The sequence below is a fragment of the Ornithodoros turicata genome, chromosome 4, assembly GCF_037126465.1.
Source record: "Ornithodoros turicata isolate Travis chromosome 4, ASM3712646v1, whole genome shotgun sequence".
Classification (NCBI taxonomy): Eukaryota; Metazoa; Arthropoda; class Arachnida; order Ixodida; family Argasidae; genus Ornithodoros; species Ornithodoros turicata.
The window spans coordinates 18,404,343-18,510,488 of NC_088204.1; the positions used below are offsets into that span (position 1 = coordinate 18,404,343).

The 106,146-nt window shown below is 45.3% G+C and overlaps 7 protein-coding genes and 2 long non-coding RNA genes across 17 annotated transcripts; 4 read left to right on the forward strand and 5 right to left on the reverse strand.

Annotated features, from left to right (window-relative positions):
• The first annotated feature begins 8,502 nt into the window (after positions 1-8,502).
• On the forward strand, positions 8,503-9,922 carry LOC135391228 (glutathione peroxidase-like). The gene is made up of 7 exons (XM_064621395.1): positions 8,503-8,640; positions 8,894-8,930; positions 9,003-9,094; positions 9,159-9,306; positions 9,364-9,509; positions 9,571-9,655; positions 9,709-9,922. The coding sequence occupies exons 1-7, from the start codon at positions 8,534-8,536 to the stop codon at positions 9,739-9,741; spliced, it is 648 nt and encodes a 215-aa protein (XP_064477465.1). The 5' UTR covers positions 8,503-8,533; the 3' UTR covers positions 9,742-9,922.
• LOC135391226 (glycogen debranching enzyme-like) lies at positions 9,657-35,877 on the reverse strand. 3 transcript variants are annotated; one of them, XM_064621391.1, is made up of 30 exons: positions 35,606-35,877; positions 35,450-35,506; positions 34,007-34,171; positions 33,398-33,620; positions 31,820-31,906; positions 29,933-30,266; positions 28,935-29,153; positions 28,744-28,852; positions 28,199-28,541; positions 27,649-27,979; positions 27,471-27,594; positions 22,774-22,937; positions 22,606-22,707; positions 22,384-22,536; positions 22,170-22,320; positions 20,852-21,083; positions 20,518-20,774; positions 16,604-16,737; positions 16,413-16,546; positions 16,167-16,345; positions 15,971-16,073; positions 15,179-15,404; positions 15,007-15,118; positions 14,256-14,391; positions 14,089-14,201; positions 13,787-14,004; positions 12,747-12,844; positions 12,155-12,242; positions 11,794-12,073; positions 9,657-10,436 (listed from the first exon to the last, which is right to left on the reverse strand). In XM_064621391.1, the coding sequence occupies exons 1-29, from the start codon at positions 35,682-35,684 to the stop codon at positions 11,807-11,809; spliced, it is 4,938 nt and encodes a 1,645-aa protein (XP_064477461.1). In that variant the 5' UTR covers positions 35,685-35,877; the 3' UTR covers positions 9,657-10,436; positions 11,794-11,806. The 3 variants fall into 3 exon arrangements, with proteins under 3 accessions (XP_064477461.1, XP_064477462.1, XP_064477463.1); XM_064621392.1 differs by lacking the exon at positions 31,820-31,906; XM_064621393.1 differs by lacking the exons at positions 35,450-35,506; positions 35,606-35,877 and adding an exon at positions 35,140-35,367.
• A 607-nt stretch (positions 35,878-36,484) lies between these two features.
• Positions 36,485-49,105, reverse strand: LOC135391227 (DEP domain-containing protein 1A-like). The gene is made up of 13 exons (XM_064621394.1): positions 48,901-49,105; positions 48,533-48,690; positions 48,141-48,245; positions 47,735-48,016; positions 47,524-47,654; positions 47,158-47,205; positions 46,114-46,260; positions 45,812-46,023; positions 43,595-44,270; positions 42,163-42,332; positions 41,292-41,468; positions 37,521-37,694; positions 36,485-37,435 (listed from the first exon to the last, which is right to left on the reverse strand). Exons 1-13 carry the CDS (start codon positions 48,940-48,942, stop codon positions 37,313-37,315), a joined length of 2,445 nt encoding a protein of 814 aa, XP_064477464.1. The 5' UTR covers positions 48,943-49,105; the 3' UTR covers positions 36,485-37,312.
• An 893-nt stretch (positions 49,106-49,998) lies between these two features.
• LOC135391229 (hydroxymethylglutaryl-CoA synthase 1-like) lies at positions 49,999-78,703 on the reverse strand. 7 transcript variants are annotated; one of them, XM_064621400.1, is made up of 9 exons: positions 78,491-78,703; positions 59,653-60,100; positions 57,794-57,919; positions 57,547-57,711; positions 57,093-57,249; positions 56,851-57,021; positions 53,407-53,639; positions 52,614-52,756; positions 49,999-51,112 (listed from the first exon to the last, which is right to left on the reverse strand). In XM_064621400.1, exons 2-9 carry the CDS (start codon positions 60,095-60,097, stop codon positions 51,041-51,043), a joined length of 1,512 nt encoding a protein of 503 aa, XP_064477470.1. In that variant the 5' UTR covers positions 60,098-60,100; positions 78,491-78,703; the 3' UTR covers positions 49,999-51,040. The 7 variants fall into 7 exon arrangements, with proteins under 7 accessions (XP_064477470.1, XP_064477468.1, XP_064477466.1 ...); XM_064621398.1 differs by lacking the exon at positions 78,491-78,703 and adding an exon at positions 64,402-64,471; XM_064621396.1 differs by lacking the exon at positions 78,491-78,703 and adding an exon at positions 61,981-62,103.
• Positions 78,704-78,860: 157 nt separating this feature from the next.
• LOC135391234 (uncharacterized) lies at positions 78,861-80,282 on the forward strand. Its single transcript, XR_010421894.1, has 2 exons — positions 78,861-79,441; positions 79,527-80,282. It is a non-coding gene; the product is annotated as an uncharacterized LOC135391234 (long non-coding RNA).
• A 1,306-nt stretch (positions 80,283-81,588) lies between these two features.
• LOC135391231 (microfibrillar-associated protein 1-like) lies at positions 81,589-88,543 on the reverse strand. The gene is made up of 11 exons (XM_064621403.1): positions 88,273-88,543; positions 88,065-88,116; positions 87,802-87,978; positions 85,979-86,108; positions 84,895-84,954; positions 84,656-84,783; positions 84,482-84,590; positions 82,933-83,093; positions 82,705-82,864; positions 82,547-82,636; positions 81,589-81,856 (listed from the first exon to the last, which is right to left on the reverse strand). The coding sequence occupies exons 1-11, from the start codon at positions 88,352-88,354 to the stop codon at positions 81,671-81,673; spliced, it is 1,335 nt and encodes a 444-aa protein (XP_064477473.1). The 5' UTR covers positions 88,355-88,543; the 3' UTR covers positions 81,589-81,670.
• Positions 88,544-88,683: 140 nt separating this feature from the next.
• Positions 88,684-90,223, forward strand: LOC135391232 (exosome complex component RRP45-like). Its single transcript, XM_064621404.1, has one exon. The coding sequence runs from the start codon at positions 88,809-88,811 to the stop codon at positions 90,138-90,140; it is 1,332 nt and encodes a 443-aa protein (XP_064477474.1). The 5' UTR covers positions 88,684-88,808; the 3' UTR covers positions 90,141-90,223.
• Positions 90,224-90,321: 98 nt separating this feature from the next.
• Positions 90,322-92,680, reverse strand: LOC135391233 (store-operated calcium entry-associated regulatory factor-like). Its single transcript, XM_064621405.1, has 8 exons — positions 92,504-92,680; positions 92,267-92,448; positions 92,069-92,179; positions 91,946-92,001; positions 91,594-91,859; positions 91,074-91,200; positions 90,567-90,685; positions 90,322-90,485 (listed from the first exon to the last, which is right to left on the reverse strand). Exons 1-8 carry the CDS (start codon positions 92,565-92,567, stop codon positions 90,460-90,462), a joined length of 951 nt encoding a protein of 316 aa, XP_064477475.1. The 5' UTR covers positions 92,568-92,680; the 3' UTR covers positions 90,322-90,459.
• LOC135391235 (uncharacterized) lies at positions 92,661-97,259 on the forward strand. The gene is made up of 3 exons (XR_010421895.1): positions 92,661-92,838; positions 94,775-94,913; positions 95,017-97,259. It is a non-coding gene; the product is annotated as an uncharacterized LOC135391235 (long non-coding RNA).
• Positions 97,260-106,146: the final 8,887 nt, after the last annotated feature.

Sequence of the window (106,146 nt, forward strand, 5' to 3'; positions counted from 1 at the left end):
CACTTGGGTTAGCAGACGACGAAACGCGAAGGTGAGCGCGCTAGCATTAGAAGCCCCATTTCGAAGAGAAGCCGGCATCGTAGCGGGTTGACCGATGTGTCCGTGTACAGCGCGGCACGTGACGGAGAATAGCGAATCAGGCTGCGCTCCGCGCATGACGTTGGGCCACTGCCGAGATACCAGCGAGCATGTACTTGAAAGCGAAATCATGCGCCGTCCCTTTATTATGTGCACGCAACAGTTTGTTGTTCGTTCGGTAGCGGTTTTAGGAGAGGTTGGCAAAGACAGGGTTGGACTGCTACTTCTGCAACAGTGGTGGATCCAGTGGGCTGTTGGGCGATCACCCCCTCCACAAACACACACACATACTACGGACTACCACTCCCCCCCCCCCCCCCCAAAGTGAGGATTCGCCCCTGGTTCGTAGCAACAGCAACGCTTGTTAGACTGAGACATCACAGGGCATGTGGCAAGTGACGTGGAATTTGAAGGAGCGTGGACGACACCTCGAATACGTAGTATATTGTTTTACCGCGTGACATGAACATACTACTGTGAGGAACTGTCACGCAGAATATTTACCGTATTTTTCGGTGTATAACGCGCGCGTTGTTCAGTGAAAATGTGTCCAAAACAGGCCCTTCGCGTTATACATCGAAAACTTTCCTCGACTGCAGCCATCTGTCACCTGCCGGTGACCTGTCGCCGGGACCGTGGGCCCAGAGGCGGCCAGGTGGGTTCAGGAAGCCTGGGATGCAGTCGGCGATTCAGTGGTACTCAGATCATTTGAGAAGGCTCGCATTGTTGGGAGTGGAAGCGAAGAAGACAGCGGTGAGGAAACTGAAGTCTACTACGACAGTGATTCCGTTGCATCGGAATTTGACGGGTTCGATTGAGAGTATACGTATAGTAACAATCAAAATATGTAGTGGAGTGAGTTTGGTTACTGTGTTTGGTTTGGGAGCTTGTAAAAGGGATGTCCCGACAATTTTCTGATCATCAATTAGTAGTTGCTGGTTCTTCCGACAGCTGGGTGCGCGTTATCCACCGATGTGCGTTATACACCGTACTTTTTTCTAAAAACAGTCATTTTTGGGGGTGCGCGTTATACACCGAAAAATACGGTGCTTTGGAACGCGCATATTTCCTGAGAAAATTAATTTACATGAGTGCGCGCAACGGCGGGAACACTTTCGGCCAGTGATTTCCCCAGAAATTCACTGCTGGGGGGGGGGGGGGGGGGGGCGCCGAGCTTTCAAGGGGGGGGGTATACTTAGACACGGAAAGAATCGTGGCACAATGGTGACACCTCTGCACAGCTTTCCCGTTTTATTTGTACATGGTATTACGTTAAAACACAGTACATTAGAATACAGATTCATTATGAACGGCATTTCAACATGAAGATGCATAATCACACGACCGACAAAGACTAGCACCTTGTCTCACGAAGCTCAATGAATAGCTAGCAACCAACGGTGAAAACCTTAGACGAAAAAGCAGAATACCTCGCTTGATTGAGTTGGGCGCAAATGGTTCTTCGTGATCCACATTGAGTTTGTGCGCCCGCACGGATTTTTGATCGTATATGCGCGAAATATATGCATTGAACAGTCACTTTCAAATGATTTTGGTCAAATGCATGGTACGATCATCTGCATGACTGTGGTCTACAGCCCAAGTTTGACAGTACAGGATGTAATTCGCTGCGCCGGACTCTCTACCAGAACGTGTTGGTGGCCGAGCTGGGTGGGGTCACCTGAGAAATTTCAGGGGGGGGGGGGGTTGCAAAAATGCAGGGTGGGGAAATCCCTGCTCCTCCCGGCCTGTTGTGGCATCAGATCATTCGAGTACTTTTCTTAAAATACATGAAAAGCAAGCGAGCTGGTGGCACATATCCATGAGGAAACCCCCGAGACTTAGGGAATAAACAGGGACGCACACATACACAAGTCTCTCAAGCACCCTTTTTTTTTTTTTTTTTTTTTTCACTGACGAGAATCGTTTGCGACGGCACGCGGAAGGTACGTCATGACGTTACCTATCGCCCTGGCGGTGCCAATCACGTGACTCGAGACGTAGCCCCAGCTGAAGTGGCCAACGCCACCAAACGCACTTAATGCCTCCTCTCTCCCCTTCGCTACGTGACATTTCAAGACCTCGCAAATGAACGCAGCTAACTTCGCAAATCTGTACTTGTATAGACTAAACGTGAACCATGCTTTCCAGAAAACCAGTCTTGAGAAAAATATGGAACCGTTTGGCGCTTTATTTTGTGTTGCCATTTAGTACGCGGGGGCGTTCATTATTCGCAGACGACAGTGGTTGCCCATGGGGCTGACGGTGGCTCGTCTCCATGGCTACGACCGCTGAAAGCACGTTCGCGATTGGCTGCGGCCGTTGAAAACAAGATCATCATTGGCTAACTCTTGGTTGTTACGTCACTGCGACGAGTAAGCAGGCTTGCTCTATCTAGGTGGTGTTGAAGTAGCTGAGGAGAAAAAAAAAAGGAGAGAGAGAGAGCCGGGAGTGCGCTCTTCTACTAAAGGCTTCACCCCTTTTCCGCAGCGTTGAACTCTCCATGCACTCTGACGGTGCAGCTGTTGCAGGTCGGAGCGGTCCGAGCGCGAAAGTGCTGCTCCTGCTCCGGTGACGTACGAAGGAATGGGGAGGCCTGAAAACCAATGAGCGACCTTTGAAACTTCCCCTGGGCGCGTATCGCGCTCGTGGCTCTGCGCGAAAGACAGTTTGATGGACGCACCGGAGCACGAGGGAGAGAGGAGAGGAGAGTACATCGACCCGAGCCATCACGCGAGCCGATCATGCCGGCCTGTTAGCGGCAGTGGCGGATCTAACGGGGAGGAGCGATCGCCCCCCCCCCCCCCCGAAACCTCGGTTTATACAATGGATTTCCCTCTCTCCGCTTCCCCACTACACGCTTAGACAAAGAAACAGCTGCCCGGCCTCTCAAAAGATAAAAAAGAACAAGGGTCTGGACCCGCCACTGCTTAGCGGCTGCTTTCTCCGAGTGTTTTTGTAAATTTGATTGCGCGGCGACAACGCAATATTTTGCATGGTGACCCAGATGAGACAGGGTTTTCAGGTGGGGCTGAAACCGAAACTAATATCGGTTCGGTTACGGTTACGGGATTCGCCGTTTTACTATTTGCGGTAACAGTTAACCGTTTCTGTTTTTTATTTTTTGTTTTGTCTAGGATTTATCTGCAGGCTGTGCGCGGATGTCGCAAAATGAGCTACAAAGTGCAAGCGAGTAAAAATGAACATAATTATCTGTTGCAGGAAATTTTATTCGAAAAGCCCAGCGGGGCTGCACTGCAAGTATATACTAGCGAAAACGTCTGAACTGTTTCCCCCTTTACTTTGAGGAGAAGTTTAGCCGCTGGAGCCGCATCATATCTACGCAAGAAAACATACTTTTGTAACATACATAAATAACGTAATAGACGTCAGAACAGGCCGCCAAAGGGAAGCACGGACCCCCCAAACCACTGAGAATCCATTCCAGGACCCCCGTTAAGTACGATTCATGTTGCCATATAAATAAAGGACTTGAAGAAACAAAAGGAAAACCAAACCTTCTCATTTCCTGCTGTTAGTTTACAGCAGGAAATGAGAAGGTAGTACATTTCCACCTTCTTTAGTATCATGTATCGTCGTATATCAATATCGCCACCTCAGAGATGATGTGACCAGCACTCGCCAAGACGGTCTTCGGGCTGTCTTCGATCGTCGCGGACCCCCTACGAACACTCTCGGATACCCCCGGAGGTCCGCGGACAACACTTTGGGAACCACCAGTCTAGACTGTATTCAGACAGATTTCTTCTTTGTGGAAACAAACAACGTGCAACGCTTTGTACCATACATGACCACGACAATATTGTTGATAACTCACAAGGCACGTATACGGAATACATGTCATACGATACGTATATCATCCGATTATGGGTCCAACCCGCATGGATGGCATGTTGTCTACACAACTTCGGAATGAAAAACCGCGTGACGAAGAGATCTACTACAAGCACGTACAACGCCACTAATCAGGGTTGTAAAGCGATACAAATATCGCATCTAAAGTTGTCGCTTGAAACGATTCATACGAACAGGTAATCAAAATCGCATTTTTCGGTTCGTTCAGGTTACGGTTTCGGTTAACTGTCGATGGTGAATTGTGGTTACGGTCCGGTTACGGTTCTTAAAAAAAAAAAAAGGGTTCCAAGCGGTTTTCGTTCCGGAAGCCGTAATGGGTAATACGCGTGGGACAGCGGTACACAGGCAACGGCGTAAATAATATTTCATGACGTGTTGGTAGACTGGAAGTGCTGACTGTTTCAATGGAACTTTTAACGGAATGTTTATCCTGTTCTCAGTCTGACGTACTGCGTACATACAACCGCTTTTCATACTTTTTTTTTTTTCTGTAGTTAGAACTCCCAAAAAAGAATGGCATAATTTGCCCTACTTACAAACAGTTCTGCCCTCCTCACGTGACATATGACGTACGCCATGAGCCGGAGCCTGTGTGACTCGAACTACAGCCGAAAAGAGTCTCCGGTTCATACTTAAAGGTACTGTAAAGCAGTAGACTAGCATGGTATGCCCGTGGTGTGACTGGAGACTTTGTTGCTTCTAAATACCATATGCGGAACCATACGACCGACAACGCCCTATAAATATTTTTGATTTGCCATGAAAAATGCGGCGTAGTGGAGCGGTGCGACGCCTGGTGTCAAACAACCCCCTGTACAGCGGGCAACACTGAAAATTGGTATTACACACTATTACATCGGAATTTCGTTATTTTAGTAACCATATTATTAGTTTTCCTGTTTACCTATGCATTCTGAAACCCCTGTTAACAGCGTTTTTTGCGATGTAACCCAGCGCTGGCCGATGTTCGATGGAGGCTCTCCCTACTTCTCTACTGCGCCTGCGCGCTCCTTCTCTTCGCGGCCTCTTTCGAACGAACAAACTCTCTCTGTGAACCTCTGTGAACAAACAAGTCCCGACGCTGTCTGGCTTCTTGAACGTCTGACACATTTTTTTTTTTTTTTTTAAGGGCTCAGCATTTCATTTCAGTTGGCTTATCCGTTTATCCTCAGATGTGGATCGTTGTGTGAATTGCAGGGACGGATTTTATGGTGGATTGTGGTGGATTGTTATGTCGGGCCCAGTGTTATACGCATGGAATGTGGTTGCCGCCGTATGTGGCAGGAGTACGGGATCATTTCGAATACCTAGTACAGTGTTGCCCGTAATCTTTAATTGTAATTTTCTAATTAATTGCACCGTCGATTGGAATGCACCTTGCGTAGTTTTTGTCGTGGTGGCTTGGACTATCGAATAGCCACACTAAATGACATTTGATCGGTGCTGCTTTACAGTACCTTTAACTACCGAGTAACCAGTTCCGGTTGTCCAAATGTCCACTTCTAGTCTAAACCTGACTTCTGGTTGTCCACATTCCGTCTATACTTGACTTCCGGCATGCATTTCCGGTCTAACTCGACTTCCGGTCTAACCTGACTTCCGGTTGTCCACCTCCAGTCAATGCTTGATTTCCGGTTTGACACTTTCAATTACTATATGTATGTCCATTTAATTAACCTTTAATTAGGCTCAATTACTTTCAATTATCCTGTAATTACGCTTTAATTACGTTAGGTAACCGCAGGTTACATGAGGTAATCTTGAATTCTCTTAATTACCTTTAATTACGTTTACTTGCCTCAATTACTCTCAATTCCGCTTTAATTGACGTTAATTACCTTCAATTACACTTAATTATCTCTGGTATAACCTGCGGTTACCTTCGGTATTCTTTAATTACATTTAATCGTTCTCTTAATTACATATATCTTACACTCATTACCTTTAAACTCAACTTTCTTGTTTTAATTATCTCTAATTACCTTAAATCACTCTTACTTCTTACTCTTAACTACCTTCCACTACTTCAATTTCAAATCATTTGCCTCCCTTTACGTTTACCCTCTTATATCCCCTTTGCATGCCGCTGTCTTGGTGAGGCTTCACCATCTCACACACGGACACACACACACATAAACCTTTTTCCATTTTCGACACTCCTATACGGGTGTCACAGTCAGGGATTTTCCCAACATCCCCCACGGACCCTATACACCCTTAAAAATCTTGACCCCCCCCCCCCCCAAAAAAAAAGGACTCGCCAGAAATGGCAAAAGAGCAGATATGGGTGTCACTCCCTCCCCCCACGGGACATCTCCCCTGTGAGAAAGAGAGAGAGAGAAAGTAGGGGGGCGCTTCACGTTTACCCTGCCCCGGATGCAAACTCACCTCGGCAGACGGTTCCACACAAAGGTAACCAGTAATGACAGTTTATCCCATGGTTTATCCACAGACATATTGTTGAGCTCGTTTGTAACTCGACAATCTGTCTGGATAAGCTCTCATTACTGGTTACTGGTCGTCAGCAGATGCTTCTAGCGTGGGGTTTATGTACTCGAGAATTTGCACAGGTTTATCATCTCCGGGGGTGTGGGTGTTGAAATTCCGCGACGGAGTGTGACCAGGGAATAACACAACCTAGGAATATATATTCCTAGGTTGTGTTATATTGGGGCGGGGGTCCTGTAGGGAGACTGACACCCGTATCTGCGGTTTTTGAGGCTGTTTTGCCATTTCCGGCAAGTTTTTTTGGGGGGTGTCAAGATATTGGGGGTGTAGGGGTACGTGGTGGTGGTGGTGGTGGAGGGGAATCCCTGAGTGTGACACCCGTATATTTTCTTTGGGCATTTTTTGACTGTTTTGGCAGGTTTCTCTTTTTTTGGGGGAGAGGGAGAGTATTGGCAACATCTTTGGGTGGGTGCAGTAGGGGATGCCGGGAAAACTCCTATATTTACTAACATCACCCCTCTAGAGGGTTCTAGCTTCGCTACGCTACCACCAGCGCTATCCCTTACGTACGCAAAGCATAGGCGCATTTTGCTGAATCCTCACTCGCCTTCACCCTCACGGGCACATGTCCTCACTCGGCCTCACCCTCACTGCCCTCAAAAGCACATGCCCTCACTCGCCCTCACCCCCACGGCACTCACAAACGCAAGCCCTCACCCATGAGGGTCTTACCCTCATAACGTCTCCCGTGAGTGCACTCATGAGGTTGTGCCCCTCATGAGACCTCCTGTGAGTGCACTCATGAGGTCTGAGGGGCGCCAGGTCTGTGTGAGTGAAGTCACTGGTGAGGCCTGAGGGGTGTGAGGTCAGTATGAGGACATTCAGAAATGAGGTCAAATGACGCATACCAGACGTGCACAAATTATGAAGGCATTGATGACATGGTTCCAGCGACACAACTACCGGCTGTGTGCACTTTAAAGGGCTGGTGTGCACGTATCTAGCAATGTCGTCTACGTCGCGCTGGGAACACAGCAAAGCGTCCTGAGCTGACTGATTACTTGGCGGTATGGTTCCAGCGACCCAACTACAGGCAGGGTGCACTTTAAAGGTCTGGTGTGCACGTTTTTGCCAATTTAGTCTATGTCGCTCTGGGAACACAGCAAAGCGTCCTGAGCTGACTGATTACTTGGCGATATGGTTCCAGCGACACAACTACCGGCTGTGTGCACGTATCTAGCAATGTCGTCTACGTCGCGCTGGGAACACAGCAAAGCGTCCTGAGTTGACTGATTACTTGGTGATATGGTTCCAGCGACCCAACCGGCAGGGTGCACTTTAAAGGGCTAGTGTTCCCGTTTTTAGCAATGTCGTCTACGCCGCGCTCGGAACACAGCCAAGCGTCCTGAGCTGACGGATTAGTTGGCGATATGGTTCCAGCGACCCAACTACAGGCAGGGTGCACTTTAAAGGTCTGGTCGAAGGCATGTCATCAATGCCTTCATAATTTGCCCACGTCTCATAAGCGTCATTTGACCTCATTTCTGAATGCACTCATACTGACCTCACACCCCTCAGGCGCCTCACCAGTGACTTAATTAACTCACACAGACGTGACGCCCCTCAGACCTCATGAGTGCACTCACAGGAGGTCTCACAAGCAAAACCTCATGAGTTCACTCACAGGAGACTTCGTGAGGGTAAGACCTCATGAGTGCACTCACAGGAGACCTCATGAGGGTAAGAACCTCATGAGTGCACTCACGGATGGCCTGATCGCGGGCTTGCCCTCACTCATCCTCACCTCAAAGGCGTGAGGTGAGGGTGAGGGGCACTCATGAGGGCCCTCATGAGTGAGTTCGCCCAGCTATGACCAGTGGCGTAGACACGGGGGGGGGGGGGGGGGCTCGAGCTCCCCCCTACCTGCCACGGACCGACCCACCGAGCCCCCCCTACCTCGAAGGTCTGGCTACGCCACTGGCTATGACACAAAGTACAATATACCACTATTTTGAACTGCGCGCGTAAACGAAAAAAAAGAGAGAAAAAGTCAAGTCGTGTTTGTTTCGATTTTCTGTCGCCGCCGGTGTCGCCACTTTTCGCTGTATCTTGTGGCTCCCCCAGACGAGAAATGCTGCAAACTATTACCAAGGTCCCCGTGTTTTGTTCGAGAGATGTTTCCCAGCAAACACAACTGAGATACGGAGGGATAAAGGCAATCTTTCTACATTTACGCAGGTACGTGAATGTGCTCGGCTGCTTCCTCTTGCGTTGACGCCCCGATTTGCAAATATCCTTCATGCTAGAGGGGTGCACGCTGGTCGTGCTCTTTTTTCCTGTTTTGTCTCGGCCACAACTTGTGCGCGACGCACGTTATCCTTACGCGACAGGTGGCTCAATGTTGACATATTGATTGTCTGTGTCATTTAAAGAGCACCACCCGCAACAGGAAGGTGTATCGATTTTTTTCGACCCATTTCCTCACATTTAGGCATCTACCACGCTCGATATCAACGGACACAGCCATGGTAAATACAGCGGAAGGACTGTTATAGACACTCGATTAATGCTCCGCTCAATTACGCTGCTTCCTACATTAGGCGACGTCCGACAACTGGAAAGACGCAGCCTCAATCTACGACTTCAGTGCGCTGGACATTGATGGTAATGAGGTTACTTTAGACAAGTACAGGTACGTAATCTCATCTTGATCAAAGTTGCGCTCATCTTTCCGAGCCTTACAATTACACCTTCAGGGGCCACGTTGCTATCATTGTCAACGTTGCCTCCAAGTGAGGCAAAACTGCTGTCAACTACACCCAGTTGCAGCAGTTGTATGAGAAGTATGCGGAGTCGAAAGGCCTGCGTATTCTCGGATTCCCATGCAATCAATTTGGTGGTCAGGTATGCATACACAGTTAGCAACTGCAATCAAAATCAGCACAAATATAACCACTGCAGGAGCCAGGTACCGAGGAGGAGATAAAAGAATTTGTTACAAAGTACAATGTACAGTTTGACATGTTCAGCAAGATTAACGTCAACGGAAACAATGCACATCCACTTTGGAAGTACCTGAAGGAGAAGCAGCCTGGTACTCTTATCAAGTAGGCTTCTCCTATGTGCAGCCATCCTATTGTGTGACATACAATCGATAATTATCTGCAGTGCTATCAAGTGGAACTTCACAAAGTTTTTGATCGACAAAAATGGCCAGCCCGTTGGACGTTATGGACCAACTACTGACCCATTGGTAAGATTTGAAAGATTTTATTTAATGTAAACTGAACAATGTTTTGTTTGCAGTCAATGGAACCAGACCTCCAGAAGTACTTCTAAGCAATCCATCCGACAACAAATTGCCATCCTCGTCAGAGCCAATGACGATTAAGCCGTAAAGTCACCTTGTGATTGGTTTAGTCTGATAACTCTCTGAAAGGATTTGCATTTTCGTCTGAGGTGGATTACAAGAATGTTCATTCTGATCGCCTGTTACCAAATAAAATGTGGCTTAAGCAGAGACACTCTCACAATCCATAATTTATTACATCGCTATATTCTAAATGTGTGGATCACCACAGGTAAATCACGACTAGATGTTCACTAAAAGCACCAACTATTATTGGCAATTTATAAACAAAAATAGGTAGTGTATCTCATCTGGGAAGGTTCATAAAATCTGGTAAAATCCCCCTACACTATATAAATCAACTAATTACCATTCAGAGGAGGTTCTTCAACTAAGGCCACATAGTAACTCTCCCATGGAAAGATTCTATGCTGTATCTTACCACTGCACTATACCGATATGCAACCATATGGCATTGCCAAGGAAGCTACTGGATCAGAATGTACTTCACTGCAGTGTATTGCACAGTATTGGAGTATAAATTTTTGATCCTAGTAGAGTATTTGCTTTTGAAGCCGTCTTTCTCGGCGGTAGTACAGTGAAGCCAACGTCACATAGAGGTAGGATGTTCTGTACCAAGTACTTTCCATACATTTTCCTCCACTTCCAGTGTTGTGATGACCACCTGAGGTAAAGCATTTTTTTAGTAGCTGCTGGAAAAAGGTACCACAGTGTGACACCATTTTTAACACTGACATTAGTAGACACTGCTACGCACAAATGGAACATCCCCAGTTGAGACATTCAAACATGCAAACCACTGCATCAATCAGGAACAAGGCAGCAGCAACTCTAATGGTGTGCTGTCAACGCTGTGCAATGACAGTGACACAACCTTTGATATGCAGGTCTTGTATGACACTATCACTTGTCGGTAAACCTCGGATGTCCTGCCTTCCAGGTCTTCTCAGGACACACTGTTTGCTGCTGATAGCCAGGAAAGATAAGACAGCATGTGCACAAGAGGCAACACAAGCAAAGCAAAGCAAAGCAAAGCAAACCTGCTGCAGACTGCTAACTAATTTGGGTGTTTACTGATACGAAAGAAACTAGTGGCCTCCAAACTGGTCAGATTTCTCCCGTACCGGTCCATTGTTTATGACGTGTCAAGGTCAGCGAAAGCGAAATGTGCAGGGTTATTCTTCGTTCCTCCGCTCAGCAAGCGCACAGGATGCAATGCATGCACAAAGAGCACTGGGATTTTCTGAACTCTTCTATTGCCGAGTGTGTTCCCCCATTGAAATACACAACTTTGCAGTCACTCTAGTATCAGTTCGGATTACCTGGAAGTTCGAATTAATGGGACTACGAGGATGTCAAAATTTTTTAAAATAAATCCGTTCTGGATACTGTTTGATCGGTCCTCGTACAATTATAAAGCATTGCATGCATCTGCTTAGTTTTAGGGTTTCTCCCGATTCTTCCCAGACTTTGCACCCCCAATTGAAGGTTGCCTCTTTAGGGTGAAACCGATTGTTACGCAGAAAATTGCCCTCGCTGAGCCGTCTGTAGGAATGCACACTAACTTGTTTGGGAGCAAATGCAGTTACATTGCCGTTTGCGCCAAGCCAGTACAGTTAGTGCGAGTAACTGAACCCGTAATTTCGCGGAACCCCGCGAATTTAGCATACTGCAACTTTTTCCACCCGAATTCACATGAATTTAGAGCACATGTTTGTTTACCAGATCTTTACCCTCCGAATTTAGAAAAAATATTTCCCGAAAACTTCAGGCTCTATCTATAATGTCATTCTGTCATTTATAATGTCATTAGTTATTTTAAACGCAGATGTACCCCTTGCGATGCCATGCAACAGCCAATTACTTCACACTTTACAGCAATTCTGCGCTGTGTCCACACAGCAAAGCGTACCATGGTGGAATGACAATGCACACACTGTCCATGCTCATACTAACAGTCCAGCCACGCCAACGAAGTAGCGTAGCCACCTCTTCAGGCTTCTCTTACAGCAGGTGCTCACCTTTGCACTAAGCCTATTCTCCTTGCTGTAGATCATAGAGGACCTCGAGCAGAGTTGCATGGCTCCATGCCTGAACTGGACAAGAGTCTGGACAGAGATCTCCGTCACGATTGGTCAGTTCTGGCAGCCCTCTCCACGGAGTGCTTTGCACCAGCTGGTAGTTGTTAGACAGGATTTCCTTTGTCTCAGCCAGTGTGCTCTTGAGGGCCTGCACGTTTCCCATCTTGCGGGCAAACTTTAGCCTCGCTCGTAAGTAGTATCCCACAGGCCAGAGCCATTCCTGCAATGATGCGTTCTGCATCATGATGGTACGTGGGTGGATTCAAGTAAAAGAGGTGCACAGAATGAAGTGTTGACTCACGGGACCTTGGTGGTAGTTCATACCATGTGCAACCTTGTAGTCACTCGAATCATTGTTGTTGAAATAGTATCCGTTGTAGTTCATATCACTGAAATAGTTCAGAAGTGGCCATCAGTGGCCCATTGGTACACAGACACAAGCACGAGTGTGAACACAAAACATTTCGATATTGGAGCAAGTGTTCTTGCATTTTTAAATTTCAGCCAGCTTAGGTTAATTAATACAATAGAGGACTATCCCAGAGTTTGCTGACCAAGAGCGAGGGAGGCTCCGCCTCCTGGATGCCGGCCAATAGGAGGGCGCGGAGGGCAAGCACTTCCCAAGCCTCTGCCTAACCCTTGGAAAGAGTTGTCTTTCATACTAGGTGAGAAATGTCTGCAATCCCAAGTGGCTTATGAAAGGATTTATACTCGAAACCACTTTGAACATAAGTGGTTTCAAGTGGAAATCCTTTCATAAACCACTTTGGATTGCAGACATTTTTCATCAGGGATTGTCCTCTTGTTTAGTCTTTGTCGTTCCTCCATTAGATAGATTACACGGAGCATCGTATTGAGTTGTAAGCATGATGTTAGGTGTCACAGCATCTTACCTTGGATCCAGAGTCTTCATTCCAAAGGGGCCCAGCAGAACATTGCGGACATTTGTCAACGCCGCCCACGCATGATCAGCGTCAAACAGTTCGGGTGCCTGGAATAGTATTTTGAGGGACACTCAGGGAACCGTCTAAACTGTCATTCTACAGGGGTTGATCAAAAAGTTCCCGGACTGACATTATTGCTGACAGACACAGCGGAGCACAGGGACGCGGTGGCCCCATCTTGGAGATGTGGCCCTGACCAATCAGCATACCGCGTGGTGTCTCCCAATCCACTCTGGGACCAGAGTTATTAGCGATTTTCTTGTCACAGGCAGGACCCACTCTGATTTCGTCAAGATCATCAAACATGAGCACAGAACAAACGTAAAGTCTTGTGTCAAACTTGACAAATCTGCAACGGAGACGTGCGAGATGATTTGGCAGGCCTATGGCGATGAATCGGCGAGCCGGGCAACATGTTTTGAGTGGCACGCACGCTTACGAACGGTCGGGAAGACCATCCGCAAGCAGCACGGCGGAAACTCTTGCATTTTCTTCGACATTCGCACTATTGTGAACCAAGAATTCATCCCTGCTGTCCACACTGAACTCGGAAGAACTGTACTGCAAAATTTTGAGTATCCTGAGCGAGGCAAAAACGCCCAAACTGCAGCGTGAACAAAATTGGGTGCTCCACCACAACAATACTCCCTCACACTTGTCACTGAAAACACGGGAGTTCCTTGCACGTAATGGCATGATCGTCGCTCCCCACCCCCTGTATACACTGGACTTGGCTCCCCCGAGACTTCTTGTTTCCTAAGCTGAAGTCGCGGCTCAAGGACCACCGATTTGACGACGTCCAGATGATCCAGCAGCTGGAAGGACAAGAAATCCAGTCCGACAACAGCAGCGGCGCTGGGAAGGGGACTACTTTGGGAAGAAATTCGAATGACCTTGTATTTTTAGAGGGCTAGTCTGGGAACTTTTTGATCTTGACTTTTGTTATGTTAATGCTATGTCCTACTCTCAGTTATGTGCATAGCCCTTACCACAACCATAGCAATGCAAAAATTGGGTCTCATTTGGTAATCTGTCCAGGGTTGACTAGCCAGGTAGGTGTCCTTGTACATTCCCCTACGATTCACAAGTTCTGGATGAGGGTCCTCTTTTGCAATAGCCTGGCCCGCTTCTGGTATCCAGAAACAAGTTTCGAAGTTCTGCTTGATTAATGCACCCCACTGTTCAAAGGTCATCACTGTTTTAATACCTGGATAACGAACAAACAATGACATTTAGCATGTAGGAGGAAACCTTCCCCACATATTAACTATGATTATAAAATATGTAGTACCATAGTCGCTCTTTTCAACAGCATTGTAGGGATAATGACCATCCTTGTACAGCTTGTCCAGCCATCGCAAGGTTGATTTGCACAAGCCCACAATTTCTACTGCTGATCCATCCCTGAGATAATGTTCCTACATGAGCGGACTGCACAGTACAGAGAGAGGGACCCACCGAGGTGTTGCTGGTTTTCCCTTGTTGCCAGCTTTCTCCGAGCTTCCCATCTTGTCCATCCACGTACCGCAGTTATGGCAATTTCCGCCGTACACGAACCCAGTCATGGGATTTGTTGCAAATGTGATGTTGAAACCTATAGTGTTAAAACGAAGGCACCGCTTTACCAGACGTTTATGTTTAAACTGATCTACCGCCTGAATAAAACCCAACAGTAACGCCAGCCGCAGCTGGAGCAGAGTCGCACTGGTGAGAGCTTGGGAACGACTATGGGAGAAGTAGCATGGGCATGTGGCTCATGACAGACTCCTCTCTTGCAAGAGTGGTATAGCTCAGAACTTTACTATAACTAGACACAGTGGGCTTGCTTGAGAAAATGCTTTGTCTCACTTCTTAGCTACATGGGGTTATAAAGCCAGCATGTCGTCTGTTTCAGCCAGTCGCAGCAGACGACCTCAAACACAGCTTTCTGTGGCTACGGGTGGCTGCCCATGTGGTTGACGGCAGCTTGTCATGTCAACGTCGTACTCTGCAGTGCAGTCATATGGTATTCCATAGGAGACAACAGGAAATTGTATACATGTTGTCTGCACAATGTGCGTTGAGACACCTGCCATATTCTGGCACCGTGTAAATGCTGAATGTAACACTTAATGAAACTTGTGCCTTGTGAGCAATACTGCCTTTTTTCTTCCAGAAGGACATCCCATGGGGATGTTGCTCATATAAATATGTATGCGGATGCACTAACCTTCATCTAACATGTGCTGGTCCAGTTGGGGTCCCGCATTACGTTCGCGGAAAGATACACCCTCAAAGTGTCGCTGCAGTGCTTCCTGGATCACCTCTTCCAGAGGCATTTCCTGAGTAAAGTAAACGAGGGCTTACAAGATGGTCACCCTTCCTCAGTGTGGAAGACTTACACAGATCCCAGGTTCCAGGGCAGGTGAATCATCCATGGGATAGAGACGAGACACCTTGTCCTTAAGAATGAGGTGCCCATTGGGTACATCCTTCGTATATTCCTGGATGCACTGTAACCACCACCAGACGGCATCACGACAGTTGTAGCGGGCAAATGTCCCCTTGTCCAGCAAATTTGGAATCAAGCCATGACGAAGGCATCCGGCAAATGCAAGGATTATGTACCTGGACACAGATGTAGGCAGAGGTGGAGAGATGATGTTCATGAATGTTGTATGATGTTGTGTGATGTCCCCCCTTCCAAGTGCCAACACTAAGGGTGTTGGAAGGTGGGGTCATAGAAGGTGACATGCTAGGTAAACCAGCAATACTGTATTCAGCTCAAGTTGTGCATATTATGCAAAGATACACTCTCATGCAATGTTTTGCTTTCTGCTCTGAAGTACCACAATGCACGTGCAGAGAGCAGGGATTTGCACAGGCTTTTTGTCTCATGGGGTTGTTGAGTTCCAACTGGCTACTACTGGCATGCATATTCATATGAAACATTTCTGGGGTGTTGGGAAAATTCCTGGCATTAGAGAGGTCAAAGGCCTGCACACAGAATCCCACAAACGTGCATATTGCAGGCTACTTGTGACAGCCTTGTACCACGCCTATAGCCTAAAAATACACCATTTCTGATACTGCTGGCAATAGATGTCAAAGTTACATGAAAAGCTTTCCTCTTGCATAGGCTTCCTGTGATGAAACCTGTCAAGACATGCAATCTGCAGTAGCGTTTCCAATACCTGGCTTCCTGGTGCCGTCCGGTTAGCAAGAACAATCCCCGAAGTGCAATGAATGTGTCTCGGCCCCAATTCCTCATGTAGCCTGTTGCAAAGTGTGGAAGACCTGAAAGCAAATAGTATTGCTGGTTACTGCACACACAGCTGCAGTCTTTTTTTTATAGCTAAATAATGCTGTTAAGCAGAGAGAACATCCTACCTGCAGCCAACGTCGTGCATGCCTCTTCCCTCTTTCCAGCTTCGTTAATTCGGTGGGGAGGCTGGGGCGGCGTCAAGTTGGGTGACAAAGGGGGAAGGTTGGTACCGGGCACCCAGCCACCCATCATGACGGAGCCTAGAGCTAGTTCACGAACCAGCACGGGGCCATGCTTCACAAAGCTGGAAGGAACTGCTGTTACCACCCAAGGGTTACGTTACAAGCCGTTTGGCACCATTTGTAACTTACTCGGACATTTTCTGCCAGATCTCCTCGAGCAAGATGGAGAAAGTCCCCGTCACAATGGCGTCAAAATAGCACGGGATCAAGTAGCGCGGCAGCTTCTTCACGGCCGTGAATAGCATGTTGAACCACTCGGACAACTACAAGGGCATTGCGGCATTAAAGGAAAAACTTATTTCGGGCTGTCGTCTTCTTACCGCGAGCGTACTGTGCTCGTAGACAAGCCGATGGGTGATATAGTCCATCATCCAGTCACCAACCCTCAGGTTGTCGCACATGGTGTGGCCCAAGTCATTCTTGTAGCGTATCTCGGACAAGACAGACATAAATCCTGCAACGTATATCGCATATTGTAATTATTAGGGCTGACCAAATAGTAATTTTAAGGGGGATTATGGCTCCTGAAAACTTTGCTTTTGAAGATGACTTAATGAGTCTTTGCTGTTGTACACCTTTTAAGACTTACCAAAGGCATTTCCAGTCACTACTTTTGCATGCTTGCTGTCACTACTTTTGCACATGCATTTATATCACTGTGCACAAATATGTTATGTCCTGCCCCTCAGACTAGATTTCTTTTCCTTCTTAAGTTGAGCACAACTATGGAGACTACGCAGAGTGGTCTCTGGTTGCTGTGAGTATTGGGTAGGGGATAGCAGGACACATCAGCGCCTCTGTGCTTGATGGTAACGTTGAGGTCTTGAAGCCGCGGGAGCCACCAACCTATCCGTCCGCTGGACCTTTCAGTGTCATTAGCCAGCAGAGGGCATGATGACCAGTTATGATTGAGTCGGGCACGAGATTTGCAATATCTTCATTGCAGAACAAAATTGAAATTTATTGGAAATTTGGACAAACTTCTTTCCACTATTCAATTTTGTAGATTAGTAATTATCAGAACATTTTGGAAATTTTCGGGCAGATAAGCCGCACTCGCAGATAAGCACGGGCAGTAAGACTCAAGTAATTTGTGGGACAAAGGGGACCATAAGTAAGGCCATAAACCCTGTGGTCCATACGGCATGGTGTACAACAAAGAAGGTCAGGTTCGAGTGTTCTACCAAGATCAGACTGCCCCTGTTGTGTGTTTTTCATGGATCGACTGGTCAGTGGCCTACCAGAAGACATGAATCACTGTCACCACTTTCGTTAAGGCTGCTTGGGAGAAGGCACCAGGATGGTCAGTCTGCTTGAATGTTGATGCGCCCCTGTTACACATTGTTTGTGCATTGGAAGGGCAGCGCTGTTCCAGAGACACTGTGGGCCCTTTCGTTAAAACCAGCGTATGGGGAAAATACCAGGGAGATATAGTCATCAGGTAAGTCGCACCGGTGGATAAGCCGCAGAGTGCCCATGAGAAAAAAAAATATCGCGCATAAACCGTGGCTAATATGCGCGAAATTACGGTACATAAAAATTGTGCTAGTCTTCAAATTGCTCACCTAGTTATGTGCATCCCGTGAACACAGCAAATAAATTCTGAGGGATAAAAATTGCTTAATAATGTGCTACAGCAGTTTGCAGCTGTGCAGGGGAGAGGGCAAAGTTTGGAGAAAGCACACGACGAAGTGTCGTTCCACTCACCGGGCAGCAATAAAGGCATATTTATAGACCATGTGTGCCTCGTAACCTTTGAACAGTTTGCTGTTACCCCTTAGTGCCACATACCCTTCCCGTTAAAAAGCAAATAGTCATATGTGGTGACTGCCAATGACGAAGCCGGTCAGCTGGTGCCAAATAAATAATTTGTTCGTTATCAGGCTTTCTGGACGGACAGGTTTCCCTCTACCTTCATCGCAATAGTACCATTACCTGTTGACATGTGTCGACAGATTTACCGCATGCCCGAAGAAAGATTAAACTCCCATGAGAGATGAAACTGTAGAGACCGTCGTGCGTACATTCCCATCCACCTAGATTCCGCGCTGCGGCTTCCCAGAAGAAGTCGTCAGAGGCAAGCGCCCACAACTTGAGAACCAGTTTTCCTGAGCCTCCCCGAGGCAGAGCACATACGCACCTCCACGTACCATCCGGCATGCAACGTCGTCCCGGTGGAGCATTTCCACGGGCACCCCAAGCAGGCTGTCATGGATCACGGTGACCGTGCAAACTGGACTGAGGACCTGACATCCATTCCCTTGGGCATTCAGGCGGCAGTTAAGGCCAACCTTGGCCATTCCTCAAACACAGCTGGTTTACGGGACCCCACTTCACCTATCCGCAGGCGTCCCTTGCACGGATCAGTCTGCTTTCGTTGCCCGCCTCAGACAAGATTTTGACACGCTTCAAAGAAAGGTGAATGTTTGGGCCTGTTGGTACATAGTATTGGAGAAAGGTAACCAGCAGTAAAAAAAAACAGGTCATTCTTCTTATTCTTCTACTTCTTTTGTCCTGTTTTATTGTCCTTTTGTCCTTTGTAAGACACGGAATAGTGAGGCTCGAGTGTGCAACGATGGTTCTTTGTTGCACACGTTCCAGCATCTCCTTCACCCGTGGTAGCGAAGCACGTCACCTGGACCGACTTCACACCCCATGTTCCCTCTCAACCGGAGCGTTGCTAACCTTCCCATCCCGTCGGTACTCTGAGCGGGGGAATAGCTGCTGACAACGAAGCCCGTCAGCCGGATCCGCCCACGTGGCTTTCCTCAGCGCGCAAACATGCTGAATAAATCATTCGTTCATTATCAGGCTTGCTGGTCGGACCCATCTCTCTTTACCTCTAGCTGGGACAGCTTCCCACATATGTACCCGAATCAAATATGAAGGAAATACAGTTACATAACCAAAGCGAATACCAAGCGAATAGTTGCATAGCTGAATGAAACACTCAATCGAAGCATTTTACAGATATATAGCATGCACATAGGTTATGTGGGTACAGATCCCTGCATAAAGTAGCACTCACTCTCTCTGTTTCATGTCCTCTCTTGTGACATTTTTTGCTTTAAAACCTATTCAAATATACTTGCGGGTTGCAAGCATATTGCTTCGATTCAAAAGTCAAATACAGAATTCCATATTTGCATCGGTATTTGAATCGAATTGGCAATATTATTCATTTCAGCATTTGAATCAGATAAGCTCTAGTTTGGTGGTGTGGTTTGGTGGCCACCACTTTTGAGGCTTTGTATGTGTTTGTCCTTTCTATGTTGTTCCAGCCTCAGAACACTCTCTCACAGTTCTCTCTTGATGCTCTAGTTTTTTCATCACATATTCTGGTCACCAGCTTGCTTGCTTCCTAGCCGTTTTTTCAGTGTGCAATATATTCACTTCGGTATTTGAATCGAATATGCAATATTTGCACAGTCCTCATAGTAACAATTATAAGCTTACAAAGGCAGCCTCAAGAGCATACCTTGTAGAATCGACAAAGCACCAGTGCTAGGTATAAAACAGGGGCAAAGGACAATACAAGGAATGACACTTCGTAAGGAATGTCATCATAACGACACATGTTGAACAACACCCATTGTGTGTCATTCCTTGTGTCGTCCTCCATTCCTCTTTTGTACCCAGCACTGAGATTTTATTGATTTTCAAGGGAGACTCAGGGACAATCCGAAACTATTATAATGGCTGTGTAAATAAGTTCGATACATTCTTCCGAAATGAGAAATACAGTTGGTTTGGCAATTGGGGACTCGTTAGTTGCCAAAAGAGCTGGGAAGCTCAAAACGAAACCGAAACTTCTGAAGGTTCCCTCCACTACCTCCTGCACCATGTGACATCACCGGTAGTCGCGTGTGGGCCACCGACTGTTTTTCGGGCACGCGCTTCGTAACTTCTTTGTGTCGTGTGGATGACCAGTCGTCTGCTTCCCTGATTTCGTTGTAAAACATTCACCAGTGGTAAAAGCAAAACCTACAGCAAGCCGTACACGAGGAATACAAGTGAGGTGAAGCACAGTGTTGCTAGACTGCTTTTCTGTGGAGGAGTGCCTAATCACTCAAAGGAAAATATTCATTTTCTAATCATCTAGGCCACTTGAGGGTGAGAAATTGTGTTCACCGAGATACCATAGGGTACGGACTGATGTCGCACTCTTACTTCAACACATTTTTTGTGTGGAGTCTCCCTTTAAAATGAACCAACCAACCAACTTTGTTCGTACCTTGCAGGCCACAGTAGACGAGACTCCCGACAATGGGTAGTCTGTATGTACCACCACCCCTTCCTTCGGCTTGTTCTTCACACTCGACCCTGAACATGACCCTGTTGAGATCCAGCAGGCTAAGTCGACTCGCGATTGTGTGAACACCATCTTCAGCGTTTGGGTTCACACCCTCGGGACAATTTTCATAGCCGAAGACAGCCAGGTGCTTCCTAATCAACAGAGCTGCAGTCTTTGCAGACGTATGCATGGAGATCCTGCAAAAAGGTGGCTCCAGTTAGCTTGTGCTGATTGACTCGCTGTGGTAACCAAAGTCCAGAAAAGAAAGCCTCACCTGAACGCAATCACAGATCCTGGGGTGAAGGTGGTGAAGTCTAACTCTTGCAAATTGGCTTCACTCGCTTCACTCAGTTCGACCATCTTGGACTCGTAGAGAGACAAGTGCTCGCGAATCTCCAGCTTGTAGCTGTGCACTCCAGTGATGTAGTGCTCATCCCTCACCTCTGGCTTGTCATAGGTAGGGTCCTTCACGACGCGTGCTTCGAAGATGACCTCTTCTATGACACCTGATGATGAATTGGAGCGGTAAAACTCACTGCCTTTTCCCCCCCATATAAACAATAAGCAAAAACACAATAAGTGTTTAGAGAGGTTGTGACACATTGCCCAAAGTTGTGCCGGATAATTATATGAAAGTGATCATTTGCGTGGATGACGACCTGCGTCGGGGGGGTAACAGATGCAGAGAAAACTGGCACCACAAATATTGAAATTCAACGGGCTCTGGCAATACTGCGAGTGTCTCCGCTAATGCGGCAAGGCGGGAGAGATTCAGGAATCAATGGGATATAACGGGACGCTCTCGCTCCCGAGGCGCGTAAACGAGGCTCAAGCACTTCTGTACGACAGGTGTAAATACAATCCCTTTTTCCTCAATCTGGCACGCAATGCAATGTGCGCATTATGTATTGAACCACATAACCCTAAAGCCTTGTGTCTTAGGGTGAAACTCCTCTAAAAAAAGAAAGAAAGAAAGGAACTTTAACGAGGTTGCTATAGTGCAGATTCAGCAATGAATGTAGGCATAGCAGAATGCTAAGCACTATGCATTCGCTAAGGCTGCTTGCTTGGCATCTTTTTTCTTTTCCACCTGATTGCACCCAACGAAAATGAAAACACAAGTCTACATACCAGGTGTTTGTTTTTTTTTAGCTGCACCAAATTTTCAATTGCACTGCGAGAGTCTGGGACAGTAATTTTGTCGCTGGCTTTCCCGACTTGGCAGCCATTAAGAATAAGGTTGCTTATGCAATGAGGTCACTAAGTAAAAGAAGTATTTTAATTTGCTTCAGATGGTTTCAGGGAAATGCGAGAATAACAGAATTGGGGGCATTGTTCAAAGACTTTCTTTAAAATCATGAAACACGGGTGAACACTGAGATCTCCATTGCCGAATTGTGCTATGTAAACGAACCGAAACCGAAGTCCTGAAAATGCCTCTGTTCAACAACCTTATTCTTAATGGATGCCAAGTCTGATTAGCTCATGAGTGTGCTTTTACAATTATTTTTGAAGCTTCGGTAAAGCTAAAAAGAAAACTGTGTATACCTAAGCGCTGCGACCTCTCGAACATATTAGTAATGTGGCGTTACCTGGAATGCAAAGTGGCGGTATGCAGCCTGTTTCGTTGGGCTTCTTAGGGTATGAGAACGCAGTTCTAGCAACCAAAACCACTGACTGGTGCGTCACTGGATGATGTCGGGTGATTGAGACTGTGTCAGGGTCCACCTGGTCCACGTACACCTGATGCAATACCATTTAAGTTAAAAACATGGCTAATATCAACACTCGCAGTGGAGAGGTTACCTGTGAGAATCCCTGTGCTCCGAGTTCAAAGTGCAGCTCGTTTAGAGCCCGCTTTGCAGCAATGATACCGGAGCTCTTGTTCACCTCGCAGGGTTTCGTAGCGGTTCCCGTGGTCCACATGGGGTACTGTCTGAACTCTTCCACCACATGAATCTAGGAACACACAGAGTAAATTCAGTGTGTACACATTCCAAATGTAGGAGGAGGCTACATTCAGCTCACATGATGGGATACTAGCTCGTCATAGCCTCGGCTGCTGCCTGTGGAACAGCCCGCCATGGCCACAATGGCGGAGCTGGGAAGGAAATCGTAGACGGACCGTTTCTGTAAAGACGACGTGTCATGCACTCGGTTGTCAAGTACAAAGCGGGTGGAAAAAGAAGAGTGAACCTCGTATGGGGAAGGATTGTCGTGGGTCATGTCCAAAAAGAGAGCGTGGGCAATACTGGGGGCCAGAGGGCGCACTGGTGGGGGCATGAAACTTCCTACGGGCGCACCCCCAAACCGATGAACCAGTCGACCCAGGTCATGGCAGTCGTAAGCACTCAAGCTCTCTGAGAATAAAAGAAAAAAGAAAAGAAAGGCATCAAATGTTAGTGTGGTATGCTTAGGGAGTGACTTTTCCGGGTTAAATGCCTTTCTCAGATTCGGGGGGGTAAAAATCGGGCGCTATTCTTAAATCTGTAATTCGGGGAGAAATCGGGCGATAATTGTGCCTTCGGGTGTTATCGGGTGTTTTTGTTTCTCCTCTTGTCTATTAAGTCCTTTCCTAATCTCTCTTTTATTGTTTTTTTTTTGCGGGATCGTGACCTTCCAGCGGTAATCCCCGAAGGCATAGACAGTGTTGACACACATGGGTGTATTGCTGGGAACGTAAGTGACCCATTCTTACATGTGTTACACGTGGCGACCTTTGTTCGTCTTCAGTGGAAACGTCACTTGAGGATTTCATAGTGACTGGAATTTGGGGAGAAATCGGGTTTAACCCGAATTGGTCGGAGCTCAGTTCTGGGGGAATAACCGCGCGGAACCGGGTTTAACCCGAAAAAGTCACTCCCTAGGTATGCTTTACCTCTTTCTAGGCCAGGTGATAAATTTGGAACCCGTTTTTTTTTTTACCCGTTTTTTACCCCTGATTTCTATCATCGCCACTCAGGGTAAAGCCGGAAAAACCCCAAACGTTAACTTGGCAAAGTGGTAATTCAGCTAGTAATATGGGCACTGGAAAATAAGAGTCAAACCAAAAATGTTATTGGTTCGGGTTTGATCATAAGGGGTTAAGTTGCTGCTCAGCTCCGGAAGGTACCTAAATGGTTCGGTTCACGAACCAGTTCAATAATATGAACTTTCCTCCATCGGAATGTCACTGTAGGTGAAATTAGCCACAGTGAGTGTATTTCGCTACGACACATTTGTTATTCTATTTAATTGGATTGGCCTGGCATAGGGTGAATTCGAATGGGCGCTTCAGTCAGATAATTCATTTTCGCACCATTGGAATCCAATTTCAAAGCACAACGAAATGTCAGTGCAGATGACTACCGCTGGCCCCACATTTTGTGGGCAAAACGGACACTAAGAAAAAAAGTAGTAAACTGGGGAGTAATTGCGGCTTCTAGTTCCTCAGATTGCAATTACTCCCCATTTCAGTCACCTGGCCCTGAAGTGTACTCCCCAAGACTTCATAGTTACTAGACTTCGCAAATGCTCCTCTGAATGCAACAGTCTACGTAAATATGTGGGCTTTGTGAATTTGATGGTGTTTCACCTAACGTGAAAAAAAAAATTTTATTTAAAAAAATTCTTATCTGAACATTACGGGGTCAACGCTACTTATCTTGAGGAGATTTTGCCAAGACTTTTATCAAATTTAATTCGTGAGAAATTGGAATTCTCCAATTGATCTCCGAAATTTACCAAGTCAACTTCACGTTCTTTTGTTTTTTTTCCGGAAACGGAAAGAGCACGTCGGATTTACCCCGTCGCATTGCAAAAAATTCCCACTTACTACATCTGTAAAAAAAGAAGTAAGGGACCTTAAGTAAGTCCCTTACGTCTTTTCTGGAAAATAATTAAATAAATACGCAAAAGCTGTCGTTTCGAGGGGCACAAATTGTCGGCCTTCTCGCTCTCATTTCAGATAACTCTGCACTGCAGCTACGCTACCATTTATCAATAGAAATTTGGAAAAGGAAAGTGAAAGGGCAGGTACATTAGCCTCCTCACACCGGTCCTCCGCGGAATGACTGTTTCCACATGTTTTTTCTGGCTATTACTAGGGACGTGCCAACCGAACCCACGAATCCTCCAATCCTAGGCAGGTATTCGAGATTGTGAATCCTGTTAGTAATTTTAAATATCTTGGTGTTAATATTTCAAATAACTTGACATGGAATTTGCATGTGGACAGCATCGTCCAGAAGGCTTCCGCTAAGCTCTGGTATTTAAAACGTAATCTTCAACATGCCACGTGGCAGACAAAGTTAACGGCACATAAAGCCTATGTCAGACCGGTATTAGAATATGCAAGTGTTGTGTGGGATCCGTTAACTGTAAAAAATATTTCTAAAATTGAAGCAGTCCAAAAGAGAGCACTTCACTTTATTTTTAATAGATACAAGAGACTGAGTCAAGATCTTTACTACAAAGCGGATTTGGAGAATTTGGTCAATAGACGTAAAATTGCAAGACTCAAGACTTTATTTCTTATCCTCAAAAATAAGCTTAATATTAATAGGGATCAGTACATTATGTTTCAGGAAAAGAGATCTATTCGTAGTGTCCACGCTCTGCATTTAAAGCCATACCAATGTAGAATAGACGCGTTATTATCTTTTTTTCCCAGGACGGCAGAGGAATTGGAATAGCCTACCGGAGGAGGTTGTCACGGCGAAGACTGTAGTTCAGAGTCTGTCATTGCTGTCAGGGCAGTTGGCATAGATGTATAATTCTGTCATTTGTTCGCTTTTGTTGTCTTTTCCCATTCCTACTTAGTATTTAGTAGTATTTCAAATAAATAAATAAACCCCAATACCAATGACCAAAAAAGGCGAATTGAAACTTTCGAATCTACCAACCAAGTTTGTTTGTTTGCTTTTCAAATTGGCGCCTCCGGAGTCTGCCGAAAGCCTCATTGGCCGACAGGTGTTTTCTTGTTTGTTCGTTTATATTGCTCTGGAATTGTTCAGACACGAACCGTTACATTACAAGTGTAAAAGTAACCTGGTTTTGCTTTTGATTGTTGGTTAGTTTTATGGAAATAATTATGACTCAAGAATTTATGTATTTCTTGTAGTCGATGAACAACGTGTTAAATAAATTAAGTTTAAGAAGAATTATATAGGTATATTTTCACCCGAAACTGAAGCATTATTTAAATTTGTTGTTCATTAAACAAAGGCATCATGTTCTGCTTCAAAATACTTTCCACTAGATGTGTTTTTTTCAACTCTCTTTAAAGAAAGGATTCGAAAGATTTGAGATTTTGTAGAACCTTCCTTGGATTCGGATTCGGATTCGGATTAGAAAAATTTTGGATTCGTCCCATCTCTAGCTATTACCATTGTAGTAGTGAATGTATTTTGCAATACACTGGGGCAAATCTGTCATGTGCTTTCTGCTTCCGTAAGGGGAGTTCTGTAAGGGAAATTCAATTTCTCCCAAAATTAAATTTGGTAAGTGCTTGGAAGTCCTTGCAAAATCTCTCCTCCCCACCGAGATAAATAGCATTGACCCCACAGTGTTCAGACAGGTAGAAGTTTTAATACAATTTTCTTTTATGTGAGGTGAAGCACCCAGTATAATTACGCCAGTCTTTTGCACGCAGAGTAAGAAATAGTGGTTCTTCCTTGGAAAATTGTGTATTACACATGTCACAAGACTACAGGGGCAGATCTTGGATTTTCCCGGGGGGAGATCTGTGGACAAGTGCCACGTGCATGAGCTGAACTAGAACTGATGGGGGGAGGGGGGTCCGGGTCCCTAGACCCCCCCCCCCCCTAGATCCGCACCTGCAAGACTATCTTAGTCGATATATCGTGGTTCACATGGTTTAATTCAAAGAATTTTCATTCGTTCACATGGATCATGTACTTTGGGGACACGGTTAGCTAAAATCGCCCGTCGTAGTTCCGCGGCCCATATTACCTCAGTTGCGCTTGAAGGTGTTGTGTCAATATTGTATTTGGAGGTGGATCATGTGCTGCACGTGTTTATTACTCGAAAGAAAGAGTCTTGCAATGCCTGGACATTTCAGATGGGATAAACCACGGAGTGCTGATTTTAGACAGCTGTGTCTTCTACAGTACATAACAACTGAAGACAAAGCGTGAAATGCAGTCACCACTCTTTCTTTATAAAAATTCCATGTCAGCACCGCGGAGCAACTGTGGCTACGAGCAGCGTATAGACATGGACAGATGGAGCGAGGACGGCAGGAAGAAGTGGGGGACAGGGGGGGTTAGCGCGAGTCCTGGGCCAACGCTCATCTGAAATGTCTTTGGAAAACCAGCAAAAACCTGAGACAGCACAGCCAGAGCCAGGGTTCAAACTCGCGTCGCCTCCAAGTCTCGGCATGGAATGAGATCATCCTGGCCACTAGCCTACGCTAGCTGGTAGTCCCCACTCTGTGACATTCATTTAGCCTCATGCATGTAGTCCAGAAATGGAATAATGGCTGCGGCAATCCATTTAGTCATTTGTGCATCGTCCTTTGCGATGCTACAACTCCGGTAGTGTGGCATATGAAAGTCGTTGGCATACTGCAGTAACACTCTGCGTAGCACAATTTAAATTGCTCCCACAGTCGGTAATTTGGGTAGGTGTGAAATGTTATTTGAACAAGTTACAAAATTTTTTTTAACGGTTCAGTTCTGGTTCGGTTAATAATGGTTTTTGGTTCAGGTTGGGTTCGGTTCGTCCCTCTGCTGGAGAACACCGGGCACTGCACATACAGGACAGCTACTCTGCCTCTTATGCACATCTGAAATGCCTAATATCGCCCATTTTGCAGCTCCCGAAATACAACCTGAAAAGAGGCTAATAGTTTCCACCTGACAATGTGCAACTGCAAGAGTGGTGCCACATACCTCTAATTAAAGAAGTGATGCCAAGTCTGTTGACAAAGAGATTATCTGTCGTCTCGCTCGATGTGAACAGCTCCGCCACAACATGCAAGTCTGGCCGGATCAGGCGAGCAGCATCGATGAAATACTGAAAGCCGTAGTGCCTTAGTTTTCCATAATCCTACATAGCAATGCTGCCAACCTCTGCAACGTGAAGTGGTGTGCTGTGGCAGTTGTCCAAACGGATGCCGTGGAAGAGCTGAGCAGTTTCGCACACATAGTCCTTCATGTATTGCCACAGGAACGGACAGTCTTTTGACGAGTTTCCATAGCGTAGTTTTACATTGTCGCCCCACGGGATAAGCTCTCTTCGAAGGTACACGTTCGAGCCCGGCTCCGCGAAGTTCCGCAGTGGGTCGTCACCCATTACCCAACCATTGTGGGCCATTGCAAAGGCAGCATTTGGAGTGAACATAAATTTCTCCATTTCTTGAACTTCCAGGCTTGGTACCTTACATTGAATCACAAAGTACCTAGACAGGATAAATGTGTTTCAGTAGCCAAGTAGCTTCAGCACAGGAAAAAGGAAAAAAATTCTTGCTCATTAGTGACAAAAACACCAAACACGTCTAGTTCCCCAACAACTTTACAGCAAGTCTCCTACTATCTATGAGAAGGTTGCTATTTTGTACACTGACAGCGCAAGTTCTTAAATTTCTGTTGCTAACAATGAAGATAGCCAGTCTACCTACCTTGAAACTAGAGGATTCTCTGGGGATACATCTTGCTTCTTGGGTCCATCTTCCTGCACTCTCAAGTATCGCACACCTTTCACTACGTTCTCCACAGCAGCATGTAGATGATTCAGCAAAACCTGCTTCGCTGCGTCATTCAGCTGGAAGAGACAGCTCCGCAGCTCCGCGCAACAACGCTCAATTTGTTGAGGCGCATCAGCTGCACCAGCTTCCCAGTTGCGATTGAAACGTTTCAGTGCCACGTCCATCTCGATGGTCGACATATTTCTTCGAAGCTCTGGGTCTGGGATGATTTTGAGTGAGGCCTTCGGTAATGGCCCAATTTCCGGACGTCCACCAGCTGTTGAGAGATTTTGCAATTTATTTTAGATGGAAGCACTCGGAAAAGAAATAGAGAAAAATCGAGAGCTATGGCCTGGTCCCTGTAAATATGTGTGTTCCAGTGCTTGCCGACAGACAGCATTTTTACTGTAACGCCTCTCGCCGAAATGGCACCAATCCACGTAAGAACTTCTCTGCATGAGTTGGCAAACGGCACTTACTTTTCACCAGCCTCCGAAATTTTTCAACAATCGCATCGATGTCCACTACGTAAAATTCGTGCAGTTCTAAAGGTGGCAGGACTGTGTTGTACAGTGCCCGACGTAGTGCCTGTTATTGCAAGAGTACAATGTTGCTTGCATGCTCAAATGTTAAACAAAATATTGCAATGCTACGGTAATTCTCAACTCACTTCGAGGTGAGCCTCTTCGGTGATGGAAGGTGGAATACCGCGTGCTGTCCATTTTCCTTCAGAGATTTCGATTGACATGTACTGTATGGCGCGGTCGAGCAAGAATGCTGGCTTCAGATGTGGGGAGTTTATCAGGTTGAAGGAGCATTCTGGATGGTCCAAGATCCATGGTGTCTCACAGGCCACGTGATTCAAAACTACGTCAGTAATTGATAAGATCTGCAAAGTAAGATACCTTCCTTGTGAGGAAATTGACTAGATTTATAAGCATTGCTCAGTGCGTCATGGCAAAGTTTGCATTTTGAAACCTTGCATCACCCCAGAGCATCAAAGTTCACATTACTTGTGAGAAAATAATCACCATAAACAAGCAACAAAGAAAGGAAAGCCTGCAAAGCACATCCAATCAGCACAGTTTGCTTTCATGCCACTGCACAAACAAAACAGCAGCCCATCGGGAGTCCATCGGGAATCCATCAGCAGCAGCCTTTTTGTCACTGTGCACAATATTTTTGATACGGGGTGCATTCTCATGGTGCGGCTCTGAGAAAGCAGGGTCGGGCTAGCAAAGTCCCCACATGTGACGTCAGCAGCCATAAGCTCTCATTGGCCACCAAAAAATAGTCTGCTATGGCCACGTTACAAGTCACCTAATTGGTCCTCCCTCTTGACTTGTTCACTTACATATCCTTTGAAGCAGGGGAGGGTTTCTAGCGGGTATGCAGGTCAGAGGCCTCACTTACGTGCTACAGTTGTGCTAGTCAGTTGTGAATGTCCCTTCGCAAAAGCCCTTGTTACTTGTCGCACAACACGCTGCAGCCAAAAACTAGAAATTATGGAGGGGCATTTCACTGCTGCATTAAAACTATACTTTGTGGGATCAGAGTTCTTGCAGGAATTATTCAGGTGGCCACATCATATCAACCCCCCCCCCTTTTTTTTTTACTCATTTTCACTTTTATATGCATAGCCTTACTCTACAGTTCAAGACAACGTACCTTCCATTCTTTGCGCAGCTTTTCAACAAGCTTCCCTATGTCGTCCATTGTATGAGATATGCCATCACTGTCAAACATCGGATTCAACTTTCGATGATCGCGAAGGCAATAAGACGACTTTGAACCACCCAAGGCCTGTATGGGAGTGAAGTGGATCGTGTTGTATCCGCTCTCCTTGCTAACACGCAGCTTGTCCATCCAAGTTGACAAGGGACCCATACACTTTGTCAGAACAGTTTGGCACTGAATGCAATCCAGTGGAAGAACCTCATCGTCTGGACCGTATGTCAAGAGGGGGTTGACCAGAAAGTAGCCAGAGCCAGCATTCCCTGACCTGCAAATTTCAGGTGTCAACAGCAACTCCTACAATGCAAGTACTTGCAAAAGAGAATCGTGCAAAACCAAAAAGCAAAAGCAGGCAAAAGTCTAAAAGCATCTGGCAAAGAGGCTCAGCTGTAGAACTTAAAAAAGAAACTGTACCATAATTTTCAGCGTGTAACAGTGTATAACACGCACCCGTTGACCAAAACACTTTCTCGCGTTTCCCACCACAGTCTGCTGTGGAAATAACTTATTTTCATTTATTCGAGTATTACGTACCAATAGGTATCCTATAGGTAATAGATACATTTTCACTGCGTACACCCCCTGCAGCTGTGCAACACCATGCTTGGCACTTTAAAAAAGCAGGCAAGCGTGTAAAAGCTCCATGTTTGCCAGAAGTGCTGTGCTGGAGAGCTATTCCTGTCAAAAATAATCGAGCTCGATTACATTACGTCGCGAACTGTTGGGCAGAGCTACCAGAACACGCTCCGCCAGTAGGCTCCCCTTATTTATCCCTAGCCGGTATCGTCGTCCACCGGGGTCTCTAGCGCGTGAAGGTCACGCTTTCCTACGACATGGGTGCGCTATGTGCTATACTGAACCTATGCTACAGAAGCAACACTAGACAGTTTTTTTTTTTAATATTATGTCTTGAAATCCAGCACCCTATACTGCTTCTTCATTTTTACGTTAGAAGCAAAAGAACTGGTGGCCCAGTGTTGACTCCCTCCTAGGTGTTCTTTCACCTAGAAACCGGCATGATGTCTATACACTTAGGACAATAAATCTGTGGTTAGTACCACACAGCAGAACTAATTATGGATTCCAACGTCTCTCCAGTCAGCCCCCGAAATCGTTAATTATTTCACACAGAGTAATTGGTATAAGTAACATCATGTTGTCTAAGTTGAGATTTTTCTTTTTTTTTTTTTTTTTTTAGTGAACAGTAGTAGCTGGTTTGGTAGGTACTTGTATTAGGTTTATGTTAATTCCATTTATTAAGGTTTATATGCATGCAGTTTGTGTGTTACAACTACTTCTGGGTCCGGGTATTAGCACTCGTATGTTGCTTGTTGCATTTGTATGCTGTATGGTAATTGTATGTCTCAGTGCTTTTCCTTAATACTACTTCATTGTAACTGCAAGTTACATGCATGCAGTCATGTTCTCCCGTATTGTTATTACCCGTCGCTATTTCCATTTATTCTGTTTATTTAGCTTGTAAGAGGACGGAGGCTTAGTCAAGCTCCTTGGAACTTTTTCGCCTGATGCCTCCTCCACTTTTACAGGGGGAAATAAATGTACTACTTACTTACTTACTGGGAATTGTTCCCATATTTAAGATGCCCATTTCCCTTTCAACTTCAACGGAAATGCTTTTTTTTATTATAGCAATGCAAGAAACACAGAAATGTGCAGCATGCTCAAAGCAAGGTCATCACAGCCATGCAGATAAGAATAATAACCCTACTTCCTCGAATGCTCCACAGAGAATAAGGTTTAGGTACGTGGGTGGGTAAGGGGCACAAGGAGAGGGAGCATTCACGGAAGCAGAGCACATACCCAGTATCCGCTCGCAGGCTTTCGAGAGTGGGCAGAGAGCTATCGAGTGTCCCATTATTGGGAGTTGTCGGGTGTAGTGGGTATTCTCTGTTGGGAGGGTTAATGATAAATCAGCTCCAGGTTCCTTTCAAACACTTGGATAAAAATCAGCTCAAAAACAGTTCCAAATCATTTGGTTGCAATTCCCCACAAGGTGTGAGAATGCCAGAAACTACCAATGCTGCTCAAAGGGGTTGCAACACTTTTGTCCCAAGTTAGTATCCCCAATAAACGTAAGAGACGTAACGTAAGACAGCTGAACGTATACGTTCCATGTTTCGCATCAAAGGACGTAGCAGACACATAGAAAATCGACCCCAAGAATTCCGAAGCTCATCCGGCTCTTCTTACAAATGCCAATGGGGATTGGCCATACTAGAGCATTGAACCGAAAATTTCATCGGTTTGGTTCAGGTTCTGACTTAAAAGTTGTGTTCCGCTTCAGTTCAAGGGCGACATATGTATCGGTTCAAGCCGGTTCGCAAAGGGTTAACTGGTTCATTGTGTAAAATATGCATTATCAATAAAGTTAAAACTCGGTTGGGTTGGTATGTCGTACGAAAAACACAGCTGGAAAAACCCAGTGCAACACTGCCTTGTAGTCCTCATCTCTTTGTATCGTCCCTTGCTTTCGCCATCACCTGCTGCACTGAGGTTTTTAATTGTTTTTATTATGCAACATGAAACTGTAGGTAGAACCTGGCATAGCAACATGTGCAATATCCACAATGATGTTTTTTTTATGTTTTTTTTCGCTGTTTCTTCTTTATACGTGTAGTCCTGGGGGTGGACATAATGAAAGGCACGTAATCTAGACCTGGCTCTACACAAACACAGTCTCATGGTATATTCCCAATTAAAAAACGGTCATTCCATGCTCACTTGTGTTGCTGGGACTTCTACTTGTGCTACGGTGCATTAAAGACAGCGCAATCATAAACAAGCCCTAAAAATCAGCACTGAACGAAATCGATGGAAGGTCACAAAAATATTGAAGGTCAAAGGACACAACCAGTAACCAAAATTTCTTCAATTGGTTCAGTTCCAGGATGGCAGCAGTAATATCGGTTTGGTTCAATTCTGGCTCAGCCAATAAATAACGGTTATCTTCGGCTTCCGATATGACACTCTAGCCATTAGCTTGATGCGCACTTTTGTTCAAGGGTTTGTGTCTCGCCAGTTATGACGCGCAGAAAAATATTAATTTTTTTCCTCACTACCCCGGCACGCAGCTGCATGCATGGCGTAATGAACCACCGTCGACTGAAGTGTCACGACTCCTTTGACCTAAAGACACTGAATTGGGGAAAGTAGCGCCATGCTTTCTCTTTCATGCCTTGACCTTGGAACAACAATGGCGGCCATAACATACCAACACGTGCAGTGACCGCCATTGTTGTTCCAAGGCCAAGGCATGAAAGGGAAAGCATGGCGCTACTTTCCCCAATCCAGTGTCTTTACCTTGACCATGATGCATGAAGTTTGAAAAATCACCACTGTTCTGATTACGAATGAAAGCGTGTGGAACATAACACTCACTCTCCTTCACAGAGAAAGTAGAAATGGAAGGTTCCTGACTGGTGGAACACAACATCAATGTAGTTAGCAGACTCATCCAGAGGGTTGCAGATGCTCTTCGACCACTGCAACTTGTAGTACTTTGTTCGTTCAAAAGGCGTTGCAGCCTTCGGGGGACTATTTATATAGACGGTAGCATTCTTGCCAAACAGTGATGGCCCCAAGGTGAAGCGTACTCTGCCAACTGAGAGTGAAAAGCGTGACAAGTGATAAGAGTCATGTGTGAGTATTTCGTGTTCTATCGCTAGGCAACTGCACCCATGTGCAGGTCAGGGATTTTGGGCAGGGTTTTCATCAGTGGGCGTTAGAACTCTCCAGGGAAGATGTGATACCTGCTTGTTTTTTGGGGGGTATTTTGGCAGGTATTTTTGGGGGTGCTAGCAAAATCACTGGTGCGAGCGACAGACACGCCCACAGAAATCGCAAGAATCTCTCCTGTTGATTTCTACGGCCGTCCATGTCTACAGACAACGTGAATCTCTACTGGATCGTAACATAGTTGCCAACCCCGTTTATCAAAACTACAAATCGCAATACAGCACAATTTAAAGTGGATGTAGAAGAATTTACGTTTGGGTATTCTGTAGATGGTTGTCTCCTGAACACCATAGTTGAGTTGAAAGACATCGACAGGAAGCAAGGGGCCACTTTCAAGTTCGCAGCCCTTTGCAACATGCATGGCATGGTCGGCTGAAGCATTTGCCTCCATTGCGGCCAGGGTTGACGGGTTGAGATCTGCAAGACAAAGATGAACGTCCAAGCTGCACTAGCCAATAAACCTCTACCCGAGCCGGCCTTATGGAGAAGGCCATATGAATGTGCAGAGCTTTAGCATTATTGTGGCACTGCAAAATTCGTGGGCTCGTGTACAGTCTCGTCTATATCGAACCTCAGAAATCGGAAGTGCGCTCTACAGGGACATATCACAACTTCGTAATTAGATCACCCAACACAAAGCTACACTATTTTCTGCAGTTCAATGTCTCACTGCAAGCGCAGCAGGCCAATAATTGCACTGCAAACCTGTAAGCCTAGTTGGAAGTGTCTAGAGGTCTGTCGGACGGACACGATTGTGTATACATCGGGGTCCGTCGGCTCAACATCATTTCGTGTTAGATCAAGTTAGTTTAGGTTAGTTTATTCTAGTCAGGTTAGTGCAAGTTAGCTTCGTGCAGCTCTAGGTTAGGTTAGGTTAGGAAACAGTTTAGTTCCTCATACCACAGACGATCCGACGGACCCCACTGCGTAAAGAATGGGGTCCGTCGGTCCGACGGACCCGATTGTTTATACATCGGAGTCCGTCGGGACACTCCGCTTTCAACATTATGTCGTGTTAGATCAAGTTAGTTTAGGATAGGTTAGTTTATTCTAGTCAGGTTAGTGCAAGTTAGCTTCGTGCAGCTCTAGGTTAGGTTGGTTAGGTTAGGAAACAGAGTCTAGTTCCACTCAGACCATCCGACGGACCCCGCCGCATAAAGAATCGGGTCCGTCTTCTAGACACAGCCAATTTGGCATGCTGCACACAGCAGCAGCGCAGGTGGTTCGGATAAGGCGCTTTGACTGATCAACCGTCACCAAACGAAGTCCGCACAAGCTGATCGGCACACTGCATTGTATGCAATTTCCTACTGACATCCTAGGAACACACAGAGACGAAGTTTAATATCACTAGCTGCCAATCAAGTCATCGCAGTTGCGCTTACCGACTGCTTCAAAATGTTGTCTTTGCTACGTTCAGCTAGATCATGACTGCACAACGCAAGACACCAAATCGGTTGCAATGCCAGAAATGACAAGAATAACCAAAGCACCACTTCGTGCCTGCACTTCACGTGTCGTCAAAACATCCAGCATCCCGGTTTGTTTTCCCAGAGGAAAGGTGAAAGGCAAAGGACGCGAATACCGAAGGTCACCCTCAAACAGCGCTTCTAGCGGTCATGCGCGGGACTTTCAAACTACTACCAGCTACTACTCTCTGCTGTTGTCAAATAAGGGATGATGTAAATAACTTACTTGAATTTGAGAAGAGCCTGACATACTTCTTTTCACCGATGTGTTGCTGCAGTTGTCCTGTGTGTTGAAAAACAGGGTGCTTTTACGCAGCCAGCGCTTGCCTGTTTGCGTAATGCTAACCGTTCTAGTTATCGATTTGACCATGCCATCACTTACGTCGTCGCTCCCTCGCAGAAGCAAATGTGACGAAGAAGGCACTGCAGTATGATGCGGAGTTTATGGTCTCTTCGTTCATGATCGCTTTTCTTTAGACGCGCTTCGCTAGAGCGTGTCAAAACTAAAAACGAATCACGGCGGAGGAATTGGTTTGTGCGGTCGCTCGGGAGATTTCTTCACCTGACGCAGGCGTGAAACTTGCGGTCACAGTGGCATTCTCCGTAGTTCGCGCGCTAGCAGAGACGTATCAGCTCTCGTTCGGCACGAGCTACAAAATCGTGTTTCGCCACACCAAGATGGAAATTATTTGAGGAAGAAAAGGAAAAAAAAAAAAACATATGTCACAGGAGATGAGGAATTCCGTCTGCTCTTGCCTCGATCGGGCTTCATTTGCTTCGCGGTACTTGATTGCTGGTTTTGCCCTGAATCGGCAACTAGCCAGAAAAATATTCTACAGGAAATTTAACATTGTACAGCAGCTTTACATGGAGGAGGAATATATTTCACCCTCTGCTTTTCCCTCTCTAAAATATACGATTTCCTGGGGGTTGATACCCCCTCGCCCTGGCTATGTCACTGTACTGGATGTTGCCCTCCTGCACATTGCAATGCACACTGCTTTTCTTTTCTTGTTTGCACTTCCCCTCCCCCCCCCCCCCCCAAAAAAAAAACGGGGGGGGGGGGGGGCAGAGGCTGAACCACCACTGATGCCCCTCACACTTCCTGAACAGATAACCAAAATCTTGCCCATGTTACTGAACCTCTCCCCACAATAATATGCCACTCCATGCAAGCGACACAAGTAAAAATCCAGTCTCCAGGTACAGTACTCCAAATATGCCAATGTTCAATAAAGCAGGATCACCCACAAGACAAAAATATGAAACTAAAAACAAATTTTATTATGAATCTTTTATTTCATTTGGTAACCATATTGCATAGATACTAGCATCAGGTATGAGTATTGTAATAATTGACTGTGTAAAGGCCTATGGTGTAGACCCTTATTATTTTGAACTTGATTGGAAATGAATGCACTGTTACGAGGCACGTCCAGAAAGAAATTTCTGTTCGCATAACTGCCCTTCATATTTGCTGTGCGCAGTCTCGGACAGTTTGTGTGAAGAGATGCTGAAAAAGTTTTTGCTATCGTTTTCTCAAAGATCGAAATGATGACGACAATCTAAAGGAAGTCCTGATATGGCAGACTAAACAAACCATACATTTGTTTCACAGCAGGTGGCATCATTCTACAGAAAATGCAAAAACTGATGCCCTGCTATGACAAGGTACTCAATAGTGGGTGGAAACTGCATAGAGATGTTGTTTAAGATATGTGGGATTCTCTGAAAATAAAACGTTTTGATAACAGGTTCAAAACGATATAGTATACTTTCTGGATCCCCCTCGTATTTTACAATAGTGTGACACACACATACAGAAGGATTCTGTGACGTACATTTTCCAATGTAGCCAGATGAGGTACACGTAGGCACCTGATCCCACATATTCACAGCACATACACATGGATCCTCAATGTTCTATGTTGATAATACTGTAAAATTGACACCATTTGAGCGAGGAAAAATACATTTAGTAGAACCTGCATGTGAGGACCCGTAACAAAGGTGAAAAAACTGTACACGTACATCTCTGGCGCAATAAAGCTATCCATATAAAAAGTATTGATACTATGCTGGAGATTCCCTATAACCTAAGGCTTCTGAAAAGACCAATGACAGTTGAACGAGCCCTTGTGCTCCTCTTGAAGCCGGTTGCCTGATGGTCACATGTCTTAGCATTGTAAATGTCCGGATAATTATCTTGGAACTGAAAGGAAAAGGAGTAAAAGCAACTAGGTCCGAGACGATGAAAGGTCACAAAACAATAACGTCGGGGGGGGAACTCAAAATACCTGCTTCATGCGTCTGGAACGTTCCTTATCCGAAAGCCTTGGATCTTGGAGAATGTCGTCAAAGAGATCCATAAGGGCTTTTTCGGACACATACTTTTTCTGGGCCTCGAATTCCACCGTGGAAACGCGGTTACAGTAAGCGATGGCGGGAGGGTCATCTGGATCGCACACTTGCTGTAACAGACGTAGAAACGGATCAAGCAGTGGAGGCAGAAGAGGTTATTCTGCTCTCGTATCATGTATTCTACAAAGTGAAAACTTGTACACAGAAGTTCTGGTGTGCTGCATGGGCGTTCCCAGGAAGTTTTGCAGGGGGCAGGCAAAGGGAGGAGCTTACAAAGGTCTGGGGGCAAAGCATGCAACCAATAGATGGACACCAATCAAAACCTCTGATATGTGGGGGTTCAGTAGGGGTCTTCGTTTTCGGGTTAAACCCCCCCCACTTGAACAAATTTTCAAGAATTCAGGTAAAACCCAATATCTAACCAAAATCCTTGCGGTCCTTCAACGTGTCATTCTCGGTAAATCGTCGCAAAAGTGAATCACAATATCCGCAAACAGAGCTATTTTTGACAACCTATATTTGTCCTCTGTTTATGATCCCCTCCTGCAGGAGTCAAAGACGAGCTTTTGTGGAGCCCGGGCAAGTGTTTAGATACTATCACTTTTCATTCAGGTTCATTCGCGGTCATTCACTATCCCGATTCCGAGCAGAAATATAAAGATTATTGTTTCTCGTCCCAGTGTCACGGCAGTAGCTCGTTTCATATGCCTTTCGTTTCACCCGAAAATTCCCCGGTGACATATCAAACGGAGATCATAGCGCCCGATTTCTCCCCGAATTCTCACGTGTAAATAGCACCCGATTTTTCCTTCCCGAATTTGAAAGATCATAAAACCCGAAAAAGAAGAACCCTAGTGATCCGGTTGGACAAGGTTCAGATTGTTATCACGACATCCGAGTATAAATCATGGCGACCTGCAAGTAAAAAGCGTGCAATTTCCACGAATGATCTTGGAGCTCCAGGGGAGCCGTAAAGGAGACCCTCCTCGGAACGCCCATGGTTGGCGGACATGAGGAAGAAACCCATGCCTCAAACTACACACAGTTTGCGAGGTAGGTATACCTATGCAGCGGTATAAAAACCTGATATACTGTACAACAATATAGGTAGGGAGTGACTTTTTCGGGTTAAACCCGATTCCGCCCGGTTATTCCCCCCGAACTGACCTCCGACCAATTCGGGTTAAACCCGATTTCTCCCCGAATTCCAGTCACTATGAAATCCTCAAGTGACGTTTCCACTGAAGACGAACAAAGGTCGCCACGTGTAACACATGTAAGAATGGGTCACATACGTTCCCAGCAATACACCCATGTGTGTCAACACTGTCTATGCCTTCGACGATTACCGCTGGAAGGTCACGATCTCGCAAAAACAACAACAAAAGAACAAAAAAGAGAGATTAGGAAATGACTTAATAGACAAGAGGAGAAACAAAGACACCTGATAACACCCGAAGGCACAATTATCGCCCGATTTCTCCCGAATTACAGATTTTAAAATAGCGCCCGATTTTTACCCCCCGAATCTGAGAAAGGCATGTAACCCGAAAAAGTCACTCCTTAAATATAGGGTTATCCACAATGTACGAAAATGAGAGGCAACCTTGACTGCTTATATAAGAAGCAATTGACGAAAGCTTGCCAATTAAATATGTCACACAATATTCAGTTAGCTGCAAACTGCTTTACAGCTATCGCGTACGGTTGGGAGGCTCGAGCCCGGCGAATGCAGCAGCCCTGAGACTAATTCCTCAAAAGGCAGAGCGCTCACTCTCCAATCTTGCATTTTTGTTTCCACCGGTAGCGCGTTCCCTAATTCACCAGAACCCTGCTTCCCTCTCTGTCAACACGAGCGGTGTATTTTATTATCGGCATTATAAATCCTTAGAATCCACACACTTAAAGGAGTACAGAGGGCCATCCAAAAAAATGTCAGATTAAGACATCTGATGAAAGTGTGTGTGTCATTATACCGAATAGCGCGAAAGGTTTTGATGTGTGCAATTCGTTTCCCAGAAAAAAACTCGCATAAACATAGCTCCGCGCGTTCACCCTTAACTCGCCACTCCAGCTATAACGAGGATGAGGAGGTATGATGGCACGTCACCGATGACGGCATAAGGAGACTCGTTCTGGTTTGCCGGTCAGTGGGGGTCAGCGCCTTGTCCCTTTGCCGCCGTAAACCTGTTTTGCCAGTTTTCCCGGAGAATTGGGGATAGAAGGAGCGGCCGAAGCATTACCGAGCAAGGAGAAAGGCTTTATCAGAACCCCGAACAGCCGAGTAGCAGACGACAGCGGAGCAGCAGACAACATTTCTCTAGGCCAATCAGCGAGCGTTCTCCTTATAGCGTCAGCGCGAGGTTCCAGGCAGATCACAGGCTGCTACTGCTCTTCATCACCGTTGTGCACGGTCGCTTTTTGCGGCGTATTTTAAATTCAACTTCTGCGATATTTATGACTCTGTGGTGTAAATTACTTCGCATGGTGCATCTTACTGGCCTACTTAACAGTTTTATTGGAAGAAAACTGGGTGTTAAAAATGACTTCTGTGCTACTTTAAAAGCTCCCAGAATAGAGAAACGTTCACGCAACGTAAATCCTACAACACGAGGGCGTTCCCTTATTGGTGTCGTTTGAATAAGTGAGTAGGAGGAGTTGTGGGAGAGCACGCTGACACGTTTTTTCCTCCTTGCACCTTCCTTTGGATGACACGCAAGAAAATACGTCGATTTCGAGCAAAAAGGGCTCGCAGGAGAGCAGTGTGGAGTGAAACGCTCCGACAAGGCACGCCTATTGCAATTACGCTATGGATCGTCCCTTTAAAGCATCACTTCACCACCAAAGTTGCAGGAAAGATGCACATGCTTTGAACGGATATTATGTGAATGAAAGGGATTCAACATGAGATAAATAAACAGATGCACTCAAGCAGACACACTAGAGAAAAGCATTTATTATCAAAAGCATACAATCAGCAGTTTGGATGCGACATTTCAAACGTATCGTTAAAAAAAAAAAAAAAAACTTAAAAAAAACTTTTAAAAAAAACTTTAAAAAAAAAACAGGCTTGCTGGCAAGAAGAGTTGTGTAAAGAAACACACACAGGAACAAGGCACAGCATATAGCCATGCAGAATACATGCTCTCTCTTTGAAAGGGCTGTGCCAGTCATGGCGATAGTGCAATAAATAGACATAATTTGAGATGTCATTGATTGGATCCCTGTATGTAGCAGCACATTAGGACACAAAAATGAAACATAAGATGGACTTTGAAAGGAACTATAACATATTTGATTTGTTGCGCTTTGATTTTTGTTTCTGGCTGTTTTTGCCTAATTTGTAGTGACAAACATTGTTGAGAGAAAGAGAGAAAAAAAAGTCTATTGCTAATGAAAACTAGATTCACACAATTAAATACGTACTAGATACTTTGCAACGTAGAAGGCAAGTCATGCCTGCACATGTACAGAAAGATTTTTGATTGGCAACAAACTTCATGACCGTTCCATGTCAAAACAGGAGATCGTGAGAATTAAAAGCAACGTAAAATATGTGAGTGTTGCAAACAAAATTCCGTTCCAGGTGCATGACTTTACAAGCTGTTCGCATTTTTAAAATGAAATTCAAACAGGAAACAACATGCTAGCAGTTGCGAGCAACAGGCAACAGTTATGACGTGTACCATTTCATGCTATACTCTTACCCGGCCCCGCCGGAGAATAGCGAGTCTGGCTTCAACTTCCAGGTGAAGCTCACGCGGAGGCACAAAGACAGCGTCGCAGTGATTCACCAGGAATGTAAGCAGACGGCGCGCATCTGTCTGCACTACACTGAAGGATCGACAGGTGCTGAAGAACGTATCCATGAAGCAATCCACAAGCTGTAAAGGAAAACAAGTAGATTCTTGTTAGTTCAAACTCCAGGGAACTACAAATTTTTGTGATTTTTTTCTCGTTAAACTCCCCAATCATCGTCGGTACATTAAAGTAGCAGTAGTTGTGCTGACATTTGTGATTTTTTTGTGATGAAACTCCCCAATCATCATCAGTACATTAAAGTAGCAGTTGTTGCGTTTGAATTAATAGAAATTCGTGTAAATATATTTTGCAACACAAAATTATGGTTCGTTAGGTTTGTATAGCTGAGCTGCACATGCAACACACATTTTTTACCACATTGAAGAGGCATTTCAAAGAAAGATATACACGGTTAACTGTTTTGTCAATACACAGGTCATCACAATTTTCAATGCCAGCCAAAGCAACCAGTTCCTCATGAGACTCTTCTTTAGAAAACAGATACACCCTGAGCTAAGCAATGCGTTCAAAGGCTGGTGCCTCAAGGGGTGCCGTAACTGACACGTAGAAGCCATTTTCTGCCGGCAGGAACATTTTAGGAGAGAACGAAAAGCATGAATAAGACGAAAGTGCCGTTTGAATAAGTGGCCTTCGAGAACATAGCGAGTGCCAAACAAAAATGTGAAATCTGTTCAAATTAACGAAGAGTACGAAATATCCAAGTTTAAATTGGCACACAAAAGGACTCCAGTGTAAAGGCGAAAGGCTTTCGCATACCACATCAAAGTTGCTTCGTGTCGAACTGAGGACAAGCTGACTGTTCCGCGACGTTTTGTAGATGAAACGCAGAAGGAGGTGGAGGTAGCGGCGGCTACGAGGCGGAAGCAGGAGAGATGAGACCTGAAGGGCGCTTGCAGCTATCTGGAGGATGTCGGAATCATTTTGATCTGAATGGGGAAGAAGTTGTATGTTTAAAAGGACGGTAATTAAAGTAGCACAGAAGTCAACTGTTAAGGACTATCCTTGACTTTGCTGAGAGGCCGCAGCGCTCCGCCTTCCGCGCGCCTCCTATTGGCGCGCATTTTGGAGGCGGAGCCTCCCTCGCTCTTGGTCAGCAAAGTCGAGGATAGTCCCGTTGAATAGGCCAGTAAGATGCACCATGCGAAGTGATTCACACCACAGAGTCATAATTACTGCAGAAATTGAATTTAAAGTATGCCACAAAAAGCAACCGTGCACAACAGCGCTGATGAGCAGTACCGCCCTGTGATCTGCTTGGGACCCTGCGCTGACGCTATAAGGAGAACGCTCGCTCATTGGTCTAGAGAAATCTTGTCTGCTACTCCTCTGTCGTCTGCTGCTCGGCTGTTCGGGGTTCTGAAAAAGCCTTTCTCCTGGTTCGGTAATGATTCGGCCGCTCCTTCTATCCCCAATTCTCCGCGAGAACTGGCAAAACTGGTTTACGGCGGCAAAGGGACAAGGCGCTGACCTCCCACTGACCGGCGAACCAGAACGAGTTCTCCTTATAACGTCATCGGTGACGTGACATCATACCTTCCTCGTAATACCCGGAGGGGCGAGTTAAGCGTGAAGGTGCGGACCCATGTTTATGCAAGTTTTTTTTGTGGGAAAGAAACTGCACACATCAAAACCTTTAGCGCCATTCGGTAAAATGACACACACACTTTCATCAGACGTCTCAATCTGAAAATTTTTTGGAAGGCCCTCTGCACTCCTTTAAATTAGTTGATTAACTAGGTACCGAAGTTGAACACAGCAGGCGATGAGGACGACACATTGTCGATGCATCGTCTACGTTCCACAAACTCAAGAAAATGTTACCTCTTTCTACAGTACGCCAGTTCGCTTTCACCACTTCAATTCATCTGAACAATGTTTCTCGCTCTACTACGATTCCACAAATAATAGAAGGTTTCCAGTATGTTCAAATAATGCACTAAGATAATCTGTATTTCAACCGCGATCTTTAGCATCATGTTACCATTTTCATGTATGTTTCACAGATGCTTCATGTATACTGCATCAGAAATGTATTAATAATTATTTTAAAATTATCGTTTTTATGTTTGTGGTTTAACATTGCAGTTCCCTCACTTATGTATTGACAAACATTGCATTACATACAATATAGTGTATACCATAGCAAATCACGCTATCTGGCAGAGTTTGATAACAATGGAGTTCTTACCATATGCATTCAGATGCGTTTCGTGCGCGTAAAACGGCACACCACTTCTCTCCAGCTTAACACCAGGAACTCGCATAATTTTAGATTTCCCGTCTGCAGCTCTTCCAGAGAGGAAACTCTCCGCACTTTGCCTGTAGCTGACACATTCCACAGCTTTGCAGCTCCCAGTACTCGAAGAGAGCGAACTCGCCAGAGACGACGAACAGGCGAGGGAATCCACAGATGAAGATAGCCGCTTTGGCTCACTGTCCACGCTCCAAGTTGAACCGAAAGCGGGATTGACGTATCCGCCTGCACATTCGATGCGAAGGTTCTCGTCGTTCCTGACCTTCCGCATCTCTTCTCTTCGCTTGATCTTCCTCAAGGTTAGAAAACCTTTCGTCTCAAGGGAGGCCGTGCTCTTTATGACTGCTTCTCTCGGAGCTGAGGCGCTCGCACAAGCGTAGTGTGACAGGTCCTCGAAGGAAGTGGCACGGCAGAGCGGCTTCTGGTATTCAGCTCTGTGAAATCCCAGTTCAGCATCTGCATATCGCATTCGGTTGACACCTGCCACACAGGGCCTTCCGAGAGCGGAGCTGCAGGTACTGATGGTGCTGGCGGAGTCGGTGCTAGATCCTGCTTCGAAGTCTGTGGAACTGTAGCTAGTGAGAGAGGCGCGATCACCTGCTAGCCTTCCCTGCGGAGAACAAAAGCCGGCAGAAATATTTATGTGGGGACTGTGCAGCGGATTTTAAGAACGGGTCTCCAATTAAGCAGTTAGGCTCTTACTGGAGTACTGGATGAATACAAAGAGAGCAGTTATGACAGTGAAAGTGGAGATAGGGTGCAGACAAACTGGTACAGCTTGGGACCGGTGGCGTAGCGTGAGGGGGCCGTAGGGGCAGTCGCCCCAGGTGCAAGATTTTTTGGGGCGCGTATTATCAATAGAGTAAAAAAGTTTGAAATAAAAACAGTGAAACTGTTCATCACTTTAAAAATCTCATTGTTTTTAAGATAGTGTACTGCTGAAACGATCTTCTGGGCGCCTCAAAGACGGAGGCGGTTGAAGCTGTTCGGTATACCACGCCAGTGTAAAATTGCATAGTAGCAAGGCAGTAGATTAGGTAGCAGAAGCCAGTAGGCAGTAGATTGCGTGCGTTGAGACAGCTGTTCGTATGCTCATATTGAAGCAACCATGACCCAGCGTTCCGCAAACTTTTGTCCCAAGCTGTACTTAATCATGTCAGGCTTGCTGTAAGAGATGTAGCCATGAAGCAGATTCCATTATCTGTATGAAAGATACTTTACGTATGACCAGACAACTGAAACGACATGAAACCATTCTTGGCAAATCTAGAGAATCGTTTTACCGACAAGATAAAGTAGACATAAGTTACAATAAAAATAAAATTTAAAAATTAAGACAAAAATTAAATGCATAATCAAAGTTAAGGAGAATATATAAGGCCCTAACACAGCAAATGTAACAACAGCTCGATTAAATGTCATAATCCAATAGCCAAGTATTGCAAACCATTAGACATGTGTAAATATTCGAATTTTTCAAATACCAAGGCAAATAATTCTCTATTCTATTTGATTTCCAAATCGAATACAGAATTCTACACTCGAATTTTTAAGTGAATCGAATCTATGTCTCTTCCAAATCGGACATGTATGTTCGAACAGTTCCAAAGCTGCACACAAATATACATGGAGAGCCTTGCGCTGTAGGGTTAAACCCAGTAAAATCCTTTGTACCTCCCCCACCTCTCAATTTGCATCATCATCACTTCGGGTAAAACCAAAAGTGCAAATTCAGCCACGAATACAGGCACTGGAGGATGCTAAGCACTGCACATTCAGCACAGCCGCTCAGCATCTCGTGTTCATCTAAAATGTGAGACAGGCTCCTGTATTTTTTTAATTTTAATTTTCCTCCTGGAAAATCTGCTTTTCCACCTCGTATATGCTAATATATCCCGACTTCACCCTGTTTCACAGCTCCTGAAATAAAGCTAGATTTTTACCCCATATTTAAAAAAAAAAAAACACAAGGGTCTACCTATAATACATGCTGTGCACACACTTATACATATCTGTACATGTGCTACAAGTGTATCCAGTTCGATTATACAACTATTCACCTCATATAGCTTGTTACGTATCTATTCGCTTCGGTTTTAGAATAATTATTCGCACATGCCAATAAACCATCAAGGAAGTGAAAGCACATACAAAATTTGTTGCATTCGGTCTGCCAGCAGATGTAGATCCACAAACATTAGACATCGTTAGGCCTTTGGGGTGTTGCACCGTTTGTGTCTCTTCGTTCAAATGCATTAGGCTCCCTTGAACACTCATGCTGCACAGCAAGTTTTCAATAGAGGCACCAGGTGAGTGAAGCTGGCTGTTGTCCTCATTGTCACTCTCGTCATCTGGCAGTATGCCTGCAGAAAAAAAAAAACAAAAAAAAAAAACATCATACATAGTTAAACATGGCCGCAAAACACAAGCAAAAATTTTTGAAGATGACGTACCAAATGCAGAGCAGAAGAGCTTGTTGACAGGATGAGGTACCAAATGCATCCCGAAGGTCTCGAAGAATTCGCCAACGACTTTGAGGACGTCCGCCTCAAATCCTGGGTAGTTTGGCAGGCTGCTACCACCTCCTGTGGTTTTAGGCCCTTCGAGAAAGAAAGAACAACTGCACAGGCTGAACAAAGAAAAACACAACATTTAAGCCTCACCAAAGTGCAAGCAATGATCTGAAAGACGTCATTCACTGACTTTTAGTCTAATGCCATCTTTATATCATTGCTCAGTAGTTGATGAGGCTTAAAATGTTGCTTTTGCTATTATTATTTGGTCAAGGGCAGATCCTGACCCTTGGTTTGGGGGGGGCTCTTTGTTGGAGCACCCCCCCCTCCCCCTTGATACAGCACTGTGTTTGTTCAGTCCACACATGAAATATGTGGGAAAAGGTACCAACTTTTGGGGGTGTGTTTCTATATGTGTATTTGTGTTCAAGCATAAAGTCATCAATTCACAAGCACAATAAATTTCAGAAGTGCAATTCATTATTGCGTATCATTTGCATATCATGCGTGCATATGTTGTTGGTTTTTCTGTGCATGTTTTTCCTAGCTCCTAATAATAAGGTTCACAGCTCTGCACGGTCTAAAGACAATGGCTTCCATATCTCATTTGTCTGTATGTTTTGTGTATTCACTTTCGTGTGCTGATCATGAGCGCCGTCGTCTGTTTTTTTTTTTCGCCAGTTTTTTTTTTCCTGGAAGGCAGTGGGCCAGAATGTTGGGGGGGGGCAAGAAAACTACATTGTCTTGGCTTAGAAGTCCAATGTTTCTGGGCCCTAGGAGCTATGGGGGGGGTTGTCGCCTTGTTACAGAGCCCATGGTGATGACGAAACATAAATCTGATGGCCTGGGTTTCCTAACACCTAACCGAGTTAGCATACACACCTTGCTGCTCTTATAAACACAGTACAGAACTGGTGTTCTTCTGTGTTCGTCCTTGAAATAAAAAGAGCGTATACATGTACATGTGTCAACATGCGTACTTACAGTGTATGAGGCACTTCATTGCATTGATGACCCACTTTGGCAAATCATCTGTGTAGATAAACGCTATTAAGGTAGGGAACAAAATGCACCAGACATTTGCAAAATAACATCTCCAGACACCACGGGGTCATAATGCTGCTTGTCACACTGGGGATGGGCTACAAAACCCCGTTTTTGTGTTGATTTTATGGAACGTGAAAACTACTAGCATCATCTAAGTTGTTGGTTGCACACTACTGTAACATTCTGCAACGTCAATCTTACATTGCAGATTCATTGACGTATGGCTACTACTCTGAACACATACGATCACTCGAGGTAGAAGGAGTTATGTTGCAAAGGACTAAATCACATTCAACAACTTGCCATTTTTTTCTTTGAGTATGACAACACCATTCCTACTAAGTTGACACATATTGTGCATGATCACACGGCCCGATACACCGTAGCCACCGATAATGTCATCTACGTTGCACTTTCCCAGAAGGCTTCGAAGCCTGGAAAAAGAAGTGAAAAAGATTAGTACATACAGGGTGCACACAGGACAACTAAGCGTTGCATGTAACCGTGACCTCACCTTGCGAGAGTCACAGACCGCCATATCAAATGAACCTCGTCGTCTCTAAGCGCCATTGGAAGTGGTGGTCTGTTCATGCCTTTGTCTTTGGCTCTGATTTCTTGCAACTGCTGACCAGCCGCAGAGAAATGCTCCTTTTCTGCACAGTCATCGAAGTTGGGCGCAGGAAGTGGCTCTGCTGCATCCAAGCACGCTGCGTGGTTCTCGCGTGGCTGAAGCGGCGTACGTGCCTTTGGACGTGCAGGTGATTTCACTGATTTCGGTGACGAGCGAGCTACAAACCTGCGTACATAATGACGGTGCATTATTACCAAAGAATATTTTTTAGGACGTGTTACTTTTGAAATAATATAGACTCAAATAAGTGCTCTTAGGCCCATATTAATATATAAAGTAGCAATCTTACCGGTATAGCTGTTTGTCATCTTGAAAGGGCTTTCTTTTGCTACCTTTAACGGCTTTGATTATATAACTTTCTGCAAACTTCTGAAGTAACTGAACGGTTTGTTCTCTGAAGAAGAAAAAGAGAAACTGATTGTTTGGTAATTGAGTGTTAACTGTCAAAAAGTAGGGGAAAGTAGAAATCAAGACCTCTTTAGGTGTGAATTTACGAGCATTTCACAAGATTTTCACAATTCCAAAGGAATGCACAAGATAAAATGGTTAAAAAGCAAGCGAGCTGGTGGCTAAGATCCATGACGAAAACCCGAGACTGGGAACTGTTTGGGACTCTGTTTGTCGTCTGTTTTTCGTCTTTTTCCCAGTCTCGGGTTTTCGTCATGATGCACAAGAATTTACCTGGTGACACTTGGTCCAAAATTTTTGTCGTTTCTCAGGTAGTCATGAAGCCATGAGACTGCGTCACAGGCTATGAAGCAATTATCGTACGTCCTCATGTGTTTCCTGTGTTTTCCAGTGGACAGCCCATCTCGGAAAGACTTGATTATTTGGTTCCACTGGCAGCAAAAATTAGTAGCAGAGCGTCAATTTGACAGTTTGACAAAGTTTATCAAACAGTTTTCAGGGCAGTATAGCAACAAGGACATGCTCATAGCTTGTCAAAATATACAAAACTTTAGTGGCCTCTATGTGATAACTTTAATATTTCGCTTTCGAATAACCCATCTGAGCATGCAAGCACAATGGCAGAAGCAGCTTGGACATACCAGCCATGTCGCTCGGTACTGCCTGCCTTTACAGCTCTCCATAGTCTCTACGTGGCACTATCTCCATTAGATAGTATTATATATACGTAGTAATTATATCAACTACCCGTATTCACATAAAGTCCAGAAAGAAAGTCGTGAAGTTCAAAACGGGCCGCTTCCATGGTTAGCGGTAGTTATTCTCGCCTCTCATTGGTTGTCGCAATGGTCGCAATCTCCGCACAGTGTTGCTGGATGAGCAACGTTGTAAAAGCTGCTACGTCATTCGCATATTGTCCCATTCGGCATTCGTCTTTCCTTCCTTCAGTCTCCTGGGTTTTCCTCCAGGGCGTGTCATGAACCTAGCATGAACTCAGTGGCGGATCCAAGGGGGCGATCGCCCCCCCCCCCCAAAACGTCAGTTTATACATTGGATTTCCCTCTCCCCCACTGCGCGCTCCGACAAAGAAACCGCCCCCCCAAAACCGAGGGTCTGAATCCGCCCCTGCATGAACTTGGTTGTTGCTCTTTCTGAACCGGCAAGACTGTTCACCTGCGGTCGTTCTGCGGGTAGGAAACGAAGGGGGGGAGAAATGAGAATTTCGCAAAACTGCACACAAACTGCGCTTTCGGTTTGATTTGATGTTCGGTGAAAATGCAGTCAGCCCTCCCCGTCCAGTACAATATTTGATGTTTCCCAGAGTAAGTCGTTGACACCCGCCTATTTGTTTATTTGAATTGGAAGAATTTCAGAATTATCAGGTTTTTCCCAAGCACCCCTCAAAGATTTTACAACCCCCCTAACAAAGAAAAAGTCCGAAAGGTCAGCTGCTGCTGGTGTCACACACACCTACAAAACTCAACCGCCCCCCCCCCCCCCCCTTTTCGCAACTAGTTCAACAAATCTCCTAAAGAAGTGGCACCTTGCTAATTGTATCAAATGTTATAGGCTAGCCTCTACTAAGACAATTTTTTCCAGTAGAGTTGAAGAACAGCAGCACATACCTCGTCATCGACATAGATGCAACAAATTCTTCAAAGTTTCTTGTGATGGACAAGAACTTCGAACAAGTATGCCCCTGTCCGAAACATAAGCGAAAAAGATACGAAACAACAATATAGTACAAATAAACCTTTATTCAGTCCAGTAGCATTAAATCTTCATGAGTATGACAAAAATTAGATTAATTTTATTCAATAGTATTTCATTTCGAAGACAAACACACAAGGTTTCATCTTCACAACCCAAATGTGAGGTAAACTGAAATTGCATTGTAACAAACATACATTCTCATGCACAACAGATCTCGAGTTGCATGTTATTATACATAAAATAAGTATCGCGAAATATGGTGGTTAAAAAAAAAATTATTGCCCCTAACACCGGATACAATTTCCTTCTCCCTGTAATAAATATAGTGTGGCCTATGTGGGAATGACACTTAACAAAGTTTAGGCTGCTATTTATAAAATCGTCATAATTAATACTCGATGACACTCAAAGCACACACTATGTGTGCGTGTACAAAAGGAAGATATGATGCAGTTTCACATCTTCAAAACTACACATACAGCGGTTCAATTCTGAAGAGTTCTAATTTTGACCAACTCTGTCACTCATACCAGAATGTCCCAAACTTCATGCAAGGAAAGGTACTGAATCTAGAGGGACTTCCAGTAAATCGTACGCATATTAAATCTGACAAGAAATAACCTTGACAACGTGAAACGTTTTGTTCATCAAATTCATGCGGTTGTACAAACATCAGGAATTAAGTGCCTGTGGCAAAGTTGCAGTAGGCATAAGGAGCCAGACCTACAAAGATACAAACTCAACCCAACTCCGCCACTGCTAACAAACAACTTTTCTACTGCAACAATCCTGTGCCGGCAAGCCAGCCGCCATCATCGTCCGAGCGATGCTATCCTATCACCAACCGTATGATTTCCAACCTTGAGGGCAATATATAACTGAAAGTCAATAGAGAGGCACTTGATGCAGCACGAGATGCTGTTGTAGGTATCTTCTCCTAGTCTTCTTTTAAAGTTTTCTCTTTTTTTTTTCTCCTCGCGGAGGGGAGGCTACCCGGCCGCTCTCCTGTGTCTCCAATTATCAGCCTTTGCAAATGCACGAGGCAATTTTTGGAGGTTTCATTGTGTATCAGATGCACTCAACAGCCTGTGCACTTGGCACTGCCTGGCCATTTGTTGTCACCTCGGCCATGTTGAAGTCCTGGAACAAAAAAGAGGTACAGGTGTACCCACACTGGTACAGGTGGCCACGGAGAACATTTCAAAGTACGTGTACTGGAAGGAATTCACAATAACAGTTCAAAACACACACTCACTATATTCTTTTCAAGTGACTGACATCACACTGGGAAACTCTGATCTGACAGCTTCCTTGATTGTATCGTTTGTGTAGAGTGCTCGAAGTACGCAAAAATTACCTATGTTGCTCAACTTTTAGGTTCACATGCTTTCACAGCTTCAAAGTCAAAAAGTGTTCTTCTTGCTTACTGTTTTATGTTAATACAAAATACAACGTTTATTCATAACTGCTGCACAGCCCAACAATCGGAAATACTAAAGATACGAGCGCATGTCAGATGCACCATCCACATTGTTTTGCAATGCAATTATCTCCTCTTTTTTTACTTCTTTTCAAAATGTTATTTCTGTTCCTAGTTTTAACTGGCGTTATACAGTAGCCGACCGATTTTCCGGACTTGGCGGTGATTGGGAAAAAGTCAGAATAATACAGCAAACAATGTTGCGAAATGGGCCGGTTGGTACATCATTTAAAACCATTAAAAAAAACCGAGTGCTGGGTACGAACGAGACAGTACCCAGTCGTCGTTCGATGTTGTTCGTACCCAGCACTATTTTTTTTTTAACGCTTTTAAATAATACAGCAGTTTGACAAATCCGACGATCGCTAAATTTAGCTTTATTTCACCTCGTCTGCGCTAAAGAGGTCGGTAATCGTGCCATTTCCGTGTTATGATACCCGCTTGCATTTGCGCGAGCGTCGTATGTTGGTCACACACATATGACAACAGCGACAATGCGTCAAAAGCTGGTGAATAGCTACAGCGTGCCCAAACAGAAACTCAACTGGTGTCCCGACCGCCCAAAAGCGCCAGCACGCGCTTGCCGTCGCCATGGCGCCACCTAGCGGTATGGTTCGGAAGTTTTAGAACAGTCTCGCCTAGGATTCCAACACATCATGCATGGTCTTAGTTTCAACCCAGCTGTACCACATAAACCAACCATAACATAACTGGTTCAGCAGAATGCATGTTCATTACAATGAGCAGCACAAGCAACCATTGGTGTGCTTACATGCTTTTCATATGTCACAGTAATAAGCAATGCTGCCATAAGTAATAGTAAGCATAAACAGAGTGCTGACTCCCGTTGCTGTGTGCGAGGAGTGTTTGATGATAAGCCATATAATACGTTATGTAATATTATACTTCACGATATACAATATATACGCAATTTGATATAAGCCATTTTAAGTGGTCATCCTGTGTTCAAGTTTGCACATGTAACTAAGATAAAAGCAGTGAAAAGTGTCCATAGCTTAACCATGTCCATGTAGATATAACCGTTTATCTGAATACAACAGCTAAACGCTCAACATATCTGTGTGGGTGCGCTTCTTTCAACACATGACGAACTTGCGTTGACAAATGACAAAAAGCACCTAAGAGTTAAATGAACTATACCTTCAGTGTGGCGATGGGCTGCTTGAAAGCGCCATCAACAAGCGGAACACGCTTGTACTGTCGGCGATGCATGTCATCGACAGACGTCAAGTACCAGGTGCCTGGGAATAATTGGTCGACAGGCCCCACAGGTGTGTATGGAGCTGCAAGATACAACATGACACATATATTTTGAGCAAGGTTAAGGTACAGGGTTTGCCAAGATAAACTTCGGGGTTTGTAACGAAGATAATACAAATTAGAACAGTGTCAGAAAGCTAAAGTAGATGTTAGAAGACGTATTATGCCCCAAACTTTTATGTCGATAACGCCGCTTGGTCTGTTTCTCTGCGGATAAATCGTGAAAATTAAAAAATCGACGCTGCCTAAACGGCTGTACCTGTGTTTCAGCTTCTTTCCGTCAGATGGCGAAACGGTCGAACGCGGCGTTGCAGAGTACGATGCTGCATTCAGTTCCACTTGTTCAGATTTCTATGTCGTCTGCAACGCCGCGTTCGACCGTTTCGCCCTCTGACGGAAAGAAGCTGAAACACAGGTATAGCCGTTTAGGCAGCAGCGATTTTTTAATTTTCACGATCTATCCGCAGAGAAACAAACCAAGCGGCATTATCGACATAAAATTTTGGGGCATAATACGTCTTCTAACATTTACTTTAGCTTTCTGACACTGTTCTAATTTGTTTTATCTTTGTTACAAACCCCGAAGTTTATCTTGGCGAGCCCTGTATAATACAAAATAAAATGACCATCATGCTTTTAGTCCCTGGTGGCACTTTAACAGTGTGAGACGCACCCTGATGGTGGGTGTCTTCCCTAAGCTGCATGATACGGGCAAATTCTGCAGGAGGCGTCCGGCACCTCTGTGCCAGGCGTGCAGGGAGGTCAGCTAAGCTGCTGTGCAGGCTGTGCAGAGGTGACGTCGGGGCGAGATCGCTGGTCACCCGCAGGCTGAACAGTGTTGCCGCCAGACCAGACCCATACGAGAACATGCCGATGCGCTGGCCAGCCAGCTCATTTACAGGTACGCTGGAAAGTCGACAACATGTGGTCAAACTTCATATTTCCTGGATATGGCATCGTTAACCAGTTCACTCCGCAAGAATAAATTTGTAGATTTTTTGTTTCAAGAGAGCGGTGCCCCATTACCTGATTTATTGAATACTTGCTTCATGTTTCAACAACGCGAGCGAGGCCGTGAAAATCAGAATATTTGAAGTCGAATCGAATAACGAATCGAATGGGAGGAAAAAAATGCTGAATACCGAATAGAATATTCGTGCAAATTTTACAGTATGTGCCTTTTTCACTAAAAGTTTCCAATTTGTGTAGCTTATGTCTTTAGTGAAATTTTTCTGGCATTAACTGTCACAAAAGAGACACGCAATTCTTCTGCGGGAATCCCCCACTCTTTAATTTTACATGATATTGATGATAGTGTTTCCTGCTTTTCAGGTGACTCTACACTTTCTCATGTAATCATCTTGATTTCAAAATTTGATGTCAGGCAGTGGCATGTTACACAGATGAGGCTATAATTGTTTCTGAACATCCACAGGTCACTTGTGAAACAGACAAATTGCCATCCTGCCTCAGCTTGAATGTCCGCCATGAACGTCCTTTAGCTCCTCTGGTGGAGTGTGTATGTGTCGCCTAGGGAAGCTGCGTTGCTGAAATTTTGAACTTGAGGGACATCCATAGGACACCCTTTTCGTTCCTGGGCTGCAGGCATTATTCAAGACTCTTAATTCTTTGAAGGCAACCTCCCAGACATCAAATGAAAATCCCCCGCCGGCACTGCTAAAGCGGACGTGGGAGGGATGCTGCCCCTGCCTCAGGCGAAGTATACACAATTCACTTGGGCTAACGTTATCTTAAATTAAACACAGGTCCGCCTGTGTTGGTCCTGCAGCACTGGCAATTTTGTAAAGCAGGCTTCACCCTGTGCAGGTAAGCATCAGGTGAAGCCCACTTTCAGGGTGGTGTCGTTCATGTTCGGAAAACTGGATATCGGATATTCTATTCAAATAAGAGAACTCGAATATTCGCACACCCTATAATTGATTACTAGCATTCTAAGTACGCAATTAGAATCGACATGGTTTGAAATTCCCGAGCAGAGAGACGTGTGTGCAATGTCAGTGTGACGACAGGCTTCGATCACTCCTGCTGCACAATCCACTGCGTCACGCTGCAGTGCGTGGGAGAGGATGCTGACATGTGACCACCACAGCATCACAGAAACGTCACGTGGGCTGATGAGGAGATTCTCGTGCATGCTCCTCCTTGTGGTCGTGGGTCCGTTGGCAGCTCTCATGACAAAATATGCCGGACTAGGGGGGGTCACAGGAGAGCTCTTTTTGCAGTCAAATGCTCCTGAAGAACATGTTTATTACAATTACAATGGTCGTTCAACGTTGACTTAGACTTCTGCTCAAGAAAAATCAGTGAGTGGATGTAATTTAATAAAGTTTTGGAGGTCAGCGGCATGTGCAGCAGGGGCAGCTATCATGGCTGAGAACAGTGTGTCTGGAGCTGTGGAACAGCGATGCATAATCTAGTTCTTGTGAAGGAGAACGTCAAACCAGCTCAGATTTTGAAAATATTACAGGCACAGTACGGGAACGAACAATGTCAAGGCGAGGACTATACAGATAACGTGGCATGTATGCAAGCTAACTGGCTGACAAACTCCATCACACCGTACTTGAAGCATGAGACCCGGTTTCACCAACGCCGATTAACATTTGAACCGAGATCAATTGTCTCTTAACTTGAATTTAACGCTTAACTCTGCTGCATTAAAGGAAGTTATTATCGCTGAAACATTCATCATGTCACCGACTGACGCTTGTAAAAATGAATTGAGTGTTAACTTCAGGTTTTACCAACCCTTGAGCTCAAGGACAAACAACCACACACACGAGGAACAGCCACGCATACGTGTGTGCGGCTGCTCCTCGTGTGTGTGGTTGTTTGTCTTGCCCAGACTCGGGCTTCAAATATGATTGGAAGATTGTACGAAGGACGGGATATGGTGACGAATGAACCACACGGACAAGTTCGTCCGACTGCAGTCACGCCAGTGAACATCACAGGCACTGAGATAGCAATCCTCGAGTACCCGCGAGTAACAGTTCGGGAATTTTTTTTTTAAATTCTGTGTTAGTGCCGCGAAGCAACTCTGGCTATGAGCGGCAGTAGACGTGGACAGATGGAGAGAGCGCAGCAGGAAGGAGTGGAGGAAAGGGGGTTAGTATATGCGTCCTGGGCCAACTTCAGGAGGAACTGTGCCGACATTCATCTGGAAAGTCAGTTCGGGACATTGCAGCCCAATGCAATATTAGTGTCGACGGTGTGGAGACTATATTCAGGAGCACATACTGTTCCATAAAGCCTGTGCAAGATAGGTTCCCCGACACCTCACTTGTGACCAGAAGGGAGCGCGCATGGCAGTCTCTCAGCAGCTGTTGAACCGGTTTCAATCAGAGGGGGATGAATTTTTGCAATCAATCATCATATGTGATGAAACCTGGATGCATCATTCCACCCCAGAGACAAAAAGGGACCAGCATAGAAAGAACCCCGTCGCCAAAGAAAAGCAAGATGTGGTCGCCTGCTGGGAACAAGGACATGTGGGATGTCATCCATGTGGATTTCTTGAAACAAGGGGTCACGATCAATGCCCAGTACTACTCCACGTTGATAAAGGGTGCAGTGCGAAACGCAATTCGCAAGAAAAGGCCTGGGATGTCCCGGCCTCACACGGCAAATTTGACGGTAGCAACCCTGGACAAAATGCGCTGGGAGGTTTTCCCCATGCCCCTTTCAGCCCAAATTTAGCCCCAAGCGATAACCATTTCTTTCAGCCCCATAAAGAGCATATTGGAGGAAAGACTGGTGGTGGCTACGACAGCAGGCCACTTGTTTCTACGCTAAAGGCATCAAAGAGTTGCCACAGCGATGACAGCAGCGTCTAGATGCGCTCGGTGAACAATTTGAAAAACTGATGTAGTTTGGTGGTTCCCAAGTTTTCCACTGTATTTAAAGAAATAAAAGTCTCGGTGAACCTTGAGTGACACTTTTAGATTATGGAGCAAACTTTTCCTTTAATGAAAAGGTGCATTATAAACCTCAACGTTGTCCCTAGTTTTTTTCATGAACAATCGGAACTCTAGCAGCACCACTTACGATGGTTTAGCTATATGGTTTTTGGAGAGCAATGACTTGGATTACCCACCTTGCAACATAAGAAGCCAAACAAGAGTAGAGTGAAGGTGTGTACATGTTGCCAACTTGATTGGATAATAGTAGGCTTGGCCTGGTCTTCTTCTCATATATGCTCTGGCTATACTGCATGAAGGCCTTCTCTACGTCACGGTTGTGGATTGTGTCGTCCAGGTCCAGGTTGCTGCAAAAAGAACAAGGTTTTAATAAGGTGCCTTTGAACTAACGGCAGTTAACACTCTTCAAAGTCCCTACCTAAACTCAGTGAGACCAGCATATTTGGAAGATGTGTGATCCCTGAGGAAGTCGTTCAAAACTAGACGCGCCAAGCTCTTTTGGACCAGTTTGCCGTATGGAGCGTGAAAACACATGGCATCCAAGTCATCTAACGTTACGGGCTTGCTGCCACGCTCTGCACATAAAGGCACCAACAATTTTTAACAAAGATCCACGTAGCACACTCAGCACAATGGAGATCATGCAAGCAGCAAAAAAATTCTTAGAATAAAAATTCATAAAAGCTCAAAATTTTTAAAATAAAATATTCATGAAATAAAAATTCATAGTAAAAGTCATCTAACGTTATGGGCTTGCTGCCACGCTCTGCACGTAAAGGCACAACTATTTTTAACAAAGATGCACGTAGCACACGCAGCACAATGGAGATCATGCAAGCAGCAAAATTGCGGGGGAAACGTATCCACCATACCATCTGCGTACACAGCTTGGGCCTTCTTGCAGAAACCAGCATAGCACTTATCTAAGGCTCTGCTGTAGCACTCTACCGACAATTTGCCGTCGACGCGGGGGTACTCGGACTGGAGGTCGGGCTTGTAAAAATCGTACACGTGGCACATGTGGGAAGCTCTCACACCTGAGAAGGAACAAAAAGTGACCATGATCAATGTTACAAACATAGTAACAAGACTCAGTCGAAGTGGCAGGCGGTGACTGACCTCGCTCGAGGACAAGCGCGGCATTTGGTCCAACAAGCATTGCAATGGCTCCTGCTCCACCAGTGGGACGAGCCGCACCAGTTGCGTAAACGGCGATGTCGGCAGCAATAACCAGCGCATATCTCCCTACATGATAATGACCTTGTTATACTATACAATTCAGAAAACAGCACTTCAGTGAGGATACAGCAGCTGACAACTCGCTGGAAACCCATTTCAGAGTCTAGTGATTATGGATTCAGAAACACAAGGTTGTTGAAAAACAACTTATCAGGAACAAACAGGATCCTAAATCAAGCACAACATAAACGCCCAATGGGTATCCTTAATATTAAACCAAGAGTCCTTTCACTGTACCAAAAATGTTCGTTGCAAGACTCTCTTAGGACACATCCTAATGATCAGCTTACACGCTATCACATGGTGACTCGCAATATTCTGGTTCTGAACCCTTCTAATTCTCCAAATTAGGGTGTGACTGCCTTACGCTCTGAACTGGCGTATTCAAGCTTCCAAATCTGCAAACATTTATTTTCTTGCTTATATTTTCTTCTGTCAACTGTTATTCCTATGTTGCACTGCAATACATTTTTGCAATGATACAATCTGTGCACAGGTCACTCAATGAAACACAAACTGTTCCACCAGAAGCTGGGTGCGCTCTGATAACTCTCACAACAAAAATACAAGGTGCTTCATGTGAAACTGGCCAAAGTTTCAAAACAGTTGCTGCATATACTTATTCCCGATGTGGCCTACTTAAAGGCAATATTGCATCAGCAATCAGTGAAAGTTTCAATTAACCTCTATAATTAATATCCTGAATTAGTGAAAATAGGTTGATGGTTTAATTGCAAAGTTGTAGAGCATAACCTTGGAGTTTCTAATCCACAGAAGTAAAAAACACAGCGAGCTTCTGTTCTCCAGTATAAAGGTTGCAAAAATGCGTAACCTTCGAGCATGATGGAACGAGATGGAGCGTGATGGATGACTGCGATATTTCACCTGTTCTTTGAGCGTCCTTCAGAGTTCCGCTTTTCATGCGGCCAGTTTTTCCTCTCGCTGTTGCCTTCTCTTACTCTGACAGGCTGTTCCTGAATGCGTGGTGCACCCAAGGTTTGTACTGACTGGTAGGGGGAATACCGATATTGTCTGCTATTCGACCTACTCAACATGCTTCAGACACAATTATCAGTTTCATGTGATGGTGTCACGTGATACATCAGCTAATCAGCTAAACTATGACAAGCAAATATGCCATTAACACAAATAAACTTGCTGATCCCCGATAGCGCTGCTTCATAAACATATTGGGTTCTTCGTTGTGGATTCTGCCGGGGACCACGGAAACAAAGATAACGATGCCAACTCTTTCACCCGACAGCACAAAGTGATGTGCACCGCGCACTGAGGGACAGCCTATCATCAGAGTGAGACAGGGTGACATCGAGAGGAGGATAGGAAAAAGTGACCGCATGAAAAACGGAACTCCGCAGGACACTCGAAGGTTTTGCATATTCGCATCTTTTATACTGGAGCACAGAAGCTTGCTGCAGCTTCAATTTTTGATGATTAGAGACATCAAAGTTTGCTCAACAGCTCTGCAATTAAACCATCAACCTATTTTCACAAATCAAGGATATTCATTATGAAAGTCAATACGTGCACTAATTACTGACACAATATTACTTTTAAGTAAGCCATATTAGGAATAACTATGTGTGTCAACTCTTTCGAAGGAAAAATGATCCACGAATGTAAGAAATTTTGGTCAGTTTCTCATGATGCACCTTGTATAATGAAATGGTCAGTAATCAACTTTGCAAGTACCGAAGCTCCAAGTCTAGATGACTCCTTACCATCCCAAGCGCTCGACTCAACCCACGCAGCGGCATTCAGCAAAGCAGCTGTACCACCATAACAGGCATTAGTTGTGTCAACACCCTCGATGTCACAGTTCCCACTCTCCTCAAATAGCTGCATTAGCACAGTCTTCACACTCTTGGACTTGTCCACAATAGTCTCTGTGCCCACTTCGAGCCGACCAATTTCGTTGGCACCCACGCCGGTCTTTTCGAGCAGACGATGAGCGACGGTGAGGCACAAGGAGTTGATGTCCTCTCGGTCCGAGCAGAAACCCATCTTGTCCTGGCCGAGGCCAATGGTGTACTTGCCCTTGGAGACACCATCAAATGCTTCAAGTTCTGTCTGGTCAACATACAGGTAAGGGAAGTAGACTTCGATGGCCAGAATACCCACGCCATCGGGCCAGGTGCGCGTGTCACTTTTCTTGAAGCTGGGCATTATCTATCAAAGGGAGAAACTTGCATTGAAGACATATTTCTCATGACAGTCCCTAACAGAAGTGGAAGTGGAAGTAGGATTGGTCGGCTGTATAACACTAACGTACACACAGGTATAGTAACAATGGGGGGGGGGGGGGGGGGGGGGGGTCGTCAAACTCCCCCGAAATCATATATTTGTTAGTGCATTTGGGAGAGGGAAACGAGGGGGAAATCCTCATCCCCCCATGTAAAGTCCCCATAAAACCCCTCCCAAAATATTTTTCTGGGTACGGCACTGCATAGTAATATCCACAACAGCTATGGCCCTGTAGCAGTGCAGAAAGGTTAAGTATGCATATTTACATGCACGAAGAGAGCTCAAAATGCAATACGTATTTGTATACCAAATGCTATACTATATAACCCTGTTAATGTTTTCCATAGAGCTCCAGCGTGAAAGAGCCCATACATGTGAACAATGATTGAAATGTTTAATAATGAACAAGGTAGGTTCCAATGTTTCCGGTAACTTTCTACGTGACCATTAGATGTGATGATTAAATTGGACAATCACCAGCCAACAACCTAACACGACATATTTACTCGAACAGCACAAAAATGGAGGCATAAAATACAAGATTCAATTGTCTTAATTACGTGTGTGTGTTCTCCCTAGTTCCAAAAATAGCTGCTCCAATTAGACTGCCAGCATGTCTAGATGGAGCCACGCATAACACGTGTATTGTGTAACACCAGGTCTTTCAGACATTTATCATTTTTAACTGAGTAATGTCTACATCTATTTGGCATAGTTTGTAGTGAATGTCATGGCCATCTTTGTCACTGCATTTGTACACAAGGTCATCTTGGCATTACATCATAAGGCAGGAGCTCCTTCGAGGCTATAGTGTTAAATACGAAATGAAGCGTGTTTGACTCCAAGCTTATCACGTTCATGAATGAAAATGTTCTGTCATAAGATTCACTTAAAGCACTTTGGTACTTAAAGCCCAGGTTTCTCTGAAGCAAAGAGAATGCTCATAATATCAGTTCCAAAGCACAGACCCCTTATGGCATATCAGTTTGAGGAAAACTGGAACCCTGTTTAAAACATGTCCAACTTGCAATAAGGAAAGAATAAGAAAATAATGACGATAGACCTCGCCGGGCAATGTGAATGACCTCTGAGAACAGACCTTGTCATCCCCAATGAGGTCACCGTGTTTCCCAACAAACATAGACTAGGCTGGTTGCGCACCCCGTTGGGCCATAATATTCCGTTAGAAAGCCTTACGTCAATGGAAGGTGCAACACGTACTGTGACTGCTCTCAAACCAGCGCATTTGTATGCTACGCTATGCTTTTTGTTTTGTGGAAAGCTCGTCAAGGTCACAACCGGCGAGACCGCAAGAAATTGCACGGTGCAAAAACAACCTAGCTGACAACCTTGCGCACTTCGCACTAGCGGGTGAAATCATCGTCCTGTTACCGACTGATTATGTAAGATACGCGAGAGATCCGACTGCATGCCATGCGTTCGGAATTTCATCAGCAGGTAAACTCTGGGAACTTTTCTGCAGCAAGGGTTTCTGGAGCAAAATTACAGCACCAGATCGAAGAATGCACAATGGCATAAGACGCATGTGGGAACTGAAACAGTCACAGCGCCAGCTAACGCTCCAGAAATCTTTCGGCTGTCTCAGAAGTTTTCATTTTTCTGCAATGTAAAATGCAAGGCCAGGACAACAAGGGTAACCCTTACCTCCAGCGTTCGGCGACTGTTCGAAGCCAAGGCTAAAACTCCAAGCCTAGCTCACGACTAAATGTGTGAAACGAATGAACATGCTTCACGTAGAATTTTGACTTTACAGCGCCGCATACGAATCAAGCCATATGACACACATTGGCAATTTCTTTCGACTGTTTTCTTTTTTCGCTCCCACGTTTCACTCCAGTATTTATTTGTTTATTTTGGGGGGCCACACGGTTGCTGGATGACATCGATGTTTATAGCTACAAATAAGTTTCGGAATCACGATGCCCGATTATGCAAAATTGCGATTCAAATGGTGGAGAGAGAAAACAAGATGTTCTTATTCTTGTCACAGCTCACGTTTCCTTGTAGACATACCCAATGAATGTAGATGTAAGGTCACAGGAATATTTTATTTATTTATTTTTTCACGAGGTTAACGCTTGAAAACGAAACTGCATGACATCGTCCCAATGTGGTCGTCACATCCTGGCGGTTACCGTGGTACAGGGAGCACACCAATGAAGACTACTGAGGGATGCTCGCATATGCTTTCTGTGGCGAGTAGGCCTCTTGGACTACCCAAATCCCAGAGCAAGAGGGTTAGCACGCCCCTCCCTCTCCTGTGCCGCCCGCCATCATCTCTTCCCTCCCTCTTTCACCCTTCCTCCTCTCCCGGATGCACCGAGCCACCACTTCAGATCAGGCTAACCGCACTTTCCCCCTACATCACGTCCCCCCCCCCCCCCAATAAGGTGGAATGATAGTCCCTACGATTGTGCCGTTTCAGGGACGACAACACAGCACGAAGCAGACAGACTTCCTTCAAACTCAAGGAAATGTTACCTTGTTCGAATCCACACCAACTTGCTTGCACTTTACTTTTATTTTCATGACGCGCACACTACAGTTACTGTACGACGAAGTATTGAAAAAAAAATTGGGTGCGGTAGTTTGAGCATACGACTGCGACTGCGTCTAGCTATGACATCAGGGAGGCCCAAGAGCTGCGACCATTCCCTGTCATTGGTAGTCGTAAGCACGTGACCTCTCCCGGCGCTGCCGGGGCGCCGCCAGCGGTGACGCCAGAGCCCGACGAGTTCCAGTATTCGCATTTTCTTTTTTTGCAACCTTTGCTATAAACGTTGGAATGCTAGTTCACGTCGATGTAATTGTCTTTCACATTTATTTCGCACAACGTGGGACGAAGCGTCGCACCGGAACGCAACGCAACGGAATCTCTTGCCTTTTTCATCATTCCGAATTCACGTCACTGCAATATCTACCTTCTTCACATGGTATTCTCCCGAAATATTGTTGCTCTCTACGTGTGGGCAAACTAGTGGACAAGATCCATGACGACGAAGCCTGAGCTTGGGCGCAACAACATCACCAAGCAAGCCTGAGCGATGGGCAAAGACGTTGTGTTTTAATTGTTTACGTGTGTTTGTCCATCGCTCAGGCTTGCCTATCATGGAGTTCATCCACCAGCTAGCCTGCATCTACGCCATTCTGCACAACAGCATCGAGGGCGTAGCAGCAACACGTTACTATAACGTTACGTTACGTCCTTGTTGTTATTGTGCCCAAGCTCAAACTTCGTCGTCATGTATCTCAAAATAGATTTTCAGTTTTGAGAAGTAGTGCCCAATCTACTAAAGCGTCTGGCAACAGCTCTCCTCGAGGATCGATTTCCGTCTCCAAAGTCGCCGCTCCTGGCGGTCTTTGACGTGGGTCGGAGAGCGGAGACGCTCACTGGAAGCGCGCAATGAAATAAATATAATTTTTTGAGTCCGGAGTGGCAATTTGAGAAATGTTGCAAGTTGACTTTGCGCGGCTTGTCTATGAATGGCAGGCCAGTCCGCCGGTATCAAGTGGTTGTCTATTCTGTCCAGGACTCGGATCAGCGCTCGCCAGCTCGTCTGAAAACGATCGCACTCCACCAGAATCTGACGTGGATCTTCTGCTCCGCACTTTCAGTATACGCAATCTTTTACATAGAAACGAGAGACATTCAATTCCACATGAGACATCCAATCTTAGCAGATGACCGCGCTTATATTTTATCCAGTATAACTTAATTGCGTGTCACAATCCCTCTACCGTGTATTCACACAAGCGATATTCCCCAGAATATTCCATCTGCTGCCACGTGAGCGCGAGTGCACAACATCATCATGTGTTTTCGTGCTCTTCCAACCATGAGGATTATCGCGATTATCGTTCGGCTCAGCCACAAGATATTTCCTAGCAGACGACAGGGACGATGGTGTCGTCTGCTACGCCATTCCCGATATGCAGGCGCCGTGCGAATGGTGCGAATCACGAATGCTCAACACTAGACGCTGTGGAACTTCCGCCCCGTGAACATATTTTTGCCTTTTCTTCCACTAGAATGTTCCATGGGGATGTGAAACGACTATGCTTACGAACGATGACATGGTCGTCTGTCTGTGCATTAACTCCTATTGTAATAGAGGGCCTGATCCCTTCGATGTAAAAGTGCCGAACCAGGACGATATGCATTTTGCAACTGCGACCGGTAAATTCTTCGATGACACAGTACTCACATTACGTAAGACCTCCGTCCGTTTCATCCAAAGGTAAAATTTCACGAACCACAAAAACAAACGTTTACGCTCCACACTGTCCAAAGTCTGCGTTTGACACAAGCCATTGCCTGAGTCGTCCTTTTAAGGGCGAGCACATCAGGAGAACGAGGATAAAGACGTACTCAAGGACAATGCGTTTTACACGACGGGTGCTCGTGCTTGCCTTTTCCTCATAACCAGGCACGGTCATGTATATTTGCAAAAGGAGGGACATTATTAATCTTCTCGCATGCACCAGGGAAACAAAACGCAAAAATGTCAAAGGAAAGACTTCGTCAACGTCACCAACGCAGGTGGTGGACGTTCGCGGATGACGCCAAACTGCTCACTGCCTTTCGTTTTGTGGCCAGTGCCGGATTTACGGGGGGGGGGGGGGGGGGCATATAACCCGGGGGCCCCCACCAGTCTAAGTGTGATTGTTCTGTAAACGATACGCAAAATCACGTATGTAGCACGAACTCGTGCACTTGGTACTACGCCAGTTGAAAGATCCGTACGGTTCATGCCTAACCACGGGCATAAGGCTGAAGCTGTGGCTGTTCAAAGCTGTAACGAGTTTCCTCGACGCACATGACATAAGCAAAAGGTCTGGCGAGCAGTCTTACGACAATGCTGCGTCCGTGAGTGGAGAGTACAAAAGTCTTCAAGCGTTAGTACAGCAGAAAATCCTCTGGCCACGTGGGTTCCTTGTTCAGCGCTCCCACTGGATCTGGTGGCAAAATGAACTGCCGGGTGCTGCCCTGCTGCTGCCTTTTTCCACGCAGCATCCACGCATACACGACGGTGCTAAACGACCTCACCACAACGGTTCCCGGCGACTGCTTAGGAAAGTAGCCCGTTCCAGTACCGAAAAGAGACTCCGGCGGTCCTGCAGAGTGGACGCTGTGGAAGCCTTAGTTCGGGGCTACTGTTTTTCGTTAAAAAGCGCTGGAAATCACTGCTAACTGCCGACGAAATGGGTGAAGTACGTTCCAACTCGGTATTGTGGCCTCAAGACTGTGCGACATCTGCAAAGTGCCCCAGGACACGTTACACGTACTTATACAATGCCCAGAACAAGAAGACGCAAGGGAAAGCCTGTCCCGGGCACTTTAAACACTTGGACAAGAGACCACTCTCTTACTTCAAAGTAATGGGAAGATGACTTACAAAGGAACAAGACATGAAGGCACTCAAGGCACTGTTTGTCTACCTAAAAGAAAGCGGTATATACAACCGCGACTAGCAGCCACGCGTCGCATAAACCTCGAAACCACCTAAATGAGATGGAGCTGAAGGCGCTCTTAGGGCAGCCACCTTGCTCCAAGTCCTTCCCCCTTTTTTCTTTTTTTAGCAGTTAATGACTACTACTATTACTGTTGCGTTATAAAGTCCAAAGATCGACCTGAACAGCGTGGTTCCATCATTGAGATCGCTCAAAGGCTTTATTGCCGCGTAGCGCGAATCATTCGATCACTACTACATTGTTAGGGAAAGATGCATCTGGAACAAGGAATTTACTTGAGTAAGAAAGCGCTGTCGTCGATCTAGTCTACGACTGACGCCGCTATATAGGCTACAGAACTACCTCGGATGCACGTCTTGTTGTCTTTCACAGGACTTTCGCCAGGCAATAGGTCAGCTAGCTCCTCTTGATTAACAATTGGCCGCACATGAAGAACTGTCGTCCAGGTTTGGTCTGTTCGGAGAAATCAGCATCCTCGCCACCGAAGACATCAACAAGAAGGCAAGATGTCTGGCAGAAGTCCACAAAAATTTGTATGAACACTAGCTAGGTGGTACTGGGTAGTACTAACAGTAGGTAGTACGCTTCAGTCACTTTGCCAAGCCATTTTTGCAAGACGAGGTTGGCATACAAGAGCAGTTCCTCTACACGCGATTATAGAAGGGAAGGAAGCTTGCCCTAATGTAGAGATTGCTATTGCACTAGATATAGCTCTGCTCTCATATATATCTCACTATGATGGTTGACAATAATAGTCCCTGTGAGTGCTCGTTTTCGAAACTGAAGCTCAGGAGAACAGTCGTCGGGCATCCCGTTATGCATATAGAAAGGGACGTTCTTAAACAGCTTGATTTTATACAGAGCTCATTACTAATTTTTCAGTGAGGAAGTCAGGGAAGATTCCAATTTACGCTAGCATCGTAATGGAGTCTTGAGTAGCATGCAAGACATAGTTGATGGAAGGTCTTAGAAAATGCAAACTGGAAAACAAAAAGGTGAAGTAGGTACTCTTTCCTGGAGCCGGGTGGTCAGGCACCTCCATGGACTTTGTCACAGGGCGACAAGATTGTTTTGTGGATTTTTGTCGTTTAACAGGTTTTGGGAGAGTCAATTTGGAAGAACACACTCTGGTTCGGTGGGCCAGGACATCTTCGGGATGCTCAGATTTATGGCGTCCAGATGCTTGGTTAGACTCGTGGGGGAACAGTCCACGTTGAGAAACACGACACCTCGACGCGACTGTGTTTGTGCCCTCCGGGTTGTTCTTGGCACCCCGCGGCGCGACCAGTGCTGCTGCTTTCGGGTCGTTTGGACCGTGTACATTAACCAGAGGCCACGTGTTGTAGAATAGAATTCTGTTTTAAGGTCCAGAACTTGAGGGTCGTCTTCGCAATGATGCGTTGAAAGAAGTTTTCTTTTCTGTTGTGTTGTTACTGTTTCTGTTTTTTTTACGTAAAAATACCAGCTGTGTTTTGGGACAGAGGGGCGATTACCTTTTCTCAGAAAAGGGGGGGGGGGATGCTCCGTGAAGTCACATTTGGGAACCCCGTTTCCCGAGGTAATATAAGGAGTAACTGAGGGAAAGTGGGGCAGTCGTCGCAAGGTGGTCAGTTAAGAGTCCCAGCGAGAGAGTGGTGGGGAAGTTAGAGGAGTGGCGGCAATGTCCTGCAGGTGGACGATGATACAAGTTAGAAATGTGTGTGAAAGCTGACTGAGTTCGGCAAGTGTTGTGACGCGTGTGAGTGAAGCGACGACTCAAGGAACCCACCGAGAACCACCGTCGGAAGTAGGCAGCGATTGACCCCCTCCAAGACATCGCAGAACTGAGCTAAGTGTGACTGTTTGGTTTGAAGTGGTACTGGCTCTGTGTAATCTCAGTTTTTGCAACATTATTGTAGCATGAGTAAATATGTTGTTGATTGTAGTTCTGTGTACGTGTGCAATCGTTCAGCCACTGACTGCAGCCGCTTGACCCGCTGAGTCCGAATCATAATTAGTCACGGAGTTCCAGACATTACTCGGTATCGTCACCCGAACCCGTGACAATTAACTGGCGTCCGCGACAGGACTCAGCGACAGTCGTATTTAGAAGCTGTTACGTGGGTGAGCGAGCGTACAGGTCGGAAACGTAAGGTGTACGGCATGGATTTGCACGAGCTGATAGCCGTCGGGAAGGAGCTAGGTCTTCAGGGAGCCGCGCTGAAGGAATGGGTTGAGAAAGAACAGAGGGAAAGAAGGGCGCAAGAAAGGGAGCTGCTGAAAGAGCAGGCGCTTGCACGAGAGCAGGAACAGGTACGCGAAAACGAAGCGGCGAAAGCTAGAGCCGAAGAAGCAAAGGCTAGGGCTGAGGAGGCAAAACAGTTAGCGGAAGAAGAACGGCGAACTATAGAGATGAAGATCAGGCTACAGGAACTGCAGAATCAGGGTTCAGGCGCGACAACGACGAACGCTGCACGCGAGGTCGGTAACACACTACCGGTTACACCGCACCGTTGGCTTGCGCCGTTCGACGAAAGACGTGATGATCTCGACGCGTATCTGCTACGTTTCGAACGCCTGGCGACGGGACAACGGTGGCCAAAAGAGCAGTGGGCGACGGCGCTCAGCGTCTGTCTTAATGGCGATGCGTTGGGAGTTTTTGCCAGACTGACACCTGAGGACTCCGCTGAATACGACAAGGTGAAGGCGGCTCTCCTTCAGAGATTTAGGTTAACGGCGGAAGGTTTCAGGGAGAAGCTTCGAAGTGGGAAGCCAGTGGATGGAGAGACCGGAACACAGTTTGCAGCGCGGTTGAGTAACCTTTTCGACAGGTGGATCGATTTGTCTGAGACGAAGAAGGACTATGCCAGCCTACGGGACCTCTTATTGACGGAGCAGTTTGTGAAGGGGTGCCAGCCAAAGTTGGCCATGTTTTTGAGGGAGCGAAAGACCGAATCCTTGGCAGATTTGGCGACGCTGGCCGACAGGTTTTTGGAAGCGCAGTGCCAGAGTCATCTCGGGCAGAGAAAATGCGAAAGTGACGGTTCAGACGAAGAGCCAGCGCAAGCAGCAGCGACAAGGCACGCCCATGAGAGGGAAGAAACGCGAACAAGAGGACTCTGTTTTTTGTGCAACAGATTGGGACATAGGGCAGCATACTGTAGGAGTCGCCAAAGTAACGGGAAATGTTATTCTTGCGGGAAGGAAGGGCATCGGGCAAGAAACTGCCCAGAGGAGATGCCAGCAGTTTCCCAGTCATCGTGTGTCATCGTCCGAAGAGTTGAGGACAAGAGCTGTACAGAAATGGACATGAAGGATGGACATGTGGGACTCAAGAACGGCGCAATAGTGCCCGTTGTAAACGCTTGTGTGACGCCCAAAACAGCGTTCCAGATCGAAGGCATGCCGGCCGCAATAGGAAAAATGGGGAAGCGGGAAATAACGGTCCTGCGAGACACAGGAAGCGACACGGTGATTGTCAAGAGGGGACTGGTAAGACAAGAAGACATGACCGGAAGGTACAGCCCCGTGCGCCTAGTAGATGGGACTGTAAGGAAGTTACCGGAGGCGAGAATTTTTGTGAAGACGCCGTTCTATAGCGGGCCTCTGACGGCAAAGTGTATGGAAACCCCACTGTATGACGTGATCATCGGGAATGTTCCAAATGCGCGAGGACCTACTAATCCTGATCCGAATTGGGAAGAAGCCGATAGTGGAGAGGGTACCGTCGCAGAGACCAGGAAACAGATGTACGGCAGATGTCCGACTCAGGCTGCGAATGGTAGGAGCGAAAGGGGTGGGCGACCGAGAAGATGGTATGAACGAGCGCCACCGCGGATCAGGATGGAGCGTAGACGTTTGCAGTGTCAGTGCTCAGCCTGGAGCGGAAGGTTTAGAAGGACGTAACTACGTTTGAGCTTCTGAAGGGATGGAAACAAGGAACCGACTATAACATGACATGGGGAATTCAGAAGTGAGTGTGTCGGCAGACTGCAGTGAAAGAAAGCGAATCGTTGCAAAGTGGATCGAGGGCGGTGTAATATTAGAGTTGATTTTCGGTTCCGGAGTGTTGTAAAGCATGTGTTAATAATGTCTCAGTAAGGTAGTGATTGTTGTGATACAGTGGTTAATTTGTGGTTATGGATAAATGAGAGTATTGTGTTTGTATTTCATGGCCTGTTAGTGCAGTGGCGTCGCAAATGATGAGTCAACCAGAGTGCACGAATGTAAAGATTTTGTCTGTACATGTGGGTGTTTCGAATATTGTGATGTAATATTCTTAAGACAGGGATCGTCGTGTCACTTACGTCAAATATTGTGCATTATAGGTTATGCATTTTCTTGACGTACTTGTGCTGGTTGTATCGCGAGTGTGGATTTTTATGGAGTGGACTTTGTTTCGCATATTATGCCGGAATCTTATGTCTCGCCCTGTTTGTGGGTTTTGCAATATTATTATATAATATTCTTAGCGATGGGGTCGTGTCACAGGGCGACAAGATTGTTTTGTGGATTTTTGTCGTTTAACAGGTTTTGGGAGAGTCAATTTGGAAGAACACACTCTGGTTCGGTGGGCCAGGACATCTTCGGGATGCTCAGATTTATGGCGTCCAGATGCTTGGTTAGACTCGTGGGGGAACAGTCCACGTTGAGAAACACGACACCTCGACGCGACTGTGTTTGTGCCCTCCGGGTTGTTCTTGGCACCCCGCGGCGCGACCAGTGCTGCTGCTTTCGGGTCGTTTGGACCGTGTACATTAACCAGAGGCCACGTGTTGTAGAATAGAATTCTGTTTTAAGGTCCAGAACTTGAGGGTCGTCTTCGCAATGATGCGTTGAAAGAAGTTTTCTTTTCTGTTGTGTTGTTACTGTTTCTGTTTTTTTTTACGTAAAAATACCAGCTGTGTTTTGGGACAGAGGGGCGATTACCTTTTCTCAGAAAAGGGGGGGGGGGGATGCTCCGTGAAGTCACATTTGGGAACCCCGTTTCCCGAGGTAATATAAGGAGTAACTGAGGGAAAGTGGGGCAGTCGTCGCAAGGTGGTCAGTTAAGAGTCCCAGCGAGAGAGTGGTGGGGAAGTTAGAGGAGTGGCGGCAATGTCCTGCAGGTGGACGATGATACAAGTTAGAAATGTGTGTGAAAGCTGACTGAGTTCGGCAAGTGTTGTGACGCGTGTGAGTGAAGCGACGACTCAAGGAACCCACCGAGAACCACCGTCGGAAGTAGGCAGCGATTGACCCCCTCCAAGACATCGCAGAACTGAGCTAAGTGTGACTGTTTGGTTTGAAGTGGTACTGGCTCTGTGTAATCTCAGTTTTTGCAACATTATTGTAGCATGAGTAAATATGTTGTTGATTGTAGTTCTGTGTACGTGTGCAATCGTTCAGCCACTGACTGCAGCCGCTTGACCCGCTGAGTCCGAATCATAATTAGTCACGGAGTTCCAGACATTACTCGGTATCGTCACCCGAACCCGTGACAGACTTGGTCATAATTTAACCTTGTGAAGCACCATGAAAATTACTGGCCAGGCAGAGCCCCCCCCCCCCCCCCACACACACACACACTGTAAATCCGGCACTGGTTGTGGCTATGCTCTAATCGCTGCTGTTTCTAGCCCCATGTGGTTTCACAGCGCAACATGTGACATTGTGGTATTTTATGGTATGCCACAGGCGCGGCGAGGTTGGATACAATTGCCTGTGCAGCCGAGGAAACTCCAGCGGCGAAAACACAATGGTGGTGTGCGTTTGAAGGGCGACTCAGGGGGCTGCGCGGAGACGTTTGGCTGTGTTGCAGATGCTCACAACTCAAGCGACTCCCGGTCGCCAATCGCCACTGTCGTTCCCTCATATTTCCAGAAAGGGACTTCCGCCATGCTCTCACCATACGGCGTCTGCTCTTGCGGTGTATTTCATCAAGTTGTACAAAAAATACGCCAGTAATGCATGTGGGACAACTTGATGAGCGCCAACCAGGTCACTTAAGTTACGTCACACTGATCTCATTACACCAGAGCAGGAGATCGGGCCGTATCCCCAACTCCAAGCGCACGCCACTCAGCAACAGGGATGATTCTCCGGGACTGTTTTTATTTTTTATTTTTTGTAAAATCAAAATTGCGCAGTAACAAGACACCGTTCGGCAAAATATATTACCATGTAGCTCCTGATAGACCGTTTCATGAGTGAAGCAATGTATCGAGCAGCTTTAAATGCCACTTCACTGCTCCTTTAATGTCCATGGAGATATGAATTAAGGAACTTAGTGATCTGTTACGTACACTCGATGTAAGTTTCGAAACGTTATCGATAGCGTACGATGCACTAAAACTATATTTTGTACTGCAACGACTACGGTATTTCTGTGACGTCACGAGTCAATAGTGAAAGGACAAGAACCATTCGCCTTCAGTGGAGTAGTCACAAGAGACGTAGCCCCTTCGGAATTTTTATAAAAGGCTATGAGAACAGCATAGATGTTGTTTTTGCAGTCGAGTTCTACAGCCAGGCAGACATCCTCTGGAAAAAAAAGATTAGGGAATTTCGGGCAAAAGCGAGATAACAGATTGACAGACTATCCTCGGTGAACGCCATTTCACGTTTAAAAAAAAAAAAAATCTGACACAAGCAGATGCGTTAAAATATCCATCCTAGAATTGTGATATGCAAATGAGCCGAAACCCAGGAAACGCGCCTGAGGAGCGCACCACCCTCGCCGGCGGAGGCTTATCTGGGCCGGAAAGCGGTGGCGGTGAAAGGGTTCGCCGTTGTCGGTCTCACAGAGGTGGGCAACGTCACGACTGACGCCCTGGAGAATGTGCGTCCTGGGCCGACTTCTAAGGGAGCTGTGCCGACATATATGTCTGAAAGCGGCTTATCTGGCCAGCTGAGTGGCGCCTACTCCAGTCATCTCCATTGCTCCAAGGCACGTGGCCCTCTGACGTGAAATGCGCGCTACACTCCACGCGCTGCCGGTTCCGGTTCATTTGCATATCAAAATTTGGGGATAGATATTTTAACGCACGTGCGTGTCTCGGGAACTTGTTAAACGTGAAATGGCTCGCAACTAGGATAGTCTCTCAATCTGCCATCTCGCATTTGCCCTCAAATCCCATAATTAAAAAAAGTTAATTAATGAATTCTAGGTAATAGGCTATTTGTAAAAGTTCCAGGGAGCGCGCGCCCTGGGTGCGCATGCCGGGAAATGCTGTGCAAAACGACAGCGACGGTGCGTGCACCAGTACGACGACGACGACGACCGGAGACGATAACAAATCGCTGTCGTTTTGCACAGCATTTCCCGGCACGCCCTGCCTGGGCGCGCGCTGCTCCCTGGAACTTTTTCAAATGGCTGTTCATCTTGGTTGCACACTTTCTTCGAGAGGACGTTCGCCTGGCCGTAGAACTCAAGTGGAGAAACGACATCTATGCTTCTCTCATAGTTTTTGTCGTAACATATATACAGTTTCATGACGTCACAGTGATGCGGTTCCGTAATGCAATTTGGGCGTAAAGAATAGTTTCAAGTAACAGTCCCAAGCATTCTCTGGAGGAAAAATATTCCTGCGCTGCGGGGGTTAAGACATCATCGAGGATCACCGACAAGGAGACAACAACCACTTTATTATGGGATGATGAAGAAGTTCGAAACAATCTTTCTTTCTTCCGTTCTCTCTTTCTTTCCTTCTTTTTTTTTTTTTTTTTTTTTGACGATGAGGACAATTTTCCATTTTTGACGTACTAATGAATGTTTAGCACATTAAGACACGGCGACTATTACCGATTCCTGCTAGCAACATTTCCTAGAATACTCCAGCGGAAGATGCGGAAAACGTCATAGCTTTCTGCTGTCAGTGTGAACGCGAGCGCTCAACCAACGCCACATAGATACAGAAGGCCTGCTTATAGCCTCCTCTCCCTCCTTCGCTACGTGGACATATATAGTCAGAATTCTTCTGCTATTGCGATCCGCCGTTCTGCGAATACAAGAATTCGGAAATGACTGCAACTAACTTGGAACCTGTAGACATGAATGTGTAGACAAAAAGTGCAACACGCTTTCCAGAAAATCAGTCACGAGAAAGATATGGGACCGTTTTGAGCTTTATTTTAAAGTTTCCCCGTTTAGTATACGCGGGGACGTTCCATCACTGCTCGCAGACGACGGTGGTTCGTCTCCATGGCTACGACCGCTGAAAGCTCGTTCGTGATTATCTACCGCCGTTGAAAACACGATTCTGATTGGCTGACTATTAGTGGTTACGTCACGTAGACGAGTAAGCAGGCTTTCTCTATCTAGGTGGTGTTGGCTCAACGTCGTATCTTTGGGAACGGCATTGCGCTTTATTTTGTCTTCCCATTTAGTACGCGGGGACGTTCGCTACTCGCAGACGACAATGGCTGCATCATGCGGCTGATGGTGGCTCGTCTTCATGGCTACGATCGCTGAAAGCACGTTCGCGGTTGGCTACCGCCGTTCCAAACACAGTCCTGATTGGCTGACTCTGTTACGTCACGTCGACGAGTAAGCAGGCTTTGTCAAGGCGGTGTTGGCACTGCCAACCGTGGGGAATACCATGCGACGTAGCCACAAGATACTCCGTAGCAGACGACAGGAAAGGACGCTGACGGTGACATCGGAACTTCGGCTCAGTGAGCAGTTTTTGCTTTTTCTTCTACTGGAATCTTCCAGTGAGGATGTCGCTCGTGTGAATATGCGGTAAACTGAATGACGATAATTACTTCGTGTACAGTTCCCGTCAACCTTAACAATAACACTGGAAAAAATTATGTCTCATTTACGAGCGTGATAACAGCCACCCTGGGAGCACCGAGGGAAGTGAACAAAATCCTTGCGTTAAACTAACAGAATAATTTTGTTCAATTAAGATTTCATCATGGCTCCAAGGGTTGCTGTAATCGCGCTCGGGAACTAGACCACATTTTTTCCCAGTGTTATTATTAACGCTGACGGGAGCTGTATATTTTGTCAGCCAACCTGCAAATTAAATACAGAGCCTCGCATCAAAACAGAGAAGTCCCTGACCGTAGTTTTGGGACCCCTTAGGATTCCTGTGCCAACTTTATAGTTGAAATATGGCAGTCGTCGAAAAAGCCTGTACCCGTACCCGTATACAGGCCTGTATATAAACAACTCGGCCATACACCAGAAATTCGTGGGAATGCGACACAGTACGGTAAACCTTCGTTATAAAGAAATTGCTTTTTTATTGTTATTGCTCTATTCCATGCGTCAGGCTGTTCCGACCGAAACGCCTGCGTTTTGATCAAGATTATTCGGAAGTGTCCAGCCAGCCGACTCCGTTTAGTGCGAAAAGCAGGCCGGCGGAAGCCCGTAACGGTAAATCCCGCTTACGCATCTTTCTCTCTCCTTTTGTCCAAATAAATTGATGCTCACGCTGACCAATGTTACACTGCTTGCTTGAGTACCTCTTGTAACGTTCCCGCGGTGTGTCCGTGCGCCTCAAGGGCTACTGTAACAGTATTTGCGGTACTTTTTGTCGAATTTCCGCTTATAACGATTTTCCCCGTTGACATAGTTATAACTAGGGTTTACAGTATATGCAATATACAGCATGACACAGCCTATTCTGCTGTTCTCTGAGCACACTCGTAGAGCAACATATATAAATCAATCGCTTTATAGCGTCGACCACCGTATAGGCCCCTCCATGCATAACTTGATAGGACCACGTGAGTGCGACCACGTGGCCAAAAAGTTAGCGCCAACGACGGTCCTGTAAATCTATCGCGTTTTCAAAAAGACGGTCGGAAAGACGTTCTACGTAAAAAAAAAAAAAAAAAGAGAGAGAACAATAAAAAAAAAAAAGACAGAAAGAAAGAACGCGAGAGAGAGAGCGGAGGAGTTTGCTAAACCACTGACCGCTGTTAACTTTCAAGCACTAGTCTGCCATTCCTCGATATTCCATACGCTATTGCAATTACCCCCCCCCCCCCCCCGGTTTTGCGCACTACGCGAATCTCTATGTTTTGCGTGAAAGTTTCAAACAACCCCAGCTTTTCCTTCATCAAAGAACACTCGTGTTTCCTCAAATTAAATAATATTGTCCTGGACGGTACAATGCGGTTTTATGCAAGAAGAAAATTGTTACTCTGCGCGGACAATGGGAGCCAGAGTAGGCGAATGAGTTGTGGCAATCTCATTGAGCCGGAACTCCCATTCAGACAAATGTTATACCCCTGTCAGACGGGCGCGCTTACGGACGGTTATGGCCTTACTGTCATTGAATTGTTGTCAGACGGTCAGCCATACGGCCTTTCCGACGAAACTGAGATGTAAGGGCAACGGAGTTCCCGCAAGACACTTTACGGCGTTCCGATGGTTCCCCCGAAACTGCCAAAGCCTCGTTACCAAACGCCATGAACAAGATGGCGTTGATTTCCTTCAATTCGAAATAAAATGTTTTTATGAGACGTAATTTTGTGCAAACATTTTTTTTTTTTTTCGCGCTTATGGTCTTGGGTCTTTCTGATAATTTTTTCCACTTTGCTTCTCATTATATCTCGTCAGTTCGTAGTGACACCCTCGAACCAAGCACTGCACTCCGAGTCGTTTGCATCCAAAACTGTGCGCGCACAACAAAGCATCGAAATCGCTTCGAAACGAATATCGTTTGGTGTTATATTTTTCAAATTCACCAAGTGCAAACCAAACGTTGTTTACGAGTACTCATAGCGAGAAATGTGATTTCAAGATTCCCTTCGATTGTTTCTCAGTTGAGACATCATCGGGAAAGCGCCTTCACGTACCGTCTGGCAGCCTCCCAGGGTTTAAGGCCGTTTTTGAGCTACGGCCTTTTCTTACGGCATAACCTTAGAGGCCGTATGTGTGCCCGTCTAACAAAGGTATCCAATGTCTCTGTACAACGGGAATGGCATTAAGACGCAGACATTGACCTTTTTGTGCCCGTGTGGCAGGAATATTAACAATATGTTGGTAATCTGGAAAAGCATATTACCTGCATTATCTATATCTTCACTGGATCACCGTATTTTCCAGCTTTCGACGTCATGCCTACTCGCCATCGCTTGTTACATAAGAGCGGGCTGGAGGCCGATTCTGTGATATGGTAGTACCGGATATACAGATCTAATCGAATCTGCATTATCGCTCTCCGGACTGCCGCAATAAATGGCAAGGTCTGCCAGATTTAATATAGACGGAGATGACTTCGCGAATCATTCTAAGCGCCTTTAAAAAGAATGTCTAAAAAAGAATAAGATGGGCGGATCCTCATTTCTGATGTCAAAGTTGACGCGCCGGAACCGTAGCGCAGATCCCATGTTCCATGCAGGGATTAATGCAGGAACTTTTATCTTAGGTAGGTGTTTGAGTTTGGTGGAAACGCTGGTGGGGTGCCGTGAGAGTTGGATATATACTGCCATGAATATTCATGTAAAATGTTCTTTTTGAGTCTCAATTTTTTTTTATCTCTCTCTCTTGAGGGCTGTGTAGTGAGAACTTTGGGTGGGGGGGTGGGGGGGGTGGGGGAGGTGCTGCGGGAATTCCTGAACTAATATACCCGCGGGACGTAAGTTAGGCAGTTCATGAAGCAGCACCCGAGAGTGAAACTGCCTTCAAATCCATTCAATCTGCCACAGGGTTTTTTGAATGGGATACGGCTCACTTGCAACAAAAGTAACGTTTTATTTCGTGAAATAAAAATAACGTTTGTCGTAGTGACATTTTTTTTCTTGTAACAAAAGTGACGTTTCATAAATGGTGACGTTTTCTTGTAACGAAAGCAGCGGCGTAGCCAGAAAAATATTTCGGGAGGGGTACTATGGGGACTTTACCTGGGAGAGGAGAATTTCCACTCGTTTCTCTCTCCCAAATGCACTACCAAAGGTACAATTTCGAGGGCTCTTGAACACCCCCTCCCTGCCTACGACAACCAAAGCGAACCAAAGTAACCGTTCTTGACGGAGTTAACATCGCCATGAGTTTGAGAGAAAACAAAGCTTCTTCTCGTCCTGTGTTTTCCCTCAAACTCATCCAACACCAGCCATAGCTGCTTATGTTCATCAACGCTTAATGACCTGAGACGTAGTGTACAAATGGCCTCGCAGCTGTACAATCTGAGCACTATGGGAAATGCGACCATTCAAGAAGTTGGGAACTCGAAGTTCAACATCATCTATGTCCAACACCGTAGAGCTTGTCAGGAGGCTATATATCAGAGGATTTAAGAAGGGTAATTATATGCGATTAACCCGAAGGGAAGTTTAATAACATCTGATTATCAGATAACTTTGAGAAACTCGATCACATTCTGGTAAAAATATGGCACCCGGAATATCACTCAGAGCAAACGCACATGGAGCACGATCTCCACTCCAGCGTACGATGTTGGGGCAAGGTATCGATGTCTTTTCCCCGTGCTGTTTGCCTTATTTAACTACACGTAACAGGAGGCAAGCAAGGTTCGCCAAACTGTCCATATTCCTACGACCTATAATTGGTATATGTGGCATGAGAAATTTCGGACTAATATAAAAGCGAGGACACGGAGAAAAAACAACACCTGTCGTCACAATGTTCGCACGAAATAAAGATATAAAGGGTAAAAAAAAAAAAAAATCAAAAATAGAAACTGGATCACTAGGATCTTGGCACGTGGCCTCTTTTTTTCGTGTCACTCGGTTCGTTCAACTTTACCACACAATATTAACTTTAGATTCATACATGGGAAAAATGTCTTGATACGGAAGGGTTGAGAAAACAACGAACTTCATCTTCGTTCTTCCGTGTGTACTGCACAAAGTTCAAGGTCAAGGTCCGAGAGAGAACTGACTTACCGCTTATTTAAAGGGTCTTGGATGTCATGAAGCAAAAAAGTACTTTCGGCGTGCCTTGTCTCAATGAAGGGCCTTGCATTGCTCACACAGCACGAAAGGAAAGTGATTCGTCCGTTAATATAAACATTTCACTTGTATTTTTCTTGTCACAATGGGATGGAGCGGATGAAAAACAGGAGAACACTTCGTTACTGCGAAACGCTCGTTGGGGAAATAACCTGCGCCGCAGACGTGTCGTCTGCTGCGCTGCGCGCTTCCGACAGGTGCCGCTTGGAAAGATGTGGCGCTGTAGTAGAGCAGCTCAGCCGATAACTTGATAATTTAGTTGACTTAAGTTTACATTGAGAGCTGTAGAAGAGCTTTATTTGCAACAAAATCTGGTAATTTTTGTTTCTTTAGGAATTATTTCTGCATTATCTTCTCAAAACCGAAGTTCTGTTGTTGACTGCTGACATGTCGTCTGCTCACTGCCAGCCAGGTTTATTTCCTCTGAGGATCCTCCTCAACGACGACGGCCAAAACCTGTTTTCGTAGTCCACTTTCCAAAATTCTCGTTACCTGAACGGGACCACACTGCCTCTGGCAACTGACGCATGGCACACTTCGCTTGCTCTCAGACATAGGGATACAAACGCAGTGCTGAATGTCTCGCACGTGCTCATAATCATTCTTTACGGAGTAAACTCTATCTCCCTTAAAATCACGCGTCCCTGTTCCGCCCGTTCTTCACAACAATGGAGGGGAGCCAAGGACGAAGAATTCCTATAGGTAGTCACAACATGGAGGAAAACTCGGATTACTCGCATGAGCTACGATCGTTCTCGAGACAGCTTGGAGGAACATCACAGAAAGAGCACTCGGCACTTCCTTATTGCAGTTGCAGGAAAAAATGTACTCGTCTGTGGCAACTAACAGAGCAGGAGGCCAGCAAGAATCAATGACGTCATATTTGTATGCACATAATTGTCGTAACACCTACGTATTCACAAACTCATCTGCGTTTTGCTGATGTCATTCGAGGACACTTCTTTTACAGTGGCATGTTCAACATCCAACCAATCCAAGCTGCAACACGAAACCAGTGGAATGGTTCCCCTGCCATGAAAGGAAGGCATTACTGTAAGGAATTACCCCACTGTTTTCCAATGAGCTTGCACACCTTTCATGAAAGAGCAAACAAACATAGCAAGCATCCCACTGCATCAACACCGCAAAAGACCGCCGCATCTGCAGTGACAACTGACAAGAACCATGCAGTCTCATTTCTGTGATGAGAGATTCAATTCATAAAATGGGCTGACCAACGTAATGTCCAATGGAGGCCTCACATATACATAGCGCGGTTTGATTTGTCCGGGTTAGACAGCTTCCCTCAATTCTGGGAAGAAGGTATTGGGTTCTATTTTTAAATATGTAATTCGGGGTGAAATCGGGTTACTACATTTTCCAGCAAGCCGCCTGCAGTTAAAATACATATATTGGTCAAACATACATAGCTCGCTATTTATAGTGACAAGGATCACATGTTGTAACATCAAGTGTGCTCCGCATCGTTTATTTGTAATATTAGCAGGAGACACGCACACAAATTACTAAACAGTGCACGCAATGCGTGATACAACATGATACGTGACTGGACTACGTGTGGGAGAAATTGGGTAAACCTGAATTGGTCGTAAACTGATTTGGGAGGGAATAATCATGTTTAACCCTGAAAATGTGTTTTACCCTACAAATACAGTACTGTTTGCTCTGTCAATTAGAGTAAAAATAAATGTTTTTTTGGTTCTTCTCCTATGTGTTATCTACATTATATTGGTATTACTCCAGGAAAGCCCTATGCTTACTAGGTGTGTGGGAGGTAATGAATACTCAGTCCTTTTTCATATATGTTTTGTGGACATACATGTATATATGAAAGACAGCGCCTATATAAAGAGCCCATCAGAAAATTCCTGGATCCGCTGCTGCTCACAGAAACAGAAGAGCCATAATGACTCAGCAACAGTAGCATTGCATTTGCTGCCTGGCATGATGAATATGTAGAGGTCTGCGAGGCTGTACTAATCTCGGATTTGCTGGTAGAAAATGTGCAGGTTGCAAGTACCTGCATTCATGCTCTTTCCCAAAATAAATGTGCAAAAGATCAATCTTCCCCTGTATTTTATGATAATTTGATGACCATTCTTTCAACATTTATTTATTTATTTATGATAGGTGCCTCAAAGGAGCTTATTGGGACTTTACGCATCATGCATTTTATGCACCACATGTAAAGTGAGATTAAATGTCCACTAACACTTTCATGTGTGTGTTCTTTGCGCTGCAGTACTCTAACTTGTGCAACTCGGCTGCATACCCCTGTAGTGCAGGTCTGCGGACGTCCCTGCATGACGTGCGGGTGCAGACCTCAAATAATATACTGGCATGTTCCTGGCAGACTAAGTAGAAGGGTTCAGACTCAAATTGTGCATAATTTTGTAACGTTGTGCTTACTGGAAAAGAAAAGATGAAGAATATCAATGCAGTCAAACTCCCTTATAGCGAACACCTTCTTAATGAAGCTACCACTACAGCAAATTTGTTTTGCAGTCCTGCTGCAGCCCTATAGGTAAAATAATGGACATCCTTTTTAACAAAAATACCTTTACTGCAAATTTTTTTCGCTGTCCCCCGAGTTTCGTTGTAAAGGAGTTCGACTGTACAAATTAGCAAAAGTCTGTTTCATTAGATCCAGGTTAAAAGTTATGTCATGTACAACTGTTTAAAGTGTGCTTTCTTGTGCCTGCAGATCATAGTCTAGATATAACAATACTGTGATGTATCTCATAGTTGCCACTCATATGTAGGACATGCCAACAGCAAATAAAAACACTGTGCACTAAACGTTGCAAAATACAGTAAAAAACTCAAGAACGTTTTCGATGTCCTCTGCCAATGAACCTGGATTTGCAATGTTAGGAATGTACCAAAGGTGTGGAAACATAACACTCGTTTATGCATTACCAACCTTATACATTCTGCACATCCGCCGGAAGACTCAGATACAGGTTCAATAGTATTTAAAAAATGCATTACATAAAAAAATATATAGAGGCTCCACACTCAGTGTTTATTTTGCAACAACGCAGATTATCAGTACACAAACTCTATTTACAAGAACAAGAACGGCGTAAACATTCAAGCACTGGTCTTGCGTTTCTTGATGCTTGGCCGTTCAAAGGCCTGTCGCACGCCTCCAGCCTGATTGGCGTGAAATTTGAGGTTCTGGGCAGTCTCCGACATCCACGGAGAATCGAATAACGTCGTGTCTTGGTCTACCAAGTGCGTGTACTTGGTACGACCAGAGCGTCCAAAGTTTTTAACCTGTTTGAGGACAAAGAAATCTCAGATGTAGGGGTGGATGACTAAACATGACGACAATGGTGATGATGGAGGGGTTTTATGGCGCACAAGCAACTGATGCTGCTCGCCACATAGCGGACTCAGGCAAGAAGCACTCAATGAATGATAGTAACAGCAGACGACAGGTATATTTCGCGCGGATCCGAAACTGCCGCAACTAACCCTTCGTGTGCGATGAAGTTTCTGGGCTTACAGAACTCAAACGGCAACAGCACTGCTCAATTCCGCAGTGCAAAACTACTGCGGAGAAGAATATTCAATGTCGAGAAGGGAAGAATGCTGTTTTGAACTTTGTAACCTTGTGTTCTGTTATGTGTAAGTCACAGCTGGAGATGTCAGTCTATTTGCTGGGCCACTGGGCCAGGCCGTATAAAAACAGGAAGGCCCGGGCCATTTTCTGGAGTGCCCGGGCCGGGTCGGGCTAAAAAAAAAAAAGTCGGCAGAGCTCTGGGCTGTGCTGCCTCGACTGTAAGTCATTGATTGATTTGATTTGTCGATTTCAACAGTGTGCGAAACAATAACAGAGTGGGACTGCAAAGCACAATTCTTTTAATGCAGCCTCGAAAACAGCCTCGAATGCAGTCCCTTCACAACCTCTCGAGGATAAATAAAATTTTCCTGAAGACAAAACACACGAACATGGCCACTCACCTGCATGACTTTAGGTAACACAGTCTTATCAAAATGATCTTCCAGAGTAGGTGCAGAATAATCTCTCTTGAGCACACCTTCTTCTTTGTCCTGGAGACGAAGAGATAACATAGAAATCCATACAGAAGGACCGCAACATGCAAAACAGTACTACTCACCAAGAAGAAGACACCTCTGTGATAGTACTTCTGCAGAAATTTGTATTTCCCTTTCATAGGTTTGTTTGTAACGACGTGTGGGTTGGCTCGTAACTCTGCACGCCTTTCTTCTTCCGTCATGTTGTGCAGGCGCTCCACTTCCATTCGCTCTTTCTCGTACCTGTCACAAGAGAGAGAGGTTCATTTTAAAGTTAACCCGCACCAAGCGCAAGGTGCTGTCGTGCTTACTGCTCCTTCTCTTCCTTGTCTCTCTTGATGCGCTTGAGCTCTCGAAGTTTCCATGCCTCGTACGCTGCCTCGTCGTTCTCGTCGTCGGTGTTTACCCAGTCCTCGGAGTCGTCCACTTTCTTCTCTTCCATCATTTCTTTCTTCGTTTCGTTTTCTACTATCTACGGTGGTAACAACAACAGCTTAGTTCTCCTGGTAATGCCTGTACTCCGGTGTCACTAATGCGTTTAATTTTCACATTGAACTGGAATGAATCTTGCGTATGTCATGTCTTTTCACTATGGTAGTATAGTAGCTCTTTAGATAGGGGCGCAGTAAGGTGGTTGCCTGGTTTGGTCAGTAAGGGGCTTTACCGACTCCCCCAGTATTAGCTCACTCCCAGTTGACCAGTACATTAAGTGTGGCACTATTTCTTCATGGTAAATATTGCAACAAAGTTTACGCTGCTACGGAACTATGTAAACTCACATTCACAAAGCTTAGCAGGCAGTATGGGACATTGGAAATGCTAACAGGGTGGCATTCCTTTTAGTTTTCATGACTGGTCCACAAAGAGCAATACCAACTGGCAACTTTTAAATGAAATTTTAGCGCGTAATGGGTTCTCCAGTGTACCGTTTACCTCCTTTTTTTTCATTTTACCTTCATTACAGATCATGTACTTTCTCTGGTAATCCTGTACACACAAAATTGAGAACACACCTTTAGTTGTTGGTATGGCGAGTTACTAATGCAGAAGTAGCATGGAGAAATTATTCGGATTCGATTCGCAGTGCATGTGAAATATTCGTAAACTATTTGCACTGGAAATTTTGCTATTCGCGCAGCTTTAGTAAAATTGGGTTATATATCCAGTTCTATAAGGCAGGGTAAAATCTGGTTGTACCATGTGAAAGAGCAGATTTTTGAGTGGAACAGAAAATGTGTGTGTCTCGCATTTCATGTGAATACTGGATGCCAAGGAGCTTTGGTGAACATTTAGCGTTCGCCAGTGCCTGCATTTGTGGCTGAATTTGCACAATCATTTTCGGGTATTACCCGAACTGCCGATGGTGCAAATTGGGAGCTTAAAAATGGGTTTTACCAGCTTAAACCTTATGTATGATAGAGCCTGAAGTTTTTGGGAAATATTTTTTTCTAAATTCGGGGAGCAAAAATCAGGTAAATAAACATGCGCTCTAAATTCATGCAAATTCGAGTTGAAAAACTTCCAGTATGCTAAATTCGGGGAGAAATCAGGCTCCGTTACTCAAACTAACTGAACTGGTTCGGAACAAATGGTGGTGTAACTGCGTTTGCTACCAAACAAGTTGGTGTGCATTCCTACAGACGTCTCAGTGAGGGCAATTTGCCGGGTAAAAATCGGGTTTCACCCTAAAGAGGCAACCTTCAATTCGGGGTGCAAACTCGGGGAAGAATCGGGTTAAACCCTAAAACTTCAGGCTCTAAAAATAAGATATGCTGCATGTTACATCTTTTCTATTGCATGCTCGGGCACCCTGCAAAACGTCGCATTTCTCTTTCAGGGCAGAGAGACATAATATTTCACCTTGAGAGTGGTCTTACGGCGCTCCTCAGCTATCCTCTTGGCTTCTTGCTCGAGTTCTTTCTCCTTTTGAGCCAAGCGTTCCCTCTCCTGAATGGTGATGCGGTCACGTCTGAATGTAAAGACGATGGTAGATAAGTGGACCTCGTGAGAAAGATAAGGTGAAGATGAGCTTACTTCCTGACAAACACCGGCTTCAGACGTGGTCCCACATCCTCCTCCTCGGATTCAGTATACTCCTCGTACTCGGATTCCTCGGTGTCTGCCTCTTCAGATCTCCCATCATCTTCTAGGTCAAGCAGCTCCTGCGCCGTGTTTAATCAGTATCAGGTTATGCGTCATTCTCACCAAAAGTGAAGTAGTAGAAGAAGAAAGAAAGAAAGAAAGGAATAACTAAAAGAATCAAAAAGAGTTACCTCTTCTTGCGCCTTGTGAAGTGCCCGCTGACGAAGCATCAACCGCCGTCTCTCAATTTCCTGGAAGCCAAAGATATTATGTTGCATATAACTATTCTTATACCCTGACAGCACACTTGCGCCACGGCGACGACAAAATTGCTCATTGTGTTGTGTCCACACAAGTAACTCTTGAACCAAAGAGATATGCCTGGCCAATGCAAAAAAAAATCCCAAAGAAAAGCTGTAGGGAAGCGAAACAAATCGAGCGGAGGCACGTCATATTGCAAAGCATGTGACTAAGCATGCTTTGTGTTCCCAAGTTCTGTTCCTGTGTTTAAAAAAAGCCACAAAGTTCGGATTGCCAGCCTGCAGGAAAGTGCAGGTTACCCATAGGGTTCTTCGTTTTCGGGTTTTATGATTTCTTAAATTCGGGAGGGAAAAATCGAGTGCTACTTATACATGAGGATTTTGGGAGAAATCGGGTGCTGTGGTCTACGTTCGATATGTCACCGAGGAATTTTCGGGTGAAAGGAGAGACATATGAAACAAGCCACTGCTGAAACACTGGGACAAGAAACAAGAATCTAATTCTAACACTTGCGAGAGCTCCACAAAAGCCAGTCTTAACTCCTGCAGGAGGGGATCATAAGAGTAGCACAAATATGCTGTTGCAAACAGTTCTCTTTGGTGATATTATGATTCACTTTTCTGGTGGTTTACAGAGAACAAAGAAGTTGAAGGACCGCAAGGAATTCGGGTAGATATCGGGTTTTACCCGAATTCTTGAAAATTAGTTCGGGAGGAACTATCGTGAGAAACCGGGTTTAACCCGAAAACGAAGGACCCTAGCTATCCACAGGTGCCCCATGGTCATGCAGGACTCTAGTGATAAGCGGAAGCTAATCTTCACACCAGAAAAAATATCCATAACTTACCACCAGCTCGCTTGCTACCTCTCTATCCTCTCGTTATAGAAAAAATATGACACCAAATCTTGAGGAATCATTGTTCCAGAGGAATAGCAAGTTTCATACAAGTGGTTAACTTTCACCATTTCTGAGAAACTGTCTGCTCCAAGCAAAAAAATCCTTTAAACACAAACCTCATCGTCCAAGTCTTCTTCATCGCTGCTGTCCTCTGCATCTTTCCAACGAGCTGCACGCTGTTCATCTTCCGCCCCTTCGTTGACTGCCAACACTTCTGGTTCGTGAATTTGTCTGTGACGTTCAATCCTGAGCAGATGGAACAATCACAGTCAGAAGTGCTCCAGGCTGCAGGAATACCAACAGCAAGTCCAGGTGAAACAATGCCCAATGTGGCTTCTATATAATAAGGGCTTGTCAGCATAGCTGCGAGCTACAACCGTTATCTTATAGCTGATCCTGACAGAGCTGAGGCCTCCATGTATTACACCAGGTCCGAACGCTTCGTGGTGCTCCCACAGAAAACTTGTGCCGAACTTAGTTTACACACTACTACAAGACCTAGAATGGTGGCAATGTCAGTGGATGACAATAAGTGCAAAATGTGACAATATGTCCAAGCATAATACAAGAGCAGTTTATAGCACATATTTTGAAGGATTAAATTCTCACAATAACTGGAACATATGTGAATGTTCATATGTGCATACAACAGAAAAAGTGTGACGACAGCGTCGTCTGCTGCGAACGTCCCGGCCGATGGCTACCATCCAAATTAGCATTCTCCTTCAAGCTTCGAAAGATACGCGGTTTATTTGAAAACAAAGTGGTAACGAATTACATGAGTGCTACACGAAATGTTTGAAACCACATCGGAGAGAAGCTGCGCTTACACCGATGGTGCATCTCGAAATGGCAAGTCCGCGTCAGCATTTGTCATCCCCGACGAAGGCGTAGTCCAAGGCCGTCGCCTTTGGCATTGTACATCATCCACAGTTGTGGAACTCTACGCCATACTTTTCTTTTTGCAGCACATCGTTCCTTCACCCCCCCCGGAATTGGGTGGTCTTTACTGACTCAGCATCTGCCCTGCAAGCAATTGAAAATTCTGGCATACGAGGCTCTTCCACACCGTTGGTTATGGATGTGTCGACCGCTTACAACCTTGTCTACGAAGCAGGACATAGGCTCGCTCTCCAATGGGTTCCCGCCCATTGCGGTGTCGAGGGCAATGAACTGGCGGACAGCGCAGCCGAAGCACCTCTCTCGTCTCGGACACGGACGCGTATTGCACTGCTGAGAGGCGATCGGCGGTCCATACTTCGAAGCCTTGTGACTCCTCTGGTACCCGCCAACGGACCGACGACATACTACCCCCCGCCATGCTGAGCAGAGTTGACCCAGCGCTCGCTTTCCGCATGCCAGCACATATCTCTCGTCACGCCGCCGCATTAGCTCATCAAATGTGCCTCGACGTGGCCTTCACAGCGCAGTAGCGCTACCGCTTGAGACAAGTTAACTCTCCCCACTGCAGTCACTGAGATGCTGTTGAAGATCTCGAGCACATTCTTCTCTATTGCCCCCACTACCACCCTTCCCGCTCCGTACTCTCCGCCTCCCTCAACAAGCTAGACTCCCGCCCTCTCTCCCTCACAAAATTGCTTGGCCCCTGGCCTCATCCACCTCACCAACGCTCTGCCCTCAAGGCTCTCTCCGCCTTTTTTGGACGCCACAGGTCTTCGATCCTTATTGTAACGGGACCCATTACTTCATTCCCCGCTTCTCCTCCAGCACTGGGGTAGAGTATCGCCCCCGGCAATGAAATTCCCCACCCATCATCCTGAAATAAAGCTATTGTTGTTTTTGGTATAATACGTGGAGACCTAGCCAGAGCAAACATCAAACCATGAACTGTGATGTGCTTTAGAGAGTTTTGTCATAGTTTCTGCAAGGCAGTAATGGGATCAATGTTGTTGTTCTTTTTCTTTTTTGTGCCACTTGCCTTTCTTCTTCGTTAGATTCGCGTTCACGACGTTGCAGACGGCGAAGTCGAGGGTCGGTTCTCTCTGCTTCTTCATCAATAAGTATGGGTTCGGGTGCCGCAGGTTGCTGGCGGCGCTCAAATGTGAATTCGTCTCCGCTTTCTTCATCGCTGCTCTCCTTTGGTGCATACTTTGGTCTAAACAACAGTAAGCAGAGAGGACAAGTCGAGTTTCTCGTGTAGGACTGAAAAGCAGTAACGATGGCGTGAAGAACAGCACATACCTTCTCCCAGACACATATCTGTGCACCTTCACCTTTTGCATAGACACCTCACCTGCGAGCAACAAAATGTGGCGGATTTTCATAATTTGTTTCACGCAAATCAATCAAGACTATAAATTACGTACTGCAATTTGCGTTTTTGACTGTTACAATTAATTACTGTACTGCTTTTACGCCAGAGGTTGAAGCGAGGCTTAGACAACCGTACCTTTTTCATTGACAACGGGAATAGCGCCTGCAGTTGATTGAATCAAACTGCTTGCGGCCTGTGCCGAACTCGATGATGTCATCTTCGGTTGTGTCCAGTGACAACTCAAGGAGAGAAAATGCTAAATATTTACAGAAATCAGTTCAACCCATTCACAAACATGAAACCTTCCGTAAATAAACTTGCGCGATGGCGATGCGACCCTTCATGTTCACCACCCCTCCTCGTGCGCTGCTCAGTAAAACAGTAAAATATTGGCGTCTGAGTTAGATGACTAGAGCCGCAAAAAAAGGCATAATATGCGGAAAGTTTTGAACATTCTAATACGTGTTGGTGCCCTAACGCAGGGGCGCAGGGGCGAACAGGACGGTCTCCACGGGCACTAAGTGGAAGTCGAAACAAACAGTGCAATAACAATGTGCGGGGAAAAAAAAAAAAAAAAAGCAATCCTCGTGTTTAGGTTGAAGTGCGCGGTAAAGTTTATGCGTTAATGCTTTGGCCCACTTGTTCTTCTTTTGTAGAAAAACACAGACGCCATGCTTCACGTAGATCTAGTTTCAGACTGTGAAAGAGACTTTGTGAGAAATACAGTCTCTGAAGGCAAACGTGTCGACGGCCGAACCGCAAGAGAGAATCGGCCTGTGCGCATCGAGTTTGGACTCGACCGAGGATGCTGCATAGCGTCCCTCGAAAAAACCAAAGTTCTCGCTCAGGTCTCCAGTGAGCTGACGACCCCTAAACTGGGTCGTCCTAATGAGGGTTACTTGGTCGTCAACTTCGAGCTGTCTCCAATGGCTGCTCCGAACTTCGAACCCGGTCGACTCGGTGATTATGGCGTGGAGATCGGACGCCTTCTGGAACGTTGCATTCACGATTCACGCTGTGTAGACTTGGAATCGCTTTGCCTAGTAAATGGTGAAAAAGTGTGGCAGATTCGTGTTGATGTTCAGGTTTTGAATCACTGCGGGAACGTGTGTGAATGTGCCAGTGTTGCCACTATAGCGGCTCTTCTTCACGCACGGATTCCGAATGTTACGATAGAGGGGAATGAAATAACCGTTCACAACACACGTGACAGTGTAGCGGTTCCGATTCACATGCACCACCATCCATATTGTGTGAGCTTTGCATTTTACGAAAGTGGTGGCGAAATTTTGGCCGACCCAACCGAGTTGGAAGAGAAGATTGCTGACGGCATTTTAACAGTTGGTGCTAACGGCCGCCAGGAAGTGTGTGTCCTGCACCAGAGAGGTTGCATCATACGCAAAGAACACGTGCTGCTCTGCACGCGATTGGCTGGAGTGAGAGCAAAGAGCCTAACAGAAATCATCAAACAGGAAGTTCAGAAGGACGAAGAGGTGAGGAAGAAAGGGACACCGGTTGGATTTGCAGCAAACTTGCTCGTAGACACGGATGAGGTGATGACACTGGAGCCAAGTGCAGTGCACGTAGATGATGTTGAGGTGGTCAGTGATGTAGAAGAGAGTGAAGATGTCACAGTAGAGAAAGTGAGCAGACGTAGAGCAGCACAGCAGAGAAAGCGTACAAGTGGTACGAAGTCCAAGGTGCTGCCAAACGTTAAAGTCTTTCTCGAAGGCACTGGCACTGCTGCAATCGGGAGAGGAGGACCCAGCACCTGGGACGTTCTCGACGACGATGCAGACGCAGAGGATATGTCACAAGTGGTGTCACAAAAAAATAACAGGGGTGGTGCTGGGGGTTGTAAGGACAGTGAAAGCAGCGAAGAAGAAGAAATGGCAGTGTTGCAGGAAGAAGATTTTCCTGCAAAAGGTGACAAGGACGACGTTGACCTCAGCAATACGACTAAAGAACACAATCGAGGCTGGTATTCGAGGCAGCCATTCTGAGAAACAATTTTTAAAATCTGTGCCACAATGACGTCGTGCCGTGCTGATGCGAGTCACGTTTAAATAAAATATTTACCAGTTACCATATACACACATGGTATGAATCGACAGACGTCGTTCTCCCTAGTGGCTGCAGTGGAGATTGTCAAATTTCCAACAAGCATCTTTCAGGGGTCAACCATTTTGTTATTATAGGATATTTATATAAAAAAATCGGTGCCATGACATTACGCCGGATGATAACTGTCTGTATGACAACTTGTGACAGCGGGAAAGTCTTGTTCGCAGTAATCTTTGGTGTTTGCTTCTAGTGATCTCCTTATCGTCTCCTTGTTCCACCAAATCCTGTTGAGGGTTTACAAAATATGCCATATGTCAGTGCATAGTCTTCGAAATATGCATGCTACCGCAGGTCACTGAACATACCAGAAGACGAGTGTGCTCCGCCTGATGATGACGCCGACCCACTTGATGTAGAGAAGCCGTAAGAACTACCTCGCATACCTTCCTGTGGGTACCCCCATGCACCGGTGGTACCTGTGCCTCTGAAAGGGAGAATGTTCACATTGCTTAACTTCCAATTCGTCTCTAGAGGTACCCACTGCTAGAAAAGGTTTTGAAATTTGGCAATGCAATGCCTTTGCCAGATTTCTTCTACACATATGTCAAGGACCCTACCCGCCCACGCATGTAGGGAGGGGGGGGGGGTGCTTAACGGGCTCCAACCAACAGAAATTGTTGGTAATTTTAATTGCACAAATTTTTACATTCAAATTTTTTCTTGGTAAAACTTGCGTGTCTTGACTTTGGTATTTCTGATGTTATTTTCAACCCATTATCAACGATTACTGTGGCTCCCCAAAGCCACAGAATTAACTAATATGGCTGCCTATGCAAGAAGTGTAGTATGAAATGTAACACAAGAATACATACCCTCCTCTGTTCCCTAATAAATATCCCAAGAACCCTCCTGTTGCAGCTCCAGTCCAAAAGCCACCTCCCCCGAGCCCTGAGCCTCCATAACCGCCCATTCCCATACCACGAGGTCTTGCACCACAACCTAGACAGAAAGAATGCAGTGTGTGTAGAGCCTTGTATTGTGCAGTTAAACCCCACAAGTCTGTTAAACTGAGCTAGTTGGTACATCGTCACTGTAAATGGAAAAACAGCACACCACATACAGAGATAGAGAGGCATGCACAGGAAAAGTGGTTGTACCCGGTAAAACCTATGGACATCCCTAGTAGTTTCATGCCCGAAAGTCATTTCATGTCCGAAGTCAAAGCCTAGTCATTTCATGACCGAAATCTACTCTTTCACGTGATATTGCCCGATTTTACCGATACTAAGATAAAAACCCAATTGTCTAAGTATGTTGGACAAACACCATTTGAGTTCCAATGTTTGCACAGACACTCAGCAGCAATAACAGGAATTCTATCTGCAAACTGACCACCATCCATTCCAAGGTCGGGCCTGAAGCCAGGGGGTGGCGGCCCTCCACCCCCATAGAAACCACCACCTCCACCCCAGCCAGGAGCACTGGGGGCATGCGGGTCATCTGGGTAATCAGCGGTGAAACCAGTCCCCGTAGCGTCACGGCGACCACTTGACATGCACGACTTGTATATGACGTAGAATATAAATACGGAGACACCTATGTACAAAAGGTTTTCGAAGGACGATCCTTTATGTTTGGGCTTCGTGTAGTGGCTGTAACTGTAAATATCAGAAGACAGATGAGCAGGTAAAAGAGAGAACGAAAAAAAAAAACGTTTTCAATACTTTCACTGTCTTTAATGTACCTGCTCTGCTTGTCGTACGCATCCTGGTGTCCAGTCAGATCTAATGTGTATTCCAGCTGGAAAGGTTAAACGTTGGTATTTAGTGTCTTTGGCACTGTGTACATGAAGCATAAAGATACTTACACCGCATGAGCCTTGCAGAACGTAAGGGTCATCCGGGTAGTCGTAGCCTTCGCAGAAAACTTCCACGGTTCCAAAGCGTTGAGCTTTGCTCATTTCAGCTTTACATTCCCACTGGAATTAAGTCGTACTTATTGAAAATGATTCAATGCAAATTCTCTAACAGAAAAAATTTCGTCATTCCCTGGTGCCAATTCTTACCTGCACATCACTGCCGTCGGTACCCCTGTTGTAGCACTGCACTACGTGTGGTGTATTTGTACATCCGGCGCTGCCGCCAATACATTTAAGCTGAGGCACAGGGCTTGTTCGACGACCTGTTGTCATCCTCCCACTGTGAAGCGTTAGTGTACTCACATCTTTTAGTTTCACCTTATTCTGCCCTATATGCAATAAAGGAATTAGAAGACGCCACAATCACGGCATACGACTTTTTACCCTCTGTGATGCGTAGTAACGACAGAACGACGACCAAAATAAGTGACCGACTGAAGAAATGCATCACTAAGTACGTCCAAAGTCGACTAGAAGGAGATATAAAGCGATAAAATTTCACTTGTTTGAGCACAAGCTATGACCAAAAGCCATCGGGAGGCGCTAGATCCTGAGGGGTATCATTCGTTGTGTTCGTACGCCTCGGCGGCGGTGGCTATGAATGTAGTGCCGTGGTCAGCGCATGAAGACATCAATTTTTCTCAGTCGTCGGTTTCGCGCTGTCGTAGGTGGACGTGTGTGTGTTGTGCTTCTTGTTTCATGCTAATTACCACATGGAGGTAAGTAATTTTAGTTCCTTGATGTTTGTACTCCCGAATTTTTAGTGAAACATTCTCGCCCTGTTTCAACTGTGGTGAAATTCGTTAAATAAGTTCAATTTCGGAAGATTTACAGGCAACAGTGCCGAATGATACTCCGATCAAATTTGGACAATGAAAAAACGTATATCTGTTCTCATATAGTCTTCGATAGCTTATAAATAGCCTCAGTGAGTGATTTAACGTGTGATACAGTTAGAATTTAGGGCTCAAAACCCCGCAGTCAAGCAGCAGTTACGAATGATACCCCTCAGGTTTTAAGCGCCGACCAAATTACAACAACCGAACGACGTTTTCCGGTTCTCGTGCAGCTTTCGATAGCTTATAAAAGCCTCAGTGAGTGATTTAACGTGTGATACAGTTAGAATTTAGGGCTCAAACGCCTGCAGTCAAGCAGCAGTTACGAATGATACCCCTCAGGTTTTAAGCTCCGATCAAGTTGCAATAACCGAACGACGTTTTCCAGTTCTCGTGCAGCTTTCGATAGCTTATACAAGCCTCGGTGAATGATTCAGCATGTGATACGCAGCTTTCGATAGCTTATACAAGCCTCGGTGAATGATTCAGCATGTGATACAGTTAGAATTTTAGGCCTGGAAACCCTGCGGTCAAGCAGCAGTTACGAATGATACCCCTCAGGTTTTAAGCTCCGATCAAGTTGCAATAACCGAACGACGTTTTCCAGTTCTCGTGCAGCTTTCGATAGCTTATACAAGCCTCGGTGAATGATTCAGCATGTGATACAGTTAGAATTTTAGGCCTGGAAACCCTGCGGTCAAGCAGCAGTTACGAATGATACCCCTCAGGTTTTAAGCTCCGATCAAGTTGCAATAACCGAACGACGTTTTCCAGTTCTCGTGCAGCTTTCGATAGCTTATACAAGCCTCGGTGAATGATTCAGCATGTGATACAGTTAGAATTTTAGGCCTGGAAACCCTGCGGTCAAGCAGCAGTTACGAATGATACCCCTCAGGTTTTAAGCTCCGATCAAGTTGCAATAACCGAACGACGTTTTCCAGTTCTCGTGCAGCTTTCGATAGCTTATACAAGCCTCGGTGAATGATTCAGCATGTGATACAGTTAGAATTTTAGGCCTGGAAACCCTGCGGTCAAGCAGCAGTTAAGAATGATACCCCTCAGGTTTTAAGCTCCGATCAAGTTGCAATAACCGAACGACGTTTTCCAGTTCTCGTGCAGCTTTCGATAGCTTATACAAGCCTCGGTGAATGATTCAGCATGTGATACAGTTAGAATTTTAGGCCTGGAAACCCTGCAGTCAAGCAGTAGTTACGAATGATACCCCTCAGGTTTTAAGCTCCGATCAAGTTGCAATAACCGAACGACGTTTTCCAGTTCTCGTGCAGCTTTCGATAGCTTATACAAGCCTCGGTGAATGATTCAGCATGTGATACAGTTAGAATTTTAGGCCTGGAAACCCTGCGGTCAAGCAGCAGTTACGAATGATACTCCTCAGGTTTTAAGCTCCGATCAAGTTGCAACAACAGAACACAGCTTTCCTGTCCTCATATAGCCTTCGATAGCTTATAAAAGCCACAGTGAGTGATGTAACATGTGATACAGTCAGAATTTATGGCTGAGAAATCCGCAATCAAGCAGCGGTGTCGAGTGATACCGCTCAGGTTTTAAGCTCCGACCTGATTTGAACAACCAAACAACGTTTTCCTGTCCTCATATGGCCTTTGATAGCTTAGAAATGCCACAGTGAGTGATCCGATGGTTTTCTTTTCAAAAATTGTAGAGGATTTTATAAATGACACTGGCAAAATTTAAGGCTTGCAAATGATGATTACGGAGAGTGAAATGCTATCCAGCATGTTAAAAGCTGCAAACTTGAAGCTTTTTGTTGCCTAAATGCATTTCACCCTGTTGTTTCCAGGTGGAACCCCTGTAGCTGACCAGGACTGTCAGATGCCATACATGAATTGGGTATGGGATAGAGAGAGAAGTATTGGGATTCTATTGGAGAATTTGCATACCCCTACTTATGCTAGTCCTCACTAGGCCAACCAAAGCAGGTACACAATTGTTCTCGTGCTGAGCTGACAGATTTGTAACTGACACTGTTTACTTATAATTCTCAGTAATTTCACACTACTCACAATTATGTTTTACTTTCAGTTCAAGTTCTTCAAACAGAGCTGACCCAGCAGAAGGCCTCAGGCCACTCCCACGGGATTATTGGATTGGCCTTTTGCATTCATGCCTGAATGCTGTCCAGGGCATCCCACAGGCACCAGCTGCGTGACGATGCCCCACCCCACGGATTGTCTTATGCCAACATCGTGCTCCCGTAGGGAACTATGGACACTAGAAGATGGACTGTGGACATGCTAAGGAATTCTTCAGTAGCTTCATGGTGCACTGGAGAAGAAACAGCAGACCTGGACGAAGTAAACAAACGGCCCTTATCAGGGCCACCATATGTCTGCCACAATGGCTAGCGTTCTGCTGATAGAACAAACCCTGATGATGATAGAAGATCACTGAACTAACCATAACTCAAGCACGATGGCTACAACAGTGCTGATAGAAAGCAATCATTGCAGTTGCAAATGCCATACATTTCGTTAAGCACTATATTTTTGATGCCAGTAATATTTAGAGCTGAAGGAGTCATGTTCTGCCACTTTTTGGATGGTCAAAGTATGCATCACAGAACATATTGCTAAGGTGAACAGTATGTGGAATAGAGGAGAGAACTATAACTCCTGTTATTCATTTGCACAGAAAATATGAAGCAGAAAATGTCGAGGTTGTTGCGAGAGACCTGTACTATGTCTGTTCTATGTCTTTTGCAAAAGCTATCACAGTTTCTCGACAAAAGTGACATGGAGAATGTACTGGATGCCTCCATTTTTCCCCTTTCTCTCCGTACTATAAAGGTAGTTGTTTTTGTGTAGTCCAATAATACGAGAATTTGAAAAAAAAAGGTCTTTGGGTGTACTTGACATAATTGTGTGCCAGTCTATATCATTAAACCCCCGTGGCACTGAGGACAAAACTTTACGAGACAGTATATTTGGGTCCGAAGAACGCCATTGGAACCACAGGGCACATTGAGTTTAGACCACATCACGGAGGGCCACAAGGAAAAGAAACGACTGTAGTTACCATAAAACTTTGGTATATCGTACATAACATTGTACACAAAAACAGGACCCACATAGTTATTGTGGAGCCGGATTGTGGATAACACAAAAAATTAACAGGCTTACTAGGCTAACTCCAATAAATGGGCGGCCTTTCAAATAGAGTGCTGAAAGTATGAAAGACTATTCGACCTTCACAAAGGTTTAGGAGAATGTTCAGGAGCACTCCAAATTATCTATTTACTTACTGTATTGCTGCCTTAGCTCACAGTTGGAAAAATAAGTATGGAAATTCAAAGAGAAAGAGCTAGCTGGCATATTCACAGTGGGTTATGGCTTCAGGTTTGCTATGTTGTGTTTAATGAGAAGTGCAGAAATTTGGGCCAGTTGGTACATAACTGCAAAAGGGAATAAGAGCATACAGACGGGACAATGGAGAGACAGCGCTGCTTACAACTAAACTATAATGACCCGACGCAGTCATGTGCGCAGGTGCATTGCTATCCCACCATGTCAAAACAACGAGTACAGTGCTAGACAAATGTTAGAGAACATGCTCCGGCACATTCCTTCCTTAGAGTGACAGTGAATGGGACCATACAGACTTAGCCATGTGCGTATAGGTAGCCCAGTCACCTGTATGCAAGTCCGTACAATACCATTCACTGCCAGCTTGTCACTCGGAGGGAGGAGTGCGCCAGAGTATGTTCCATAAACTTTTGTCCAGCACTTTACAAGTATAAAACTGATTAACAATGTAGAATGGGCTAGTTGGTGTGACATCTTAGACTACGGAGCTACGGCAGACAAGGACAACACACCGCTCCACTATCAACTGGTTTATTTCTGGAAAAAAAGAAAAGGGAGGTTGAACGTTGGGATTGGGGTTTTGAGAAGACCTGATTAAAAAGGAACTTTACACCTAGTGGTGATCTTTTCCTGTTGTCAAAACCACGGAAGTTATAAAGGATGACACAAGTGGAAAAAATTCTTATGCTTTGAATAAAAATTCAAGTTCCGTATCCATCAGAGAAATAGAAGCTTCAGTAATACAACTTCTTCTTCTCCCCAGGAAGATGGCCGCGATCCGCAAGGGAGATTGGCCAGGGCTAATTCTTATTTCACTTCTTTTTTCAGCCACTTCGACTACCTCTCTTTCGAACTGACAGTTTGCTTTTCTTTTAGGCTGAGTTCTTTCAAAAGCCAGGTTTCAATGTCACTATTTGATTTAGTGTAAGAATTAGGATGAACAGAAGATCGACTCAATCCTTGCATTAGCTACGGTGTGCTAGTGTACCATACCGCACGCGAATGCACGGCGGGCCATGCTAAAAACAATGCCTGAAAATCTGCCTGCAATACTTCCGAGAGTGTATAGCTTCGTTCCCTTTGGGTGGCCAAGAGGCTGCGTGTTTGAGATCCCGATAGATAGAGACGTATGTCGGCACAGTTCCCCTAGAAGTCGGCCCAGGACGCACATTTCCCCAGGGCGTCAGTCGTGACGTTGCCCACATACGTGAGGCCGACAACGGCAAGCCCTTTCGCCATCACCACCACCACCACCGGTAGATAGGGCAATCGCTTTCGAAACTAAACAACGAGGATGAGAAAAGTATACTTATGTAGTAATTGTAATTTTTAATGCTTTTCATATCTTAGGGCTCCTCTTTGTTTGGTTTTTCGATAGTTCTGTCTTCCGACTTTCCAGCTTTCTGATAGTTCGGTCTCATGATTTTCGGCCTTATGATTGCCACTGCTCTTGAACCCCGGATCCCGACAGCTTCGAAATACCCTTATCTCGTGACCACTTCTCCTTCCAACTATAATTACAAAAAGTGAAGTGTCCATAACCAAAGAATATTGACATGCAGATTAAGTAGAAAGGAAGAGAGGCAGATAAAAATGACAAAAACATAAGAAAAGGAGACAAATTGTCTTCGATCAAGGATACTTTATTGATACTAAGGTCACAAAATGATCACGATGGTCGGGTATGTTTAGGGCAAATCGTGCAACACAGTCCCCAAAGAAAATGACAAAAATATATACACAGTACCGAGAGGATAGAGAGGTAGCAAGCGAGCTGGTGGTATAGATCCATAACAAAGACAAGCTTGTCTGTGTTTGTCGTTTTTTGTCCCCCAGTCTCTGGTTTTTAATTTAGAGATAACCATATATAAAGTAATTGAACCTCTGTATGCAATAAGCAATCCATGCATGTAATGCAATCCCCTTTCGTGTATGACATCCACATACCAACATGTACCTGCCATAGAAAATTTAGGACCGTATTGCAATACAGTCAAACTCCTTTACAACGAAACTCAGGGGACAGCAAAAAAAAAAAAAAAATTCGCAGTAAAGGTATTTTCGTTAAAAAGGATGTCTATTATTGGATCTATAGGCTCCAGCGGGACCGCAAAAAAAAATTTACTGTAGTGGTATTTTCGTTAAAAAGTCGTATTTTCGTTAAAGTTTGACTGTATATTGACCTGTTACAGCTAGGAGGGTAAGAAACGAGATATGTATGTGTATCAGTGGGATGGGCGGTCAGATCTTGCACCTATTCTACACCCGCATACAAATGATAGCTTAGATTTTGTTATACGATGCGGAATGAACTGCGGCTTCCACTCGAAAAACACGTACTTCCTAACTAACACGACTGTGTCGGCAGTGATACTGAGCGTTTTGTAATCAAAAAAAAGAAAGAAAGAAAAAAACGTGAGCACTGCTAATGAGTCATATTATGCTGGTCATCTGCGACATTATTTTCAAGATTGTGCTCGTTTAGCAGCACGATACGCTCGACCCAGACTGCTCTGCAACCGCACAGGTGACTTCACCCTACCTGGTTCTTCAGCAATCAAAGTCCGACTCGTGAAAGCTGCTTGTATTTGCGCGATAATCCTGTGTGCATGCAGTACGTGTTACATTGAAAAATGATATATATCACGCTCACTGACAATTGATGTGAAGTCACAGACTCAAAAAACACAAACATATATGTTACACATTTTCCGTTGCATTAGTCGAGGAAACCCGGCTGCAATTACTTTACCAAATACTCACTTTTCTCGGTTTGGGATATTTCGACTTATCCCCTTCTTGCATACAGGGGTTCAATTGTCAACTGAAGGGAAACTATACATATGGGGGGGGGGGCATCAGCACAAAGCTTGCCTGTTTGTAAGAAAAAAAAAATGAAACACACGAGGCACCAAATTTATATGAACCAGAGCGGGACCAAGAATCTGTTAACAGCAAGCAGAACAATGTGCTTCCCCATGAAGAAAAACGACCTTCCTATACCTAAACGTTGTTCTGCCTAGTTGGGCCGAGCTTGCGAAAAGAGGGGTTCGGCCGAGCTTTGATTGACATCCGCCAACTTAATACCGCCAACTTTGGGCCAGTATGTGACAGACCGTCCTAACAAACACGAGGACCAGCATGCATTGCCATTGGGGTCATTGTAGAACCAAGCTTGGTTTGTAGTCGGGCATTAGTTGGCGAGATAGCGCCCCATGAAGCAACAGCAATGACGGGCCAACTATGGTCCAAATCTATTCTCAACCAACCATGATTATGAGGTATCCCACGCAGCTTCCGCAGCCCTCTACGCAATGTTCTATTCTATAACACCAGTGTTCCTTACAACTGTATCTGGCAGGTGTGTATATTGCAAAAATAAAATCCAAGAGGTTGAAAGTGCTGCTGCTGGTCGTGTGTGGCCTGCCTTACCATCGTTTTGCCGCTATATTGGAATAGATATGTATACGTGCCAACCGGCTCGACAGCTGTTATTGTCAAAGGTTATACATATTACAAACCAGTAGGAAATGGAAATTCCTACTCGTTTAAGTAATGCATCCGTGTCACTATGGCTCAATGTATGAAGCGGGTTTTCACCTTGTCTGATAATAATTTTGCAATCTGAAGAAAAAATGTAGAAATGGATTTGTGTACATCGAATTGAACTATAGACTATAGCATCGTTGCTTTGTTTGTTGCGAGCAGCAGCTGCTGTTTTGGAGTTTCCTCTCAACGCTGAGCCAATATTGGCCCGCATTTATATGCCGAGGTTTGTAGGTTTAACCCCCCCCCCGAATTGTAAGTTTGGTAGTGCATTTGGAAGAGGGAGATGATAATGAAATTTTCCTCACCCATGTAAAGTCCCCATAGAACTCCTCCAGAAATATTTTTGGGCTAGGCCACTGCTTTGAGCCCAACACAGTTTACGAATTGCCTTCGCCAGCGACATTATGACGGCGTCAGTCCAAGTTGCAGCGACTTGTGCCAACCAAATACCGATCTCCGGCCGATTTTCGGCATTTTTCACTTGGACTTTTTGTCTAGCTGGACACAAGGCTATTGAAAGATGTAACATTCCCTTGAGTTTGAAGAACACAGACGACGATGAGGACGATATACAAGACTCAAACACGAACTAAAAAAAAAAGTTATACAGTACATCAGTTCTCTTCCACTATACTAATTTGTTCATATATGACCATTGTTTTTAATATCGTAGTGTACTATTGCAGCGAAATTGTAAAAGCTCCTCGTGACATATTGCACCCAGACTGTTTCCACATGCATAGGTGTCAACTTGTATTCTTCGAAATCTGAAATATTCCTCATATTTTCTTGATATCTTGAAATTTTTACTACAGGACCGATTCCAAAGCGTTGCTTGTCTGTACATTAGCAAAGAAAAAAGAAAAAAAGAAAAAGAAAAAAGAGCTAGGAAAGTGTACAGTTTGGTGGAAGATGCCAGAAAATTGTAATTGCGGGAAAAATCAGATAATGACATTACATAAGAAATAATTGCTGTACATGTGTATTTTTCCTGTTATTAAATCGGTTAGACGTTCGGCGTCGTGGTGGGTATCTCTCTTTGTGCTGTTTTTACACCGTACCAACTACCTCAATTGGCTGCGTTAGTTTGGTTACATTTGTAAATTTGAAACTTCGTGTGCTTCATTATTCATCTCCGGCTAACCTGAAACGATATACTTTCAGTGAATAGCAGCAGGACGCTCTTAGGTTGACCATCTGACCATGTTTTCTACAAAACTCCCCAAATTTCTGGATTTTGCAGAGGATTTGACAAACCCGGATTTGAAATGGGATTTGATTTGGCATAAAAAAAGGCAAATAAGCAAGAATGATGCTTCACATTGTTTTCCATAATATTAAACGGGCTAGTACTCATTTCATTTCATTTACTTAACACTTAAGAGGGCATTACATAAGGGGAGGACATCCTTCATGTGGAACCTCCATCGTGCGCATCTCATCGAGATTGATCATTACAGGAAAATTCAGCCCAACGGATGTATAGAGCTGATTTTTTCGGGACCTGAGTACGTGTTGTTTTATACATGTGTGCTTTTTAATTTTTCGTTTTGTATGCTGTACTTATTGCTTACTTTTATTTGTATGTATCGCCGCCACAGTAATGTCGTAAGACGTTTTTGCGTAATAGCAGAAGTAAATAAATACAGAAAAAACTATAATTCTGGATACATAATGATTTCATTTGCTTCTCGAAAATAAAGAGCTGACTTGAATACGATTTGTTTCATCAAATCCATATCACTGGCGTGGGGTGCCTCATGATGACCCATGTGAAACATAGCGGTGATGCACAGTACCCTTGACAAATTACAAAGTGCTTCGGATGCTTCAGATACAGTTTCAACGTTTCGAATATGAGCGGGCTTCTATAGCCATGATGGCTTCAACCGGTTTCGACGACTTCAACACCTTCAACACACAAACCCAACAAACTACAAAGCAGGCAAAAAGTTCCCAGTATTTCAACAACGTGAAAAAGACCGCCCGTGCAACATTCGTGTGAAAGAAAAGGCCTATTAATAAACAGCACAACAAAAAACGATGAAATTGAAATAATGGCTTCATTTTTCCCGCGGAGGCAACTAGAATGCAAGGCGTCCCACACAGCAGCCAATGAGAAGTAGGAGCTGCATTTTTGCGCGGAAGCACCTGGAAGAGTGAGTGACGCGGCAATGATACCCCTCAGGATCTAGCGTCTTGTAAGCCATCCGCGCACAACCAAAACAATGCAATGCCGACCGCGATGACGCTGCGCGCGACTGATGCAACATTGCAACATTGCTACAGATCAGCGAGCTTTCTTAGAGAATAACTTTTTATAGAAGAGGAAGCACTTTAGAAAATTCCGTTTCATCGAAAGGAAGGCTCGTTTTATCGAATTACGTTTCAGAGAATAGGGCCCAGGGTTTTAGAGAACACCGCTCTCGCGAATGAAGTTTTGGTTTCGGTTTCAACATATCGGTTGTATTTTTTGCTTGTTTTTCTTTTCTCAGATTTTACAGACTTTTTATAAAAAAATACAAAGCTATGGGAGCAGTACATATGTCGTTTATGCATTCGAGTTCTCCTGCCAGGCGGACATCCCCTGGAAGCACCTGGAAGAGAGTATGAAACTATCAGATGACTGACTACCTGAAATTCATTGATAAACTCTTTAACTAGGAAATTTCGGGCAAAAGCGAGATAACAGAACGGGAGATAATCCTCGTTGAAATCCATTCTATCTTTTAAAAATCGAGAAAAGAGCGCGTGCCGTGAAATATCAATCGCCGAATTTCGGTATGCAAATGAGCCGAAACCGAAAAAGCGCGCCTGAGAGGCGCATCATCCAGAGGTTTATTATCTGGCCAGCTGAGCGACACCTACTCCAATCATCTCCATCGCTCCAAATCACGTGGCCCTTTGACGTCAAATGAGCGCTGTACTCCCTGTGTTCCCGGTCGCCGCGGTTTCGGTTTCGGCTCATTTGCATATCAAAATTCGGGGATGGATATTTTAACGCACGTGTATGTTTCATGATTTTTTTTAAAACGTGAAATGGCTTGGAACTAGGGTAGTCTCTCAATGTGCCATCTCGCTTTTGCGCGAAATCACCTAGTTAAAAAAGTTAATTAATAAATTTTCGGTAAGTAGTCATCCTGTGTGGTTGCACTTTCTTCGAGAGGACGTCGCCTGGCCGTAGAACTGAACTGCAAAAGCGACACCTATGGTGCTCTCATAGCTTTTTTTGGGTGTAGTTCCGTAGACGGGCTTATGGCTTTTTCTAATTAGCCGGAGTGTTCAGAAGAGAGATAATGCACTGAAGTGAGAGAAGACCATATAGCGAATATAAAAAAAACAAGAATTACAAGAATTTATGGTCTAGAAGTTATTTTATATGCATCTGAACAACCCCATCTGATGCACTTGTAGCGCTGGAGAAAAACGGGGGTGATAAGTCTAACGGATTCGAAACTTGTCATCTTGCGAAAGGTAGGGGGCTAAATCACCTCACTTTAGTGAGGTTAGGTTAGGTTAGGTTCTACAGATTGCCCCCCCCCCCCCAGACGCACGCACTAGGCGGTGCGGGCGTCGAGAGACAGTGCCTCGGGTTAGGTCAGAAAGTCCTCAGCCAAGATGGCGGATTGCCTCGAAGAAACGAGCGATAAAATTTAATTTTTGCATGTTTGGTATGTTATACGACGTTTATTTTTGTTTCATTTCATCCGTAATTTTCTCATCTTTCTAGTAAAATCATCCGTTATTTGATGTCTACTTCCGTTTGTTTAAAAAAGCCATGAGCCCGGCTACGGAACTACACCCCTTTTTTTTAAATAAAAATTCTTAAAAGACTAGAGAAACATGAACGAACCGCAGTCTGTAAAGGTTTTCTGTTCGCGCGTTTGCCTTTTTGTCTTAAATTTAAGAGTAGCGATATTTCGCAGAGAATGCGGGCTTTCTTTTTGTTAAAATGCAAAGATTTTGCGACAAGTTGCGTTCGAAAGCATTTATTTCATGATGTGCAAAGGCGCGCACATACTCGCTCGTACTAATTTAGTTTCATCTACTGAATAGACGACGTAGCGCATCTTCTCTTTTCCTCGTGTCCGACCTCTGACTCGGCACTTGCACGCCGCGCAGCAAGGACTCAAGCTCGACCATGAGAGCAGAGATTAATTTGCTCATCACCAGGACAAAACATTGCCTTCCACACGGTGATTCATTTTAATCGATACAAATTCACGCCCGAAAAAATAAACGCATTAGTTGTTTCTGCGCGCGACTAATGTATCTGTACTCCCACAAGTGAGGGGCCTACAACATGAGTCCAAAATTAAGCTTCCGAGTGGAAGCCTTAATTGATGTTCACTAACTTGCCCGACTAATTAATGAAAATTGACACGTATTGTGACATCAAACTTGGTTAATGGTGTCAAGCCTCTCAGACAGTGCGAAAAAAAAAAAAAAAGAGGTAAAATATGAGTGTACCCGCACGGCGTCTAGGGGAAGCGCGCGGGTACACCGCCAGCATCGGACGCCACGAGTTCGCGTAGGAATTTACTTACCCGCGCTCACCTTGGTCCCCTCTGCTTTGGAAATCCAAATTCCTCGTGCAAGCTATGGCACTATATACTACGTAGAGTCTCTAGATAGGGTACATTTAGTAAGGGTACTCGTATGACTCTCGAAATACACTACCCAGTCAGCCATATACAACCTTAGGATGTCCCATGGAGTAACGACCTCGGATAACCAGATGTCCGCAGGACGTCGGGAAACTTCCCACGGATGGAAATTGTACTAACATAGTTTGTTCAATGTTACCGCCCGAACCGGTCTACAGGACATCCTGGCCGACAGACAGAGGATACATTTTGGATAATTTGAGGCATGTAGGGGGCTGTTCTGTGGTTATCCTGTGGACGCTGTGGCAGATTTTTATTGGGTTCTACAGGTAGTATATGATTTTCTTTATTTTATTTACTTGTGGTGGTTACACAGTAAAGACAGCATATACAGAACAAAGAACGTTTATTACACAATAAGAAACTTCAAAGCGGCACATCTACGAGTGCTACAGTCCCTTAGACTGGAGGAATGTAGTTGGCGTGTAAGTCAGCTCCCACTTCTTCACTGCAAAAGAACAGGTTTAAGATTTTTCTGGAGCATCCTAGCTGTAGCTTTTACAACACTGAGCACAGCTTTATTTTGTCACTGTCAGTTAATTCCATGCGTCGTTCTAGACCTACGCAGATACATATGTCACAACGCAAAATGAACCTCTGAACCCAAATCAGAAATACTACCTGAAAACACTTCGCTATCCGATATATATTGCACTCTGACAGGATAGGTGTACCCAGTACCCACCTCGATCAGCGATGCCACCGCTTGAGCGAACACCGTTTGTTGTTTGACATATCCGTAGCTGATGTCCTCAGCGGTTGTGATAACCTGGAGACAGCAATATGGCGGCCGGCTCAATTGCTCCCTGCTGCCTGACCTGTTGTGGAAGACGACTATGAGCGGCGTCTGCTCGCCGTTCTGTTTTTGCATAGCTTACCTGTCGTACACGTTGCTGCTTCAGCGATACTTTAACTGAAGCGTGCAAAAGTACCAACTTGTGTAGCTGACACACTCATCGACAGGCAAACTGGTCAAAACCAACCGCCACGGCCGCCTGCCCACTGTTGCCAGCCGTGAGCTGCTCTCGATTTCGTGCATGATCTCCTACCCCAGTCAAAAATGCGTCGCGGTAATGAACTGCATTTTGGGATCACAAGTACCAATAAAGCCAACTTGTGAGCCAGGTACACTAGATTAATGCTTATTGAAGTCGCAGCACTAATTCTAATCGAATTTCACTGCGAAGTCTTCTGACACAGATGCCCACACGACGTCCTCTGTCCATCCGACGTCCGTAGTTCATTGTATAATTTTGGGACATTAGATATCCTTTAAGGGTATCCTACGGAGATCTATAGGACATCGATTCAGGCAGTTTGTTCTGGGATAATAACCGGACATCCGTAGGACACATGTGGTTGACTGGGTAATGTGGAAATATAAACGCTATGTAGGAAACAGTTTTTGGTCATCTCGTACAGCTCTGGTGAACGTTAATAATAACACTGGAAAAAATTCGGTTGCATTTCCTAGCGCGATAGCAGCCGCCCTTGCGTTAAACTAACAGAATAATTTTGTTCAATTAACCCAGGGAACACATGGTAGTCAACTAGACGTCCAGACCTGTTCTAGCCCTAGACTTTAGGGATAGTGCTCAAACTAGACGTTGACTAGACGTCTAAAAGTCTTACCA

Excerpts from the sequence above, each read along its gene's own strand:
- LOC135391227 (XM_064621394.1), bottom strand. The coding sequence starts at position 48,942 with ATGGAGAGCTGTAAAGGCAGGCAGTACCGAGCGACATGGCTG. Across the intron at positions 46,024-46,113 it reads GCTCTTCTGCTCTGCATTTG|GCATACTGCCAGATGACGAG; the intron begins GTACGTCATCTT and ends TTTTTTCTGCAG. Across the intron at positions 37,436-37,520 it reads GTTCCAGACGCATGAAGCAG|TTCCAAGATAATTATCCGGA; the intron begins GTATTTTGAGTT and ends TTTTCCTTTCAG.
- LOC135391232 (XM_064621404.1), top strand. The coding sequence starts at position 88,809 with ATGCTTCACGTAGATCTAGTTTCAGACTGTGAAAGAGACTTTGTGAGA.
- LOC135391229 (XM_064621396.1), bottom strand. The coding sequence starts at position 62,079 with ATGTCATCCAGCAACCGTGTGGCCCCCCAAAATAAACAAATAAATACT. Across the intron at positions 57,712-57,793 it reads CGCGCTTGTCCTCGAGCGAG|GTGTGAGAGCTTCCCACATG; the intron begins GTCAGTCACCGC and ends GTTCCTTCTCAG. Across the intron at positions 52,757-53,406 it reads GGAAGACACCCACCATCAGG|CTCCATACACACCTGTGGGG; the intron begins GTGCGTCTCACA and ends TGTATCTTGCAG.
- LOC135391233 (XM_064621405.1), bottom strand. The coding sequence starts at position 92,567 with ATGCATTTCTTCAGTCGGTCACTTATTTTGGTCGTCGTTCTGTCGTTA. Across the intron at positions 92,180-92,266 it reads CCGACGGCAGTGATGTGCAG|TGGGAATGTAAAGCTGAAAT; the intron begins GTAAGAATTGGC and ends ACTTAATTCCAG. Across the intron at positions 90,486-90,566 it reads CGGAGCACACTCGTCTTCTG|GATTTGGTGGAACAAGGAGA; the intron begins GTATGTTCAGTG and ends AACCCTCAACAG.
- LOC135391226 (XM_064621391.1), bottom strand. The coding sequence starts at position 35,684 with ATGAACGAAGAGACCATAAACTCCGCATCATACTGCAGTGCCTTCTTC. Across the intron at positions 29,154-29,932 it reads AGCTGCGCAAAGAATGGAAG|ATCTTATCAATTACTGACGT; the intron begins GTACGTTGTCTT and ends CTTACTTTGCAG. Across the intron at positions 22,537-22,605 it reads ACGAGCTAGTATCCCATCAT|ATTCATGTGGTGGAAGAGTT; the intron begins GTGAGCTGAATG and ends GTGTGTTCCTAG.
- LOC135391231 (XM_064621403.1), bottom strand. The coding sequence starts at position 88,354 with ATGACATCATCGAGTTCGGCACAGGCCGCAAGCAGTTTGATTCAATCA. Across the intron at positions 84,784-84,894 it reads TTCACAAGGCGCAAGAAGAG|GAGCTGCTTGACCTAGAAGA; the intron begins GTAACTCTTTTT and ends AACACGGCGCAG. Across the intron at positions 84,591-84,655 it reads AAGCCGGTGTTTGTCAGGAA|ACGTGACCGCATCACCATTC; the intron begins GTAAGCTCATCT and ends CTTTACATTCAG.